The sequence below is a fragment of the Micrasema longulum genome, unplaced genomic scaffold (assembly GCF_059751315.1).
Source record: "Micrasema longulum isolate JH-2025_06_02 unplaced genomic scaffold, ASM5975131v1 h1tg001249l, whole genome shotgun sequence".
NCBI lineage: Eukaryota > Metazoa > Arthropoda > Insecta > Trichoptera > Brachycentridae > Micrasema > Micrasema longulum.
In genome coordinates this window covers 236,454-380,632 of record NW_028278436.1, presented here as the reverse complement: position 1 = coordinate 380,632, position 144,179 = coordinate 236,454, and the positions used below count along the sequence as shown (strand labels likewise).

The 144,179-nt window shown below is 32.0% G+C and overlaps 2 protein-coding genes across 2 annotated transcripts; both read right to left on the bottom strand.

Moving 5' to 3' along the window:
• Positions 1-25,906: 25,906 nt before the first annotated feature.
• Positions 25,907-61,891, bottom strand: LOC148276277 (protein obstructor-E-like). The gene is made up of 5 exons (XM_088234506.1): positions 61,759-61,891; positions 41,134-41,331; positions 29,125-29,328; positions 27,326-27,539; positions 25,907-26,050 (listed from the first exon to the last, which is right to left on the bottom strand). The coding sequence occupies exons 1-5, from the start codon at positions 61,799-61,801 to the stop codon at positions 25,987-25,989; spliced, it is 723 nt and encodes a 240-aa protein (XP_088090632.1). The 5' UTR covers positions 61,802-61,891; the 3' UTR covers positions 25,907-25,986.
• Positions 61,892-82,962: 21,071 nt separating this feature from the next.
• Positions 82,963-143,893, bottom strand: tow (target of wingless repressor). The gene is made up of 5 exons (XM_088234492.1): positions 143,357-143,893; positions 106,718-107,109; positions 91,350-91,488; positions 89,947-90,004; positions 82,963-86,078 (listed from the first exon to the last, which is right to left on the bottom strand). Exons 2-5 carry the CDS (start codon positions 106,797-106,799, stop codon positions 84,225-84,227), a joined length of 2,133 nt encoding a protein of 710 aa, XP_088090618.1. The 5' UTR covers positions 106,800-107,109; positions 143,357-143,893; the 3' UTR covers positions 82,963-84,224.
• Positions 143,894-144,179: the final 286 nt, after the last annotated feature.

Here is a 144,179-nt window from a genome sequence, read left to right as displayed (position 1 = left end):
TTTCGTCATATAGCAATGGATACCTGCTCCGCGTAGTCTAATTAAATATCGATTGGAAAATTGATTAAAATTTCCACTAATGAGTTAATGTAATACTATTTTATGTAATAAGATATTATTTTGTTTGATCTAAGCGGTAAATGGGAGTGAGTATTTGACAGTCGGAAGATTTTTTAATGTTTATCATTAGATTTTAATTTAAATAAGGTATACCGTGGGTGAAACTGCTGGCATATAGTAAAGTATAAACATATTTATGATAGAATAAAGTCAACTTTAATATAAACAAATTGTTGATTTTATTTGTAATACGTGATCACAGATAATGATTCCTAAATAAAGACGAAAACATTGTGCTAAAACAGACCATGCAGTAAAATAATCGAAGATTTCAATATGACATTACGGTGTGGTGTAACTCCTCGTTTTAATGGCCAAGACGCTAGCCTCATATATCGGGGGTTATTTTAATGAAGACTAGGTGTTCTGTGCTGTAATTCACCTTTGTATTTGGAGTCATTGTGGTGCAAAAGTAAGAAATTGTAATTAATGTCCCTATTTGCACTAGATAACGCATGTGGCACCGCATTAGTACTGTCGGGATATGATCCTTTGAAAGATTATTCCAATTTAATATTATTAAAAATTAATGGTTAATAAATGATATTCACACTATTAAAAGATATCTCCAAGCTATTTGCGAAGCGTTCATAGCGCTTGAACTAAGTGCAAGAAAAATAGGACTCATCATTAATTAGGTCAAAACAAAACTGATGATTACCTCCCGAATCCACGGTATAATCCCTTACATCTTAACAGCGGTAAACTACAAATTTGAGGTGATCGTGTCCTTTTCATACCTAGGCTCCACAGTCACCAGTGACAACAGTATACAGAAAGAAATCAGAAGCAAAATAACGGCTGCCAACCGTTGCTACTATGCTATTCAGAAACAATTACGGTCCAAACTAGTACGAAAAAATATAAAAATAGTACTGTACCAAACTTTGATTAAACCAATCCTACAAAATTTGGATTATAACGAAGAATATTGAAGAAACTATTGCAGCTTTCAATCTCAGAATTAAATCAATCAAATTTCAATCTCAAATCCTCAGAGCTATCTATGGCCTTGTGAGAAACAACTATTGGCGTCGTCACTACAATAGAGAGCTATACGAAATCTACCGAGCGCCCGATGCAATCAACCCTATCAAGATTAGACGCTTGAGAAGGGCAGGCCATATAATTAGAATAGACTACAAAAAGCCCATAAAACGCCTCATTTTCTATCTGCCACAAAGACAACGAAGAACAGGAAGGCCCAAAATGCGATAGATGGACCGCATTTATACGGATATGACAATGTTGGAAGTGAGGAACTGGAAAAAAAGAGAGCCAACTGGCAAGAGTGGAGGAGACTCCTGGATTCAGCTAAGGCCCACCCAGGACTGTCGAGTTTATGATGATGATGATGAAATGATACGCCATGAAGATTACTTATTATTTTTCACAACCGCTCCTAAATGGAACATATGGAACATGTGGGCATCACGAGAAAATAACATAAACCAGTTTTATTTTTCACTGAGTTTACAAAGGCGAGAATAATAGAACATAATTATGTAGAAAGCAGCCAGCCATAGAAAAGTAAAACTGAAATATATTAATAGTACTTTTGTGAAAAGTAAACAATCAAATTTACACAAAATGTTATTTACTTTGAAAAATAATAAATAATGCAAACATTCGGGTTTCTTATAGTAAACAAATTATTTTACAATGTATTTAAGTCTGGCTGACTACACGACCTAAAATATGCATTTTGCAAGTAATACCTTATTTAGACTTTGAATATATAAGGTGACATGAGTATTAAAACCTGATTTTTATAACGGGTATTTTTAAATTAATGAATTTATAAAATTCAAATATATGTGTATTTATCCACTTTCATTTATTTAAGAGAACTAGATTTCTGGAGGCATTATTCTTCCCATTAGCATCTATACCAAAAGATTTTTTAGTGTTGTTGGTGTTTTCTGCGAATTGAAAAATGCCGTGTTTGTGATCAACATTGTATTCAGAAGGTGATTATTCCAGTTTTTTGTATTAAAGCGGCTAAACTGTTTCAAGCGAATCATAGAATTCAAGCGAATTAAGAGTAAATTCAAGCTGATAATTAGGAAATAACGTCGAAACCGGTCGACGTGTAACTATAAACATAGGCAGAATGGTGAATGTTATACAGTGTGTAAAGTGGCCACTTAAATCGGCCAATGGCAGGTCGTAAGTTTCGTAAATGCCTAGACGTCCATATTCTCTTCTAAAAATGTTTTTTTCTCCGTTTCAACAAATTTATATCAACACTCTAAGTCGGTCTTCCTAGGAATCGAACCCGGTACCTCATGAATTGTAGGTGAACGCGTCAACGACTTTTTTCCATTTGATTTTTATTTTAAGGTATGGCAATCGAGTCAAAAACACTCGTCTAGGATTCTGGCTCTATTTCACTTATTTCATATTTCATTTATTTATTATATTACTAAACTGTATTTTCCTTCGCTCGGAGAGGAAGAATTACAATTTATCTATTTAATGAGTTTTTTATGATTATTTTTATGTTTAATGATATTTTTTATGCTGTCAGGATTTTCTGTTCACCTGGTAGTATAGTTTTATCTCTCTCTCCATGAGCCGAGCATTTCATTCTACATTCCCAGAGCCTTTCACCACGGCCTTACAAGTAACAACTCGGCGTATACCTTCGCGCAATGCTGTGCTCCTGGTAGTCGAACTGTACAGTTGTGTAAGAATTTCTTGTTTCTTTTTGATTAAGTGGAGTGTGGTTGGGTTCGATTATCTCATTATTTAAAAAAATAGTATCTGAAGAGTGAAATGATCACCTTGCCTCCGTTTATACTAAAATTGGTTGAGCAACGCAATGCTCTAAAAAATACAGGTAGTAATTCTTGAAACTCCCGTCGGATCTTTATTTCGTGAATGCGAAACCTGTAGTTATCGGGAGATTCTTGTGTTTTGTTTGTCAGAAAGAGAGTTGAAATAAAAGAAATAACATTTAATAACATTTTGCAAGAAAATTACGCTCTACATAAAAAGTATTACCCAAAATCAATGGTACAAATGTCTAACCTATAAAGAATTCTTCAATTATAAGTAAAATTTGAAAAGTAGGAAATACTCATCGGACTAAGTTGACACACCAACGTCTTATATAGATGTTCAAATATAGGCAGAATGGTGAATGTTACACAGTGTGTAAAGTGGCCACTTAAACCAGCCATTGACAGGTCATAAGCCCTGTAGATGCCTAGAATTCTATATTACCTTTTCATAAATGTTCTTCATCTCTGTTGTAATATGTTAATGTAAACAGGTCCCTAGGGAGTTGAATCCAGTCCTTGTCTACAAAAATTTGGACAAGCTCAAAATATTGTTGATAAATTACCTGGTCCATGAAGAAGTATAGAAATTGAAAAAATAACATTTTCACGCGTTGCCTAGTATGTAGGTGAAATAATTCAATTAGATGAATCTCACCCGCATAAATAAAGGTTTCAGCTCTTTAACCTCACAAACATTTTCAACGAGTTGTAAATAACTCACAATTAGAAAATGGACATCATGTTGGGGTAGAGTGGGTTTCAAACCCCAGACCTTTGATCTGTGAGTCCGCTACACTAGTTACGGGACCACAACCCGATTAAAAAATATAGTAAAACTTAACATAAAAGATTTTAATGATAATTTTATCAAAATCATTATTTAAATTTAGCGAGTACTCTGAGATAAAAAACTTGCAAAAGAAAATCGACTAGAGATTAGTCGGTCTCATGGTGTACTGGTTATTGCGTTTGCCAGGCATTAAGTGAATGAATAATTGTATTTTCGAAATCAATATGGCTATTGTGGAGAAATGTTTTCACACATAAATGTAAAAAAGAAATTTAATAAAAATACGTTGCTAGAAAAACACAACATATTTGGCCTTGGCAGTTGTGTTGTCAAGATTCGTGACAATATTTTTAACAAATTTGAATGAGCACGAACAACTAAACATTAATAGTGACGTATTAGGGGCGTGGGTAATGGAATGGCCGTTTTTGCGGGAATTCAAAATTATAAATTTAAAAATATTTACGACGCTACTAGCAAAAAAAAATTTTTTACTGGACATTATTTCATAGACAATATTTTGAGTTTGTCCAAATTTTTATAGACAAGGGCTGGATTCAACTCCCTGGGGAGCTGTTTATATTAAAATATTACAACAGAGATGAAGAACATTTAAGAGAAGGTAATATAGTAGTCCAGGCATCTATATTACCTTCTCTTCTCTTTAACTTCACAAACATCAACAGATGAAAGAATTGAAGGAATATAGATGTTCAAATATAGGCAGAAGGGCGAATGTTACACAGTGTGTAAAATGGCCACTTAAACCAGCCATTGACAGGTCATAAGCCCTGTAGATGCCTGGACTTCTATATTACCTTCTTTTTTTAAATGTTCTTCATCTCTGTTGTAATACGTTGGTATTTCATGGGCCTTTAATCCTTTAAAAATGTAAAAAAAAGTTATATTTCCGTATTGTGAATCAATAACATTAAATATCGATTCACCGTATTGAATTTTATCATGACGTGTAGATTTTTGTCGTGGTGTGAAATAGGCCAATCACGCCGTGGGTTCGTGGTTTGCACGTGCACAGCGGTCCAGTCTCCGTGAATCTACGGTAGATGTGTGTATTATCACATGTACTTTCTTCTTCTTTGGATGATTTTTTGCCTCCTGCAAAAAGCACTTATTTGCTAGAACTGATTTCAGCACGCCGCGCCGTACCGTAAACGTCGCCTACTCCTGTTTCCAACAGCTATTTCCCCGTAGAGGTAGACAGAGAGTCAAGCAATCACAATACAAATGTACCTAAATAGATTTGCTTTCATTTTCATATTTTCCCTTCAATTTGACACGACCACATTTGACGTTTTGATTTCACGTGACATTTCCAAACCACTGTGACCCTTTGAATTGTTGATCGTGCCTTTTCCAGATTTGTACTGTCTTTTGCTAATTTAATCACCCATAACTCAGTTTCGCAAAACATCAATTTTTCAACTATTAAAAAGTTTTGTGAAATCATTTGACATTATGCCACAAGTTATGAACAACTTTTCATCATATTTTCTAAACATTCTTTATTGCTTCGTTTGATTTTCTCATTTGGAAATGTGCGGTTGCACGCATAAATTTTCAATCGATACCTATGGACAATTTCTCAAAAAATATTGAAACACTTTACATTAATTTTTACTGTCGGGATTTTAAATTAATAATTATTTAAAAACGAAATAGTTCAAGCTCTATTTGTTTTTGAACGCCGAATCATCATTATTTTATCACTCAACGCTCTTAGAACCGTTACTAATGAACGGATATGTAAAATAAACCAAAAATTAAAAATAAAGCTTTTTTTTTATTTTATCAATCAATCCAATCATCTTTTTTTTTAAATCATCATTTTATGTTTCGTGTCTGCTTCAAGCGTCACCCATACCAGGAAAACATGTTTATAAATCGGTGTAGATTTTTATAAACATCTATCTGGTGGATAGTTCTTCCGTTAGGTATACGGTTTGCAAAGCCTGAGGACTTTTACCGTTGTACCGAGAAAAAACCAACACCTACTCCAATAATATGTTCTCCTGATACTTTGCACTATAAGATGAAATATTCATGTGAATTATTATATTTTGGTACATGATTTTAATTAATAATCTGTCGGTCTATCTATGGATTTTTTTTTTAAGAATAACAAAAACTGCATAAAAGAATCAAACAAAATTATAATACAATGTTGTACCTAATAAGCCAGTTATATTTTTCTTCATACCAATTTGAAAGTTCAGTTGTTTTAAAATATGATATTTTAAATAGTTACTATGGCGATTTTTTCATTCAATCAAATCCTAGATATATTGAATCTAAACTTTAGCGTCACATGCACCAGGAGACCATAAAACGAATGAGATACGAACGACACAACATGAAAAATCTTCGCATTCTTCTGGCCGTCCATCGAGAAAAATGGTTGAAAGTACTTTATCAATTTTTCTGCGTTATTCGTAAAGGTTGTAGCTGCGCTGTCTACAATATTTCTTAAGCCGAGATAGTGCTAGTGTTGTGTAATTTAACCCACTATTTGGCAATCAGCCTACGCTGGCGCTGTTCGCCTAGAGCCTTTCACCTTTTCACAGTTGCGCGGAGGCAGAATTTATCTCCTCGATCACTATGTCCTCCTGGTAGTTTGAACTAAAAGATGAGATAGATATATTCCGTTAGTAATGGATAGATTTCATCTATGGAAAAGAAGAGAGTTTAACCGAAGTTTCGAGTAAAAAGTATTATTTCCACCGGTTTTATTTATATTATTATCAATACTGGCAAAAGTATCAGGAAAGTATGAATCAGAAAAGATTGCGTTGTATAAATAAAGGTTTAATTCGGTACATATTTTAAAGGCTGACAAAATGAACTTTTAGACATAATTATCCCTTTGCGGTACCTCTCGATTCAAATGAGAAAGTAATAAATATCAACCATTTTAAAATCATGCCTATCTAAACTCATTCATGTTTTTTAGTAAAAATGCAAAGTAACGTGCCTTGATACAAAATAGTGTCTAATTAAATGTTAAATTTATCTAGGTATACTTTTACGCATTTTTTTTTATTGAGATTCGACATCTTTTTGAGAATTTAAAACAAAAAAGTGAAATGCGAAATATTGGATTTGATCCGTTTTACAGATATGTAAAACCAATTTTATTATTATGTTATTTATGCTCGCATTTATTCTAACTTTTTTTTGTTAAATTTACTGGAAATTTACGTGTGTATTATAGCACACGTGCCAATTACAATGAGTGTTATCTATAAAAAAGTTTTCATGTATAAAACAAGGAAAAACAATGACAACTAAATCACCATTACACCTTCACATTACATAGTTGGAGAGGAATAGCCTTAAGCTGGTTTTCCTAGCGTGGAAAAGATTCACCTTTCTTGGTAGGCTATTCAACAGACCAATCATCCTCCCCACAGACATCATCAACGGCAAATTAGTCTTGCATCCAGGAAGAACAAAAAATGTAGTTGTTCGGTGCATATAATTTTATGCTATCCAAGATGTTAGGAATTTGGAAATAATCTTCATCACTATATGAGCCTGTCGATACACAGGTACATGCCTCGATAGGCAGGAATTTATTTAATAACAAAAAAATTTAAATCAGTATCAGCAAGTGAGTTTCTTTTTATCATAAGCATCGGTCAAATAGGTTGGTAGTTTACCTTATTGTACTCTGTATTTTTAAATTTTCTTCCTAGAATTTTAGCGGCCGGTATTCATATATTACGACTGCGTTGACTATAAAAGAATATAGAAATTAAAAAAGTTTTTGTTCTAAAATATATTCTTTAAGTATCTCTGATTCACAGGTTTCTAGACTAAAAGACCAAAGATTGACTAAAAGAAAAGTTGACTGAGAACCTCGCAAAAACAAAGAAGTAAACGGAGTTCTTCCATACTATGGTCAGATGGTATAAAAAGAATTGCAGGTGACAGAACGCAGAAAGCGCAAAGCAGGAATGTACCGAGTAATATAAAGGGGCTGATGTCCAGTAGTGAACGGAAATAGCCGTGTGTTGATGATAATGATGATCAAATAAGATATATTTCATGGAAGTTGGCTGATTTAAGTTATCACTTTACACATTGTGAATGTCCGTCTCGTGGTTTAATGGTCAGCGCGTTTGCCTCCCATGCAAATAGGTGTTTTTACATTAGCATATTTCGTACTCCTCGGCCTGGCACCTGAAGTCGACTGATCATCTAACCTTTTCGTAACAAAAATTATCAAGACACACTCGGGTCGGTGTGTCAATACAGTGCCCTGTGGGCTTTCCACTTTTAATTAAGTCATGGTAAATTTAATGCAAAATTATTTGTTTATTATTGATTGCCTTTCATGCTGCTGAAGATTTCCTAATCAATCTTCTGAACGCATCCCATGGTTTCGTCTTTTTCTTTTCTCTATGGATATCAAACCGAGCTTCTTGCTGCTATCCGTGGCGTTTTTATAGGTCCGGTAGGATATACAGACGTGGTGGCTTTCAAAAAAAGAATTCGAGGCTTTTAAATAGTTTTGATTGATCATGTCTAATCAATTAAATCTTGGTCAACGAAGAATGTACTTGCCTCTTTCCTTCAATCCAATGAAGTGCATAGATACTTTTGATCGCCTTTTTACAGCACAAATATGATAAGGCTATAAGATTACAGACAGCTCCTTCTGGCAGCTTTTTTCGTACGACAACGAGAAATTTCTTTTTGTATGTGAGCGCCGCCAAGGAGACTTTAGTCCTATAATACGGTATGCGGTATGTGGCAGACATGCCGCCCTATGCACCATTAGGTACAGAAAGGAAATGTTGAACATTTACCATTCTGCTCATGCTCGAACGTGGTTTCAGGCTACATTCATCACAGTTAAGAAAGAGTTCGCACATAAATATCACACTTCACTGATTAAATTTAGATTTCGGAAAATCTGGTCAGCTTTCTATCGTAAAGATATGGTAATTATTTTGTTTGGCTCTTATTTCTTATATAAGTTTTGTGCATTTAAAAATATACAAATAGAAAGTCAATGAAAAAGAGAACCGCATTACATTTCAAATTCGAGTGAATAAAACTTTAATTTTTATCTCTTGATGGAAAACGAAAATATTTAAAGAATATAAAACAGTTCTCATGTATTACAGACAAAATAACAAACGAGTGCTAGGTGTGGCTTAGAACGGAGAGCAAATAGATGGCAGAAATTTTCACATTTTTTTGTTTTTTGGGCTTTTCAATTCGCTCTTTAAACACGTTTTCTAGAAATTACCTTAATAACAATAAAGTTTGTAAGTGAAAATTCTTCAAGGAAGTTCATTGTAATTTATTATATAAATAAAAGACGAGTGATACTTTAATCCACAAATTTGGAATATCCATAAAAATCAAATAAAATACTTTAACTCATTAAAATAGCATTATATTAACTCATTAGTTAACCCGGTTTTTTTTTGATAAAGATCCTTAAGATAAAAATATCTTTATTTAATGTACTTTCATATAACTTTGAATTATATATCCTTACCTCTGTTTTGTATAGATACATTGAACTCCTTAATAAAGATACTAGTCTCGAAATGTCACGAAAACGATGAAACCGGTCACTGTATATTCCAAATTTGTGGATTAAAGTATAACTCGTCTTTTATTTATATAATAAATTACCTTATTAACTTCATGTTACTCTACATTAACTCTTATTTTCTCTGATAGGTATTACAAAAATGATGAAAAACATTTTTGAGCAGGCAATACAAAAATCTTCTTCGTCTCCTGCAAACTCTTGAGTTTTGAGAGTAAGTGCTTGAGGAGAATATCTGGTATAATCTGGTTCGATTCCGTTGATAACATTGACTGAGATCGGACGCAGCAGTCTTCTATAACGAGCTACTTTGCTCCTACTTTGCTCATCTTATGAGAGAATTAATGAAAATTGAATCTCTGATTAAACAACTCTGTGGTGGACATTTGACCGACATTATCTTCAAAACTTCAAACATGATATAAAAATATCCGTTTTACGTCAAATAAAATTTGTCTTATATTTTAAGTTTAAAATTCATTAATTCAATTACTCTTATTAAATGACCTTTTACTTATCTACTTTGCTGTTTCAATCAATATTTCCGCGTAAGCAATAAAATTTTACAGAAATTAACAGATTGCTTTTTTTTACCTTACATTTGTGTTATGATTTATTTTTTTCCCCTCAAGCAACTTTACGCTGCGACCTTGCGAAATTATTGGACACAGTCCGATGTATTCTAATATGATTCTATGCTCCTTCTAGGCTATTCTTAATTCAATGTGTGTACCCTATTTCAAGATTTAAAAAAAAACAAAATATCTTCTATAATGTAAAAAAGTGCCTTTTTTGTAAATTTGTGACATAACGTCTTCATTCACTTGTGTCTTAAACTGTGAGATGTTTTTGAGTAAAAGTACGTAGGTTGAATCTGGAATTCAATTCCGTATTTATCAATGTGATTTTACATTGAAATTGGTCTGGTTTTATTAGTCAACACTCTCTGTGGATACAAGTATTTAAACTGGAACCTAACTTCACAGAAATACTGGTTTCATGCACATTATTGTATATCTAACCTTTTGACTAAGAGCAAAGGTTTTTCGAGGCCTTAAAATTAATAAAATACGTAGACACAATGAAATTTAATTACTCTATAAAATCGTAAGTACCATTTTAGTGTTTTTTTTTTAACAAAATGGTTTTTTTTAATGGCTTTTTGCACAGCTAAATAAGAAATGAAAAAGGCTTTTTGTTGATAATTTCGTTTTTGTTCGTCGGTAGTAAATAAAATTTATGTTTTTATGCGAAAATTATATATTTAAACAGATATGAAGAACGTTTTAGAGAAGGTAATATGGAAGTTTTTCCATTTTCAGGACTTATGTCCTGTCATTTGCTTGTAGTAATAAAAATAATAGTACTGGATTATCAATATTAAATATTAACATTTTTGTGGTAATAGATTTGTCTATATTGTGTGTAGTCTACCTTTCTAGGTACAACCTGATTTAAGGCAGACATTTTTTTATATGCAGTGCAAAATATTGATAACACATGACTATTATCATTTAATTTTTTTAAGATGGGGGCTAACCGCCAAACACTGATGCTATACAATGAATGAATGAATGTTACACAGTGTATAAAGTGGCCACTCAAACCAGCCAATGACAGGTCATAAGCCCTTTAAATGCCTTTACTTCGATACTTGTTTATTTTATATTTTATTTTAACTCTTTAAATACATTTACAGTTTATATACATATAAGGGCGGGCATATTGCCATACGGCAATTTCTTCCTACCTACGTAAACCGTGCAGTTTGAGAAAATTACAAGTACATGGACATATTGAATCTTACAATTTTAGACGAAAATTAAAACCAAAGATTAAGACAATAAAAATACATTAAAAAATTAACACTATATGATGAAGAGAGGAGAGGGGATGGGAAGGAAAGAAGAAGGATAATGGGACAACATAAATATTTAGATAGTGGCATTTCAATCTTGATTTAAATATAAATAAAGAAGGGGCGTCTCTAACATTAGTGGGTAGATTATTTCACAATCGAGCATCTACTATTGTGAAAGCGGAAGCAGAAAATTAGAGCGATGAAAGGGTATTAAAGGGGTTCTCTTGTCACTAGAATGAAGAGATAGTCCATGTTGTGATAGAGGTTGGAAGAGATCTCTCAGATAAACAGGTGAAGTGGGATTATTTAAAGTATTTTGAAAAACTGATTGAATGTGAATGTTTCTTCTACGCCTGATACTAGCCAGTGTAGTTGCGTGCGATATTCTGCCTTCATACTGACATACTCTCTTCTCAAAATAGTTTTTCTCTCTCTGTTGCAACAAATTTAGATTTTAATAACTCCCTAGGTAGTAAACTCGGGATGTCTACAAACATTTAGACTAATTTAAAACATTGTTGGTAAAACTAACGATTGGTATAGAAATTAACAAGGTGTTTTCAGGCGTTGCCTAGTGAGTGAAATAATTCAGTCAGATAATTCTCACCCACGCCAATTCAGCAGCTTTCAGCTCTTTAACTTCACAAAAATAAAAAGATAGTACAGTTGTGACAACGTGAATATTTCAACATAAGCAGAATGATGATTGTTGTCATCGACAGATCATAAGCCCCATAAGCCTAGATTTCTTTACTGCCTTCTCGAAAATGACCCCAGTGACGTCACATTATTTTATAATTAATCTTTGTTTAAAATGGAAAAAATGAATAGATAAATAAATAAAATAAAGAAGACTGTTTGGAAAAATGAATATGTTCCTGCTAGGCAGGCGTTGCCTAGTAGGTGATTCGGTTCAGCTGGATGAATCTCACCGACGTGATAAAGGTTTCAGCTCTTTTACTTCATAAAAGTCAACAGATGGAAGAGTTGAGAAAATGTGGATGTTCAAATGGATAGTGGAGCTAGGTAGAAGTAAAATGGATTGTCTCATTCGCCCAAACCAATATTGAATCAACCGCTCCACAAGTGCATAGCTTATGTTAGGTTTTTGTTATTTTCATTGTGCGTTTTGCAATATAAATAATATAGATGTACATATATACCTAGTTTTTAAAACTGTGAATATTTTGTTGATTATATTTGTTTATTAAGTTTGTCTTCTTTGTTTATTCTCTAATGTAAAAACATTTCAAAAAAGTATATTGTTAAGTGTCCTCGGCACGGGTAACCCCAGTGAGTTCACATTTTTATTGATAATTATAGTTTGTAAGAGAAAAATACGAATAAATAAAAAAATATAATTACATGGGTAGAATGGTGAATGTTACACAATGTGTAAAGTGGCCACTTAAACCAGCCAATGACAGGTAATAAGCTCTGTAAATACCTAGACTTCCATATTCCCTTCTCAAAAATGTTTTCCATCTCTGTTGAAATAAATTAAAAAATAAATGTGTTATTCAAATATATTTCATTGATTTTATGTCGAAAGGTTAAGTCTGTAGAGTACTTACTTAAGTAGTATGAAGCTTTTACAAAAGATTGTGAAATAGAGTCTGCTTTAGCTCGTTTAAAATTATTTACTCTGTCTGACTATTTAGGTGTGTTCATACTGCATTGTAGCTTCGATGGAACTGTACATATATTTATTACCTAATGCTTTAATTTATTTTTATAAAACTATTTACCGACCTTTCTATGTCTACCAATTTACTGTCTTTTTATTTATTTTTTCAATTAAAAACAAAGATTAATAATGTGACCTCACTGAGTTCATGATGATTATGATCTTAATTTGTGTATGGTGGGTTTCGCATGTTTTTTTACATGTTGGTTTAATTGGTGTCCTGACGAAGAGACGGGTACGTCTCGAAACCGGTAGACATAGAAAAGTCGTTAAGTGGTTATGTACGAATATTTGATATTGTTTAGTAAAATATTTGACCAAAAAGTTAATGCTGGGTATGGGTTTTTTTTTGTCGTTCACTGAAGCGTATATTCTTTAAATTTCTTATTCTTGTTTCTAAGAGCCAAAATCACTCGCAAACGAGTGGAGGCGTATAAAAAAATATATATTAGTAAAATACAGGGTGTTCTTTAAACCCTGTCACATCCGAAACCACGATGATCAGTATGAGCAAGAAGACATATTGGCACATTAAAATAAATTTTTAGAACGAATAAAATTTACAAAAACGAAATATTAAAAAAAAAATGGTTACTTTGTTCTGCAGGGGAGAAACGAGGAGGGGGAGGGGGGAGTCTGATACATAATCAACAGTGCGGCCGCCCCCTCGCTTCTCACCTACAGAAGTAAGCAACCAATTGTTTTTTCGAATATTTTTTTTTTTCATTTTCTTCGTTCTAAATATTTTTTTGATATGCTTATATGTTTTCTTGCCCACACTGATCATTATGGTTTCGGGTGAGACTGGGTTTAAAGAACACCTTGTATATTTCCCTAATTGTGGAATCATCTCCCATCCACCATCAAAGATGTTACTACATTATCTCTGTTTAAATCACGTCCGAAGAAACATCTCTTTTCTCTTCCTTAACCTCTCCTCCTTTCCTTCTTCCTCTTTTTTCCTTTTTCTCATTAAGTAATGGTTTTGATTGAAGGTAATTTTTAAACAAATACGTTTATTTCTATTTTTATATATCTTTAGCTTTTTAATATTTATTTTCCATTGAATCCATTCTATCACTTCTTCACAATATTTTAAATAATCCCACTTCGCCTGTTTATCTGAGAGAGCTCATCCAACCTCTTTCACAACACGGACTATCTCTTCGTTCTAGTAACGAGAGAACTCTTTTAATACCCCGTCATCGCTCTAATTTTTTTGCCTCCTCTTTCACAGTAGTAGCCGCTCGATTGTGGAATAATCTACCCACTAATGTTAGAGACGCCCCTTCTTTATTTACATTTAAGTCAAGATTGAAATGTCACTATCTAAATATTTAAATTGTTCCTTTATCCTTCTTCTATCCTTCCCATCCCCTCTCCTCTCTTCATAGTAAAGAGTTATTTTTTTTTTTGTACATTTATTTATTTTTGTTAATCTTTGCTTTTAATTTTTGTATAAAATTGTAAGATTCAATATGTCCATATATTTATAATTTTCTGAAACTAAACGGTTTGGGTAGGTAGGAAGAAATTGCCTTAAGGCAATATGCCCGCCCTTATATGTATATTTATTGTATATGTATATAAAGTGTCAATAAAATTAAAAAAAAATATGTTCTGTAACTTGAATTATAAAAATAAAACTTTTATTTTATTGGTTGGTTGGAAGAAATTGATAATTGAGATATGTTTTCTAGAAACTCACTCAATACTATAGTAAGAAATAGGAGTAATAAATAATATGCCAAATAATAGTGAATACGAATAAGTAGATTTCAAAAGAAATTAAATAAGATAAATAAAATGAGTATATTAATTCATAATAATAATTAAATAATAACGGAATCATATTTACGTTTTAAACTATAAAATACATCGTGAATAATGTTCTGGGGAGGATGCAGTGTCAAGAATTCAAACAGTTTTTTGTGAGGTTTTTTTTTTCAATTGGAATTAAATTTTTTTTTAATGTATTAAATTTTCACTGATATCGAGGAAATGCAGAGTTAAGAATGCGAACTACTTTTTGTGAGATTTTTTTTACTACAGGAAAGCAAGCTTGATTGCATTGAATACAAATTGTCCTAATAATGACACCGCACTGAGTAGGCTATGAAGGCCTTTAGAATTTTAAGTGACTCACCTGTATTCGGTGACAAGAAAAATGAGAACCTTTTAGACACCCAATTAAAAATAAAATTAATTAACATCCACTGATAAAATCAAACAAAACCAAAAGACACTTTGAGTAGAGAATGTAGAACTCTAAGCTTCTCTGGCCTTAAAACAACGAATTTATTCAGAATTCTTCCTTTGGTCGATTTCACGCTGTTCGTTCTTAAGTATTTTTATTAATGGGGACTTGACAATATTCTCGCTGTTTCCAGACATACGGTGTTATCTCAGCTATTTTATATCGGGCAACACTACAGCTAACTTCATCGTGAAGCTCTACCATTAGGCTATAACAGTATAAGTTAAACATGTCGAATTTTACTGCATTACTTTTAACAAAAAAAAAAACTGCAACAGAAGCACGTACAATTGTTGTAGAAACTTAAAGGAAACAACATGCTGATATTAGTTTTGACGCATTAAAAGTAATGATTGTTATGTTCACTTCTTTTTGAATTTCGAAATTATTATATTTACCTTTCCACACGTCATGCGTATTTAAATGTCATATTTTACAAATTACTTTAACGAATTTATTTACTTATTCAAATGTACAATATGACGCTACTGCCAACTACAGTGTATACACATTGTATTGTTTTATTTTTATTTATTAAGAAAAAACAACAGTTGTTATATAAGAATACAAAATATAAAAAATAGTGCATACATCCAGTTAAAGTTTTTCACAAATATAATGAGAGAACATGTTACAGAGCAAAGAGAAAAATAATATATTATATGTACAAGACATGATTTAAAAAAAGGTCTTAGGAAGGTTAAGGGGTGAGGAAATAGAGTGGAGGAGTGGAGGAGAGGGATTTTCATAATATAGTTGACCAATTCAAAATTTTTATATTATAATGAAATAAACATAATTAAAGGAACATAAACTTATTACACACTGACAAATGTTTTATTTTACAGTGTTTCAAAAAAATTTTTTTTTGAAGTCACAAAATTTCGGATGAAAAATATCTAAATGTGGACAAAGTAAATTTAATTTGGAGCAGCTTCGATAAATAAACGAGTTTTGAACATATTTTTTTTGGGCAATAAATTATTTAAAAAATTTATAAGGTAATAGCTAAAACATTTACTCGTATGAATATGTATTTATATATTTAAAAATCACGTAGGCAAAATTACAAACCAATATTCTACTTGAGCACTTATAGTCCTTAAAATATAGTTCAATTAGAATGACAGCTGTCAAACTAATTTCATTGGTGATGGGAAATTACTGATCACTGATTAAATCGATTTTATCAGTTATTTCATCCAATCATGAAACTCTGTTTCCAAAAATTGACATGAAAAACGCAAAAACAAGCCTATTATAGTGTGTTTAATACAACTATTTACCAAAAAATTAGACATTTATACTTTTTTCATGAACAACATCAAATGAATTATTTTTTTATTCGATCAATTTACATTGATTAATTTGTCCCATCTCTAACGTTTTTGCAAAATGATGTAACCTTGTAAGAACGTCGTTAATAATTAGGTTTAGTTTCGTTTTCTTTAAGTTTTAAATCTAATTTTATACAATGTTTGAGTTTGTCCAAATGTTCGTAGACAAAAGACTGGATTTCACCCCCTCGGGAGTTATTAAGATTAACAAATTACAACAGGGATGGAGAATAAGTTTAAAAAGTCCAAGAAAAAGTTTAAAAATTGAAAAATTGTTTTCAGGCGTTGCCTAGTATGTGAAATAATTCAGTCAGATGAATCTCTACACAACAATAAAAGTTTCCGCTCCTTAACTTCACTTAAATCAACAAATGGAAGAATTGAAGAAATACGGATGTTCAAACATAGGCAAAATGGTGAATGTTACACAGTGTGTAAAGTGGCCACTTAAACCAGCCAATGACAGGTCATAAGCCCTGTAAATGCCTACACTTCCATATTCCCTTATTTAAGGTATTCTCCATCCCTGCTATATTTATATATTAATTTTGATTTATGTTTTAAGCATTGTCGTAAAAAATAAATTAACACGCCAGATACAAACGATTTTTCGTGTGTCAATATAAATAACTCCTTTGACGTTACTACAAAGTTATTTCGTCACTTTTTTTGACAACTGTCATTCTAATCATGTTACATTTTAAGGACTATAGGATTAGTCAAACAAGCGAAGCAGTGCGGTAAAGCAGAATGCTTGTAAAGATCTATCGGTTCCTATATGGGCAATGCGTGTTCTGAGGAACCGATATGTTGCGCCAAAATTACAAACCGATATTCTACTTGAGCACTTAGAATAAATCAAACAATCAAAGCAGCGCGGTTTTGCAGAATGTTTATTTTATTTAATATTATTTTTCAAATATTTAATAATGTTTTTTCTCCTTACACGAAAAATGCGAAAGTGCCGTTTATTTTAATAAAATCAAGTTAAATAATTTTATTCACGCTATGTTACGTACTTTGCCTCAAAAATGAAATAATATTACATTAAATAAAATTACGCACATACAGCGTGTTTCAGAAGCCTTGAGGCTGTCAAGGTGGATCACATTTCACACAATACTTGAAGGTTACGGAATCAGAAATGCATTTTGTAAAACAAAAAAATCACGAACCTCTGTCTTTTCGAACGTGACAAGCTTTCAAATTTCGAATGCAGGTCGCCTTCAAAATTCCTGCATATACATTGATAAGTTGTGAGCATAAAATTTAATTTGATTTAAATCACCACATCAATTCTGCGGCATTTAGGTAAAGAGGCACATGTCACTAAATTTAAAAAAAAAAGTTTTTAAGTTTTCAGTTCCACTCTATAAGGTCTACGGAAGGTTGGATAAAGAAATAAAAAAAATATGATCAATTTATTTCACAGTGTTTTGAGTATGTCCAAATGTTAGAATAGGGGCTGAATTTCCTCCCTAGGGTGTTATTTTTCAATTTCAGTGCTGCAGAACAGCGTTTATTTGGTATTTTTCAAATACATATTAAAATTTGTTACGCACTAAATCTAAAAACTTTTCGGTGGGATAATTTTCAGAGGCAGCAAAAACTGCTTTTAATAAAATGAAATCCTTCTGCAATGCTAATATAAACTTGAAAATAAGGCAAACATTGGTAAAATGTTATGTGTGGTCTGTATTGTTGTATGCCTGTGATATTTGGACATTATGAACAAACTGGAGGCTTTTAAGATGTGGTTGCATCGTAGAATGCTTAAGATATCTTGGACAGACCTGATTACGAACTCAGAAGTCTTAAATCGAGCTTGAATGAACAGAGACCTCTTAACCACCATAAAAGTTCATACAATTTTGTATCTGGGGCATATAATGCGTGGAAAAGGTACCACATGCTTAATTTATTTTGAAGGGTAAGATTGAGGGTCACCAAGGGGCTGAAAGAAGACAAATGTCTTGGCTGCGAAATATGAAATAATAAATTTGCTGGCTGGACTGGCTTCAGGACTGTGAAGCAGATTTTCCGGGCAGCACAGGACAGAGAGACTTTTGCCAGAGTGATTGCCAACGTTGGCGATACCTGATGGGACACTAAAAGAAGAAGTCTAGTAGGCGAATTGGTGTAGCCGGATGAATCTCATCCATATGATAAAGGTTTCAGCTCTTTTACTTCATAAAAGTCAACAGATAGAAGAGTTGAGGAAACGTGGATATTTAAACATGCGAAGAATTGTGAATGTTACACAGTGTGTAAAGTGGCCACCTAAACCAGCCAATGACAGGTTATAAGTTTTGTGAATGCCTAGACTTCCATATTGCCTTATTAAAGATCTTCACAGGTCGCAGAGACGTCGGGATCTTGCATAGCACTGACCCCCACCACTAAGAATAATAATAATTATTTTTATTATAATAATAATAATACACCAGCTGATGACAGGTCATAGACCCTGTAAATTACACAATGTTTATTTATTTACTTAATTCATAGAATTTAATCCACACAACTCAAAAATGTATAGTACGTATTTATTGAGTTGTGTGCATTTCAGGTCTTTAGAAAAACCTGTATTGAGCGGAAATGTATATTCGTAAATTTAAATATACGCCTTATACCAAAATATTCTCCATCTGTGTTTAATTTTTTTTTAGTTATTTTAATCATTAGGAAGTGCGAAAGCGTATTTCTCTGGTAAAAAGTAAATTCGGCATGTAAGGTCATACGGCTGTAATGCAATTTAAAGTTATCTACATATAAAAAAAACGCCTGTTCTAATTTTAAATAACATTGAGTTGATTGACCATGAATTGTCAAATCGTGTATAATGACATATGGAAAATGTGCAGTGGGTACTGTAAAATATACTGGCATTGGTACACCTAAAAATGTTTGAACCCGAAACTTTTACTTGACGAGGTCAATGTTCCATTTTTTATGTTAAACGTGATCGTAGACCTATAAATCAATAGACACGAATTAATAATTAAGGATGTTTAAGTCTTATTACCTATGCTGTATATCAGACTCGCATTTAAGTCACAAAATTCAATTTTATATAATATCATCATCATTTCAAGTCAGCTCCTGAGTTGGAGCATATGGTATCCACGAAAATGCTCCAAGCATCTCTGTCGACTGCCAGCTTCTGCGCATCCTCTCAAGTCAGGTTCGCGTCCTGTAGTTCTCGAGCTGCCGATATGCAGTCTTGCCCAGAGTTTTTACCACATATCAGTACGGATAAATCGATCAACTAGTAGTGTTTTATAAATCTTATAATCTTTTCCCGATGTGTAAAGTTTTGACGGTACAGAATATGATATACTATCGCCTAGTAACAGAGGACTTCATGGATTTCTATAAAACGCCAATATCACATAAGCTTGAAACGCGCCAAAAAGCGAGAGGAAACTTCATAGAAAGAAGAGCCATAAATGCGTATGGAGAGAGGACCAGGGCGTATATACTCCCTCGCATAGTAAAGAGACTCCCGGACGAAATAAAAAATAGTGATATGAATAAAAACAAAGTAAAATTGGTTTTAAAAATCTTTTTCTTAAATTCTAAGTTTAGTCTGTAAAAAAAAAAAAATTATAAAAAATGGGGAAACCAAACAATTTAAAACAGTGTCAAAAAAAGGGTTTGTTTATTATTTTTGAAAAGAGACTTGATTTACTTGTATTTATTTTTTTTTAAACTTTTATTTTATTGATATTTTTAAGATTTTTAAAAAAATATTTTATGTAAACATTTATTATATTGTGTTACAAAAATGTTTAAAGAGAGAAATCCCTGCAAAAAAACTGCTTTTGCAGTTTGGCGGGAATTTAAAAAAAAAATTGTTTAGAATTTAAAAAATAAAAATAAATAAAAAAAGTGAAAAAAATAAAAATAAGCATGAAGTACAAAAGTCCATTGTGAGAGATGACAACCGTAAACTAATAGAGCTATTCATCATGTTTTCGGATGGTGATGGGGATAAAACCTGAAAATATGACTTCCTGGTTCTATGCAGCAAGCGCGATGGATGGCTAGAGCTATTTACTATTTGAAAATATGTTTTTTTTGGTCTCATCATCAAGGTTTGTGCTTTTTTAAAAAACCGGGAAGGCATACAGGAAACTAGTTTTGCCAACACTTTTTCAGAGGAAATAGCAAAATTGTCGATCTTTTATGATTCGGTGGAAGAAGAAACCAAGAAGCTAATTGGCTTCTTTAGAGAGGGGCTTGCCCATTACAAAAAATATATAATCCATCTAAAGAAGAAATATGAAGATCTTTGTACGGTCCATATAAAGTCACCTTTTTATCTGTTATTCCATTTATTTATTGACTGTGATGGTATTTAATTGTATCTAATATTTCAGATAAAACTTTGGATCAGTTTGTGTCTATCTAAGAATTTATTTTTAAGATTAAAGATTGAAAGCAGTTTTCTTCAAGATAGCGTCTGGTCATGACAAGAAAATGTTGTTTTTATGGAAGCAAAAAGAAAAGTCAACTGTCTTAAAGAAGTCAACGATGCTGCAAAAAGAGCCGTTAAACGAATGCAAGATTTTCATGGAAAAATAACGGCCGAAGAACAGAAGCGTTACCTTTTACGCTGTGTTCAGGAACACAAAAAACTGTATCTTAACGGCAAAAAGGAGACGCTAAAGAGAAAACATTCTTTTCTTTTTTTTTTGCTTTAAATATATTTCCCCATTGTTAATAAATGTTTTGGTTTATTTCATCACTTCGGAATAATAAAACATTTTGAACTACCATCATACCTAGAAGAGGTAAATTTATCTTATTTTGAAAAACTTTGGGGCCTCGTCGACACGGGATAGAATCATCGTGCAGAGTTGAAATATCTCACTTAAAGATTCTTCTCATCGTTTCCTTGAATCCCTTAAAATAAATATGTGGTTATGTTTTTCCTTTTTTAAAAAAAATGTTATTACTATTTTATTTTATTTTTACATCTGAGCATGTTTTTCATTCTTTATTTCCATTCATAATTTTTAATTACTCTTACAAATTTTCTTCATTTTTAATATTATTTCCATTTGTAAATACTCACTACAAACTACAAACCTTAAAATATCTTTTTTTCACTTAAATTTTAATTTTTAAACAACTTTCATTTATGTTTTCTTTTTCCTTCCCTTTTTTTATACTTTCATAATTAACCTTACATATTATTGCTTTATAATATGGAAACTTCACTGGTCGATTAGAATTAAGTCTGATTGTGTAAAATATTAAACTTTGTAACTGTAATGTATGTTTCCTGAATAAAAGAAAATAAAATAAAATAAATAAATAAAATCTCATCTGAGTATGTCGAGATAGTAATAAAAAAGACAGGGGGTATGCGTTTTCAAAATGGTCATATAAGGGGACACCTTAGTGTACCTTTGTTTTATTTTAGAATAAGTTTTTTTTGTATTTATCACATTGTTTACACGGTTTTTCAGGACCAGACCGCGAAACTTCAGAAGAATATTTAATTGTTAGCTTAAAAAAAATCCTTATAAAAAATTCCAAAATGTCATTTATAAAAAAAACTTTTTTTATGATCTCAAAATGGAGTAAATCTTTTATTTCTCGGTCTACCATCCCTTTCACAAACTCCTATCCCTCCCCGACAGAAAAAAAATGCGATAAAAACGTATTTGACCATCGAAACGATACGCACAAGACGCAGATAAGGAAAGCGGCTGGGTAGGAGAAGGGTAGGGGTCTGTGGAGGGACTAATTGTCCGAGAATTTAAGAATTTACTACATTTTGAGATTACACCTTTTTTTAAACTTTTATAAAAATGACTTTCTGGAATTTTTATCAGGATTTCTTTTAAGCTTATCATGAGGAATGTTCCTCTGAAGTTTCGCGGTCTGGGCCCGAAAAACCGTGGTTATTATGGTTGATAAAGATTTTTTTAAATTATTATTGTAATTATATATATGTTTATGTACTTATTCCACATGATGAAAAATGTTTTTTTATATAAAACTTGGGTGTGGTCCCGTGGCTAGTGTTGCAGACTCACAGATCAAAGATCTGAGGTTCGAACCCCGCACAACTTGATTCTCATTTTTTAAAACTGATTTTTTTACTCTTTGAAAATGACCCCAGAATTACATTTTTGGGTAAATAATAGTTCCCTAAAATAAGTTCTTAATATTTACCCAACCATTTCCTAAAAGTGGCAAATAATTTTTGAATAACTGTGAATTGAAAGAGATTTGAACTTCAGGACCTTTAATTTGAGAATCCACAATACTACCCCGGAATTAAAGCCCTATCAAAAGCTCTTATAGTTTTGAGTACGTAGAATTTATTGTATATTTAAAATATTCCTATTTTTCAATTTAAGTTTTCTACGTTTTTTTTAAATACTTATTTTATAATATTTATTTTCATTTTCATTCAGTGTTATTAATATCACGCTTTCTTATCTTAAATCATATACATAATGTATTTAACGGTTTTTTACCTTCACGTAGCAAACTAATTTATTTATTTATTTATTTATTTATTTACGGACAAAGTCCATTATAAACATTACAATTAAAAGAAATTTTTACAAAGGAATAAAAAAATATAAGGAACAGAAATAAGCAGCAAAGACAGATGATAGATTTTTTAGATTAAGTAAAAAGCATAGGCTAACTATACAGATTCTTTAGCTGATTTGTAAAGAAAGACATCCTTACACCATAATAATCAAGATCTCGATGATCGTTCACCCGCCTGATCATTCTGGGCAAAGGCGACTGTGCACCATAATTGGTCCTATAGTGACCGAGGAAAAGCATTTCATTATTTCTTAGTCTACGGGTGGGAACGTTAAAAAGAATCTTTTGCAAAATTTCAGGGGCATCAATGAGACAGTTCATAATTTTATACATGCAGATTATATCTGCAATGCATCTGCGTTTTTCAAGACTTGATATGCTTAAAAACCTCTCCATATCAGAATATGAATAGTCTCCTCTTTCCAATCCCATCTTCCATGCAATTTTTCTTATAAAACGATGTTGAACTGATTCAAGGCGCTTGATATGAACAGCATAATGAGGGGACCAGATTACAGATGCATATTCAAGAATAGGGCGAACTAAAGAGCAATAAAGTGTTTTAAGTGTAAGCATACTTTGGAAATCAGACGTAGTTCTATTAATAAAGCCTAAAATTTTTAAGGATCTGTTTACTATATTATCAAAGTGTTCCAGAAAAGTTAGTTTATTATCTAGGATCACTCCAAGATCTCTTATAGAGGTGACAATCGAAAGAACTTGGCCATTAAGTTTATAATCAAAAATAAAAGGATGTTTACATTTATGGTATGAAATAATTTTGCATTTATCGATGTTAAGTTCCATGTTATTAGTTTTGCACCAAGTATGAAATGCATTTATGTCTTCTTGGAGTCTGACACAGTCATCAATATTTTTAATTAGCTTAAGTATCTTGTTATCGTCAGCAAAAAGCCAGAATTTTGTAAAAGAAAAAACATTAGCAGCATCATTAACAAACAGATTAAATAGAAGAGGGGCCAAGTGGGCACCCTGTGGTACACCAGAAGTTACTAGGAAGCTATTTGATATGAAGTTATTGATTTTTACACTTTGTTTTCTATGTGAGAGGTAGGATTTTAAAAACGATAAAAAGGGATCTCTAATGCCTACAGCACGAAGTTTAGCACATAAAATGTTGTGATCAACTTTGTCAAAGGCCTTGGAGAAGTCTGTATACAGTACATCAGCTTGAAGATTATTCTCGAACGCTGTAAAAATAGTATCAGTAAAAGAAAGCAAATGATGATCAAGATACGCCACGTTAAATGTAAAAATGCAGTGCCCTATGCATTATTGGGTTCGAAGATAAGGGTATGATGAAGATGATGGTGGAAACGCAAATGAAGCGTAAGTGTAAATATACTATAGTATTGAATGAGTTTCTAGAAAACATATCTCAATTACCATTTCAATTATGTTTTTATACAATATAAATTCTTTTTCTGTTGATTTCAATGATACTCATATTTTGTTTTTTTAAATGCTACTGTATTTTACTATTATTTTGTTGATTTAAATGATCCCGTTAATTTGTATATCTGATTATGTGTGAATCTTAATTCTTATAGAATCTTTAATCTTATTAATTTTACTATGTATTTTTATTGTTAATTATTATGGCTTGACACGGGCATAGCCTAAAAAGCCTTAATAAGTTCATTAATATTTGAACTAGTGTAATTTTGAATGAACAAATAAATAAAATAAAAGCCTTATCGCCTTACTTTTTTTATGATAAATGATTAATGTTCGCTACATTAAGGTGAACCAATTGTGTAGATTTGAAATAAAATTAATTTAGATGTTTTATTAAAAAATATGACAGCACATAAATACTATCTTCGGTATGTCGAACAAAATCATGATCATCATTGTTTTCTTTTCTACATCCAGTAGTTAGGGCACTTTACTGGAATATAAAATGTTGCTTATTTCGATAAACTGATGGGTAAAGGTAAGGTCTTACGCTGTAGGTGCCAACCCAGCAACAGGGAAATACTTCAGTGTGAAACAACGTTTGGTAAATATCCCAGGAATCGAACCCGGGACCTAAATCATCATTTAATCAACATATGGGGACATGGGACGCAATATTTTCAAACATATCATTACATGCCCGGCAGTTCATAAAGTACATCGCGCTGAAAGAGACTGCCAACAATGCAGAACGTCCTCTCTGTCACACGAGTCCGGTATCTGTAGCATGGGTGAGTAACGAAGACTATGCTCTACAAAGCTGAAGTTAGCCGATTAGGTCTGCAGTCTCTTTCTAAAGCCCGATTTGCTTTATTGAATGCTAGACTTCAGTTTCAAGTAGGCTAAAGTTGTTTTTTCACAACCAATGTCTTTTGAATTGACGGCCATATCCGTCATTTCCTAAATGAGAGACACAGTATTGACGGCCATAGCCGGCATTAATGCTATAGCTGTTTAATTTAAAACAACATTTATCAAAATTATTCTTGGCCGAATACCTTTCTTTCCATCCTTCCCTTGACCCATTCTTATGGCACCTACCTAACATCAAGATAGATGAAATGCAAAAATAGAACATTTGGATTTGGAACATTACAAACAAAATTTTTACATTACAATTTAAACATTGAATAAGAACTTTGTGGAATCGTCAGGCGTAGTTGTGAAGGCTTTTTTATAAAATAAACCATTTAGTATCATAATTCAAAGTGAACTCTTATCATCCAGTCCCCAAAATAGAAGAACATCTTCATCGCATCAAACGTAGGTCCATTTTCGTGCTCCTTTCCTTTGCTCAAATATTCCAACCTTACTCAAAATTGAATGATATTAATTTTCAAGTTATACAGTCCGCTTTTCGTTAACAAATGCTATAAATATTATTTTTTTTAATTTGTAAAAAAGTTAGAAATAAAAAAAAACATGTAATAAAACGTTTTTATTCTTTTTACATTACAAGTATAAAATAATTATTTTAGTAAACTATTATTTATATAGGAAATTTTAATTGCGCTTTGGTGTGGCCTTAGCAGCGGGTCCTTCCTCAGATTCTTTGTACCAGTCCTCACTAAAAATAAAAATAATATAAATTAATAAACTAGTATCAAAATATTCCAACAAAATCAAGAGCCCACTATCCTCCCGAACTGCTAGAGAGTCCTGCAGTGCGAATCTGGACGCTCTCTAGAGAAACAACATAAATTACGTACTAGCAAAGCTTTCTCTACAGAATCGCACTGCTGAAGAACACTCTGTTAGCTGCACGGATGCAGAATAATGGGGGTGGAGAAGGATGTATGGATAGAGGCCAACACGTCGTGTTCACTCCTTAAATCCCCTCAATGCCTCTGTTATTTTTTATTAAAATAATAATTTAAAATTCAAAATTAAATTCAACCGTATAAAAATATCAGAGTGAATAATTAAAAAAATTAGTCAACAACATTTTAAATTTGACCAAATTTTTAAAGACAAGGACTGGATTCAACACCCTAGGGAGCTGTTAATAATAACAAATTACAACAGAGACGAAGAACATGTTCTTCATTATAGTTTTTTTCTACAAAATTTGGACAAACTCAAAATATTGTTGATAAATCCACCTGGTCTATGAAAAAGCAAAGATATTAAAAAAAAATTCAGGCATTGCCTAGTCTGTCGTTAAAAAAAATCGAACAGATGAATTCCTTCACAACAATAAAGGTTATAGCTCTGTTACTTCACTTAAATCAACAGATGGAAAAATTGAAGTAATATGGGTGTTCACACAAAGGCAAAATAGTGAATGTTACACAGTGTCTAAAGTGACCACTTAAACCAGCCAATGACAGGTCACAATTCCCTGTAAATGCCTAGACTTCCATATTTATTTCGCTAAAGTGTTCTCCATCTCTGTTGTAATTTTTTGATCTCTTGGTATATTTCAAAACGAATTTGAAAGTAATAATGTGTTTTTGTTCAATTTTTTATTTATTTGACTTTGTACATAACGTTATTTGTACATTGGCGGGCTTATTGCCAAATAGCAATTTCTTCCAACCAACCAATAAAATAAAAGTTTTATTTTTATAATTCAAGTTACAGAACATATTCAATAGAAAAAAAAAAAATTAAAAGTTTAAAATATATAAAAATAGAAATAAACGTATTTCTTTATAAATTACCTTAAATCAAAACTATTTACTAACTTAAATTTTTAAATGATAACAGAGCGATGCATCTACAACGATATCACAGAATAGATCATTTAGACTAAAACCGATACAAATCTCTCCAGACTAATTAACCAATACCTCTTCTTCTAAGAACTGTACTTGAAGAAATGGAAAAAAAAATTGCTTACCATCCGGGTACGTTTTCGGGGGAGTCACACCTCTGGGTCTCCTCGTTGTAAACTTCTCCTACTTGGCAGCCCAGATCTCTGGGTTCGACTCCGTTCAGGCACACGTAGAACCTCTGGCAGTCGCTGGCGTGGGCAAACTTAGGGTGAGTGACGGGCTGTCCTTGGGGATCCAGAGGGAGATCCTTGGGGCAGGTAAATCCGTCCTTGAGGGTGTCTGAAATGATTTTTGGGCGATTGTTAAAATACTTCCTAAACGTTCATCTTTTACTGGGCTGTTTGTTGTTCGCGCTTTTTACTAACGCGTCGCAGTGCCATCGTATCAGTTAATCTCATTTTTATTGTATCCTTTTGTGTATGTCGCAGCTAGATTGTCATTTTAACCGGAATACATATTGACTAGTCAAATAACAAAACGACTACGTATTGTAAAAATACCAATCGACGATTAACCTTCTGTCAACACTTATCGAGAAAGAGAGGGTTAAGTTCTTGGTCAAGTGTGGATAATTTTAACTTTTCCGAAATGTTGTTTAAACTTTGTAATTCCACACAATTAGCAGCTACTATATTTGATAATATTTGCAATGCAGTTTTACTACATGACGCCATCTTTACTTTATGATACACAATGCCTCAAGTGATAAGAAAAATAACTGAAAAGTTTCATCAAACGCGATTTGTACCCAATCAAAACGATATGACTGATTGTCGGGTTGGCCAAAGTAAATAAAGAAATATATGTACCATTCTACGAATTTGGCGTAAGCTTGTTCAACCAAAATGGAATACGGCTAATCGTCAATTGGCTCTTTTACAAAACGAAGCAGTTTTGTAACTTGGCTAGACAATATGTATTCGGGCTAAAATTACAAACGGTAATGAAACCGTGTAGTCATAAAACTTATATCACATATTTGTACATCTAAAAATTGTTGTACAAATGGCTTATTATTTAAGAACAAGTTTATACAAATTGATGGAGCTGTCATCAATAATAAATGAGTAACTGTATTTGTTGTTAAATGAACTATGTTGCTTTAATATTGCTTGCACAATGTATAAACTTCAATGTACTTGACAAGGCAATGAAATGTCATATTCCATTTAAATATATTGTCAATCTCAGAATAATGCAGATATGTTTTTTTTGTTCCCAAGATTACACTTCCTTGGTAACAAACATACTATAATCGATTTATTTAATTTGGTTTTAAAATCTAGCACGAAAAATTAATATCAATGGACTGGTCCATCAAGAGTTTGTACCACCTGGTACAATTGCGAAAGCTAAATTTTACGAAGAAGTGCTAAAAAGACTGATACACAAGATTAAACGCGTCCGGCTGGACATCGCAGACGACTGGAAGGTGCATCACGACAACGCGCCGGCCCACAGCGCCTTCCTCGTCACCAACTACTTGGCCACAGCAGGGGTTCCAATGATTTTCCAGCCCCCCTACAATCTGGACCTGGCTCCCCCGGCTTCTTTTTGTTTCCACGCCTGAAAGGACCCATTAAAGGAAAACATATTGAGACTATCAGGGGAATCCAAGCAGCTTGTACCGTGGCATTGAGGAGCATTCTGGAAGAGGCCTTCTGTGGCGCATTCGATGTCTGGATAAATCGCTGGAGCTGGTGCCTCAACGCAAGAGGAGACTGTTTTGAAGAATTTTGATGTGCTGTTACGAAAAGTTCAATAACTTATCTGTTATCGACTTACAGACATTACTTTCCGGACAAACCATGTAAATTTCCTTTTTTTAACCTTCTGTTTGAAATTTGTTATTTTTTTTACTTACTCTCATTCTTATTGCAGCCAGACCTTCCAGCTGTATCGGGCCACACGCAAGTTCCAGAATATTCGTCGAAGTGGAGTCCTTTTGTGCATACCACCTCAACAGCCTCTCCGTCGATGCAGTTGTAGAAGACATTGCAGACAGACGGTTCTGGGTGGGCGAAGAATCCGTTGCGTCTTGGGCACAACTTGTTGCCCTGAGCGGGCTCTAAAAAAAAAGAAAAAGCTGTGAGATTGGGTAAATGGCAAATTAATAAGTTAAATATAAAAATAAAACCACCGGCACAACGCACTTCCGAATCCAACTATTCTCTATTATCTAATGGATTAATACATATTATGACAAAGTATCTTTTGACAAATACGTTTTTTATTTTTTTATTTAAATAATATAATTATAAATATATATTTTTTTTAAATTTCTTCTAAAACTAAAATCCCCTCAAGACACTTTCTGTACCTTGTTGGTGGAGATTATATTTGAACTAACTTACATAATATTATTTACATTTATAAAGACAATGAATGACGAATTTAAATTAACAGCCGAAAAGATTAGAATATACATGTACGTATATACAAATAATAATACATGAATTTATTTAAAATATTAGAAATCAAACACTGATTTGAGTCTACTGAAAACTTTAATTTATTTTTACAAATGCCCTAACAAGGCGAAACAATTGTCACGAAGTTTTTGTTTTTATATTTTTACATTTGTAAAAATAAAATAAAGTGTTTAGTAGACTGAAATCAGTGTTTGATTTCTAATATTATTAGTTTAAATGTGGAGTTCTACAAAATAAACACCAAATCAATAAATATATAAATTCATTTTTTAAATACACGAAAATATTTGAAAAATTAAAATATTTACACATGAACTACTATTTATGTATAAACTTTTGATTGAATAGCCACTCTCTTATTTTGCTCTTGTTACAATGTGAGTTAAATATTAGTTTATTTGGCAATAAATTAAAAATGCTAGGTACTAAATATTTGAGAGTTTTATTACCATACTTATTACATACTTTTGGTACTATCAAACCACAAGATTACTTATTTTTTTATGTCATTATTTATGAAAAACTAGCTGACCCGACAGACGTTGTCCTGCCCAAACGTTGGCTTGCCTTAAAAATATTTTCTATCAATAAGTAGGTACCTAGGTACTTGTTTGTGATTAAATTCCAAAACTAAAAATTGTTTAAAAAGTTTCCGCCGTTTGACACAAGTTGGCGCCATCAGTAAGTTATGGTTAAAGTTCTCAGATGTAAAAACCCACTATTATAAATTATACATCTGTCAACAACATTACCATAAAAGAATAGTGAATTTTTATCTGAATAATATAATATTATTTTGAGTGCAAAAACATCGAGTTTTGAGCCGAATAAGAATCATTTGCCGGAATCCAAATGAACTGATCCCGAAAAAAGTTGAACGCCGATTTTCCACATGTGAAATGCTGCTTTCCAGGAATAAACGAAAGGCTTTTCTGCAACGGATAGTAACTGGTGATGAAAAATCCGCCATGATAATCCAAAAAGGAAGAAATTATGAAGACCACCTGGCTACGCTTAAACATCTACAGCTAAGCCAAACATTTCTGGAAAAAAACTCTTGTTGTTTATTTTGTGGGATCAGCTTGGTGTCGTATATTATGAGTTGCTTTAACCGAGCGAAACCATTACTGGAGCTGTCTACCCAGCACAATTGATGAGATTGAGTCGAGCACTAAAAAAAGAGCGCGCCCACTACTACTCCAGACATGACAAGGTTATTCTACTGCATGGTAATGCTCGTCCACATGTTGCGGCGTCGGTCAAAACCTATTTGGAAACTCTCGATTGATATGTTTTACCGCGCCCGACGTATTAACTAGACATTCCCGCTTTGAACCACTACTTGTTCTGATCGATGGCACATGACATGGCTAAGCAGCACTTCACATCATATGAAGATACCGAAAATTAGGTCGATTCGTGGATAGCCTTAAAAGATGAAGCATTCTTCCTTCGCGGTATCCGTACGCTACCAGAAAGATGGGAAAAGATGGTAGCAAGCAATAAACAATACTTTGAATAAAACATGAAGTTCTTTTTTTCACAATAAATGTCCAATTTTTGATTAAAAACGTACATAAACATATTTTTTTAAAAACATCTGGACAACACACTTAAAAGTATATAAGTCTATGGCATGTCTGGCAGTAGTCTGCAATGATCACTCTATTAAGTAGACACTGTTAAAATTATAAAATAGGATAGTTTCATTAGTAAATTTGATCTTTATAAGTTGTGTAGCTTTGAAATCGGTCAGTAGTTAAATAAGTAGTTAAAACAAAGTGTTTATGTTTTTATTTAAATTACATATAAATAACTAAGAAAACCTAAATTGTATAAACAATATCCGATTACAAATTCATACATTGTAGTATGTTTATATTTTTTTCTTTAATATATCAAGAATAAAACAACCTTATAGGAAACAGCAAATTAATGTCTTGTATATACTTCAATGGCTTGTTGTAGATAATTATTCACTTGGACTCCTGGTAAGGAAGATTGATACCAATCCACTTTTCTAAGTTACCTAACAGGTAATAAACTAAGGAACGGATCTAATGAAATTATATCGACCTGTTTATTAAGCACATTCAAGTCGAGATGAAAGCTGTTAACTGCCGCTTATCATGATCTGGAATAATTTCTAATGATGGAAAATCGATACTTGACGGGTCAGGTAAGATAATTGAATGCAAGTAAGTAATGATTTCAATGACATTAACGGTACTGTAGTTTCTAATTACCGTATAAAATGAAAACCGTAACAGGTTTACAATTCAATCAATTCAATATGATGGTTTGTGCATGAAAATTTAAGAAATGGTTAGAATGGGCCATTCTAATGTTTATTTATTAATTAATTTTTTTTATTTAAGAAGGTAAAACATCAACAGAAAATATAAAAATAAAAATAATGAAAGCCACTAAACCGCGAAACCGGCTTGTCAGCAGGTATCTTATTTTTCTTTACAAAGAACAAAATTTAAAAAAAAACATTTAAATTTACTAAGTTTTATAAACATTATTAAGAACTAAAAGAATACGTATTTTTTACACAAAATATATCTACAAAAATTTATATAGTTGACTGTTAACATAAAATAATAACCAATATTGTTTAATTTTTTTGCACCACAACAGGCCAGGAATCCCAATTACATTGGTGAATTACATCACAGAACACCCAGGCTTGAGAAAAATCACATTAAATTTTTGTGTTCTTACCGGGAATCGAACCCGGAACCTTCCGTGTGTGAGTCAAGCGTCTTAACCACTGCACCGCGGAGGTCTAAACGGAGGATAAAACCTTGTTCCATATTAGCCATTGAATTATTTTTTTTCTTAAAAGATTTCTTTCAAGATCTGCTTAGGAGTCTTATTGAAAATTTTTGGAATTGTATAATAAAGTGTTTTTTGGCCATACTTGTTTAAAAACCATGGTACTGACAAGTATTCTCGTTGTGCTAGCCTTGTAATATTATTATTTTATATTATTATGGTTAACTTATATAGCGCCATTTTCGTAATGTAATACCTCAAGGGCGCTTTACAGAGTGATTCTTTTAAATATGTAATTTAATTAAAATAATTTATTTTGTTGTCACATGCTACGGATTTATTCAAATGATTTAGAGAACATGTGGGTTTTAAGTTTTTTTCCAAACATCACTTTACTTTCACAGCCTCGCACCTCTGCTGGGAGAGCATTTCATGCCATAGGGTCTGCGACCGCAAATGCGCGCTCACTAAATTTAGTGCGCTGTTTGCGTAGAGGTATAATAACTTTTCCTCTCGCCCTAGACGTAGCTGATCTAAGCGTGAGACGCCTGTCAACTAGTTCATATGGAATGCATAGTTCCCTTAGATATTCCGGAGCAGAGTTGTGCAGTGACTTATACATAAGCCAACAGAGTTTGTATTCGACCCTCTGTGGAAAACGTAGCCAGTGTAGTTCCCGAAGTAGTGGAGTGATATGACTGAACTTAGAGATTCCGAAAATAAGTCTCGCTGCGGCATTCAATACAGATTGTAGGCGAGTCAATTTGTTCATTGGTAGACCTGCATAGATACCATTACAATAATCGACTCTAGACACTACTAACGTATTTTTATCAGCATTTTAATTATTCTTCTAATATTCTCTATAATATAATATCGTGAAGAATGCTCCGAATAGCGGAATGAGGACAATATTGAAATGTGGCAGATTTACAAACATTCAGCATATATTGACGGTATTGATCAAGCTTTCGGTAAAGCAAAGAGTATTTTACTATATTAAAACCTCTTGAATCTGCTCAAAAATCAATCATTGAAATAATTTTTAAAAAGCTGAAGTTAAGCTCAAGTTATTTGAGGAATTCGAGATTTTAGATGTAAGACAATGATTTGTGCAAGTAAATTATTCTATCAAATCCCAAAAGGAACACTTCTACACTACCAGAAGTCAAACTAGAGGATGGGTCATGGGGTCTATCACAAACTCTGAATTCGGGCAAAGAGGTTTAAGGTTTCTGGGCCCCAAAATATTCAATATGTTACACAAAGATTGCAAAACCATGACCCGGATTCAATCTAACAAATTTGTAGAAAATTAGCTACTGGATTTAGGTCGAGAAAAATCGGAAAGTTTACTAAAAATAAATTCCTAATAAATTAATATTGTATAACTGTTAAGGATATTAACAAGTAGGTAGTAATGTTATTGTCTATTTTTGCATAAAAATGTCTGCCTTAAAACAGGTTGTACCTAGTTAGGCAGACTAGACATGATCCAGAGAAATCTATTACCTAAGTGTTTATGTAGTAGATAAATTTATTGTTATTTTTGTTAATAAACTTTGATTATTATTATTATTATTATTATTATTGAATACATAAGTATTAATATTTAAATCAAAAATAGTTTTTCGAACATTAATTCCGATAGGAAACCGTTGACGTTTTATGTATCACATAGGGCATGTAGCGTTTGAAGTGGCGATTGAAATGGCCGTTTTCGGCATTATTAAATTTAAAAGGAATCAGCCGGTGCTTAATGTTGACATTTAAATCATCATGGAAATGACTGCTGAATGCCATTGCGGTATTTTTTCGAAAGATTTTTTCAAGTATTGTATTAAAAACTGTAAAATAAAGCTACATTTACCGCATTGTAAATAATAATTGTTGTTGGTGTTGATTTCTACAGAACCACAGAAAAAAGGTCATTTATTATTGTATTATTTATGTATTTGATACTTGTATGTAGGTACGAATGAATAAACATTTTTTGTAGATTACCTATAAAATGAATCGCGGCTTGCCACTGTTATACATAAATATAAGCAAGAACTGGAAATAATTCAGAATGATAGTGCTGTCACTGATCAGAAAAAGAGACTTTAGTGACTAATTTCTAGTGAAAAACTTCATATTATTATTTATTTAATTATAATTTTATAACCAATACGAAAATAGTTGAAAATGTTATATTTTACAAAATAAAAATCCGTTTTTCTCTAAACTGCAACACTGCACCAGAAACGAAATATTTAAGAAAAATCAAACCCAGTCGTGCGTTGTACTTGCTTTTACAAATTTTACAAGCATTTTTATGACTTTACAATATCAGCACGTATTTATTTAGTTATATAGAAGTGCAAGCAGGGGTTGTAAATCATGATTTTATATAATTATGTAAATAAAAGAATTTAAATTAAAATCATTTCAGTATAAGGTAATAACAATTATAAGAATATAAGTTTTGTTTGAATGTATATATTTTACACCAGTTCTTATTATATTTGAGTATTGTAAGGTTGGAATGTACAATATTAAATTTCTTATTTTTCTACTGTTTTTTGACACAATCATGCTTATGTCGTCACTGCTATATATAAAATATTATCTGATTATAATAAAAATAAAAAAATTAAAAAAAGTTGAAGTTAAGTATTGTATCAGTTTTTTGTGATTTTCTCAAAATAAAGAAGGATGGATTTTGCCGGGTTCGCAAATTGTAGTGCAGTTGAAATCAATTTAAATAATTGAAATGTAATGTAATTTTAATGAAAACACTAATTTTGTCATTTTTTTCGTTAAAAGTTTTTTTGCAATTTGCAAACACGATATCAATTCTACACGCCAGTAAATCATGGTGATATTTAAAAAGGTATATTTATTTCGTAATTCGACATTTCGTGCACATCGTGTTGGCTAATTTATCACTCCAAGGACTCGATTGAAGACTTTCGTTTCCAATGTAAAAAGTTGCACATTCATTATCTCCGTTACCTTTGATATTTTACGAAAACATACAAAATCTTTGCAAATCCCTTCCTCAAAATGTATAAAACATGTGTTTGTCCTCTCCTGGAGTATGCCTACCAAATCTGGAGTCCCTATTTTAAAAAAGACATAGAGTTGTTGGAGAAAGTCCAGAGAAGAGCAACAAAAATGGTAGTTTCTCTAAGAAATAAATCATATGAGACCGCTTAAGGCAGCTCGGGTTAAGTTCACTGGAAGAGCGGAGGCAGCGTGGTGACTTGATTGAGCAATATAATGTACCCAAGTTGAAATCAATGTTCACTATGAATTAAAACCGCCATATCAGAGGTCATTCATTGAAAATCAACACTACCTCCTTCTCATCCAACCCCAGGAAGAACTTCCTGACAAACCGAGTTGTGGAGAAATGGAATGGCCTTCCCGAGAAAGTGATCGGTGCTAGTTCAGTGAATGTTAACTAGATGCACACAGCAATGTATAATGTTTAATAACCATGTACACTTGTACACTTGATGTACACGCATCAGCTTAATAGCCGCTAGTGTATTGTTAATAGTCAAAATAATAAAATGCCTCAATCACCTAAAACATTTCGTTCTGTCCTAAGATCCTCTCTTTTTTCCCTTCAAAACTCCTTTCCTGATCACGCTTTCAATGAATTCTGTACCCACACCATATAAACTGTTATAAATAGTCGGTAAAATTATAAAATATTTATCAGCATCTTCAGCATTACTCTGACCACAACCAGTGGTGCATATGGAACTGCATCTATACTCCAATGCGTATCTGAATACTTTTTGCTACATGAAAAGTAAAGCAACCAGTTCTTCGCTTCAAGTGAACGAACGTCGGCCAGTCAAAGAACAATGAAATATTGCAGACAAAAAACCACCACTAAAACTCAACAATGTTGTTTTACGTCCATGGGTAGTTAAATTACTTAAAATATTAAAATTTACACCAAAAAAGGATTATGATTGTATTCTCCCTGATGTGCTCGTGAATTTTTTTTTCACGAATTATCAAGAACTGTGGAATGGAAAATGTTGGGTTTTTCGCTAAGAGAAGAATAACCAAAATATCGATAACAGCGAGATCGATAAACCCCAGATTCTAGATATACTAAAGTCCTGACATTGCGACCCAAAACAGGCAGTAAAAGTGTCGGCGGGCTTCAAGCAATGCGGTCTGATGACATATAGCCGGTTGCAAGAAGTGGATGGATGCGGTTTGCTCGCATAGAGAAATGTAGAGATCTAAGGAGAATGCTTATGTTTTCTATTTGCCACAAGAAGGTTGATGAAGACCCTGCACGGAGTCGAACCATGCCAGGCAAACGCGTCAACCAGATCACTGCGAGTTGGAATTATCTCCAATCAATTTATTTTTCCAAGATTTTTACCTGAGAGTTGCTACCAAGTCAGGTCCCGATTGGTAAAATACGTGATAAGCTTGTACGTGTGCTATTTTATAACGGGTATCAAAATATAACTGTTAATACATAATATTACACACGAAATAGGACAAAAGGTGACAGACATAATCCAAATTCATTGTATCGCCTAAACAATGATGGTACGTGATTTCCTTTCATTGTTAAATATATTTTTACCTAATAAATAAATTCAATAGCGTACGGTATTTCAATTGAAAAGACAAAGCTGTGTGATATACGCGAGGCGTTATATATATATATATATATATATGTTTGGACAATTTTTATAGCGCCGTTTTTGTGAAAATCACCTCAAGGGCGCAGTACAATAAATAAATATCCCACCACGTCTTGCAGCTACAGAGCGCATGGACGGTTGGAATTCTTGTTCCTCGTCTCCAATTATAATATAAAGGAGCTAGATTACAGCACGTCTTACAGAGCGCATAGACAATAAGAAATCCAGCTCCTATTTACATTTTTTTTTTATTTGACAATAAGGTTAGGAGATTTAGTGATATTTAAAAAAATAAATAAAAAACAAATCTATAAAAATATAAGTTGGATAACAACAAATCTTGCAGCTACTGAGCGCATGGACGGTTGGAATTCTAGACCTCATTTACTAAATTTGAATATTTGATAGTTGATAACATTTACCAATTGAAGCTAGACTACTAATCGTCTTGCAGCTACAAAGTGCATGGACGAGTGAAATTCTGGCAACTTCAAATTATCAATGAATTTACAAAAACAAACATTGAGCATAATTGTAACTTTGTAAAGTGTTCGTGCTTAAAAGTCAACAATAAAAAACTAAACAGATGATGCACTTCAACATTATGGATAACAAAACAGAGAAAAATATTCGAAGGGTAGCTTTCGTAGATTTTGGGTAGTCTCTAGTCACTGTCTCAGTGTCGCACATGTGCAAACACATGTTTTTGCTAAATTCTTAGAAGATGGTCCGGTCCACGTGAAGTTGCCGAGGGGGGAAAGAAGCCTATTGTTCCAACGACTTTGTATCCATTTTAGTCTGTATTATTTCGTTTTATAATGAGTATGAAATTCCCGCTCAACATTCCATCCGTTCGCTTACAATTATGTTAAAGTGATTGTCTTTTTTCTTTTTCTTCTATATCTGCTCCTAAGCGGCGCATGTGGACACCACCAGACGCCCCCAGGAGACCCTATCGCCAGCCAGCACTCACGCCTCCTTTCACATGACGTAGTTGTCAAAAAAAGTATTTTCGCAGTAATATGAAGTGCACGTTTGAATGACTGTGCAGATAAATTGATACAAGAATATTTTAATGTAAACACTTTGATAATCCAAAGGCCCTAATTTTATTATATTATACATTTTTCAGAAGCCATTTGGAATACGCATCTCAGATACGGAATCCCCAGTATGCCATATATATAATAAAGTAGAATAGAAAATATTCAAAACAAATGTATAAAGTACCTTAAATACAAAACCGGTATTTTTTTATGTATCTACTCTCACTGCCTCCACCTTCCATGGAATCATTTCTCTACAGTACCGCAGAGTGTGTGCGGACCAACTAATGCTTTACAAAATTATGACAGGAATGGTTGACTGTACAGAGCTGCTTGGTTTAATAACAATACATGTGCCAGCCAGGATTTGTAGACGGTACCACCTGTTTCATGTACCAACAAGTAAAACATCGTATGTTAAAAATGCTTTTTTTCGTAGGACTTTTTCAGTGTACAATACAAAATTTACAAATATAGATTACACAAACATCACTCTGTCAGATTTAAAATTTACACTAAAAATGCATTACGTAACTTAGACATTATAATAATAATTATAATAATAAATAATATGTACATCTCCCCTCCCCTCCTTATCCTCTCTTCAAGCATTCTTGTCCTTATCGCGCCCAATTTACAGTAACTTAATGATCTTAAAATAAATATTTAAAAAATCTTTGATTATTGAGTACATGAAAATAACATTTTTATATGTATAAATTGTATGTATTTATTTGATATGTAATATATTTTCTTTACTAACTTTGTATACTATGTGGAAATCTGTTATTAGTTCTGAGCTTATACACTATATCTGTTTGTTTACTAAAAATATGTATGTAGAACTGTTGATTTCCCAAATAAAATAAAATATACAGACATATAAAAGTTTGCGGTTTTTTAAAGGGTTTGGTTACTCTCTTAAGTACTCTCCCCAGTAACTTAAGTGAATTACGAGTTATGTAATCTATATGATGTTTAAAATGTAATTTTGTGTCAAAATAAACCCCGAGATCCTTAATAATGTTAACCCTACTTAATGGTTTGTCACCAAGAGAGTAGTCAAAAGCTATTGGGTTGATTTTACGAGTAAAACTGATAGAGTAGCACTTTTTAATGTTTAATTGCATACCGTTTTTATGGCACTAACTCAATAAAGTTTGCAAATCAGTCTGCAATTGAACACAAACCTCCACTCTTATCAGTTTAATTAAATATTTTAAGGTCATCAGCGTACAAGAGAGGCATACATTTTAATTTATTTGGCAGGTCGTTAATAAAATTTACAGTAACTTAATGTTCTTAAAATAAATTTTTAAAATTCTTTGATTATTGAGTACATGAAAATAACATGTATATATGTATAAATTATATGTATTTATTTGATATGTAATATAATTTCAGTACTAACTTTGTATACTGTGTGGAAATCTGTTATTAATTCTGAGTTTATACACTATATCTGTTTGTTTAAGTATGTATGTGGAACTGTTGATTTCCCAAATAAAATAAAATGTAAATACGTCTGCTTTGAAGATGATTTCAACTCCTAAACTAACTGTAAGTTGTTTTTAATGGGCCAATAAATTACCGGCGGCTTTTCTATCAAATTAAGTGGTCGTCCTTGGTTAAGTAACACTTTCGTTTAGGCGAAGAATGTCAAATAAACTAGAATTCATACACAAGTCAAAACGAATGAACAAATCTTTCAGATAAAATTTATTTTGAATACAATTTTTGTCTGTTTCTAAATGAAGCTACTTTTAAAAATATTTTTAACCTTGCCGAATTTATTTATTTTAATGTACAATACGGTACGACTGCCAATGACACTGTGCGTATATGATAGGGTACTTAAAGAAACTTTTTTTTTTAAAAGCATAAAAGATTTTTAAGGTCTAACCTAGAGTCCATTAAACTATAGTAAACAAAAACTAAAAAATATAAAGGTAAAGTTAATATTATAAGAATTATCAACAATATATTGAGTTTGTCCAAATTTTTGTAGACAAGTACTGGATTCAATTCCCTGGGGAGCTGTTAACATTAACATATTACAACAGAGATGATTTATGTGGCCACTTTACACACTGTGTAACATTCACCATTCTGCTCATATTTGAATATCTTTATTCCTTCAATTCTTTCATCTGTTGATGTTTGAGAAGTTAAAGAGCTGAAACCTTTATTTATGCGGGTGAGATTTATCTAATCGAATTATTTCACCTACATACTAGGCAACGCCTGGAAATTTTTATTTTTTTCAATTTCTTTACTTCTTAATGGACCAGGTGCCTATACTTCTATACAACCTTCTCTAAAATGTTCTGCATCTATGTTGTAATATGTTAATCATAAGAATTAAACCAATTTACTGAGATTTTTTTACGATTATACGAATCAACTTAGATATACAAATCCTGTCCTGACCCTGATCAGCCTCTGTATAATAAGGGACAGAGGATCGAGAAAGATGACAGCTTTAAATACTTGGGAGTTCACATAACTGAGGATGGAAGCATGCACAAAGAGCTCGCCATCCGCCTAGGAATTGCTGGAGCATCTTTTACTCTAGTCTATACTTAGTCAAAACGAAATGCCGATTATTCAACTCTTGTATAATGCCAGTAATCCTTTATGGGTGTAAATCTTGGCACCTTACCAAACTTCTGAGTTTTGAGGGTAAGTGCTTGAGGAGAATATTAGGCATAAGGTTGTTTGATTTTATAACTAACATTGAAGTCCGAGAACGGACGCAGCAGCCTCCTATAACGAGCGTCTTGAGGATGCGGTAGTGGACCTGGCTTGGACACATGCTGCGCATGCCTCGGAAGACCCAAGTTGCTTCTTCTTTAAACCTGCGGGCTCTCGCCGTCCGACGATCTTTCGGCTTTAGAAGAGAAGAGATATGCTGTGATATTTTTAGTATTAAAAAAAAATTACTCACGAAGTTCAGTTCTCTCTCCGCAGTCTACGTTGAAGGGCTGGTCGCACTTGTTGATTTTCCTGATGAGGGGATCGAACACGAGACCATCAGGACACAGTTTCTCCTTAGCAGCCCCGTCACGGCATTCGTAAAACTTGTCGCACTGGGTGGGGTGATCATACTGTCCATCCTTGACTGGACACTTGTACTGCTGTGCGTCTAAAACAAAAATAAAAAATAAATAAACATAAATGGCAATGAACGAAAGTAAGTCAAAAGTGATGATATTTGAAAAGGATAGTGAGGTTACTGACTGCATAATAAATGTAAACAACGAATGTTTTGAACAAGAAGAAGAATTCGTGTATCTGGGAAGCATGTTTCCAAGAGATGGAAGAGTAGAAAAAGATGTTGAAAGGAGAATGAATACGAGCAACAAAATGAACGGAGCACTAAGCACAGTAATTGCTAATAAAAATATGTGTGAATGATTTTTCGTTTGTCAATATAAATCACTCCTTAGACGTTACTACAAAGTTATGTCGTCACTTTTGCTGACAACTGTCATTCTAATCAAGCTATATTTTAAGGACTAAAGTATAGATTACTGAGCTTTGTACGGTGTTCGAAATTCCCAATAAAAAAAAAACAAATTTGTGGATGCCATATGCTCCGTTACGGAAAGATCATGAAATTGGAATAAGCACAATGTAACTTTATGTAACCACATTGCTGGGCGTGTTGTTCGCACCGTGGACTGCTTTCACTTTTGACCAGAGGTCGTTTTACCCGACAAGTTTCAATGTTAATTATTAACAAATAAGGAAACGGTATAAATTGATCTTTGGAGCGCTTTTTACTAAAGTAGGTGGAACTGACTATATATATTCGTACAATAAACCGCAACGAATTGTATAGGAATGTCGTGTTTCGTGTTTGTTATAATAACATAATTTTACAGTGAACACAATGCGGAATTCATTAAGTCAACTATTTCTCCGTTCAATGCACTTTGAATGTCGCGAAAATGTTCATGTAATTGATACATTTTCTTCATCGTGCGCCTTAATTAGAGACTTAAGCCATTTTTCTTCCTCGAACTTTTATAAGCCCAACTCGTTAGCGTCCACGTCGCGAACCCCGGGCAATGGGATCACTATCATAGCGGTGTGATCACAGCAGATAACGAGAGGATGAAAGGTGAGTTTCTGGCGCCTCGAAACCAGAACCAACCTGCTAAAGGAAGGTAACCCCGACAAAAAAATCCACCAGAGAAGGCAACGGGAAACCACTCTGGTCATCTTTTCCCGGGACTCACTATGGCGACTACGTCCAACAAGCAGTTGTCCTGGCCTCTGAGTATCGCAGGACCGAGATGCTTTCGCTGTAGTGATCGCCAACGTCGGGGGACCTGATTAGGCACCGCAAGAAGAAGAACTTTTTTATTTGTATATGTATATATGTAAATGTACAAACATGTTTTATTATTTAAAAATGTGGGTCCAAAAATGTACTGGTATGTGCATTTATTTGTTTGTTCTTAAATGATCTATTCCGTATCCAGGCGGATGAAGAATATAGAACAGGGTTTGAAATATTACAAGAATCCTGGATGAGTGTTTTTGACTCAATCAGGCACTCGAGATTGAGTAGATATTTGTTGGTCTTGTAGTGCAGTAGTTGGCGTACACGTCTTCTATTTATGTGGTTTTGGATACATAACATACTCAGGAAACATACTTGAAACACTTTGTATCCCGGAGCCGTGTAAACACGTGATTATATAACCACGCATTGTGTCCCGGTCCCGTGTTTTCACGTGGTTTAACAGCTGTCTAAAAAGGTGCATTTTATTGACATCTAGTGACTTTTATAAGTACTTTTTCACTGCTTGTAAACTACGTGAAAACACAAGACCGGGACACAACGCGCGGTTATTACAATCACGTGTTTACACGGCTCCGGGATACAAAGTACAAAAAAAAGAGTGAGGCCCTGTATATGTGTGAACATTGCAATGCGCAATGTGGCTCTCCATAAAGGCCAATGTTGGCAAAACGATCATATGAAAGTGGCTTATTTAATTGTTTCAAATAAATATGAGAAGTTTCAATTGATATAACCCATTATTTTTATAATTATGACACTTTTAAGAAACCCTTCACAAAACATGAAATTTCACAAAAATAGGCCGGGCACAGGGTAAATTCTATGTGTATTCGGCCGGTGCTCAAAGTATATGTATATGTATAAAAAGAATGCACCTAGAACCATATTTATTTTAATAACTATCTCTATCTATAGATTGAACTCTTGAAGTCTTAACAATGAACGAAATTGAAGCCTTTCAACCTTGCCTGTGTAGAAGAATGCTTAGACTCTCATGGACTTATGGTGTCTCCAATGAAGCGGTGTTAAGCATCATGAACAAAGAGAGGAAGTTATTGATCACTGACAAAAGAAGGAAGCTTTATACTTTGGTTACATTTTTCGCAATTAGAATTATGCACTTCTCCAACTAATAACGGAAAGAAAAATAGAGGGCAGGCGTGGTATGGATCGGAAAAAATCATCATGGCTCTAAAATCTTAGACAGTGGTTCGGTATACCGGATGCAGCAGCGCTGATTAGACTGGCCCAGAATCAGGATGAATTCAAAATGAGTCACCAACCACCAACCTCCGGCAGGAGCAGCTGAAGAAGAACTATCCATACTTTCCAAAGTTAGCCAACCTCTGCCTTATGCAATGTCTGCAAATGTTGACATATTCACGAGAATGTTGAATTATTATTCCTTGCTTCAGATGTCTACTCATTCGCATCTCGGTACGATAAATAGAGAGTGGATGATTGGGGCAATAATTATGACATTGCCTCTCAAAGATCTTACGAGACTGTCATTATTTACAAAGTACTTAGTACTACGATTATACCTGCGCAAGTACACCCGGGGCCTTATGCTGGACTCATTCGTCTTAAGAATCATATGCAATTTATGTAAATTGACGAGTGACTGTATTATTGAACCGCCCATGCGAATGAAGTCGATCCTATACCAGTCGAATTTATCTCGAATGCCCCAAAGCAAAGCACACGGCATTGAAAATCGAATGCGACATTGTACCTTTAACTGTCAAACTTTCTTCGAATAAAACGCTCGACATACATTTTTGAATGACGAGTATTTCATTTAAACTCAAATAATTTAAAATCAACAGCAATGATGAATGTTGTAATGTTGTTGTATCGAGAAATTTCCAAATAATATTTCTCTACATAAGGGTATTAGAAGCAAACTTTAAAATCTCCATTGAAGGAGTTACTGAGATATTTTCGAAAAACTTTGAAAAAAGGATTATGAGATTTCTAATTATGCTTCACTATCTCAACGGAGAATGCTAACTTTGCGGTTTCAAGTAGTATAATTTAAATCTGTTTTTGCAAGATTTAGAGATGATTTTAAATTATGCCATTATTTAGGTAGGTAGATTTTTATTGATAGTTTATTTTGGAATCAATAACTAACTTTCTGTTTATGGTGGAGATTTCTTCGTTTGCTTCCAATACCCTCAAATATTTCCAATCGCTTTTTAAATGAAACACGAGTTTAAAATAATTTTATCCTTCATCAATGTCGAAACACATATTTAAAATAATAAAATGTATCTAAAAAATAAATATAAGCTTTCAAAATCAATAAAAAGAATAGTTTTATTCGTAAAACACGACAATGTGCGTTATATGAAGTTAAATGTAGCGGTGTCTCAGTACAACATTTTCTTTTGTCATAAAAGAATAATACAAATAAAATACCCAAAGGCGCAACTTTGACTAGAAACAATATACAGCATGAGACGAAAGCCATAGATACATACGTATTTGTTAGTGTTGCAACTTTTTTATTCGCTTTATAATAAAACCGGGGCAGGTTTTTTCAAGAATTCCAATTTGAAGATGCATTCGAGATGACCACTCGACAGTTCTCGAGTGGGTGACAAAATGTCACTTATTTTCAATATAAGCCCCCTGACTGACTTGGCTCATTTCACTTGCTATCTTTTGCTCTCATTTTGTTTGCTATGGTTATTACTTGTTTTTTAAAAATATTTTTTTAATTGAATGAAAAATATAAATTCTACGTTGTCTCCCTGAACTTGTATGCACTTCTTCCAGCGATGATATAACATTTCTACAGCTTCCTAGTAGAACATGACCTCATTGCCGTCCAAAAATTTTATTCCACGCAAACGTTCCTTGAGTTTTGCGAATAGTCGGTAGCCACAGGGGCTAGATCAGGGCCGCAATTACAAACGATGTCTTCATCGGTACAAACCGTGACGGTATATTTAACTTGTCTACTATTTGTACCTTTCTCGGTTTGGTGAATTTTGATCTACCGACATGTCGATATGCGTTTTCATTACGTCATCTCAGACATCATATGATCGAATTCAACCAATAAGTCACGCTGAAACTTTGCTCCGCGTTCAATGCTTAATGAAAAATTCAAGTTTTTCTTCTTCGTATTTAAAAAAGGTTTCTGTTATCACAGGTAAGGCTTTTTATTTTTATTTTTATTTTTTGCACCACAACAGGCCAGAAAGCCCAATTACAATGGTGAATTACATCACAGAGCACCCAGGCTTGAGAAAAAACACATTTTAATTTTTGTGTTCTCACCGGGAATCGAACCCGGAACCTTTCGTGTGTGAGTCAAGCGTCTTGACCGGAGGCCGCCTCCGCCGCCTTTTATACAAACTGATGTTTTTTTGACACTTCATTTGTAGATATGTGTACCGTGGAGTATTTTAGTCCTCAGTACACACCAACCTCAAAACTTGAAGATAGAGGATAGGTAGTGTGTCTTCGTAATCGCTCGGGAGAATTTATATTCGACCATCGACGTCCTTATTTTCCGATTGTAAACGCGGCCCTGGTAAATATGGCGGGTGTTAAACCAATTCAAACGCAGCTTCGTGTAAAGCGGCTGTTGACACTATCGCCTTGTGTGCTGGAGCATTGTCCTGTTGAAACAGCATTTTGCAGTGGTCAGTGGCCTGTTGGAACCAAACCGTTGTATGTTTCAACTTGTCGCTTGGTACTTTAGACTTAGGAGTATTAGGCTACATAATGCATTCACATCAGCTCGACTGGTCAACTCTAAGCGAGGTAAAACGTATTAAAAAAACCCATGTAGATATGTGAATATTGTTATAACTAGCATTTTATGTTATTCTTGTACAATATGTACCGTATGTAGTGTATGTGTTTGTGTATGTGATATTAGAGCGGGCCGTGATGTATAAACGTTTTTTTTTTTTTCTAAAAAGTTGCAAAAGTTTAGATCACATTTAACGTAAAAATTATTTTAAAAAATATTCCATTTTACTTTTGGCCCTGAACCAAGGTTTGAAGTTTATCACTGTCTGAATATTTTGTTTATTATCCATATTGATAAAATTATTTTTTGGTAGTTAAGATATAACTTAATCATATTAAAAAATTTAAGTTTGTAAGTAAAAATTCTTGATGGAAGTTCATTGTAATTTATTATATAAATAAAAGACAAGTGACACTAAAAATAAAATAAAATACTTAAACTCATAAAATAGCATTATATTAACTCATTAGTTAACCCGAAGAAAAAATGTTGATAATGATCCTTTAGATAAAAATAACTTTATTTAATTTACTTTCATATAACTTTGAATTATCTATCCTTACCTCTGTTTTGTACAAATACATTGAAATTTTTAATAAAGATACCAGTCTCGAAGATGTCGCGAAAGCGATGAAACCGGTCACTGGATATTCCAAATTTGTGGATTAAAGTATCACTCGTCTTTTATTTATAAAATAATTAATCTTTTTTTTATTTATTTATTTTATTAGGTAAACAAACAGTATGTACACATATATTGCCAATTTCTTAGTATATTAGTATAAGAAACTCATGCACACACCAAAAAAAAATTTTACACTTAATACAATAATTTAAATTATGTTCAATATAATAAATGTAAAAGAAACGAAATGAAAAAATATTTATATAATAATAATAATAAAGTTAAATGTCTGCTTCTCTCAAAATTTCTATAATTTTTTACCTATTTTTACAAACATTGTCACAAAAAATATCAGCCTCGGTAAATATATTGTTATATTGGTCGCATATTCTAGGTATTGTAGATTGTTTAAAATAGTTTGTTGACGCGTTTTCAGTGTAAAACAAAAGATTTTGTCTTGTCGGTCTAGATGGCACACGGAATGGAAGTCTTTCTAGTAGGTATCATATTACAAATTCGAACACGTTTTAAAACCACCGAAATGCAAAAAGTTTACACTCCGCGGAACTGATTCCGTTGAGGGCCTGGCTAATATTGACGAAAACTTTCTTTAGTTTAGATCTTCCGGCTTTTCGTAGATCTCTTCGCGACTAAACAGTGTGGGATGAAGTTGGATTGCATGGTTTAGCTCAAAGTCTTATGTCTTTCGTTTTATGAATATATTGTATACCATTATCGTTTTGCCCTTATTTGTCTTTGCTAAATAATTTGATGTTTTTTTTGTTCAGTTTCTTGCATTTATATTTCTTCATGTAACTGTTGTTTGGCTTAGGCCGTTAAAAAAAACAAAAAAAAACAATGGCTCATGCTACCTATTTATTACAAAACAAAGTGTAACTCACGCCCTTAGATACTTATTTAATGAGGCTTAATGCATATTATAAAATTTAATTGGACTGATTTTCTTACTTAAATGCGAAATGACAGCCGGTTTAGCGCAAAAAATCGAATTCGAAAAATTCGAAAAATTTAAGCTCTGGTTGAGGGGCAAAAGTAGTATCGAATTTGTTTTGTTGATATTTTTTGCAATCCGAGTAATCCAAAAAGAAACTTTTTAGACAACTTTCATTTAGGAATTCGGAAAAAAAAATATTGGCCCACCCTAATGCGTATGTTTTGTATATTCATCTATGTAGATGGGTGCGTTATTATATCTATAGATGGATGACTCAGAGTATGCCTTTGATATTTGTATTTATTACTAATAATAACGTCCATGGTAAACGAAAATGTTAACGATTATAGTTTTCTCATTTGAGTTTTTAATTTATTTATTCTTGGTCATATTTAATGTTTACATCTTTTCCTTAATTTATAAAAATTTAATTGGTCTTTTTACGTTTAAAAATCTTTGTTTTTAATACTTTTTAAGAATGACTGCATGTTTTTTTGATAAAATAAAATAAAAAAGTAAATGGGCATAGACTATTAGTCTTTTCTGATGTTAATTCTATTTAATTCCTTTGTGAAAAAGTTATTTGTTTCGACCGAAATTAATGTTTTAGTAGAAGGCTATTTGTTTCGGTCGAAACAAATAGCAAATAACTTTTTTACAAAGGAATAAAATAGAATTAAAATCAGAAAAGACTAATAATCTATGCACATATTTTTTTTAATTTTATTTTATTAAGAAAACATGCAATTATTCATAACAAGTATTAAAAAAGGGGGGAAAAATCGATTTGTAGTCCCGTGGCTAGTGTGTGGGATCAGGATGAGGTTCGAACCACAATCCGACCCAACTTGATTACCATTTTCTGATAGTGAGATATTAACAACTCCACAGTATGCCCAAATGTTTGTAGACATGATTTATTTCCGCCCTCGGGAGTTATATAGATTTACAATTTGTTGCAACAGGGAAACGAAACATTTTTAAGAAGGGAATATGAAAGTCTAGGCATTTACATGGCTTATGACCTGTCATTGACTGGTTAGAATAGCCACCTTATACACTGTGTAAAATTAACCATTCTGAATATAATTAAACATCCACAGTTCCTCATTTCTTCCTTCTGTGTGAAAACTAGGGAGGAAATCCATCCTGTCTTCAAACATTTGGACATACTCAAAACATTGTTGACTCACTGGAATAAAAGAAGTATTTTTTTTTTAAATTGTTTTTAGGGGTTGCCTAGTAGGTAAAATGGTTTAGCTGGATGAATCCCACCCACGTGATAAAGGTTGCTCTTTTACTCCACAAAAGTCAACCGATGAAAGAGTTGAGGAAATGTGGATGTTTAAACATAGGCATAACGGCGAATGTAACACAGTGTCGAAAACTGTCACTTAAGCCAACCAGTGACAGGTCATAAGCCATTTTATTTATTTATTTATTTACACTCTTTATCGAAATACAATTCCATGTTCACTTTGCCCAGCTAACAAGGGTACATACCCCGTTCCAAGCTAGGCAATTACATTTTAATATATTATAATAGTTGACAAATTAATATAGAGCACAGACAGACCCCTTCACTTAGTATCAGATCCCTATTAGAGTATCTTGTATTATGGTTGTGGTTGACGCTTGGGTAAATGTTTCTATTTATGTGTGTAGCCACTACCGTTCTCAATATATACTGTTGAATAATATTCAGTACTCTGAATTCTTTAAAGAGCAAGTCACTTGGATAACGAAATGTTTTTTTTTTAAATTACTCGAATTAAAGATTTCTGTGCAATTGCTACAGGTTCAAGGGCGGTTTTTGTGCAAGCTCCCCAACCAATTAGACACTAAGTTCCATTTTCCTTTCTCGAAAATGTTTCTCTTCTCTTTTGCAACAAATTTAAATCGATTTACAACTAGTTTCAAAATGGCTCCCAAATTTTAAATATATTGTTATATTAAGGTAAATTATAAGGACGTAAATATCTTATTTTTTTCAAAAACCCGGATTTAAATCTACAAATTCACAATACTAGCCACGTGGTCACAAACTGTTCGAATTAGTACATATTAAAAAAATATATACCGATGTTATTTATAATGTTGAAAATGCATATTTTCTTCGGGTGGTTTCAAAAATAAAGCCTTGCGACTCAGTTCGTAGCTATCAATATAGTATAATTTTGTCGTTATGAAATATAATTGCACCGGTAAATATTGAGTAATAATTGACAATTCAATATTACAGCTTCATCGGCGTGTATGTACAGCATATTTGCATGGACATAATATGTACACACTTGACTGGTATATGTAAAGCCAATACTTGTGAAATCGAAAACCAGTTTCAGTATTTATGAAATACCTTTTATTGTACTCTACGAATGAAATTGTGCTGATGGGGATTTTTTTTATTCTGAAACGGGTTCAAGAATTTGTGCATCTGGGAAGTATGTTTACTAGAAATACTGAGAAAGATATTGAAAGGAGGGTGGTGTCGGGGACAGGGTGAACAGAGCACTAAAATCAACTTTGGCAAAAAGAAGTTTGACAGTCAGTTTGATTTCTTGAGTATATATATTTTTGTAAAGCCCGCTGTACAGTCCGCTAGTAGACAACTTTTCTATTTTCTTGGACCAATTTAGTATTTACGGGTTATAGTTAGAAGGGGTTCACCTTCCTGGGCTCCAGTATAACTGAGAATAATGAAGATCCAGCAGAAATCAGAAAAAGAATCACAGCAGCTAACAAAACATACTTTTCTTTGCTGCCAGTGTTCAAATCACGTAACGTCTACAGGAAAACCAAAATAACCATATGCAAAACAATTATACGTACTGTATTGGCATATGGGTGTGAGGCGTTAACACTGATTGTAAATATGGCTGAAATGCTGGACACTTTTGAACGAAAAGTACTCAGAAGAATCGGCGGACCAGTGAGAGAGAATAATCAATGGCGCATTCGGTATAACGAAGAACTTTACAATATATACCAGGCCCCGAGCATCTCGGCACATATGAAGATGCTTAGATTATGATGGGCCGGACATGCACAGCGAATGCCTGACTCACGTGTCCCTAAAACAATAATGTGCGGACACCCGGGAGGAAAGAGATTAGTGGGAAGACCCAGGCTGGGATGGGAGGATGAAGTGAGAAAAGATGCAGCGCAGTTTCTCCAGGTGGCAAATTGAAAGATGGCGGCTGAGGACCGACAGAGTTGGATGCGAAAGTTGCAGGAGGCCAAAGCTCGATATTGGCTGTAGCGCCATCGGAGAGAGAGAGTTAGAAGGGGAAATTTGATTTGGTTGATTTTTGCCCAACTAGCAATCCACACAACACCTTGTTGCATTCCAACGGCAGGACTACTGACTAGTCCAACTCGTTAGCGTCCACGTCGTGAACCCCGGGAAATGGGATCACACTCATATCGGTATGATCACAGCAGATAACGAGAGGATGAAAGGCGAATTTTTGGCGCCTCAAAACCAAAACCAACCAGCTAAGCGAAGGTAATCCCGACAGAAAATCTACCAGAGAAGGCAACGGGAAACCACTCTTGTCATATTTTCCTAGGAATCACTACGGCGAGTACATCAATAAGCAGTCGTCCTGGCTGCGAAATGTAAAATTAGCTCAGGACAGATACGTATGCTTTCGCTGTAGTGATCGCCAACGTCGGGGGGACCCAAGGCACTAGAAGAAAAATAAGGAATCCATACGATGTTGGTGATCCTATGAGCATCACGACGCTTTGATTCATATAATAGTCACACTGATGATTAAACGTCTAATGATGTATAACATAGGTAAAATGGTGAATGTTACACAGTGCGTAAAGTGCCCACTTAAACCAGCTCTTATAATTAATATCTATCATACTGTCCATATAAAATGCATTGAACAGTTTTAAAGCCATGAAAAATGAGTGTCTTTGCTCGAGTCTGGATTTACAATAAGGGATTTCAAGTAAACTATTTAATCTTACAAATGACAGGTCATTAGCCTTGTAAACGCCTAGACTTCCATATTCCTTTCTCTAAAATGTTCTTCATCTCTGTTGTAATTTGTTAATGTATTAAACTGTTAAAAAACGGAAAAAAAATTACACGGTTTGGTCAATTGTTTTGGGTAAAACTTAAGGTCGCAATAACACCTTGCTATAATGAACCTTACCAAAATTTCCAAGTGTGGATTCTGCAGTGCAGATGAGGAAACACAGATGCACATTATATGTGAATGCGATGCTTTACATCATTAAAGAAGCCTCATACTCAGGGGACTACTGGTCAAACCTGACGATGTTGAAGAGCTCGCCCCCTACCTAAAAGCCCGATACTTTACGGATCTGGGCTTGGAGGAAGAAATTAAGGAAAATGAGAACTCTCGCCTTCCACACAGTAGCCAGGCTCTTTATAAACCTGGAATTGGAGGGCGAGAACTATTCACGAAAACTCGTCTCAATAGCTCTTCATAGGTCACTGTGACGTCAGGAGCTTAAAGCATAGCGCTGACTTCCCCTTCTAAGAATAAGAATAAGATCGCAATTATATTCCAAGTGAAAATCATCATGTTTAATTTCACGTGTTCATATTTATTTGACGTTTAATTATCAGTGTGACCAGATATAAAGCAAAGTTTAAACGCAGGCAAAAAAAATCCCATTTGATCACTCTTTAGGGCAGTGTTTCCCAAGTTACGCCCCACCGGTGGGGCATAACGTCTTAGAGGGGGGGCACCACGCTTCAGAGATGAAACACGTCAGCATTCCACATATAAAGTGGAATATTCACTAAAGAACACCAAGGAGTTTGTCTACCTCGGGAGCAAAATAACGTGGGACGGTCGGTCTAAGAGCGAGGTCGACAGCCGTATACATCAAGCTAGACTTGCATTTAATAAAAGGTCAAAAATAATTGAATCAAATAATATAGATCTAGAACTAAGAACACTCCTAATCAAGACCTATGTATGGAGTATCTTGATGTATGGTTGCGAGACATGGTACCTATCCGAAAGAGATAAACGGAGACTAGAGGTTTTTGAGATGTGGTCCTATAGAAGACTACTAGGAATTTCCTGGAGAGACCACATTACAAATGAGGAGGTTTTCCAAAGAATCGAAGGTGGAAGGCACCTGCTCAGGACCTTGTCCGAAAGGCGAGCGAGATGGATCGGCCATGTAATAAGTCAAGAAGGCCTCCTGCATGTCATATTAGAGGGGATGACCGAGGGGATAAATTCTAGGGGACGCCCACGCCGAGAGTACCTGGAGGACCTATTAGAGGACGTGCGCTGCTCATCATGTGCTGACTTTAAAAGAGCCGCACAAGACAGGGAGGAATGGAGGAGAAGAATGAATGTAATTGCTGCCAGCCAATCCCAGGATTGAGACCAGAGAAGAAGACTCATCGGTCATCCAAAAAAATGCCTGAGATGTACAAAATTGAAATATTCGCCAAACTGTGCTTAAAATAGAATGAAACTCGTTACAATGTCAATAATTATCAAAAAACACAGAAACTGTGCAGGATGTAGAAAAAATGGCATGAATTTGCGAAGAAACTAACACAAAATATTATAATATTACTTTGCATGCCAGAAAATTATCATTACCTTTTCCCTTATCTAATTTAGTGGAATGTGGTTTTAGCGCCATAAGCAATCTACTCATTAAAAAACGAAATCGATTGGATATAACTAATAGAGGTATAAAGGGGACCTAAGACTGAAATTAACTAACTTTGATCCGGACATCAAATTTCTTTGTAGCAAGTGTAACTGAATTTAATCATGAATTAGGCGTCAAGATATGTGTTTTTGTACTCAATTTCAATTGTCACTTTATTATTGTTTTCATTTATATTGTATTCTACTTAATATCATTTTCAATTTGTGTTTTGTAATCATTTCAGTTATAATAAATGTATTAGAATAGGTTTTTTTCAATTCCATTAGAGGTTCATATGTTTACAAACATATTACAATATGATTTGAAAATTTACCTGCTGTTTCATTAAAAAAGATGCCGGTGGGGCATCTGACTTTTGAAAAGACTACGGTGGGGCATAAAGAAGGGAAATACTGCTTTAGAGGGTAGAGAAGATAAAAAAAGCACTTCTGATATAAAGTATAAATATTATAAAGCTATTGAGTAAAAAAAACAATTTGTCGTCATACGTTAGGGATTCATTTAAATTATTTTGAGAACAGGTGAGTTTTTCTTTTTTTCTGATATATTTCACTCTAACAGCTCACTTCTGCTGGAAGAGTATTACATTCCACAGGGCATTTCATGTCTTAACTAAGCTCTAGACAAAGATGCCAAGGAGTAATTATTGTTATATTATAAATGGCAAAAGCCAACGTGCAAAAATAAAAATATAAATAATATTACGGATCTGGAAATCGTCACGCTTTCTGATTTTTCAAGTTGAACAATCTATGTCGACTTTTTATTCTTTTAAAATCACTTGACTTAAAATGCCGAACAGTGACAAAGTTCAGCGGTTTTTAATTTGTATTATTTGTTAATAGACTATTAAACTAAGGCAAAATATTTTTTCAATTTTTGTGTATCGTAGCTACGGTTTTTTAAAGTTGTGAATTTCTGAGATGACTCCGCGTGTGACGTCAGATCATCCACGGTAAGCAAACCGGAAATCTTCCATAACTCTTATATCATAGGTTGATTCATGTGAACTAGTGACGTCATTTAAAGTAGTTTGTTTTTATTAAAATGTTTTTTACTATTTTTTTTCAGTCAGGAAACTTTGCCGTACAATTTAATCCTCTAATTTTTACCGCGCGCAAGAAAACATTTATTGTATCCAATGTTCCGTAGGGCTGATGTTCCTCATTAAGAAACGCGATGGTTTCTTTATCAAGGTGTAAAATTAAACTCATTAGCGTTTCTTTATCTGCACCCAATCGTGTATATGACACTCTATGGTCCTAAAATTGCAGCGTATCAAGGGTAAAATGTGTATACAATTCACCGGCACTATCCAGTTTTTCAGCTCCCTCTAATTTTAATGCAAACAATAGTAATAGTTTTATTTGGTATTAGATAGTTTTGTTGAGTTATTTAACTAAAATATACACTTTTGTAATAATTATAACGCACGTAGTCTACCGCCAGAGTGCAGCATTACCGTACTATGGAGAGTTTTATTGCCTACTGTAACGTGCCAATTTAAAGTCCGATGATGTTGCGTTTTTCGTAAGGAACAAAAAAAGTTTTCTGTTGTGATCTTTTAAATCATAATTAAAAATCTTATAAGTATTTATTTCAATAACTTTTATAACAATCAATAAATTAAATAAGCTAATTTAAAAAAAAAAAACAATTTTCATAAGAGTTCATATATAATTGATAAACAATACCTAAAATAACATCATCATCATCATTCCCTTCCCGAAAGAATGGTTCATAGAGCGCTGCATTGGTACACCAATTGCAGTGTATTTTAATAATTTTTGTTACATGAAGGTAAAATGATCTTACGCTTCAGGTACCAGTATCAATTGCATAAAATTAAAATTATTTATTAACTTTATTTAAATATAGTATTTGTGCATGGTGCCAAATATTTGTGAACAAACACTGATTTAGTTTATCAGCATCGTGAGCAGATTTATAGTTTTAAATTTTCAGTGGATATTGTTTTCCGAGCATTAAAATTATATTCACGCAAGTTGTTTGAACGGTTTTTGATATAAAAACCTTATTTTAATTCAAAAAATATAAACGTGTATAGTTTAGAAATGCAAAATTAAAGTATACAGTTGTCGGCACTTTAAAAGAGAATAAATTATTTATTTTAATTATAATAATAAAAATGTACTTCCACCAAGAAATGTCAGTAGAAAAACTGAATATATTGCTAGTTTTATATTCAAAGCACTAACTTTGTGGTTATTCATAATATTTAGCATAATATTAAGTAATCATTGATAAAAAAAAATAGAATAGAACTCATTTCTTAAGTATGTCTTGATATTGAGATATTGATAGCATTGAAACCGATCGTTATAAATAATTTTTAAAAAGTGCTTAAAAACGAAGTTGTTCTTATTATTTCATTTAAGATAGTATACGAAACTTCAGGGGAACATTCCTCATGGTAAACTTTTTAAAAAATCCGAATGTATTTTACCCAAAAACTATACTAATACAACTAAAAATAATTCATAAGAAGAAACAGCCTGGGACGAGACGAAATACTTCTTTTGCTGTAGATTTGCATAGTTCAAACTATGCCAATGCTCACCGGTTGCATACAGTTCCACATGTTAGCAAACAAACATGGAAACTTAGATTTACTTATTTTATCTTTATGCCAATGAAAATCATTACTTTTTAATCCATTCTTTTCTAAATGATAAAAATGTACTAAGTGTTTTACTTGTTTTACTGTTTATGCTGTGATACATCGCCCATGTTACTTCAATACTTTTTATTGTATACAATACCCTTTCTTTATGGTTAATTTGCTGCATACCTTTGTTATTAATTTTTTTATCATTTTCTTATTTTCTGCTGAACTAATTTCATGTATCAATACTTTTTATACTGTGTTCAGGTGTTTTGTTTCATTATAGTTGTTTTTCAATATTATTTTATGCTTTGTCAAAGACGTAAGCCGTCGAAATAAATAAATAAATATAAGGGCCTGCCATCCAATTAGATATATTCACTTCAATGTTTATATGAATATAATGAAGGGTTACGTAGGACGTGGACGACCGGAAACGACATGGAATGATCAGATAAATCTAAATCTTAATTTTGGTCACGTCAAACGCCGACGCAACCGAAGGGCATGTATGACAAGATGTTTGAATCTGGTAGGAGTGTATGTTAGGATAGACGCGTGTGGCGGTCCATCCTCTGCCTGCCTCTACTGGGAAATGGCGTGATAGTTGTAGTGGTAGAAGACAAGGAGTGGTAGAGGGTGAATGAAGGAAAGTGGGTTTGTAAAATGGCAATCTAATACTGAAAGTAATGATAGAAATTCAAACGTATTTTACGAACTGTGTTAATATAAACAGCTCTCCAGGGAGTTGAATCCAGTCCTTGTCTACAAAAATTTGGACAAACTCAAAATATTTTTGATAAATCCACCTGGTCCATGAAGGAGTATAGAAATTGAAAAAATAAGATTTTTAGACGTTGCCTAGTATGTAGGCGAATTAATTCAATTAGATTAATCTCACCCGCATAAATAAAGGTTTCAGCTCTTTAACTTCACAAACATCAACAGATGAAAGAATTAAAGGAATAAAGATGTTCAAATTAAATCAATTTAAAATTCAATTTAAATCGGGTTGTGGTCCCGTGGCTAGTCTTTCGGACCTACAGACCAAAGGTCCGTGGTTCGAATCCCACTCTACCCCAACTTGATTCCATTTTCTAATAGTGAGTTATTTACAACTCGTTGAAAATGGCCCTCAAAATTAAATATTTGGGTAAATCATAAGAACGCAAATATTTATTTAAAAAAAAAAAAAAAAAATATGGGCAGAATAGTGAATGTTACACCGTGTGTAAAGTGGCCACTTAGACGAGCCAATGACAGGTCATTAGCCCTGTGGATGCCGGGACCTCTATATTACCCTCTCTAAAATGTTTTTCATCTCGGCTGTAATATGTTAACGTATTTATGTTTTAAATTAACTCTGAAAAGTTTTTAAAATAAAATAAAAATTATTAAAACGGTGACTGAAGATAAAATTAAATTAGACGGTATAAATTTATTTAGAAAGTAAAAATACTTATGTTTTCTCACCTCTTTCATTCTTCTAAAAGCGAATTAGCATAGATTTAACGTAATTACAATGATGAAGTGAATTTTAAATAAATTCTTAAATGTCAGTAGACCCATTAATTTTACATAGCCTTATATTTTACATAGCTTAGAGATGTTTAATAATTCATGAAAACTTGAATCCATCTTGAAGACGTAAAAAAAATCCAAATGAACTTCATACAGTAGAATTTCTTCTATTGACCTTTGATAAATAATTGAATGAACCACACGTTAACTACTGTAGTAGCATTTTATTTTTATCAAACAAAGAAAACATAGATAAACTAAGTGTATTACAAAATAAAGCCTTTAGAATCATTTTGAAAAAAAACAGATATACGAGGGTAAAGTCGATGGTAAATGAAATGAAATTATTAACATATAAACAAAGAATATTTTAAAATACAATGATATTTGTTCATAAAATTATAAACTCTAATAAAAAAACAGAATTTTGGAAAAAAATTGATCGGAACCAGCATGAACACGATCACAATACTAGAGAAAAGAACAAAATTAGACTTCCATTTAGGAAAAAGGCAAAGTTACAAAATTCAATTTTATTTAAAGCAATTAAAAAGTATTACGAAATGGAAAAAAATATTTATGAAGAAAAAAACATATCAAAATTTAAAATAATGGTCAAGACATATGTGATAAACAATTTATAAATTAAATATATTTGCAATGTTATTATTAGAACACACATAACAATATGTATGATATGTGTGCCCTACTTTAAGATTTAAATTTTTCTTTTTTAAATTGTCCAATGAAGAAGTTAGTGCAACGGAAAATTGGATATAAAAAAATATTTCTTACACGCCGTAAAAATTAAAGCATTTTTTTGTACAACGCGATTTCTCAGCAAAATGTATGGAAAATAAATAAAAATGGTTTTCATTCAAATGAACTACCTTGAACGACGTCACAAGTTCTTATGAATCAGCCAATCAATTACAGCGTTGAGATGTGTTGTAACGAATATCCACTTTCTAAAAAGCCTTTTTTTAAAGTTTTACATATCTTTGACAGCTATGGGGTTCTACTTTTAAATGTCAGGACACCTCACCGATGAAAACTATTGACGTCAAAGGCAACGTAATTTCAAAATTACAAAACTTTAAAAAAATCATAGTTATGAGAATACGATACGCGTTTTTTTTATATTTTTCTTTTGGCATGGTTTGATAATTTATTAACAAATAAAAAAAAACGATAAAATTCCTAATTCTGGGTATGAAACAGACTCAGATTTGGACCGGGTTGTGGTCCCGTGGTTGTATTGTAGACTCACGGGCCAAAGGTCTGAGGTTCAAATCCCACTCTAACACAACTCGATTGCCATCTGAAAATTTAAAGATTTGAGTAAATAACAAGAACTCAAGTACTTCTCTTTTAAAAAAAATTAAATCGGACGAGTTTTTTCGACTCGATGGCTACTCTCAGGTAAAAGTCTTAAAAAGGAAATCGAGTGGGGGAAAGTCCGCGTCGTAGTATACTGGTTGACGCATTCGCCCACAATGCTCGAGGTCCCAGAGTCTATTCTTGATAAGGTCAACGTAAAATATTAGTTTCGAACGGACTAGCACCAGAAGCGTAAGATTGATCATATTACCTTCATGAAACAATTGGTCGAAATGCGCTGCATTTTGTGGTTGAATGCAGTGCCCTATGCACCATCGGGAGCGAATAGGGGCGTGATGATGATACGTTTTTTAAATTTATTTTTTTATATATTGGATACACAAAAAAGAGCACCAGCCTATTTGATTTATCAAACAGTCTTCGTGATCGAAATATAAAATTCAAATATGTAAATACAATTACTTATAGAATCTAGTTTATTATATAACGATTTTTATTACCGTCTATTACATAAATAATATCGGCTAACTTGATTATATAAACAATGGCATTTAAATTAAACGATTTGAATTGATACGTCCATAACCTGTTTATCTGAAACAATATTCTATTCATTATGATTTTTTCTTGGAAAAAAAAAATATTTAATAAAAGAAGTAGATATTAAGGCTGTAGTCTGATAAAAAGTAAGAAAATTATGTGATTTTGTTCATTTAAAATGTCGGTTTTTTTAAACTGGCAATTAAATAAATAAAGCATTTAAACATTAGATAAAAATTATTGTTTTCCAAGATATTTCTGATAAAAAAATATACTAAAAAATTATTCGTTACTAAAACATAATTATTTTTCGACCGGGGGATTACGCATCTTGAAATATTGACTAATTTTCGGTAGTTCGGGACTCATATAAGGACAAAGTATTTAAGTAAAATTTGTTCTTGTGATATGAAAAGATGATGAATTGAAAAGGAAAGTTATTAAAGAAAAAACCTTAAAATAATGCCGTTGATTCGAATATGAATATTAAATTTTTGCTTCAAACGTACGCTCATAAATTAAATATTAACGACTAAAATCTTACTAAAAAAACCGATAGAACTAAATTAATTATTATTGCAGGCATAATTTAAGTAAGAATGTACTTAAAATACCACAAAATTTGTGTGATTTAAAATGCTTTTATTTCCTTTAGTAAGACCAAAAAAATTTATTCACTATCGTATTTTTTAAAAAACTTTTCCTACGTTATGTTTATTTATTTATTTATTTATTCACACTCTTTATCAAAATACAATTCCACGTTCACTTTGCCCAGCTAACAAGGGTACATACCCCGTTCCAAGCTAGGCAATTACATTTTAATATATTATAATAGTTAACAAATTAATATAGAGCACAGACAAACAAAATATAAACTTATTCGGATACACATTTTGATTCATATACATACAGACATACACATATATACACACATATATATAAATATACACATATATACACATGTACATACACACACACGTACATACACCCATGCGCATACACATACATACATTCGTAAAAACATAGACAATTTATTTATGCGAAACTTCATGGTTGTCATCTATAAATATTTTTTTTTTTAATTATTCTTTATTTTTTATTTTTGTTAATAGTACATTGATTGCTTAGTGGTAACTCATTCCAACCAATCAATAAAACATTAGTTTTATTTATATAATGTTAGTTACAAAACGTATTCAATAGAAAAATAATCATTAGATCTACAAAAAAAGGAAAATAACTTCATTTGTAAGTAAATTACTTGAAATTAGTACTATTATTAAATATTTTAGAGGCTTGTCAGCAGGCGGGAAAGAAGAGATATGGAAGAGACTTATGAAAAATATTCCGCAGCATCCAAACCAGTTTTTAAAAAACTGTTTTGGATTTTTTTCTTAAAACTGGCGGGAATCGGACCCGCGACGCCGGCTTCACAGTTAGCCGTCTCACCAAGTACTTACGCCTGTATGAGCATTGTTTAGAGATTGTGTGTTGTACGGATTTCATTTTTATCATATTAACTCATAAGTCTGTAAATATTCCGATAGAAGTCGTATCCTCCCTATTTTCAAAATTAAACTTGTCACACATTGGTTCTGTGACAAAGTCATATAACAGTGTGAAGTGTAAAAACTGATGAGTACATTAAATCCTTTGCATCTACATTATGGTTAGCCTGGTACGTAAGACCGATGATTTAAGCACCATGTTTACAATTGTGTTCATATAATGGAATAAAAATACAAAATAAATTTTGTTTGGCTTCTGAACGACACAAAAATACTATCAAATAATTTCCAAACACGTGCTAACAATTGATCAGCCTATGTTTTCACATTTTATTTTATGATATTTTTTTACGTTTACTGGCTAATTTAAAGATAACGAAATTTGTTTTAACATGTATTTTTTCGTCGAATATAAAAAGCACTTAAACACGCCCCTTTCTTTAAATATGCATATTTATATATTGATTTATTTATCAACGGTTCGATAAACCTTCAAATATATTTTACGTTTTAATACCGTATACCGTAAAAATTAAATGTTGAAAATATTTTCAAAAATGACGAAGGCAGTAAAAAAATGTTTATCTACCAGCCTTGAAGACGGTACAGTGAAAAATAATTAATGAAAAAATATGACGTCTTTGTCGGTTTAATTAGTTAAAATTAAAAAGTACTTACTTGCGCAGACGGCCAGCACCGCCAATCCGATGAAAATTTTCATCTTCAGGTTTTGTAGACTAGATTTTGTGAGAAGACAGTTGAGAGATGTTGCCTCTACAACGAACGAAGGCAGACTGAATTTAGTGATAGTCGTTACAACGCTTTTACCAATAACTCTAGTCTTTCTCAGCTTATCCCCACCTTGAATTCAACAACCAATTAAAAGTTTCAATAAAACCTCAACTAAAAGTTATCTCTTTACAAATGGCTGCTGAAACCGAGAGTTTTCAGTCAAACTCTAAAAGCCTGACTGTTTAAAATGTACATATTTCTGCATTTGCATCCACCCAATGCCGATTATAATAACTCAAAATGTTCCTACTGTTAAAAAAATCAAGGCACGCGTAAGGCGTTTGCTTGTAAACCGGAAGGCCGTGGGTTCAATTCCTATTTGAAAAAATCTAACGGATGAATAATAATGATTATCGAAACATGTTACCAAGCCTTTAATTTAATTTTAAATTCGACAGATAAAAATGTCTATAGGTGTGTTTAAATAATTTGTAAGTATGTTTTTAAAAATGTGTATGTGTATTTGGATACATATTTGTTACAATATTTTGAGTTTGTCTTAATGTTTGTAGACAAAAGACTGGATTTCGCCCCCTAGGGAGTCAGATCAACAAATTACGACGGGGATGGAAAGCTTTTTAGAGAACGGAATATAGAAGTCTAGGCATTTACAAAGCTTACGACCTGTCATTGGCTGGTTTAAGTGTTCACTTTACGCACTGTATAATATTCACCATTTTGCTTATGTTTGAACATTTTTTATTCTTCCATCTGTTGAGTTTAGTAAAGTTAAAAAACTGAAACTATTATTATTGTGAAGAGATTCATATAATAACCTTAAGGGGTGGAATCCAGTATTTAGTCCACAAACATTTGGACAAACTCAAAATATTGTAATAAAACCAACTGGTCCAAGAAGAAGTTGAAATTGGAAAATTATTTTCATGCGTTGCCTAGTATGTGAAATTATTTGATTAGATAAATCTCTTCACAACGATAAAGGTTTCAGCTCTTTAACTTCACTAAAATCAACAGATAGAATAATTGAAGAAATATTGATCTTTAAACGTGAATGTTAATAAATGTATTTAATTTATATGAAAATTGTGTTTCGTAATATATATATTTTTTTCGTTAATAAAAATGAATATTTGCTTTTTTATGATTCGCCCAAATATTTAATTTTGAGGTCCATTTTCAACAAGTTGTTGATACCTAACTCACAATTAAAAAATGAGAACTAAGTTGCGGTAGAGTGGGATTCGAACCACGGACCTTTTAGCCCTGAGTCCGAGACACTAGCCACGATTCTAAACTGTTTTTTTTTTTTTTTATCTAAATAAAAAAACAAAGGCAAAATGTTGAATGTTACACAGTGTGTAAGGTAACCACTTAAACCAGCCAATGACAGGTCATAAGCTCTGTAAATGCCTAGACTTCCATATTCCCCTCTCTAAAATGTTCTCCATCGCTGTTGTCATCTGTTAATATATTTTTTCATTTAATATGTTCATACCTACTATGTTTATAACATATTTACTGTTATTTTTGACAATATTTTTATTTAATTTGTTTTTAAATTTTGTCTTTTTTTGTAATTTAAAATTTCACATTTAAAAAAATAATTGTCATTTTTTCAAGTGTAGCTCCAGTAATTTTGCCATATTTGTGTGTTTTTGTGATAGTTTTCAAAGTTTATTTAGTTTTTTAATGATTGCTGGTAAAGGAGTACTTCCCAGGTAAGCCAGATCTTTTTCAAAATTATTTTTCTGGTAATTTAACTTTTTAAATTTCATACTTTTGTAATTTTAGTATCAGAAGTAGGTTGTAACAATATACATATTTTTTTATTTTTGTATTACGATTTTATAGTTTCAAATAATTAGATTTTCTAGGAATATGGAAAAGATAAAAACGCGTCGAACGGAACCTCCTGACAACCCATCTACATCTTCATCAAACACTATATTATCCAACTCCCCAATCCCACCAAATAAAGTTAAGTAAAATAAACCTAGATGTTTCAAGTGTGGACTGGAGCATCTGGGAGAGACTTGTGAAGTTGAAATTTAGAATGGCATATGCGTCAACTGTTCAGGAAATCATTTGGTCACTCGCTCGATTGTGGAATAATCTACCCCCACTAATGTTAGAACATTTTAGTTGTTCCTTTCATCTTCTTCTTTCCTTCTCATCTCTTCTCCTCTCTTCATAGAAAAGTGTTTAAACAATTTTTAGTTTTTTTTTTTTTTAATGTATAAAATTATAGGATTCAGTATTGTGTCCATGTACTTGTAATTTTCTCAAACTAAACGGTTTGTGTAGGCAGGAAAAAATTACCTTAAGGCAATATGCCCGCCCTTATATATATATATTGTATATGTTTATAAAGTGTTTTATTAAATGAATAAGAACAAAATGAAAATAATTAAACTAAATATTTTGTAATGATGGATTCAAAATTGCAAAAAAAAAACTGTTTAGGGAAGAATTAGAAGATTCGTTGACAAAGATTAATGCAAAATTGTTTATAACACAATGATTGAACCACATATTAACTACTGTAGCAGCATATAATTTTTATCAAACCAAGAAAATTTAAACAAACTAACCATATGATACACGATGATATTTGTGTATAACATGAGTATTATTTATTTAAAAATTAAAGACAGAATTTTGGAAAAAAAAATCATTCTAAGCCAACATAAACATGACCACAATTCACAATACCAGAGAAAATGTAAAAATCAGACTCTCATTTAGAAAAAATGTGATGTCACAAAATTCTATTATATATAACCAGCGAAGCAATAGAATCAATGTCTAATACACCAAATTGCGTGTCAACATGAACAAAAGAGTATGATTTACTAATAAACCCATCTAAAACACAAATTATGTTTGCAGGTAGTCAAAGATTGCTTAGTAAGCTGGACGTATCTTCACTTAATCCTCTTAATGTCAATCGTACCAATATTCAATACAGGAAATCCGTAAAAAATCTATGAGTACAAATGGATGAACATCTCTGCTGGCGAGCCCATACTAATGAATTAAGAGGCAAAATATTTTTCAGTCTACACTCACTTAAAAGGTTGCAAAAATTCTTACTCATTAATACTAAATGCATCCTTGTACAAGCATTACTACTACCCATTCTAGATTACGCTGATGTTTCCATGACTGATTTAAACTGTGAGCAACTCGATAAACTTGAACGACTTCAAAATACGTGCATAAGTTACATTCATGCTCATTCAGTTGGGACTGTGCTCTATGCGCAGCTGACACAGAGTCCCCCAGGACTCTAAAACAGCTGCGAGTGGATGGTGGGGTAAAGGATCTCCCCTCAATACGTCGTCCTGGAAGACCGTCGATGACGATCTTTGAGCTAATTCGGCGGAACAAAAGGACGCGGGAATGACGTAAGAAGAGGTGAGAGTGGTAGCTAACGATAAGGTCTCCAGCGGTGCAATTATAAATCTTCTCTATCCTCTAGGGGATAGAGAAGAGTGGAGTTTGAGTGGTTGATTTGAGGATATGTATTTTTTCCATGCGTCTAATTTTTGCTTCATATTATTTTTTTTTCACTTAAGGTTGAACTTGCCAAAAAAGAGTCTGGCTCTTGTGGTCGGCAAGTTTACAAAATGACATAAAAAAGAAACAAAAATGCGAAACAAAATAATAAAATAAATAAAAAATTAAATAATTTAAAAAATTGAGAAAATATACCACTGAAAAATATTAAATAAAAACACAACATTTATAAATTTATAAACACAGGTACATATTAAACATGCATCTCTATTTTCAAAATACAGTTAATGTTAATTATGCCAAAAAGCTTTTCTTAAATTTATCCTTAAATTTTCCGTAATTTATTATTATATATGGCCACACAGATGATTAAATTTTTAAAAATGATTAAATTTTCCGTAATTTATTATTATATATGGCGACACAGATGATTAAACGTCAAAAAGTATGAACATGTGAAATCAAACATGATGATTTTCATTTAGGACATAATTGCGACCTTTAGTATTACCCGAAACACTTAATAAGGTTAAATTAACCAAATCGTATTGGTTGAATTTCTGTTTTTGAAGCAGTTTTGTACATCATTTGACGTTAAATCATCAATGTGGTCATTATATGAAGCAAAGTGTCGTCGCAATAAAAAAATAAAAATACTTTAATCAATCACTTTCTAAGGGGTAGAGAAGATTCAGAATACCACCCCTGCAGACGAAAAATAGGAAAACACAAACTTAGTGTAGTAATTTGTAGTTTGTTTCGTTTGATTATATCCTAATAAGACGAAACGCGTCACACTGTATACTCCTGTTTGTTATAAAGATCTGTCATATTCAAGTGTAAATATGTGACATTTGAGTAACTGTTCTTGACAATAATTACTGTAACGTTTCGAACGCGTACTGTCACCTCAACATCAGGGTCAGTTCATGTGACGCCCAAAGCGGAAAAAATTGTACCGGTATGCATGCCTTGACTCGTCATATACACATAATGTCGGCTTTGCAAGAACGGCATTTTAGAATAGACGTATGTATACTTACCACAGTAGACACGAAAGCTGGGCATAGATTCATTTAACAATATTTTGATTCCGTCTAAATTTTTGTAGACAAGAACTGGATTTAACCTTCTAATCATCATCAAAGGAATGCCCCTCTCCAAAAAAAACTTATCTGCAATGAGGAACTTCGGCCCTATGGGAAATTATGAAGTTTCTTTAAAATGTACAAAAAAAATAATAAAACGTATTTTTATAAAAACGAATTACTTTGAAAAAGTTACTAGTTCATTTAAATCAATCAATAAGAAGAGAACTGTAAAATATATCTGGTTTACTTACCGTTGAAGAACCAATCGGCCCTACTTAGCGAGAATAAGCGAATGAGAAGCTTAGACGTCACATGCGGAGTAATTTCAGAAATACAAATCTTTAAAAAATCATAGCGCTGATATACGATACATAAAAAAAAAATATTGGATTAGTTAATAGTCTATCAACAAATAAAACAAAGTTAAACCTGATTTTACTTTCCCTTAAAAAATAGAACTTCCGATTGAATGATGATGACTTAATTAAAAACACATTGCTAAGAAGATCTAACTTTTATTGAATTATTTTAGAAGTAATTCTTACAAACTGTACACAAAAGAGAGACATTATATTTACATACAGAAACAATAAATATACATAATGTTATAAATTGTATACAAACATCCAAAAAGCTTTTATTTTTATTTTTTTATTTGGCTTTATACTTAAATACACTTTTATTTGTTGTTTTCAAAACATTTTGTTTAGAATTTTACGCATTTGCTAACATATTACATCGAGAATATTGGCAACGATTTTCTAAATATAATTTTAATTTTAAGATACAGCAAAGCATTTGAAAAATTCAATTGAAGGTTAAGGTAAGTGAAAATTTCACTATGTTTTTGAATTTGACAGAGATGATATTAAAATGTTATATTAATTTATAATACTCTTTCTTATTTTTCTTGAATTTAATGATAATTTTTTTTGTTTTGTCTTTGACAAGTTTAAAATAAAATGCTCTACCGTTTTCTTTATTTCTCAATAACGTAAAATGTTGTAATGTTCTTGTATGTATTTGTTAAAGTTAACGTAACATGTAATGTTCTTGTATGTATTTGTTAAAGTTAACGTAAAGTATTGTAATGTTCTTGTATGTATTTGTTCAAGTTAACGTAACATGTAATGTTTTTGTATGTATTTGTTAAAGTTAACGTAAAATGTCTTCGCCTTTTTACTTGTTTACGTCAAAATGTTGTAATGTTTTTCGCCAAGTTAAAGACAGCAAAAAATGTTATAGTGTGTATGCATTGACATATAAAAATATAGACGTGCCCCATAGAGTTTTTTTTTTAAAGTAGTGACATGAAAACATACTCATAGTTACTAAGTGTTTATTTTTTATACCAGAGCTGCATTCAATGATAATGCATATGCTACCAAAAATTAAGGGATACTCATTTTTGAGAAAAGTTTGTATTTTAAGACTAACAATCAACATTCGTTTTAGGTAGATCCCAATCAGATTCTTTTCCGTAAATGCCTTTTAATTTCGATCCATTTATTTCTATGCACTGGATTTCGGGGAATGCAAAAATAAGATTAACTCATATTTATTATAATTTAAGGACGTATTCCTCCTATCTGTGCAGCCCTGTATGTAAGAAGAGCTTCGCAATGGCACCGCTAGGCGTAATATTACGTTTACAAAAAATAATTTTTATATTTGAACATTAATTGTTTTAAGCTTTGGTAATTCTCATGAAAAAAAAATTACAAATTAAAAGTTACACAATCCTTTTGACAATGTTTATTCAAAGGGTTTTCACGCACTTTCATGACACAATCAGGCATTTTGGTCTCGATTCTAAACGTCGCACCTGGCTGGTGGTCGAAGAACGACTAAATACGCGTTTGGCATGACAGAGCGTTTGGGCATGAGTTAAGTGCAATTATTTTTGAGGACTCAGGGGGGCATGTCTGTGTATTAACCTTTCCCTCACTAACCATCTAAAAATTACACATGATCCGAACGGGGGGACCAAACAACCCCAGCGCCTACTTATATATGGCGTCAGGGGAATAAAACGTTGTAAGTGATTATGATCGTGCAATACTTTATTCATATTTTACTCATTCGCGTATTTTATTAATTTTTTTTAGTTTGCCGAATGCTAATATAGATAAATTGAAATGGACCCTTGTATTTTTTACGTATTTTTTTTGCTTTACTATTAAAAAAAAACTGCTTTTTGAAAATTTAAAAATAAAAACAGGAGAATGCTTCGTTCTATTATTTTCACTAGTATATATAATATATTTGGTTGGTTTTTATTTAGTTTTTTTATTTAGTTCTTCTATTTGGTTTTTCTACTTGGTTTTTCGTATTTTTTATTTTCTCTCTATCTATCCTCGCCTCTGTTGTATACATCGTGGTTTGGTCTGACACAAATTTTGTATATACGTATTATGTTTCCAATAATCATGTGTTCATTGTACTATACGACATTTCTTACTAACTGAGATGGATATGTTCTCATCGTCACTATGGCAGCATCATCTGCATGGCATGTGATGTTTATGAACTTATCTCCCTTAGTAGATTCACTACTTATTTTATGTTTTTATTCTTAAAAGCGTTTTTTATGTATATTTATTCTGCTCGTGTAAGAAAAGGTTTTAGGCGTATATATTATTGTTGTATGTTTAGTTATAAAGGTGCTAAACTTGCTTTGTTTCTTTGTTGTTCTCAATATGTGTTATTTTCTAAATGCTAATATTATTTATGTCCCGAATTGAGTTGTTGGGAACTCCTGGGAATGTAATTCAACGTATTATACTTGTAAAATACTTTGTGTTATATGATTTATAAATAAAAATAAAAATAGGGCAAATAGCTTTGATAATACTCAAGTTATCGAATTAAAATCGGTCTATGGGGGATTCGAATCCCCACCTTTGGTCCGGCTAGGTTAATGAGAAAATGTTCAAAAAGGCTATAAAAAATGGATAGTGGAGCTAGATAGAAGTAAAATGGATTGTCTCATTCGCGCATACCAATGCTGAATCAACTGCTCCACAACTGTATAGCTTATGTTAGATTTTTGTTATTTTTATTGTGTGTTTTGTTATATAAATAATATAGATGTCACAGTGAGGTCACATTATTTTTTTTATTTAGTTATAGTTTGTAAGCGAAAAATATGAATAAATATATAAATAATGTCAATGTGGTTATGGCTTTGTTAAAGTTCTCGTAAAATGTCATAGCCTTCTTTTGGTAGACAATGTTGATAATGTAAAATGCTATGGTGTTCATGCCTTTGTTAAATTTTATAAATGCATAATGGGATTTGTACATACTTTTAGATAATCAATACTGCATAATATCCATATTTTCTATATCTTTAAATTTAACATAAACATAAAATAGATTTTAAAATTGGATCTACATACATATTTCAAGCATTTAACTTATTTAAGTATAGTAATTTTCTCCAAACAATTTAAAAGACCAACTTTTTTGTTGGTACGTATAACAACCGAACTTCTAAGAAGAAAATTTTTTTTAATAACTTATTACCCTCCATTTGCTAGTTTCATTGATAACATTATCGTCGTACAACATTTTGTGGCATTAAGGTAAAGAGGTAGAAGTTACTTTTAGCTGTATAAAAAAAATAGCTTTGTTTTACTAACCACTTTTTTACTGTCACAACCGACTAGTTTCGGCAACTACACGTTGCGCTCTCCAGGGTTATGAAATAACTTAACATACATATACATATGTAAAAGAAACAGTAAATATATTTGTGGGTTAGAGGGGGAGCACGTCTTTTTTTATTATGGGCGAACTTCGAATCTTTCTTTTCCGTATCATACTGACTGCTCGCGTTTCTTCAGCTTTGCCCAAAACTTTAAATCATTTTGCCAATGATTGGGTGGGTGTATATTACGATATTTTGATAGGACACACGGGTGCATACTGTAAATACCTACAACTTAGCATATTTAACCCAAATTAGAAAAAATCATGACTCCGCGTGTTTCTTCCGCCCACCGTTTATTGACATTTGAAGTAAAAGGCGATAGTATTTTTAATCCGATTGTTAAATAGTGTCCATGCGGCTCGACTGTGGAATCATCTCCCATCCACCATCAAAGATGTTACTACATTAACTCTGTTTAAATCACGTCTGAAGAAACATCTCCTTTCTCTTCCTTAATCTCTCCTCCTTTCCTTTTCCTCTTTCCGCTTTTTTCCTTTTTCCCATTGAGTAATAGTTTTGATTTAAGGTCATTTATAAACAAATACGTTTATTTCTATTTTTATATATTTATAACTTTTTAATCTTTTTTTTTTTTCTATTGAATATGTTCTGTAACTTGAATTATAAAAATAAAACTTTTATTTTATTGGTTGGTTGGAAGAAATTGCCATTTGGCAATAAGCCCGCCAATGTACAAATAACATTATGTACAAAAAATTAAATAAAAAAATAAAAAAATAAATCAAAACGCGTCGTAAAGAACCTCCTGACACCCTTTCCTCTCTGCATCTCAAAATGTTTTCCCTTTCAGTTGCAACAAATTTTGATTTTAAAAAAAAAAATGCTTCCTGGAGGACCCTAAATACCCCTCCATGGGCCCAGAAATGTTGAGAAATATCAGCAGATAAAAGAATTTCATTGAAGAATTTGATGGAATTAATGATGGATAGCAGACGAAATGGTGCGTGTTACACAGCGTGTAAAGTGGTCATACTTAAACCAGCCGATGACAGTTCATCAGCCCTGTTAACTTCCCTTCTCTAAAATGTTCCCCATCTTGGTTGTATTAAATGGAATTTGGATAAACTCAGAATGTTTTTCAAATGAACGCTCTAAAACAAAGATTCATGAATTGATTGTACACTAAAAACATCTTAATTCAAAATATTTTTTAGGTTTTTGAGAAGTCATTTAATTTTGTGTAAAGAATTTGGGAATGGAACAGATCATGTTAAGCGATAAGAAAAATCATTTTGACATAGTTAATTGTGTATAAAAGGTTACTATAGTATTAAAGTATGCATTTTTCTTAATTTTATTAAAAACAAAAACAAAAGCAATAAACATTTTGTAATATCAGCGCCATCTGTTGATATATTTTGTAATGAGAATGGCTTATTGTAGATTTCTATGATTGTAATATTTTTAGGCAGCTATAATATTCAATGAAAATGCAGTGTTTATTTAAACTTAAATTGAATCAATGTAATAAATAAATTTGGTTCGATTTATTTTAGAATTCATTTATTTTATTTATTTATTTATATCTAAAGCTTATGGTTCATCAAGGTTTTTTTTTGTTTTTTTAAATAACAATAAATGCATACAAAATAAACAATATAAACATTTTCCTAGTTAAATTAAGGGAACACTCGTATTATACAAAGCGAAATATTTAAAGATTTTTTTTTTCATTATTAAAATAAATAAATAGGGCAATTTTTAATTTCAAAAACAAATATAAATTAAAAACACTAGGAAATAACAAAACATAATATGGTTATCAACGAAGCTATACAATAATTATTGATACTCGAATAAATATGCTGTGAACGTTGCCTTTTTTTATATAACATTGAACTATTTCAAATATCTGTAGATGCGCTTTAGTAAAGGGAAAATCAATATTTACTAAATTAAAGCGTGGTTAGTAAAGGGAATAAGTGGGAATTTATTATAAATTAGTTATTATAACTTAACCTTTCAAATGAGCAAATGATCTCTTCATCGATATAAAGTAAAATCGATAGCTGCGTACGAAAATGTGAATATTTTTACGAAAATTCAAAGTATCTTTATCGGTAGCCTGTAGTTGAACATGTTTACATACAATGTTTGATTATGTCCAAATGCTTGCAGACTGGCTGGATTTCCTCCCTAGGGAGTTGTTCATATTTAAATTTATTTCAACAGAGAGGGAAAAAGTTTTCGAGAAGAAATTTGGAAGTCTAGGCATTTACAGGGCTTATGACCTGTCATTGGCTGGTTTAAGAACAACTCCCTAGGGAGGAAATCCAGCCAGTCTGCAAGCATTTGGACATAATCAAACATTGTTGAATTACTACCTGGTAAAAGAAGAAGTATAAAAATTGGAAAATTGTTTCCAGGCGTTGCCTAGTAGGTGATTTGGTTCAGCCGGATGAATCTCACCCACGTGATAAAGGTTTCAGCTCTTTCACTTCACAAAAGTCAACAGATGGAAGAGTTGAGGAAATGTGGATGTTCAAACATGGGCAGAATGGTAAATGTTACACAGTGTGTAAAGTGGCCACTTAAACCAGCCAATGACAGGTCATAAGCCCTGTAAATGCCTAGACTTCCAAATTTCTTCTCGAAAACTTTTTCCCTCTCTGTTGAAATAAATTTAAATGTTTACATACTATTAAATTTATCATGCAGAAAACTTGTTTTTTCTATGTAAAATTGAAGATAAACGTTAAAGTCCCATTGTTAGAGTAACACGGGTCCTGTCTTGAAACTCAAATGTTCAATGGCTCTAGTCTTAGAACAAATTTAATAATAACAAGTATAATTATTTTTAATCATTTTAAAAGTGAAACATAATCCTAAATAGATAATCATTTCTGCTACATTTTACTATACATATTTGTTTTACATATACTCGTAAATGTATTTGTTATAAATCTAAAACATTTTCTACATACGCAACTAAAGGGTGTTTTTTTGTTTGTCGTGATAGAACTCTTGATTGATAATAATGTCTATTAACACTTTGAGTACCGGCCGAATACACATAGAATTTACCCTACAACCGACCCATTTTTGTGAAATTTCATGATTTGTAAAGGGTTTCTTAAAAGTGTCATAATTATGAAAATACTGGGTTAAATCAATTCAAACTGCTCATACTTATTGGAAACAATTAAATAAAAAATATGATTATTTTGCCAACATTGGCCTTTAGGGAGAGCCACATTGCGCATTGTAATGTTTGCACATATACAGGGTCTCACTTATTTTTTTGTGCTTTGTATCCTGGAGCCATGTAAACAAGTGATTATTATAACCATGCGTTGTGTCCCGGTCCCGTGTTTTCACATGATTTACCAGCTTCGAAAAAGTACTAATAAAAGTCAGTACATAAAATGCACTTTTTTAGACAGCTGGAAAACCACGTGAAAACACGGGACCGGGACGCAACGTATGGTTATATAATCACGTGTTTTCACGGCTCCGGGATGCAAGTGTTAAGACTAATGAAGACGGTTTTTTTCATTATATGTGCTCAAATAACTCAAATAAATTTTACAACTTACACTGGTTTGCAAATTGTGGTAATTCAGTTTTAACATCAGTGTTCAGTTCCCCAAACCTTTTTTTTAAAGGACTATCTATGAAACCATGAAATAAATGCGTGACAGGTTTAGCGACAACATTGTTTAACCAGTGGCGTTTTTGAAAGTGAGACAAGCAAATATCATACTTCAGACGTTCACAATGCAGCGCGTTGAATAAAAAGCTTACCTTAAGCTTATAAAAAATATACCATCGTAAAACAAGCTTGTTCCCTTGACCAAAATACGGTGTTTTGTTACGGGCAACGCAAACAAAAGGTTTAGTCTTTCAATTTAGTCGCAGTCTTTCAGACAACACGTGCTGCAAGCATAAAACATCTTTATTTTAAAGTACATAAGGTTGAATTTGGAGCGTTTTAATATCGGTTAGGCTCTAAGTAAAAGAGCCTCAAACGATAAGAGAAATCACACTAGCCAAACGTCACAGTGAGCCTTTGGGGGAACGTTTTGACCATAACTCGTTTAAACTATGAGTCCTTAGTGAATCTTATTTTATGGTGCTTTATAGAGGAAATAAAAGGAAGGGAACAGCGAATATTGTCGTATCTACTTTTGTGGTTGTGTTAGTCGTAAGTCGACTTTGGTCGCTACCGCGGCTTTTAGCATTGAATACGTTTGTACCTAATCATTAGTAACTTTGTAATTTTATCAAAACTAGAAGTAATGTACGCGCAAAAAATGCCATGACTCGACTGATCGAAATTTGTCAAGATCGGAGCATCTCTAAGGAAACTGAAATGTTGTTGTGCGTACGCTTGTGTTTCCAATATTCTTATATGGCGCAGAAACGTGGACAATGATTAAAACACTTGAGCAGGAGAGAATAGATGCCTTCGAGATGTAGTGTTGGCGTCAAATGCTGAAAATACCATGGACAGTCAAAATAACAAATGTCTTCATACTGGAGGAACTAATAATATAAGCCTTGTACATAATTTTTAATAGTGATTCTGCGCGATAATTGCAGATGAAGAAAAGAACAGTATGAACAGTGAGGCAAACAAACTACAGCAAACAAAAATCCTACCTTTAGGAAGACAGGAAAGGGAATCAGAGACAGGAATCTGGATGATATCTCCAAGTCCTGGTTTCTAAGTAGTCTGTTTCCTTTTTTTGGTGAACACGGCACTTTCACTATAGTTATTTGCAAAATATAAAGATTCAATTTTAATTTTGAAACAACTTTCATTTATGTTTTCTTTTTCCTTCTCTTTTTTACACTTTTATAATTAACCTTACATATAATTGGTTTTTAATATGGAAACTTCACTGGTCCATTAGAATTAAGTCTAATTGTGTAAAATATTAAACTTTGTAACTGTACTGTATGTTTCCTGAATAAAAGAAAATAAAAATAATAAAATAAAATAAATAAATGTGGCGGAGCGGCGGTCAGATGATGTAAAGATGTTCAGATGCGGGATTTATAGGATGAGCAGATGCGGGCCGGGAGAAAAAAGTTTGGTTAGTAAGTACTTCTTCGCTATATTTAAAAACAATATTACGAAATTGCCTTAATTGTTACTACGTTATCTCCCCATCCCAGAACATCCCGACGAGACCCTAGCAAAATCTGACACCGCTAACCGCGATTGAACTGACACATTTTGTACATATATCCAAACCTAGATTTCAATACGCATGTGTTTATTGTGCCCTACGATATTCCTTAGGCACCTAGTGGCTCAATCACAAATAACTATCGACGTGCAAATAAGCGACGTGATAACGATTTCTCACCTTGGTTGTTTACCGTATTCGCGATCAGATTCGGCGTCGCGGGTTCGATTCCCGCTAGTTGCAAGAAAAAATCCAAATAAGATTTTTTCTCAATTGGTCTGGGTGTTGTGGTGTATTTTTCGTTGCCACCTTCCGTATCCCCTCTTTCCCACCTGCTGACAAGCCTCAAAATAGAGGCTTAGCGGGTTATTCGTTTAAAAATAAAAATATATAAAAAATGCAACATCAATGAACACCTCACATTAAATGTCAAAATATTTACGTTTTGCGAGGTATAATTCTGCTGCGCAATTATATATTTGAATTTCACCGGTGTAAATATGGAAAATAATCCAAAATTGCTATTTGTATATATTTATTTATTATTTATTATGCAATTCATTGTATTTAGCCGACACCAACCGTCGCGACGGTTGATACGACAAATGTCAAGAAAAACAGTCGCCATAGTAATTGTAATTTAATTTTTACTTTTTTGTATTAGATACTCCTTACTATTTTGCAAATGCAATTATTTTTATAGTAAACGCCGATTTTTCGCCAATGAACTCTATTTATTTACGAGGAAAACAAAAAACAAACCGACACGAGCGTTGACTTAAAGACTACACACGCGTTGACATATGACTGCGATAACTTAAGCATGTTCATTATTGTTCATTGTGATCACTTAAATGCTAAGCATGTTTTTAGGAGCATCGATAGTTATTTGTGAGCTACTGTGGTGGAATTCTGAACGCAAAAACGCGTGTCAAAAACGCATTTTTAACGCATATTTACGCACTAAATACACGCTAATAGAACGATCTCTTGATCACCGACCAGTTCCAATGTCTTGATGATCATCAGTTTGAATCTCTTGAGTTGCTTAGATATTATTAAACGTTTTATTTATTATCTGAGATAGGTTCTCATATTAAATTCTGAGATGCTAGAAGAAACTTGTGTAGCGTGCGTTGTTAACAACAATATCTTCCTTAGTCCTAAATTTGCCACTTCCTCCATCATTTTGATCAAAATTTGTTGCAACAGAGAAGAAAAACATTTTTAAAACGTAATTTGGAAGTCAAGGCATTTACATGGCTTTTGACTTGTTGTTAGCTGCTTTAAGTGGCCACTACACACCGTGCAACATTTACCATTCTGCCCATGTTTAAACATCCTAATTTTCCAAACTCTTCCTTCTGTTGACTTCTGTGAAGTAAAAGAGCTGAAACCTTTACTATGTGGGTAAGATTCATCCGGCTGAACCAATTCACCTACCACACCTGAAAACAAATCTTCAATTTTTATACTTCTTCTTATCTTGGTTAGTTCAATCAACAATGTTTTGAGTATGTCCAAATGATTACAAACAGGCTGGATATCCTTCCTCAGTAGTTATTTAGATCTAAATTGGTTGCAAAAGAGAGGGAAATTAAATTATTTCTGAATTTTTAGTTTTATTTTAGTCCCTAATTGAGTTTTAGCCACTTCTGTAAACGAAATACATAGACTTTATTTGTATTACATGATTTATAAAAAAATACAAAAGTTCATCTTAGAATTTCATCTATTTTAAGAGAATAGGGAAATATCACTTTTTTTTTAACTTTTACAATTATGAATCAAAAAGGGTACACAAAACACTCTCGATAAAAAAAAATTCTTGTACTTATTAGTAGCATAAAAATTACTTTTAAATGTATAATTTTGAATTCCCGCCAAAACGCTTCATTGCTTTGGCCACGCCCATTGTAAGTCACGATTCGCATTAAATGTTTACGTTTTGTCATTCCAGGACGTAGTTTGTATAAAAGTTATGAATAGTCCGTTGTATATTATTTTATACGCGTTTATTTACATATGTCAGTGATTTTACAACTATTTTTGTGTATAATGTCTGAAATAAAGGGTTATAAATACTGTATTGTACCCAGATTCACAACGTCGAAATCAATGGCCAACGGCCCATACAAATAGTAAGAAAAAATGCCAAATATTCTAGACCAGCATGAATCTTGACGTCACGAGTTTTTGCGAAGGCGTATTTTTAAAATTAAGAATGTAAACCTTTTTCCATTGTAACTATGTTGATTTTGAGTTGGTGAAGCACAATTCAATGTAGTTATGCAGAAAGCAGCCAGTCCACAGTTTTAAAAATATATATATTGGAGTTATCGAATTCAAAAAAGGTCGATTCAATGTTTTGCTTAAAACCCGAGGTCACTTTCATACAAAAAACTGTAACAGTCACCTTCTGAAAATTTCATGATGTCAAAATGTTATGAAAATGATTGTCACCTCATACAGTCGTATGACAATTTGTTATAGCCACCTTATGAAATTGAAAATATTCAAATATAATCCTCTTTTTCTTACTTTGAAGTGATAAATTATTGTATTTAATGTACATGAAGGTGTAAAATACAGCTTGGTCACTTAATAATTGGTGCATTTTTTATGCGGTTGGAAACACTGCCCTTCCTGACAGCTGTACAACGCCATTTTCTCTTAGTGTACATGTGGATTTTACTCAAGGGTTTTTATACAATTGTTTAAGTTATACTTGAAGTAAGTACTAAAATCGGTCGGTATATATTGTTTTGTGAACTTTTTACTATTTCTGATCATAAAAATATTTATGTTTTATACGATATTTGATTAAATATGTGTGTTTAAACAAATACTTAACTTTTTTTCTAAAATGTGTTCTTTGTTTTTAAAGATGGGCAAGAAAAAAAAAAATATCACCTAAAATAACTGCTGAAATTCGATCATTACTCACTAATTCTAGTTTTTCTCAAAGAGAAATTGCTAAATAAAAAAAAAGTGATTTTTCTCGAGTATCTGTTCAAAATATACAGAAAAAATGGCTAATATGGAACTTATCACCAAAAAGGGTTGGCAAATGTGGTAAAAAAATAAATTTAACTGCCTCCTGCGATAAACATTTGTTTGCCAAAGTAGATTTCTGTACACTGTACACCCTTTCCGGCTCACTCACCCTCCTTTCAATATCTTTCTCAGTCTTTCCATCCCTAGTGTATTATACTTCCTAGATACAAAATTCTTCTACCTGATTCAGAATATTTGCGTTCACACTGATCTCACAAATAGTTTTATTTTCATCTCTTTCAAAAACCATCACTTTCGATTTATCAACATTAAATAATTAATTTAATATATCATTTAAAATCTGGTCATATCCGTAATTAAATTCTTTTTTGTTTAATTGATAAAATAATACATGCATTATTTGTTATTTGCCAAAGTGAAAAACATTCCGACTGTTGTGTTGATTTGATTATTCAATCTTTTCACAAAAGTGCTATTATCTCGGTTTTACTTTTCTACAGCTGGCTGCTTTCTGCATAACTACGGACAATTGGAAATCTCACAATTCTTTTTCCATTTTTTTGGTGATTTCTAAGTTTGCTTCCAATACCCTTAATTATTTCAAAAAATCAATTTCACATATTTGTAGTCTTTAAAATGTAGCATGATTAGAATGACCGTTGTCAGAAAAAGTGACGACATAACTTTGTAGTAACGTCAAAGGAGTTATTTATATAGACACACGAAAAATCATTTGTACCTGGCGTGATAATTTATTTTTTAAATACAATTCTTGAACCATAAATCAACATTAATCTATAAAATCAGCTTCAAAACTAAAAGAAAACTAAAATAAACCTAATTATTAACGACGTTCTTACAAGGTTACATAAATTTTTAAAAAACGTTAGAGATTGGACAAATTGATCAATGTAAATTGATCGAAAAAAAAAATTAATTCATTTGATGTTGTTCATGAAAAAATTATAAATGTCTCATTTTTTGGTGAATAATTGTGTTAAACACACTATAATAGGCTTGTTTTTGCGTTTTTTATATCAATTTTTGGAAACAGAGTTTCATGATTTCGTGAAATAACTGATAAAATCGATTTGATCAGTGATTAGTAATTTCCTATCACTAATGAAATTAGTTTGACAGCTGTCATTCTAATCCAGCTATATTTTAAGGACTATAGTATGTGATATTTCCATATTGTCTATTTTATTATTTAATATTATTTAATATTAATAATTAATATTATTTAATATGAAGCGTATGAAGTAACCAACAAAATTGCTTTACGAATAAATATATTTCACAATACAAATTATTCTAATGTTTATAACTTATATCCTATTTGTATACGTTTATGACCAATATTACATATTTTACGTCATTTTACTAAGAATTCGTGGAAACAGCTGAAGAAAATATTCGAATTTTGGCACAAAGCAATCAAAATTGGTAAACTAACAATATTTTGTGTATTTATTCAACTTGTTGTATTTGTACATTGGCGAGCTTATTGCCTAATGGCAATTTCTTTCAAACAACAGAAAGAGATAAGAGAGAACATTTTTGAAAAAAATAATTATTGTTAGCTCATAATCAGTTTTTTATAGCCCGGGAGGATGAAGAATACAGTTATGTGTTTAATAAAACCAGAATCCTGAACGAGTGTTTTTGATTTCCTAAAAATCCTAAAAAGAAAATCAAGTGGCGATAAATCCACCTCTAGGGGTTATGGTTGTAGCGTTTGCCTACCATTCTTGAAGTCCCGGGTTCGATCCTAAAAAGAGAGACGTAAATTATTTGTATTAAAAGCTGGATGTCTAGTATGGTATTTCATTTTCCCTGGACTGGCACCTGAAGCGTAAGACTGATCACCTTCATTTCATGAAACAGATAATCAATATACACTGCAGTTGGTCTGCCATTGCACCATCGGGTTCGGATAAGGGCATTACGATGATAACGACAGGCTTACCAGCCAATGACACGTCCTGTAAGTGCCTCAACTTCTATATTCCTTCATGTATCAAACCAAAATATTTGATGTAAAATAAAAAAAACAACTTTGTTTTTAACGACTTATTTATTTTTTCCACTAGATTTATTATATTTCAAAGCAAACAAGCTTCTTCGTCAAGGTTTACGTTACTAATGAATTATTTCCTATTTTATTTTATCCATGTTTACTAAATACTACACGTGGAGCTAATAAATCAAGTCTTTTTTCCCCTTAAAGGGTGGTAATTTGAGATGAATACTTTCAAAACTAGACAGGGGTGGACTAAAAGAAATATTGTTTATTTGATTATCAATTATTTTCTTCTTATTACGAGTAGTTTTCCAAGTTGTCTAATTTTAATATTTTATTTTCAACATGAAGTACTTTTAATTCAGTGTCTTTATTAAAATTATGATTTTTTTTATCAGATTGTTTGATAACTCTACAATATGGACTTCTTACTACAACTGTCACCAAAATTCTCTTGAAAGAGTCCAAAAAAAATCTTACGGTATATAAATTTTAAACTTATAATTAGTTATGAATTTTTAAATTACGATTTTTTATTAAAACCATTAAATTTGTCAAAACTTAACGATAGAAGAAAAATTAAAGACCTTTTTAATTTATTCTAAATTGTAAATTCAATATGGGATTGCCTGAACTATTATCTCTCATCAACTTCAGGGTGCCTGAAAGAATGACTAGACAGGTGCTACCGTTTTGTAGCAACAATTCACGGACAGTGTATACTTGTAATGCCGTATTAAACACACTTCATGAACTCGGCAATAGTTATTTCCACATATCTGATATATTTAGTGTAGGGTATTGTTCCTACAGAACAAATATTTGATCTTTTTTAAAGATGGTGAATGGTAATTATATTTATTTATTCATGCATTTCATAATATACACAGTTTTTTGTTCACTTTGCACAGCTGTATGAAACAGTACTTATGATTGTCTAGTTGTATTACTGTAGAATGTTTTATTAATTAATTTTGATTTTTACATTTATTCTTGAATTATTTAAACTTTCTACTGAATATGCTGTATAATTTTTAGGTTATTTTTTAAAATATAAATCTTGCATAATTTTAAGGTTTATTTTTTTTTATAAATCTTGGGTATAAGGAAACAATATTTAAAAAAAAAAAAATATTTAGCCAGATATGTTAGTTAACATATTACAACAGAGATGAAGAACATTTAAGAGAAGGTAATATAGAAGTCCAGGCGTCTACAGGGCTTATTACCTGTCAATGGCTGGTTTAAGTGGCCACTTTACACACTGTGTAACATTCACAAACTCAAAATATTTTTGATAAATTACCTGGTCCATAAAGAAGAAGAGAAATTGAAAAAATAATATTTTCAGGCGTTGCCTAGTATGTAGGTGAAATAATTCAATTAGATGAACCTCACCCGCATAAATAAAGGTTTCAGCTCTTAAACTTCACAAACATCAACAGATGAAAGAATTGAAGGAATGTAGATGTTCAAATATAGGCAGAATGGTAAATGTTACACAGTGTGTAAAGTGGCCACTTAAACCAGCCATCGACAGGTCATAAGCTCTTTAGATGCCTGGACTTCTATATTAACTTCTCTTAAATGTTCGAAATCTCTGTTGTAATATGTTAATATAAACAGCTCCCCAGGGAGTTGAAGTTGGGAGTTGTCAACAAAAATTTGGACAAACTCAAAATATTGTAGATATGTTAGTTTTATAAATTTTTGTAAAAGGCAGATTTGTCGTTTATGTTAATAAAATAAAAAAATAAACAAAAGTTTCTTTTAGTTTTTCCAATGTAGATCAAATCGCAAACATTACAATTTAATTGGTATAAGCTAGATTTATTATATTTATGGACTTTGTCTTTGTGATTATTTAACAATGTTTTCATATAAATATATACATAGTTGTATGGAATGCAGGTTTAATGTTTGATGGTAGGGAATTAGATAACTTTTTAGAAAAAAGGTCATTCATAAAAAGAATCCGCCTCCATTGTTTAGGTGGATTTGCTTTATTTACTGTGGTAGAAGAATATAAATATTTATAAGTTTGCGTTTTTGTTTTTGATTTAATATTTTATCAATTAAGTTCTAATTATATAAATTATTATTAGCAAGCTTATTTATAATGATTCATAATAAGAAAAAAAAATAACCAAATAAACAATATTTATTTAAGTCCACTCCTGTCTAGTTTCGAAAATACGCATTTCAAATTACCACCCTTTTAGGGAAAAAAAGACTTGATTTATAAGCTCCATTTTTAGTAAACATGGATAAAATAAAATAGGAAATAATTCATTAGTTACGTAAACCTTGACGAAGAAGCTTGTTTGCTTCGAAACCGGTCGGTGGAAACAAAAATAGTGGTTAAAAACAAAGTTCTTTTTTAAAAATTATTATAATGAATAACCAAAAAGTTAGTGCTTCAAATATAACATTTAGAAATTATTTGTATTCTTATGGCCTTTCAAAGATGACAGAATATGTTTACATATTTTACATTTTTAAATTTTGTTGAGTTAAAGTTTATTAAAAATTAACAAATAATTGACGACCTCGCTCTAAAAACATCAAATGTTCTAATTTTTCTAAAATGATATTATTCGATTTTTTATTCTCTGCCTATGAGTCCATACAATTAATCTTTCTAAAAAATCGTAGGTACCTTAAATTCACTGTTTAAATACGGTGTTTTTGTGAAAACAGCAATGAGGAACTTAGCCCTACGGGAAATTGGATACAATAAATGTTTTCTTTAGCGCGGTAAAAATTAAAACATTAAATTGTACAGCAATGTTTCTTGAAAATGTACGAAAAAATCATAAAAAATATTTTAATAAAAACGCACTAGGTACTTTGTTTGACGTCACTGGTTCATATGAACCAACCAATGATGTCAGAGCTGTAAAGGATATCCGGTTGGCTTACCGTAAACGAACCAATGGGAAGAACTAACTGAGAACAACATCTGACGTAACGAGCGGAACTTTTTCAGAAATACAAAACTTTAAAAAATCATAGCGCTGATAATATGATATGTAAAAAAAATAAAAAGAATTTGGCTTAGTTTAACAGTCTAGCGTCACTATCACTCATTGTTTGACAGCTCAAAGGGTGTTTTGGATAGTCTTTTATATATGTTTTTAGCGGTGTTTACTGAATATTTTGACAAATCTAAATACGGAAAGTTCAATACTATTCAAATTTTTGTTAAATCGCTATTTTTGTTTCAACCATTCTTTATATTATTTCATTAAATGATACAATAACCATAGCAAGCCCATGGTATTTAGTTTTAACACTCTCCTGAAAATTTGTTGGTTTGTGACGTTTGAGGTTTCGAAAACAAGGTCATCAATAAAGTTAAAATAATTTTTTATTACTCAGACTAAAAAGTTTTCTTTATGAAGTTTCTTAGTTTAAAATTCTTCCTGTAGAGGGCACCGTGAATTCGGCCAATTTTCAGATTTTAAGAATATCGAGACGAAAATTCCAATATTCTAATAAATTAGTTATATTCTTTTTTTTTAAATACCACTTTTAAGTATAACAGTCTCTAATAGATAATATAGATAATAGTACATTTCACAAACGTAGTTTCACGAAAGCGTTATTTTTTCATTTAATTTTAAAATGGTTTATATTACTTCACATAGATGGCAGTACTAGCTGTATATCGCTCTTGAAAGAGGTTTTATACTATGATGGCGAATGAAAATACTTTAGCATTAAAAATACATAATATGGCACAATATCTTGACACATGCATACGTTTTATCTTAGCAACAAAATAAAAAAGAAACCGTAAATATTTTTTGCATGTTTCCACGTCTTCAGATCCTAAGACACTACATCAACATTTACTAAAACCAAGATCAAAGATACTCCGTTGAGTTTTCTAAAGAATTTTTGTTTTGAACAGGTGGCCGTGCACTTTTAATTGTACTGTCACTTTTTTTTATTCCGGAGTCCGTGTTGACGTTGTAATTTGCAGGGTTGGTAGATTTTTGTTCATTCGCCGACACCACCTGACTATAGTACACCTGTCTGCCTACAATATTTGAACCTAAATGTTGCTTTGACACTGATTTCATTTCCGTTGTCTGACCACTCATTTGGCACACTTCCGCGCTTGTGAAGAAGTTGTCTCGTCCCTTATTGTCTTGTCCTTGTATTTGCATTCCTTTACCAGCAGCATCATTGCTCACCGCCGAACTATTGTTGGAGTTGACTCTCGGGTCCGGCGCCCCCGTAGCCCCGGCGAGGTTCTGATAGATCACCAAATCCGTGCTTCCTACTGGGACGATCTGTCCGACCGTCTTCTGAGTTACAATATTCAAACTTTGGCACATGTTATTACGCATCCCAATATTATTCTGGGAATTGTTAACGTTTGCTGGCGGATTGGATATCCCATACCTTTCTGCTGTGATGGTGTCTTTTTGATTCAAGGACTGATGCCTCCCCAATGAGGCGGTGCATCCTGGTTTATTTTGAAATGTATTTGGATTTGTACTTCTTTGAATAAAGCTCGCGAATTGCTGGACGTTGGGCGTGACGCCTATGCTCTGTTGTAACTGCACAACACCGGGTGATGCTTGCCTCGAGGTCTGGGTTTGAAGTACAGACTTTTGGGGTCTTCCAACTGTCATGAAGTTAAGAGAATAACTCTCGTCTGTTCGATCATAAAGCTTCCTATTGTAGTTTCCCGGTGACTCGCTCGGCGATGGACAGTATTGACCAAAATCGTGTATCGTCTGTCCTCCTGGTATTCTCTGTGTATATCCCATTGCTTGTTGAGCTTGCTTCATAGCTACATACTGCTGTAGGTGAATGGCAGTCTGTTGTTTCGGAGTTAGGGCTTGTTCTTGCATGGCTGGAGGCACAATAGCTGTAGGGGCGATATAATAAATATTTGGTTGGACTTGTTGAGTACCTGGCTGAGCTCGTCCTGGATATCTCTGAGCAGGAATCGAAGGCCCGGGTTGTTGCTGTTGATATGTCGGAGTTTGAGATATGTACTTTTGGGTCGCATTCTGATAAGCCACTGCTTGTTGAGACATAGGATATGTAATAATCTGAGCGATGTATGGCTGAGGAGTCATGGGTTGTCCACCCGTTGGCTTATTTGGGCCATGTGACGGGCTATGAGATTGGAATGTAGGGTTGTAAGTAATTTGTGAACTTTCTCTGTTTGTTTCCAAGTATTCTTGCGATACTCCATACGACTGGTGAATTTCTCTTTGGGTGAGTAGATTTGGGCTGTAGCATCTTTGGTCTTCGCACGATTCTATTTTTTGTCCAGGTTTCGGAGTGAACTGTGGTATTTTTTGGTTTCCTTTCCAATTAGGGGCTTGTACTTGAGGTCTTTTTATAGGGGAACTTATTCTGTTATCGTATTGGACCTTCGGATCTTGTTTGTCTGATTCTTGGCTAGACTGGTAAGTGAGCTGTGGTCCATGGCATCTTCTAGAAGGCGGAGAACCCGGAGAAGTGGGTTGTGACGGTCTGCTCGGTTGTCCCTTGACATACCTTCTGAGATCTGGGCTTCTCGGTTTCTCGAGAGATGTCTGCTTGGCATTTTGCCTTCTGCGTGATGGGGTAGGAGGCGAGGAATGGTTGCACTGGGAGGAAGATTGCGAGGCTGACTCCCAATGCATAAGAAGCGAAGAGATTCTCGCTTGTTCCATTTGAATCTCTGTCTCACTTGACGAATCGTAATCGCGTCCCTGAAAAAACAAACACATTTGAAACAATGAACTCGTAATTTAAATGATTGTTGAATAAATCATTCGTAATATCATATAATTAATAATTCTCACAACATTACGTTGAAAGAGATAATTTTCAAAACAAATAATAAAAACATTCATTGTACAAGTAAAAAGTAAATATATCAGTGTCTAAGAATAAAACTCTCATCTGAGAAAAGTAATATTTATTAAACCAAACACGAATTCTGACACACAAATTACAGTTTAAGCGACCAACAAATAGCCCATCTGAAAAGTAAAAAACAACTTTGGTTTTTCATTTCGTTTATTTATGTTTTTTATTTTATTTGGGATTTTTACAGCTATTACATAAAAAAAATAAGTAGAAAAATATTAACAATACTAGAGCCAATTAAAAAAACCATTGTTAATCTAATGACACATAATATATAAGAAAAGAGTTTACGTAATTGTATGTGTGTGACGTTTGTATTCATGTGTATGTGAATGTGTGTATGCGTGAATGAATGAGGGAGAGGGTACATGTGCGTGTGGGAATGAATGAGGGAGAGGGTGCGTGTGCGTGGATGCGTAAATATAAAAAAATAGAAAGTTAATTTATTCGGAAGAATTTTTCGTACATCAAATGGTTTTAGCTCTTATACTCGAGCAACAATCAACAAAGAGAAGAATTAAAAAAATGTCGATATTCAAGCGAAGCAAAATGATGAATTTTACATAGTTTTTATTTACGCTTGCCTATGATAGAAAGCCTGTCTCTTTTTATTATTATTATTATTATTATACTGAGTATGTTAAAAAAAACAGAAAATTTATTTCAAAATCTTTTTTACAAATAAAATATGTTGTAAGAAGAACTGTACAGTGTTCAGAACTTTTTTTTATTTTTATTTTTTCATAGGTGTTTTTGAAAATATGTTTTATCATTAGTTAAAGTAATTTTATGAGGAAGCCTAATTAATAGTTTGGCAGAGAAATAATCTTCGCACCTTTGACCAAACTTTGTGTTAAGGGCTACCCGTCTTGACACAAATTTGAGTTTCGAGATTAAGACGAGACTCGGAAACCAAGTCTTGAAATTTAAAGACTATCCAATAATAATGATAATTCGTATTTAATCCGCTCTTTCATGACATTGGTCGTAGGGAGTTAGAAAAGTTGACGCATGCCACGGATTGGAGATTCTTACTGGATGTCGAAAATAAAATATGAAAATAGAGAATAATTCAAATATATATATATATATACAGATGGCAACCATGATGTTTCGCATTATAAATAAATTGTCTATGTTTTATGAATGTATGTATGTGTATGAGCATGGGTGTATGTACGTGTGTGTGTATGCATATGTATCAAAATGTGTATACGAGTAAGTTTATATTTTATTAGTCTGTGCTCTCTATTAATTTGTTAACTATTATCATATATTATAATGTAATTGCCTAGCTTGGAACGGGGTATGTACCCTTGTTAGTTGGGCAAAGTGAACGCGAAATTGTATGTTTGATAAAAATTGTAAATAAATAAATAAAAAATAAAATTTAAAAAAATAAAATGACATATTAAAAAAATCTTCTTAACACTTTGTATCCCGGAGCCGTGTAAACACGTGATTATATAAGTAATTTACCAGCTGTCTAAAAAAGTACATTTTATTAATATCTAGTGACTTTTATCGGTACTTTTTCGCTGCTGGTAAAATACGTGAAAACACGGGACCGGGGCACAACGCGTGGTTATTATAAACACCTGTTTACACGTCTCCAGGATATAAAGCACAAAAAAGGAGTGAGACCCAGTATTTATTTATTTTATTTATTTATTTATTCATTCAAAATAACAAAATTAAATATTTATGAACTTATTAAGGCTTTTTAGGCTGTGTCTGTGTCAAGCCACAATAAATAACAATAAAAATACATGGTAAAATTAAATAGATAATATATATGTGCGAAGATTGCATTGTGGCTCTCCATAAAGGCTAATGTTGGCAAACTATCATACAAAAATGACTAGTTGAATTGTTTCAAATAAATATGATAAGTTTCAATTGATTCGATTCAGTATTTTCGTAATTATGACACTTTAAGAAACCCTTCACAAAGCATGAAATTTCACAAAAATAGGCCGGGTACAGGATAAATTCTATGTGTATTTGGCCGGTGCTTAAAATTTAAAATCAACAACTAGTTAAGGGTGAACTTCCAACAACTAGCAACCAGCGAACATCATGCTATTTACAATACTTTAAACTATATGTTCAGCATAACATATAAATGGCAAAAAAATTGTATTTTCAATCAGTGTCACACAAAAAAGTATTATATTTATAACTTTTCACTTCTATTTTAAATAAGTTGTTTTCCTTACTACACCTTTTAAAATAATACAAAGATAAAAAGATATAAATCTACCAACCACGATGCAGAACCAACCTGCCAATGGTTATGCCGGTAGGTAGAGCAATCGTGTTATTCTATCGTTACGCCTCAGGGCCTCGATTATGATGGGAAGATAAAGACGTGATACCTTCACCTTGACGGTATAGTTGAAGATAAATTCCCTCTAGCGATTATAAAGATATACTACCAACCCCCCACCTTTAAGTTTTGGGTAGGTACATCGATATGAATCAAGGGTAAGCGTACGTCACGGTACACATATCTACGCTCTAAAATGACATAGCTTCAGTATGACGTCATAGTTGAAGATAAAAGTCTCCCGACAGACTAGGAAGGTATAGTATCGATACCCCCACCATCAAGTTTTGATGTAAGTACATAATTTTATACCGATGAGTCTAGAACCCCTTGATACGTTTATCTACGCATTAAAAGTGTCAAAAATTTTGTTCCACCGAGCAATTTTTCCTTTAATTATGATTTATTACAAATTTTAATAGTTTTGAGGTGGGCACTTTTTTTCTAAAAAGCCTATTAAAAATATGAGAGAGAAATAAGTAAGTTTTGAAGTCGAATTAAATTCCGACATAACTATCACTTTAATAAAATGAACGCCTAGATGTGAAAATAATTTCGCTAGGTTCTCTCCTACTTACAAATAAAAGTATCTAGGCGTCAGACACAGATTATGTGACAGAAAGTTACCGCTCTAAAAAAAATAATTTAGTTATTATATTTTTTCCATCTGTTTTACTATATTTCCGAGTGTAAGTATCGAGACGTTATAGGAGCCGGCTTTGTAGTCGATCTGTGCAGATCGGTAGATACATACAGACGATCGTTAAGTGTACCGTCTTGGTGATTTCCAAAAGTCATGCAAAATTCGTCTTTTTATTACAGAAGCCTATTTAAAATAAAAATGAGAACTATTTTAAATGTTAATGGCGTAAGGAACGCGGACTAATTGTTTGCGGTCATTCCATTGGCTTGTTTCGATCATATGATGTCGATATGACAAGTAGGTAGTACATACCGAGGTAAGACACAGATAGTACAGAATTTAAGTATACCGTCTTGATATTTACAGATGAAGATAGCGTTCATAATCGAGGCACAGATGTTGGTATATTTCATGACAGTGGGATTTCTCTTAGAAGGGCAATTTCAAAATTGTAATATGTATGTCACTTTTACATGACTTTTTTTCTCTTTTCTATTTAATAAATCTGATATGTATATTTTGCTATGTGTAAATAATTAATTGGATATTCTGAAATGTTCTTAATGTAAATAAAAGTAAATAATGGAAAATAAATAACTAAATTTCAAAAATAAAATATTTTCTAGAATTCTATTCTTTACTGGCTGGCGATAGGTGATCTGGCGATGTCCACGTGCTTCACTTATGAGCGAATGTGGAAAATAGTACGTTGATTCGTATCAAATGAATTACTTGCCTTTTCAATTTTGTCGTCCAGCATCTTGAAAAAATCCTGTTGACTTGCTGATATTTCCCTGAAAATAAAACAAATTTTATTAAAAATTGAATATACCAACATCGATCATTATTTTCTACTGTAGGCGTGAAATCCCATAACCTAATGACAATCAACTCCAACGAATTGCCACGCAGTTTCCCCAAGTGAAACTCAAATTTCAAATTTCACAGAAAATTGTATAAAATACCAAAAGGACAAACAAACCATCATGCCGTTTCCCCGTAAGGGTGGGCTGAGAGGATGAAACATCAGACCTAGTTTCCTCTTCATTCATACATGTTCTCCCACGCGAACGCCAATCATTCCGACATTTGTCAGGTCCATCTTAAAGTATTTGTTTGACTTGGTCATGCCATATCTTTCCCGTCTTTTTTGCATCCATTCATACCAGTACATTGTAAGATATTTATAAACAATCTTTTTAGTCAATCCAAATTTTTGTTGATAAGAACTGGATACAACCCCCTTGGGAATCATGAACATATACATTACAAGACAGACGAAAAATATTTTATAAAAGTCTAAGCATTTACAGGGCTTCTGACCTGTGTAACATTATTTATTTATTTGTTATGGAAATCATAGTACAAAAAACAATTTTACGTACAAAAAACAATTTTAAAAAGTAAGACCATTAACAGATTTCACATAAATGTATTATGGATACAGAAGATGAGGAGAAAAAAAGGAAAAAAAAATATTTAAAAAATTTAATAAATAGTACATAAAAGGGAAAATACATGGTATAGTTTCAACTCTACCTTTCTCCCCTCTCTCTCTGCTTCTACTAACATTTGATTAATTACTCAAAAATTCACAATCAACAATAATTCATTAGATACAGGTAGTAGATGTATGTAAAAGTAAAAGTTAAAAGTTAAGCAGAAGATAAATTTAAAGTCGGTGTCACATGTTTGAATGTTGATGTTATGTTTGAACATCTATATTCCTTCAATTCTACCATCTATTGGTCTTTGTGAAGTTCAACATCTGAAGCCTTTATTGATGCGGGTAACATTCTGACTGGATTATTTCACCAAAATCATTCGATATTATTATTTTTATTTATTCATATAAAATCACATATTAAAAATAATAATAATAACGTATCCCTCACTCTATGAGGTCAAGAGCCCTGTGTTGAGTTGGGATACAACAAAATAGAGAGTGGAAGCTTGCATATTATTAAAGAATACTACAAATAATAATTATTACATACATTTCAATAAACATCTGGACAACGCACTCAATAGTACTATATATAAACATATGAAATATCTCGTAGCAGTCTCCTGCAATTTTTTCTTCCCTTAGACAAAATTCAACTGTTTTCTGCTAGTAAATAAAAAAGGAACACTCACACGGTCGCGTTTCCCAGCGCGTGCGGCGGCGCGGGCGGCGGCCGCGGTTTGCCGCCAGCCGCATCTCCAACCGCGGACCGCCCGTCAGCCGCAGTACTGCTAGCCTCATCTTCCTCGCCATCCTTGGAGTCAGCGCCGACTGCAATAACACGTCAAAAACTTAATTGTGCCTCGTGTGGGGTTACGTGCAAGTCCAAAATATTACAAGTAGGGAAACATTTTAGAAAGGGAAACCTAATTGATAGCCTAGAAATTGTTAGAAGCATTTCATATCGAGTCCCTGTCCGTAGAACTCGTCAATCTGTACTCTTCGACATTCCCGACTCAGTGACTAATGAAAAATAGCACTCTTCGAAGAATACAGATTGCCTATAATGACAGCTTTAGTGACATCGACATATTGCACTGTAAATATTATATTTTCATCAAATCTGTTAAAGATATTTTTAATTTATCTTTTTTATTTATATTTTTAATTTTTAACTTTTAATTTCAACTCTTAATTTTTACTTATTCATATTTACATATACTACCTGCATGTAATTAATTATTGTTGGTTGTGAATTTTTACTAAAAAATATAAATGTTCATGAAAGTAGAGAGAGAGGGAGGAAGGAAAGTAGAGTTGGAGCTATACAATGCCTTCTCCATTTTAAGTACTTTTATTTATTTTTGAAATTTTCCTAAATTTTTTTTTTTTAATTTATTTATTTTTATCTTCTCCATCTGCATTCATAATAAATTAATGTGAAATCTGTAATTGGTCTTACGTTTATAAATTTTTCTTTTGTACCTTGTATTAAAAAAGACTGGATGATTTCCTTAATAAATAATTATATAATCCCATACATTAACTGGGCCTATGACCTGTCATTAGCTGTTATAAGCGGTTACTTTACGCACTGTGTGACATTCACCAATGTATAAACCTCATATATATTTAATTCATCCATTTCGTCGTCTTTCAGGCAAAAGTCATTAACCCAAAAAACATTATTTTTTTATATAATGTCATCATAAATGTTTGAACCCAGAGGAAAAATCAATTTTTGTGTTTTGGAGGTTTTATGCCCACAACATAATTCATCCATGTCTTTTTAATGAATTCCAGATGTAACTTTTTTATTCTGATACAGAAGATTTTTAATCAGGCAAGGTAGCTAAAATTTTATTAAGTGATCTTTACTCGCTTATAATTTGGACACTGCAAGCTATAAGAAAGGAAATATTATAAATAATTATTATAATGTGGTGGTTAAAAAAATTTTTTTTTTTGTGTTTTGAAATATATATTTATATCATAATTATTATTATTAAGAGTCTCATAGTATATAATAAATCATTCGGATTGACGCAACTTTTTTCTAACTAACTAAAATACTGTGGCAAAGAATTCATTTGCGCTCGATGATGTAACATCGTCTTACCCTAAGAAAAAGACGGAATATTCTAAAGTTCAGACATTTGAAAACAAAAAAAACATGGAGACATACTGTTTTAGAATTCTTTTTCCATAATTTATTAAAATAAACGTATAATTTAGCCCTGTTATAGCAAAATCAATTAAAAATCGTAAATACGCCGCTTATTTTATATGCGTGCGTCCCCCATCACTGTTAATAATTGACTGAATCTGTTTCACACAAACAATGGCCACAGAACAGCGTCTTTGTTTTTTTTGTTGTTTGAGTTTTATCTTCATACTCTCTCTTATACATATTTATTGCTGTATTGGCGGACATTCATTCTTCGCGTAGCAAGAATAAATATTTTTTGTATTAAATAGTTAATCTAAGAAGTTTAACACTCCGGAACGTGCCTGTGGGCCAGTGGAGTGGCTACATGCATAAATAAAAGTAAAAATATATTGAATGTACCGTACCTATTGTATAAACATTTTTGCTAACTATGTATTTGTATTTTATATTGGATTAAATACATAAATAAATAAAATAAATAAAATAAATAAAATAAATAAAATAAATAAAATAAATAAAATAAATAAACTAAATAAAATAAATAAAATAAATAAAATAAATAAAATGAATAAAATGAATAAAATGAATAAAATGAATAAAATGAATAAAATGAGTAAAATGAGTAAAATGAGTAAAATGAGTAAAATGAATAAAATGAATAAAATGAATAAAATGAATAAAATGAATAAAATGAATAAAATGAATAAAATGAATAAAATGAATAAAATGAATAAAATGAATAAAATGAATAAAATGAATAAAATGAATAAAATGAATAAAATGAATAAAATGAATAAAATGAAATGATAATGGACTTTGTCCGTAAATAAATAAATAAATAAATAAATAAATAAATAAATAAATAAATAATTTATTTTTGTTTATTATATATATAATTCCTCTGTACGTGTGATGTCACCGTACTACTCCTAAACGGCTCAACCGATTTACATGCGGGTTTTAGAGAAATATAGATATTTGCGCTGTGCGTGTTTGTAGATATTAAAATATTTAATCGAATATATAAAAAATAAGTTAGGAGCATAAATGTTTTATTCATCGATCTACCAGGGTTGCAGGTTGTTTTTTTTTGTTTTTAAAAAAAACAGTTTTTGAATGTTTACAAACCGCATTTGTTTTTTGTGGATCTCAATCAGATTCATTCCTTAAATTCCTTATAATTTCTACCCATTTATTTATTTTTATTGGATTTTTGGTAACACTTAAATAATATTAAATTCAATACATTTAAAAAATCGTATTTCTACATAATTACACCACTTTTTTGGTGAGACGAGTTTGTCGTTAAAATGGATATTTTTACATCATATTAAAAAATATTTGATGTTTTAAAGATAATATCGGTCAAATGTCCACCACAGAGTTCCGAGGTCTAATTTTTATTATTTCTCTTATAAGATGAGCAAAATATGGTAAAAAAATTACTACCCTGGCAACACTAACGAAATTTCTATATTGTTCTTCGACAATCTGACAGATGGACGAATAATTGAATTTTTAAGTATTTGACACTTACACATTCATTTGCTAATTACACATGAAATGTCATTGTATCCTTTTTCTTTAAGATCCTAGCAGTATTTCTACACTTTAAAAGGACACAACACGGCATTGTTGAATTCAAATCAGGAGTTGCGTTCTGAGCGACGTCTACAAAGAAACTAATGTGTCAAAACGTAAACCTACTCATTTATGAGTAGTTTAGTCACCTTCAGTTTGATGTGAGTATGTGGTTTCTGAACTATTCTTAATTATATGTATTCACCTTTAGTTACTGTAGATGAAACAACTATTTTTTTCTATTTTGGACTATTACTACAGATTGTTTACTATTACTACATTAATCAATCATACAACCGGGCCTTAGCCAATCAGCGCAGGATAACGAGGTATTGCACTTTTTTTTAGTTTGCTTTGGTCAACATCAAATCAAACAATGGCGAAACGAAAATATTGAAATGTCAAACTCAATGTCAAATGTCACTTAGTATATAGTTTATCGAAAAATTGAAAATCGAAAAAACGTTTGCTCAACCAGCTTATGGCAGGCAAGCCAATGGTTCGGGCAGTACAACGTCTGTCGGGTCCGCTAGTTTATTTTATAAAGATATATATTACAAAAAACAACGTATCCCTAACTCTATGAGGCCCAGAACCTTGTGTTGAGTTGGAGTACAACATATTATAAAGTGGAGGCACTCGTATTATTACATAAACAAAAAATTCAATAAAAATCTCATGGCAATTATGCTCATATCTACTCATTTACAGAACTTATGACCTGTAAATGACTAGACTTCCATGTTCATTCCTCAAAACTGTTTTCCATCGCTGTTGCAACAAAATTGGATCGGAATAACTCTCTTTGGAGGAAATCCAGCCTGTCTGCAAGCATTTGAACGTACTCAAAACATTGTTGACATAATATCTGTACCTCAGTGGCAGGCGGATGCAAATCCTAACGTCAAATGTTCAACAGAAGCCTAAAGAATCTACATTGTTTGAGTATGTCCAAATGATTGCAGACTGCTGGATTTCTTCCCTAGGGAGTTATTTATATTTAAATTTATTTCAACAGAGAGAAAAAACATTTTTGTGAAGAGAATATGGAAGTCTAGGCATTCACAGGGCTAATGATATGTCATTGGCTGGTTTGAGTGGCCACTTTACACACTGTGTAACATTCACCATTCTGCCCATTTTTAACATCCACATTTCCTCAACTTTTCTATCTGTTGACTTTTGTGAAGTAAAAGAGCTGAAACCTTTATCAATATCATATCAATAATAATATTGACACAATAGAGTAGATAACTAAAAAACATTTAATAAGAGTTATTGAATTAATGAACTTTAAACTTAAAATATAAAACAAATTTTATTTGACATAAAACAAATATTTTTCTATCATGTTAAATAATATTTGATGTTTTAAAGATAATGTCGGTCAAATGTCCACCACAGAGTTGTTTAATCCGAGTTTCCAATTTTCATTAGTTCTCTCATTAGATGAGCAAAGTAGGGTAAAACAAATTACAACCCTGGCAACATTTACAAAATGTTCATTTTGTTTCTTCGACAATCTGACAGATGGAAAAATAATTAGATTTTTAAGTAATTCATTTGCTATTTACACATTCATTTGCCAATTACACATGAAATGTGATTGCTTCCTTTTTCTTTAAGATCCTAGCAGTATTTATACACTTTAAAAGGACACAACACGGCATAGTTGAATTCAAATCAGGAGTTGCGTATTGAGCGACGTCTACAAAGAAACTAATGGGTCAAAACGTAAACCTACTCATTTATGAGTATTTTTGTCGCCTTCTGTTTGATGTGCGTATGCGGTTTCTGGACTTTTCTTAATTCTTTGAGTCCACTCTTTCCTTTCCTACTCTTAGGACTAAGCAATCTTTACACCTAGTCTACTCCTCAACAGTAAGAATATGTTTTTATAATATGTTTGACTATATTTTTTAATGTTTTTAAGTATTTGTACATAACCACTTACCGATGTTTCTATGTCTACCGGTTTCGAGGCGTACCCGTCTCTTTGTCATTTTAATCAAGCTATATTTTAAGGACTATAATAATATTAAATAATGATAATTATTAAATTGATTTATGTAGCTGTAACTGTCCAGAGTCCTCCCTCGCGCTCTGCGCCATAGATACCTCACTTGCTGGCTAGTCCGTAAACGAAAATTCGCGCGTAAATACTGGTGGATTTTTTAAAGCTGGCGCGTTCTCAATACTTACACAAACACATTGTGTAGTATCTGTGAAAAAGCTCATGGTATGACATCGCACGCCATACGTAGTATGAAAATAATATATGTCTCTCTCGCGCTCAGACGCGCTAACGAGCGTGTCTTAGACAATCACATTGTGTAGTATCTGTGAAAAAGCTCATGGTATGACATCGCACGCCATACGCAGTATGAAAATAATCTATGTCTCTCTCGCGCTCAGACGCGCTTACGAGCGTGTCATAGACAATTACATTGTATAGTATCTGTGAAAAAGCTCATGGTATGACATCGCACGCCATACGTAGTATGAAAATAATCTATGTCTCTCTCGCGCTCAGACGCGCTTACGAGCATATCATAGACAAATATTTGCCATGTTAATTGCTAATGACATGGTAATAAAATATACATAGGATGCTTCTGCGTTCGTCTGAATTTTGCTGAGATACTATAGTAAAAATAAAATGTTATATATTTGATGTATATATTATGCTACAGATTAAAAACACTGATTTATAAATAAATATTTTCATTTAATCGAATCATGTTCATAACGATTATCTAGTGCTGGCGCTTTCGCAAAACTTACACAAAAACATTTTGAATGTACAGAATATTAATTTTAAAAATCTTGAAAACGTATTAAATGTTTTTAAAAATCTCTTTTTGATTAGAGCGAAAAAAAACCAATGAAGAAAATGACATAATTATTTATTTTTAAACAAACAGGTTTTTAATTCAATATTTTGTGTTCATTATAATAATAATTAATACAGTGTAATTAAAATGCCCAGTACCAATTTTATTGGAGAAAATGTGTATACACACTTAATGATAAACAATAAAGATAGCAGACTTGGTTAAAATTAAATATTATCTTTTTTAAATCAACAACGTGTAGATTTTAAATGCGTTTGTGTGAGTTTTACGAACGCGCCAGCTGTAACCAAACAATCAGTTCGTTGGTATGATGTACGAGCCAGCAGTGGCGAGCAGTGATTTATTTTATAAGTAATCTACAAAAAAATGATTTATTTGTACCTAAATATAAGTACATAATATATAAGTAATATAATTTTAAATTACTATTTTTTACTGTGGTTCTGTAGAAATCAACTCAATCAACAATGATTGTTAACTAAGCGATAAACTTAGCTTTATTTTACACTATTTTAATGTAACACTTACACACGAAGATAGAAATCATGACAAGGAAAACAGAGACGCTGTTCTGCGGCGGGTATTGTCAAAAACAGATTAAGTCTTCAGTCGGTTCATGGCAGTGATGGGGGACGCACGCGCGTAATATGAGCGGCGTATTTGTGATTTTTAATTTATTTTGCTATTAAAAGGATAAATTATATGTTTATTCGCATAAATTATGGAAAAACAATTATTAAACAGTATGTCTCTATGCTTTTTTTTCTTCAAATGTGTGAACTTTATAATATTCCGTCTTTTACTAGTGGTAATACGATATTACATCACCGCGCGCAAAGGGATCATTTACCACGGTGTTTTAAGAGTTAATTGAGATCCCAGGGGCTCAATCGCAAATGACTACCGACGTGCTAAAAAACGTGCTAAGTATTTGAGCGATCACAACGAAAAATTATGAACACGCTGAAGTTATCGCGGTCGCGTTGCAAAACGCCAAACGCCTTCAACAATTGTTTGGTTTAATAGCTTTCTCAATTTGATTCATAAACAAATAAATAGCATGATAAATTGTGAACAAAAAAATAAAACTACATTATTTTACTTACAGTTTAGGAATATTCTCCATATTTACACCGGCAAAATTCAAATATGTGATTGATTATGCGTTGCGAAACGTAAATATTTTGAATTTTGACATTTAATATTAGGTGTTGCCAAGCATCAAGTTGAAGTATGACAATATTAAAAAAATATAATAATCCCGATCGATAACTTTCACGGATGTTTCATTGTGACCGCGCATACGATAAACAACCACGGTGAAAAATTATTATCACGCCGCTAATTAGCACGTCGATAGTCATTTGTGATTGTGCTGCTGATACCTAAGTTTAGTCTAAATTTGAAATAGCGTAATCTGCCGGTCTAAAAATATTAATATTTATTCAATAGTTACATAAAACTTTAAATTATATTTTTTTAACAGATATACCTAGAATCTATTGTTTTTATCTAATTAATGTTTTTTATTTTTTTTATTATTGCGTGATTTAAAATAAAAAACATAAGATTGGATTAGATTTATTTATTTATGATAAAATACAAGGCCTATAAACTTAACGTATTACATTACATATTTTATTTGGACGAAATATTCCCAATCAGCAAAAGTGCTGGTATGAGGGGATATTATATATAATAACACAATAGTTTAAATAAAAAGTCGATAAAATAACATCACATATCATTCGTTTTAAAATGGCAAAATCGTATGATTTCCTCATTTTGCGTGCGTTTTACCAGACAACAGCCTTAGAGGAAACACGGAAGTCCACTTTTTACCGTTTTGAAGCTAGGAATGCGGAGATTATCGCATTAAGCTATTTTATACGTGAATAAATATTTTAAGTACTAGATTTTTTTTTTAAATAAGACAAAATTTGAAATCGGAATCTTGGACATAAGAAACAAAAATTAGATAGCAGAATACATAATACTGCGAATTGCCGTTGCTTATCGTGCGGAATTCTTATCGTGACATAATATTATACAAGGGAGTATATACATAAGTGATAATGTTGAAGAGGAAAATGTCATTGAGCATTGTCGCAATTGTGGTCACAATTATTATTTGTTTTCGCTATGCTTCAGCGTACCACCCAGTAAATTACCGAATTTCGACTTGCGACATGGACGAGTTTGACAAAGCATTTATAAAATACAGAGGAGCTTGTATATATGTATCGAATTCCGAGCAGCAATCGGAGCAGGCTTTTACTGACCGAGCTTCCCCTATTAATCTGATCAAAGTCAGAAACCATACCTGCATCAAATTCGTTGTTGATATGAAAAATGCCGAAATGGATAATACCACGATCGTCAGGATTCACGCGAGAGACATGCCGGGACCGCTGCCGTCTGCCTATTATCCTAGATACACCTGTCTCCACAAACACAGGATTTCCGTGGTGCACAGGAGTAATTGGACCGCCAGCAAAATTGTAGCGAAGAAGATGACGGATAACAAATTCATGAATTATTTCGACTTTAAGGTTAACATCACAAAAAAGGACCCGACCCCAACGGTAATTTGTTTTATTCCAGTAACGGTATACGTAAACATCAAAAGCAGCATCTCGTTTACTTGCAATCTCACAATCCCACTTTTTTTCATTCACCCCTTACTACTCTTTCCCCTTCCCAATCCCGAGCCTGGCAATGCTTCGCTATTGCTAGATTTGAGTGCATACTCGAATAATCTGCTCAAAAATCAATACTCAAAATAATTTTTAAAAAGCCCTTCAGGTACCCCAGCATCAAGTTAATTGAGGAATTTGAGATCTTAGATATAGGGCAATTATATATTTCCAGAATAATAATGTTTGTGAAAGCAAATTATTCTACTAAGTCCTAAAAGGAACACTCCTACACTACCAGAAGTCAAACTAGAGGATGGGTCATGGGGTCGATCACAAACTCTGAATTCGGACAAAAAAAAATAGGTTTCTGGGCCCCAAAATATTCAATATGTTACCCAAATATTGCAAGACTATGACCCGGATTGAATTTAATAAATTTGTAAAAAATTGGTTTAGAAAAATCGGAAAATTTACTCAAAATACATTCTTAAATAAAAAATGGTATAAATTAATATTATACAACTGTATAGTAAATCAACTAGTAGGTAGTAATGTTATTGTTTATTTTTGCATAAAAATGTCTGCCTTAAAACAGGTTGTACCTAGTTAGGCAGACTAGACATGATCCAGAAAAATCTATTACCTAAGTGTGTATGTAGTAGATAAAGTCATAGTTATTTTTGTTAATAAACTATTATGTTCATTTTATATAGATTGAATGAACACAATCGAAAGTTTGGTATCAATTATTGTATTTATTCCAAATTAGATATGTACGTATACATTATGATTTTTGTTAGAATTTACCAAATCGACGTTTTGCTGTCCCATTTTCCGCACCTTAAAACTGAACCGATTTTGTTATTTTTTTAGATACCGTAAAACGGGGTTAAATTGCACCATCAAGGGTAACATTGCATCAAAAAAAAAAAGTTTTTAGAGACACCTGTTGTCATTGCTACTAACAATAACTCATTGTTTCTCCAAATATTCAATGGATGTCACTTTTCACTCTTACCTAAGGTTATTTTCCATTCAATATGGTACTTTAGTACTGAGCGATTAGCGGTTTGGGTTGGTTGTGCAGTTTTTATGAATAATTTCTATAGGTAATTCTTATCACATCTTCAACAGTGTGTATCATTCTAAGGTGAGTAAAGTGGTTTCGTATGTTGAATTTTGTCATGTATTTGATAATACCAGTATTTCTTACTAAATTTACCAAAAAATATTAATATTAATATTTCCATGTCCATGTGGAATCTATTAAGATACTGAAGGAAAAAAAAAGTGATGCAATGTCACCCCGCCCTAGGGCTTACTTTGCATCATTTTTCAAAAAATTATAGCTTGTATATGAAACTACAAAATATACTTATAACCACAAAAAAGTAAAGGAAATATATTATATAACCATGACATTTATTGTCAAAAACACTACTCATCTCCTCGATGAAAAAAATCATTATAGCTGAAAAGTTATTAAAAAGTGATGCAATTTAACCCCGTTTTACGGTAGAGTAAATTAATTAAAAAAATTATATCGGTACATTTTGCGTCTTACAAAAATAGTTATATCGTGGTTATACAAGTAAAAGTGACTATTTGCAAAAATGTCGAAATTGAGATTATTGACTTTTTGACATCGTATTAGCATAAATCTTGACTGGTAAAAGTGCCAAGTCGATCCGACACTCTAAAAAGAATTAAAGTTGTAAAATATGTGACCATTTAATAGAAGCTTACAGATTTTTGACCAGTAAAACTGACCAACCCATATAGTCACGTTCGTTGGTAAATTTAAGATCCAAAGAATTGACCAAGTAACAGTTAGTCAATTTTACTTGTAGGTGATATCACCAGTGAAGAGTTTGTTAGAGTAAGTATTTAGAAGTTAGTAAGTAAGTATACGTTTTTTATTTGACAGATATGGTTTTTTTTATAAAATGTTTTTTAATAAAATTTATTTTTTAATTTACTACGTAACACTTCTCAATTATTTGTTCTTTTTCATTGATTTTGTATTTCGGTTTAACCTTCATAAATAAAAAAAAATGGATTATTGAAATAAAAAATCCCAAAAACCTAATTTATAGTTATAAAATAAAATAAAACAAAATACCAACTTCCTCAAAGAACGAAACAAAAATGATTATCCGACAAATTTTACTGGTAAAATTGACTAAGTTTTTTCATTTATTTTTTTATATAAATGTTAAAATGTTTTTAAAATATGTTTATACTTCACATTAAAGTTGAAAGTACCATACATATAATGTAAAATTGAAAACCACCCACTTGAAAAATCTGATCTTTGAGAAGCAATTGAACTCTAGAAAAACACTAAAATGGCTCCCCTGAACATGATTTATTTTGCCACTTGGTCAATTTCTCTTGTATCCCTACGATATTTGTATGCCGTGCGCCCGAAGACAGCAGATACAACTGGGCTTTTTTATGGATTTTTGGATGGTTCTAGTTCTCATAATAAACCATTTTTTAAAAACAAAACAACAGAGACACGCCAATGGTATGAATGCAAGAGTAAAGCTATAGAAATTAACTTTGGTGTACCGCAAGGCAGTACTTTAGGACCTTCATAGTTTATTATTTATATAAATGAATTGTGTAACCTGCTTATAGATGAAAAAGTTGTCATATTTGCTGAAGATACAGTTTTATTTGTGACGGTATTGATGGTTTTATGGTAAATGGGCTTTCGAAATCATATTTATTTGTACATTTTCCACTTTAAAAAAAAAGGTAAAAAAACACCTTAAAACAATAAATAAAAGAAAATATCATAATGTATAATGTATAACAATGTGTACCATTTCAAAATATTTTAAATGATATAAATAATTATAATGATTTATTACCGAACTTATCAACATCTTTATCTACTATATTTTTTTCTGGATTATATATAGTCTTCCTAAAAACATGTCTGCCTACTTAAAAAATAATTATGCAATTTTAATTATTCATATTAATATTTATGAATGTGTCAAATAATTCTTCTGAATTTTCTCTAGTCAAACCCAGAGACAATTTTTTAACTAGATTATTCAATTAAACTCGGGTCATGGTTTTACAATGTTCAGGCAATACATTCAATATTTTAAGACTCAAAAACCTGACATTTCTTCTCCCAAATTCAAAGTTTGAGGTAGACCCTATGACCCATCCTCTTGCTTGATTCCTGGTAGTGCTCCTTTTGAGATTTAGCTAAATAATTTACTTTTTCATACAATTTAATTCAATAAATATACAATAGCCGTATGTCTAAAAGCTAACGATGACGTATTACTTACACTGAAATATGAACTTAGGATTTCACCTGAATGCTGTCTATGAAATACTGTCCAGTAAAAAAAAATTGAATTCCCGCAAAAACTGTCATTCCATTGGCCACACCCCTCATACGTCGCGAATTATGTTTATTTGTTCCTGACCGTTCAAATTCGTTTAGAACATTGTCACGAATCTTGACTTCACAACTGTCAAGGCCAAACATGTTGCGTTTTTCTAGCGACGTATTTTTTTAAAGATTCTTTTTTCAATTTATGTATCAAATCATTTCTCCACAATATCCATATTGATTTTGAAAATACATTTAATTTTTCGAAATCCATTTAATTAAATTTTTATCGGTATTCGTAGCCTGTGATATTTCCCTATTACTGAGGGTATTAAAATACGTATATTTTATTTCACCCAACTGCATTCTATTCCATTTCATTCCTTTTTGTTCCATTTCCATTCCGTTTTATTTAGTCTTATTTAGTTTCATTTTTTCAATTTATTTTTTTCTATTTTATTTTATACTGTGTACAGTACATCACGTTATGTCTTTGTCTTTTTTTTGTTTTAAGGAGTTCATATTTCAATTTTTCTGCAAGACGTTTTCCAAGCACGGTGAGGATAAAGTATCGTGGTCTTGCGAATTGAATCAGGAACTAATATGGTGTTTTCACATACATTCAATAGAAGCGCTGGGAACTCCGATCCCGCCGAAGACTCCAATCAGGATTACTAAAACGAGTCCAGCTTCAACAGTAATACAGTTGGCGAAGACTACCCCCATGTCCACAACACCCGTATCCTTCGAGTTTACGAAGAAGAACGTCAGGCTTCTCGTCATGGGAGCTGTCGCCTTGTCAGCTGTTTGCTTTGTGTATGGGCTGTGCTTGCTTATAATTATATTCATTAGGTCCTGATCCTTTTTCTTGTTATTTTTCCACGCCTCTCTCCAGTTCACCTAGGGTCAGCGCTTCTGGTGTCTGACTCCAGGTCTTCCTGTCTTGTGTCATCTCACAGGCCGGCTATTCCTCTCTCAGGTCCCTCAATATTAGTCCACCACGGTCGGTGGCTTGTAGTTGATCTCGGTTCTCGCTTGTGTAGGAATATCTAGCGCAAGTTTGGCCACGTGATCTTTATTTCGTCTGTGCATGTCACGTGTCCGTACTATTGTCACCAATTTCTGCAGAATGTGTTTTTTGCTTGTATTTTCGTTTTCATGGTCCAGTAATTCTGATTCGTAGATCACAGCTGGAAGAACAGCCGTCTTATATGTTTTGCCTTTGGTTCCTATAGGCATTTTTGGATCACTCACAATACCTGATTTTCCCGTTTTGACCGGTTTTTTTTTACCCGTTTTGACCCGTTTCGTCTGCTCTAAGGTCTGAGAGATTGTTAGTACGCTTAGGGTCTTTGCATAAGATTGTTTCTACTGTTAGTATTAGGATAATTAGGGTTTTTGCGAGGAATTCAGTTTTGTGACGAGATGTTATTTCACCTGAGTTCGATAGGGATCATGTTAGGATCTGTGTTAGGATTTTGCCAGTAGTATCTTGATAATTTGATACGTATTGTTTTTCTTCTGTTGCTTGAGTGCATGTTGTATACGGCAAATTATTCTAATGTTTCCAATATGTATTTGGGTTTTGTGTTGTTTGATTTGTTTGTATTACTACGTTCTTATTCCTTTCCGAAGCGGGATCTGGAGCATGCAGCGGCGGTCTCAATTTGGAACTAACACTGTATTCCTTCACTGTCATACTGGAAAATTTTAAAAAGGTGTTTGTACTGACCATGTGTATTTAATTAATCACAAATTGACAGTACTGCAGTGAGGGGTACAATGAACACTTTTGAAGTTTCTTTGTTTTGTTAATTCCGCGGTTTGATTGTCGAGAAATATTAAATTTTCGCTTAATTAGTTTTAAAAGAATTGATATGCGAAACTAAAGATAAACACAAGTCTTTATGAACAGTTTCGGAAAAGTGGTAGATGCTTTCAAAACATGATAGGGCTCTCAATTTTATCCATCCTTTATAAACTCGTTATATTTCCTCGGCATCTACGGAGGTAAAGACGCATCTGCTCTTATTTACAATCATATTTTTTCACCCAGTGGTGCGCAGGTCACTGCATTAGTACTTCAATTGCAACGTATCCAAATCATTTTCATTACATAGTAAGGTGATTAGGCTTGCCAGTCCAGGAACAATGAAATATCACGGTGTAAAACCACATTTAGAACCAATATTTCAGGGGCATGTATTTCGTATTATTAATAAGGTATTATTATCAATTGTTATGGCGAATAAGGATATCTTGTGAGGATAAACGTCTGTCCTAAGATTAGCTACTAAAAAATAAATAAAATAAGAAATATTATAATAAAAATCAATCAAACTAATTTTATTGTGTCGCGTCGTATGGTTATGCATACGATCAGTGATAAATTAGTATATCTCCGATTAATTTGGAGATTTTTTTTAAAAATATATTTTTTTTAGTTTAACATGCATTGTGTTGTTTTTTTTTCTTAATTATAAATCAATTTTATATTTTAGTTTTGATTTAACTTTGATGTACTATTTTATGTTTATTTGTAGATTTTAATTAATATTAAATTAAGTTTTTATGAAAGTGCGTTGATTTTATTCGTTTTAAATAATTACATACCTATAAATAGTAAGAACGGTGCACTTAAGTTAGCCTTGGCAAATAAATGTTTGTCGCAAGAGGCAAAATTAGCAGTTCACAATGGAGTCCTGGTCCCGACCTTGATTTATGGGAGCAAAGTATGAACTTGGAAAAACAGGGATGAAAGTTGGTTGAATCTTGTCGAAATATCGAGATCCGTACATTATGCAAGGCTGAGAGAAGCACTATCGGCAAAATCAAGAAAGGACGTTGGTTTGGACATTTAGAGCGAATGGACAGCGAAAGAACGGCTAAAAATATTTACGTTGCAAATGTTGGTGGATGAAGAAATAGAGGAAGACCGAGAAATACATGGCATGACCAAATCCAACAAATACTTGAAGATGGACCTGTTAAAAGTCGGAATAATCGGCGCGCGTGCATGATAAGATGTATGAATGTAGAGGAAGCGAGATTTGTATGCAAATATAGAGTGATGTGGCGTTCTATCCTCTCTGCCTACCCTTACACAGAAATGGCGTGATGGTTTGTTTTGTTTTTTTTTCTATTTTAAATGGGTTTCTGTTATAAAAAGTAGCCATCTGAAAATGTTTTAAAATTTAAATAAAACGCAATAGCAAAAAGTTCTCAGTTGAACAACAAATTCGACATGACGTATTTATAATTGCTTTTGTGTACAAATAAATCGAGATATGCTGGGCTTTTATTTTATTATTTTTGTGGATGAATATAATTATTAAATACATTTGTTTAAATAGTAGCAGATAATAAAAAAAAAAAATTGTGGTTGAATTGGGTGGGAATAAAATACATTCAAGTAAATTTGTTGAGTAAGTAAAAAGGTATATTTCGAACTCACCTGACTTCTTGCTGCCTTGTCCTTTGCTACCGCCCTTGTTTCTTCTGGGGTACAAATTGATCTTACTCTGTCCGCACCCCATAGTTTAAAACTTACGGATGCATCTTTACTTTAATTTCCACTTTTATCTTTTTATTTATTTCTGTCCATGTTTATTTGTTAATTACGATCAAATTAACGTTTCCAATTGATCTATAAAAGATTCCGCAAATTTTGGCTCTTGGCTTTAAGCAGCAACTTAAAGTAATCTTTCGACCACTTTTAAATGTTACTTTTAACTTATCTTAAAATTCATTTTACTTAAATCGTGATGCATATTTTGTCTTTTTTATATGAGTAAAACATCCCTTACGAATGTTTTATTAAAGTTGATCTTCACCTTTCTGGCATATCTGGAACAAAAGATCAATGCTCATGTATTAGCATAAATATAGTTTCAAATTTATTTAAGTGAGCGTGCGCGTGTGAGAATTCGTGTATCAGGCGCGTGCGGTGTATATTATTAGTAGGGATGCAGACAACAAATAATAATGTTTTAAATTTAAGTAGATATGATAGTTAATATAGTTAAATATCTAATTAAAATCGATATTGCATAGAATCATTTTTGTGATATGGTGCTTTATAAGTTATAATAATAATGTATTTATTTATTTGTTTTTACGCCTAATGTGCATTTTTATGGACACATTTATACATTAGAGAAAATTATTATAAAAAAAGTAGAAAGACTCGATGGTTTTTAGTAGACTTTGTGGGAGTAGAAGCGGGAGAGGGGTGTTTATAATTGAATTTGATGCAGTGATCGTTTGAAAGAAGATAACTTGTTATCAAAGAAATCAAGACTGGTATGTTTGTTGGCAGACCTAAGAATTCTGGGCATAGGGGAATGAAAACAATAGTTAGTTCTATGGTTATCGGTATGAAAGAGTAAGTTTTGTCTGAGGTTTCTAGTTGGGATATTTAATTTTATTGAGCTCAGTAGTTCAGGCGCATCAAAGAGTGAGTTGAGAATTTTAAATAGGACTAAAAGGCCGGATTTATTTCGACGGTCTAGAAGAGAAGATATATTCAAGGTAGTTTCTAACTCATTATACGTATTTTTTATTTTATTTTCTTTTATTCAGGAAACATACAGTACAATTAGACTTAATTCTAATGGACCAGTGAAGTTTCCATATTAAAAAGCAATTATATGTAAGGTTAATTATGAAAGCATAAAAAAGAGAAGGAAAAATAAAACATAAATGAAAGTTGTTAAAAAAATAAAATTTAAGTGGAAAAAAGATATTTTAAGGTTTGTAGTTTGTAGTGAGTATTTACAAATGGAAATAATATTAAAAATGAAGAAAATTTGTAAGAGTAATTAAAAATTAAGAATGGAAATAAAGAATGAAAAACATGCTCAGATGTAAAAATAAAATAAAATAGTAATAACATTTTTTTTTAAAAATGGAAAAACACAAACACATATTTATTTTAAGGGATTCAAAGAAACGATGAGAAGAATCTTTACGTGAAATATAAGACAGTAAATTTAGGTCAATTTAAACGTATATAGGTCTCTGATTTTATGGTTGATAGTTGATCTTTTATAAATTTACGGAGCATAGCAGCAGGCTCGTTCAGCAGTGAAGCTGTAAACATAAGAACAGTACCTAAAACGAGATGTTCTTAAATGTTGTCCAAATTACAATAATACACTAGTTAAACTTTATGCAATACGTTATTAGAGTCATTTTTCTTCGCATTTTACGAGTTCGATGCTCTTATCTCTACGAGTCTCGTAAACCAATACGACAACGTTATGAACCTTAGTGCGCAAGCGCGGAAATTCGAACATTTGTAATGCGGCTGGACTCAAAATGAAGAGTAGTATCCAGATTTCAGCGTATATAACGAATACTATCAAGGCCAAATTTCTTGATATTTAGAACATTGGTATGGGAAATAAGCATACATATTACATATGTAAATACATAAAGGTAGGTATGTATACTGAGAATTTTATTTGAATTTATAAATCCAGTGGGCATAAATATTTTCGGTGATAAATTTAGGAATATTTGTATATTGATTGATTGATTGATTTGGTGTTTATTTTGTCGAACTCCATATTTGAACATATAATATAAGAAATTAAACACTGATTTGAGTCCACTGAATACTTTATTTTATTTTTAGAATATAAATATGAACATTTCTGTGACAATTATCTTGCCTCTGGGACAAAAATTTTTGACAATGCCATACTAAATAAGATTAATTAATTTACTTAGGTACCTAGAATAATATGGCCATTTAAGGACCTTCAATCCTTCTTTACATTCGTTTGAAAATTTCCTAACAAGGCGAAACAGTTGTCACAGAAATGTTGGTTTTTATACTGTAAAAATAAAATAAAGTGTTCGGTAGACTCTAATCAGTGTTTGATTTTTATATTAAAAGTATGAACATGGAGTTCTACAAAATAAACGCCAAATCAGTGAAAAAATGAACAAATATTGATTTAACATTTTACAACAGAGATGAAGAACATTTAAGAGAAGGTAATATAGAAGTCTAGGCATCTACAGGGCTTATGATCTGTCAATGGCTGGTTTAAGTGGCCACTTTACACACTGTGTAACATTCACCATTCTGCCTATATTTGAACATCTATATTCCTTCAATTCTTTCATCTGTTGATGTTTGTGAAGTTAAAGAGCTGAAACCTTTATTTATGCGGGTGAGATTCATCTAATTTAATTATTTCACCTACATACTAGGCAACGCCTGAAAATATTATTTTTTCAATTTCTATACTTCTTCATGGACCAGGTAATTTATCAATGTTGTTAAATATTGATTTACTTAAATTAATAAATATAGTGTTAATTTTAATCAAATTTAATTAAAGAAGTTTTTTTAAATTTTTTTTGAAAAGTAAAATCTTTTTAACATTTTAAAAAAAAAAAGTAAAATGTTTTTAAAAAGACTGAATTATAATTTACTGTTAATGTGTATTTAGATTGAAAGAAAACTCACATTACACCCAGGAATATATTTACCTGACGTATTTTCAATTTCCTTTTCTAAATTTAATAAAACCAACAATAGCTGTATTATTTGTTAAGGTCTACAAATCTGGGATAAAACCGAATAATATTTTGACGCTACGCAACAGGCAAACTATAAACACAAACCCTTAATTTTACGATTTTCTGTTATCAATACTAGATTCAACCCTCTCTCTGGGGGCTTTATTATGATTGTCACATACACATTTCGACGGATGTTGAAGATTTATTTTTTGAAACAAGGAACAGCAAAATCCCTCTCAAACATTCATTTATTGTATTTATTTAATATCATTTTATAAAAAATATTTTTTAATTCATTCAAAGTTACTTAGACTGTCTAACTGGGGTTATTTAACCTTTTTTCTAAGCCAGTCACAAAAATATATATAAAAAATGGTCAACGATAAATGGTAAAAATAAATAAAGGTAGAAGACATGATGGAAATGAAGTAAAAAAGATAGTAAAATAATAAAAAAATAGTAATAAATGTTTGAGTATGTCCAAATGCTTGCAGACTGGCTGGATTTCCTCCCTAGGGAGATATTCATAATTTCAATTTCAACAGAGAGGAAACACATTGTTGATAAGGGAATATGGAAGTCTAGGCATTTACAGGGCTAATGACCTGTCATTTGCTGGTTTAAGTGACCACTTTACACACCGTGTAACATGTACCATTCTGCGTACGTTTAAACATCCACATTTCCTTAACTCTTCCATCTGTTGACTTTTGTGAAGTAAAGGAGCTGAAACCTTTATTATGTGGGTGAGATTCATCCGGCTGAACCAAATCACCTACTAGGCAACGCCTGCAATTTTTATACTACTTTTACTAGTGGCTACTTAAACCAGTCAATGACAGGTCATAAGCCTTGTAAATGCCTAAACATCCACATTCCCTTTTCAATTTTTATTTTCCTCTCTGTTGAAATAAATTTAAATAGTAATAAATGTAGTAAAAAACATAGTTTTTTTTTTGAACTTGGTAAAAAACGTAGTAAAACCAAAATACATAGAATGAAAAAAGGAAAAAAAAGTAGTAAAAAACATATTAACAAAACTCATTAAAATATCTAGTAAAAACAAAGTACATAGTTAGAAATATAGTTAAAAAAAGATATATGTATATTGTATCCTGCCGTGTGGATTTATAGGATCGTCTAAAATGGGCCTATCCGCCTATGGGGAATCAGGAAAATAGCACAGTGAAGGTGGTATTCGGAATCAAATTATTCCCGAATGACGTAGGAAAAGGGGTGTTAAATTAATGTTCTCGCAAATAGTGATGCAAATAACCTATTTGTGGAAGTAACCGACTTTTGAACGGTTAAAGAAATATTAGGTTTATGTATACTGGATCCTATTGTTATATGTTTTTTTACACTGTTTTTAAAATTACACGGTACTGTATAAATTCCCATGGCTCTCAGCGCCTCAATTTAAAAATAAATAATCCATACTTATACAATTATCATAGAATTACAAAAGTCCAGAAACCGCGTACGCACATCAAACTAAAGCCGACAAAACTATTCATAAATGAGTAGTTTTACGTTTTGGCCATTAGTTACTCTGTAGACGTCGTTTATTACGCAACTGTTGATTTAAATTCAATTACGCCGCCTTGTGTCGTTTTTAAGTGTTAAAATACTGATGTGATTAATAGGGGATAAGGTGGGATCACATTTCACGTGTAAGTAGCGAATCCAAAAATAATATTATTACGAATTTGATTATTATTTAATTATTATAATTATAAGTCGTTATTCAATAAAATACACATGTTTTTATAATATTAATACATTATAAGAATAACAACACAAAGTATAAAAACATATTTTTCCCGATAAACTATTAAATAGTAGTTTGTCATTGGGTGCTGAGACATTAGTTTTTATTAAGTTTCAAATAAAAAAATACAGATATAATAATTATACACACATAAAATGATGAAACATATAATTAGTTAGAATTGATGCTTTGAAAAAATAAAAAATTCGGTTTAGAAGAAAGAATGAAAAAACTTAACAAAACAAAATGAAATGGTTTAAAATATGTTTTCAAAGGTAGAAAAATAGAGATAATTAAAGTTAAATAAACAAGCCGGACATTTTGTTAGTATTGGCAGGGTTGTCGAATTTTTTACCCGACTTTCTATTAATAAGCCTTAGTATAATACCAAACTGTTTTTATTTTACTTAATTAGTAAATGATTTTTTTTACGTTTGCTAATAGTTTATAGTCTAGTCAATTTTCGAACACAGTTCGATGCATGCAAACTAGATTCTACCCACCTTCTGATATATTTTGCAAGCCTTATCTCCCCATTTAAGAAAAACAGTTGCTATTTTATTTTATTTTATTTTTTATTTTTATTTGGGAAATCAACAGTTCTACATACATGTTTTAAGTAAACAAACAGATAAAGTGTATAAACTCAGAACTAATAACAGATTTCCACATAGTTAACAAAGTTAGTAAAGAAAATATATTACATATCAAATAAATACATACAATTTATACATATAAAAATGTTATTTTCATGTACTCAATAATCAAATATTTTTTTAATATTTATTTTCTATTTTTAAATAACTAGTTTTTTTCATGAAGTTATGTATTTTTTGGTATACATCTAGGCGTGAAATGTTTCCACTACAAAAAATAAATTTAGTAATTATATTTTTTCTATCCGTTTAATTATTTTCCTAAGTTATACATATTTTGTTTTTTAGTAGAATTTTTTTCCCGACTCTTCTTTTAACCAGTCAATTTTTTGGTTGGCTAGAAGATATCGTGTTTAGCAATAAGTCCGCTTAAGTACTTATTCTTTGGATTTAAATAAATAAATAATGTACATTTTATTTTTATTTGATTATTTATTCACTTAAAGACAGTTTATTACAAATTATTTGAGATTCCCAACTCTATGACACTTAAAGTCCTGAATTGAGCTGGGACGAGCAATTAGTTGACACAGACACATGAGTTTATGGTCACAAATATTTTATACGATCAAGAACACAATGGAGCATCAATATGGTAAACTCGGAAAATTGTCAAGAAGTTTCCCACTAAATATGAAAGGAGAGAGTTTACATTATTGTGTATGTGCTACGTGTGTATTCTTCTTTTATATATATATATATATCGGTAGTCAGATGGCAAAAGGGTCCGTCTGTATTTATGTATGTGTTTTAGTTTTCAAAAGTTTTAATTAATATTTCAGTAAATACAGTCACCAAAAAAAATAAAAAATCAGCGTCATTTAGAATGGTTATCTATTATTAAAAAGCAACACTAAAATATTCTAGTTTGTGGATTAAATTCTTGAAATTAGGACGTATTTCAGCTCTCCTGAACATTTTTGAAAATTACAGATGGTTCCTTCTGCCATCTGACGACCGATATAATTCCTCTGTACGTGTGATGTCACCATACTCCTCCTAAACGGCTTAACCAATTTACGTGCGGTTTTCAGAGAAATATATATCTTTGCGCTTTGCGCTTTGCGTGTTCATAGATATTAAAATCTTCAATTGAATATGTAAAAAAGAAGTTAGGAGCATAAATGTTTCATTCATCAATCTACCAGTGTTACATTTCAGGAGAATGCATTTGCAAAAAAATGGAAAGATGTTGTTTTTTTGTGTATAAAAAAAGTTTGTTTTTGAATGTTTACAAACAGCATTTCTTTTCTTAAATTCTTTATAATTTCTACTCATTTATTTATTTTTATTGGATTTTTGGTAACTCCAAAATAATATTAAATTCAATACATTTTTTTAAATCGTGTTCCTACATAAGTACACCCCTATGTTGGTGAGACGACCGGAGTTTGACGTTTGAAAAAAGAATGCCATATTTGAAAAAATAAAAATGAAAAATTCCATGTTTTCGAATTCAACCATAAACCAGTACCTACTTAAATTCAATATTTTTTTAATATCGTTGATTTTTATTTTTGGAATTTAATCACAAACGAGTACTTCTAAAACGAAAATTGAGTTTTACTATGGTTTAATTTATTAACGAATTTGGTTTAACCATCGTTCTACTATCAATACGTTGTTTTATACGCGTTTTTACTTGAATGAAAAATAACCACTGTTTTTTTATTCCAAATCTCAAATATAAAATATTATATTTTGTTCATTTTTTACACATTGTTACACTGTAGAATGTTACTTTGCAAACGTCAAAAAGGCGAACAAATTAAACCACGTAACATGCCATATTTAAAGCAATCAAATAATAACATTGGTCAACAGAATCTTAAAATAATAATAAAGTTTGACAATTTCATATAATAAAAACCGAAAACCGAAAAACAATAACAATTTTTTATTATCTCATTTGAAAACAAGAATAATAAGAGAAATTACGGAATCAACAAAAATCAACAAAAATATGTGAATCCAACAAGCTCTGAAATATTATAATGTAGGCATAATATAATCATAGAATTAAGAATAGTCCAGAAGGAGCGTAAAATCATATTTGATTACATCGGACAGTGTCAAAAAAACTCCCCACTTTGCTCCACTTTCACCGCACGCATGCGCGAAGTAACCGCGCAATGTCAGATCGCGAAAAATATAGTCAAAATAACATTTGTGTTTATAAATGTTAGATAATAAAAAATATTTAAAAAAACTATTTTTAAAATCTCTATAATTTTATTATACTTGCGGAAACATTGATTGTCACAGCAGAGTAGATAAGTAAAGGGTGATTTAATAAGAGAATTTATGATCTTTGAACTTAAAAAATAAAACAAATTTGAAACAAACAAAAATTAATTTGACTGCCACGAAATTGAACGGCCGAGGTTTGGTAGAAAAATACTGTCAAATCGTTTTCAAAATGTTTTCGTTTTTTTGATGATTAAGTAAAAAAAAGTCATCGTCAAACGAACTTTCCGATTTAGATTGCTTTAAGCATTGATAAGCATAGTCCATTCCGTATTCGGAAATAAAACAAAACTGAGAGACGTGAGTAAAAAAGATAACCGGTATACGCCAAAAAATGATACCATCTTCATTATAGTAGAATAATGAAGATGGTTTCATTTTTTGACGTTTAACGTTTTTGACATTAACGTTTTACTCGCCAACATTGTCGGGTTGAATTTTTAAGTAACGTTTTGAGAGTTTTACTATCCACCTTTAGTTACTTTAGATGAAACAACTCATTTTTTCTATTTTGGATTATTACTACAGATTTTTTACTATTACTAACGATTATACATTCTAATCACACAATAACGAAACGAAAAGATTAAAATGTCAAACTCAATGTCAAATGTCACTTAGTATATAGTTTATCGAAAAATTGAATATCGAAAAAACGTTTGCTGAACCAGCTAATGGCAGGCAAGCGAATGTTCGTGCAGGACAACCTCTGTCGGGTCCGCTAGCATTCATATATTATTCCTCCGAACTAAAAAACTTGACTTTAGTCCCATGGAGTTAATAATTAAATAAAATTCTGAATTAACAATTTAGATAAATAAAAATTGATTACCGTGACAGGACCTGCATTGAACAGAATAATAATTATATTGATTAAGTTTTGGAGTACGGTATAATCGGTTGGGGTGGTGCGAGTGACACAGTTTTAAATAGTGTATTGGTTGCACAAAAATCCATCATTAAAATAATACTCAGAGTCCCGATACAGACATCTACTGAAGAAATATTCCATAAATCACAACTTATGACACCAAAACAATTATACGCTAAAACAATACTCACTTATAGATTCAAACACTACTCTTACTCAAATGAAAGACATAACCCCAACAATACATCACATACAAATAATATAATCACTAGATCCTCAACACATAAACAACTTAAACAAATACAAACTAATACCACTTTCAGACAAAGGGATTTTGAGTATTATTCAATTAAAATCTATAACCTACTTCCACTATCTATTAAAGCAATTAGTAATGAGAAAATGTTTAAAAAGGCTATAAAAAAATGGATAGTGGAGCTAGGTAGAAGTAAAATGGATTGTCTCATTCGCCCATACCAATGCTGAATCAACTGCTCCACAACTGTATGGCTTATGTTAGGTTTTTGTTGTTTTCATTGTGTGTTTTGTAATATAAATAATATAGATGTATATAAATACCTTGTTTTTAAAACTGTCTAAATATTTGTTAATTATGTTTGTTTTTTAAGTGAGTCTTCTTTGTTTATTCTCAAATGTAATAAAAAAAACTAAATTGTTAAGTGTCCTCGGCACGGGAAACCCCAGTGAGGTCACATTATTTTTATTATTAATTTATAGTTTGTAAGCGAAAAATATGAATAAATAAATAAAAAATAAAATACCTTCAAATTATATATTGTATGTTTCATAAATATTTACACATATATATATATATATATATATATACATAATTGTTTATACAATGAATGTGTGATACGTATATCAGTATTTTTTCAAGCTAAATTCTTACAATTATAACCGGTTATCAGATTCTTAATTATTTTTCCACAAATAATCAAACAACTTTGATTATTTGCATCGCCTTTATAAACAGAATTCGTCAATGTTTTACGAGATACTTTACATCACTTCCCGCAGATCAGAACTTAACAAAATAATACGATTTAATCGCCCATGGTGGGTTTTATTACATTGTAGATAAACTTTTTAAACACCCATGTGTTTATATTTTGTCTACTAGCGATATAGCACATGTTTTTCTTAACAAAACATTGGAACTGACTTAAACGAACAGAATTTTACTCCGACTCTTCTGAATTAATTTGTTCTGGCACATTTTTAAATTTAACGTGATTTCTAGGTTCGATCCTTGTCAAGAAATGCTTCTTCAGATCCAACCAGTCTGAAGATGCTCGTAGAGATTAAAAGTATTCATTTTCGAATAAATTTAAAGGGGAAAGTCTTAGAAGTATACGTTTTATTTACTTTTTCACAGTACTTTTGGTTTAGTGACGTTGCACTTTGGGCAACCCCGGGGTTCCGTAGAACTTTTTTTAGGAACCGTTGTTAGAGACCGTCGATATTTTACATCGAAAAAAACGCGTTTTTAAATTAGAAGTGTGTTTTTTCTCGTATATTTATATAAATCTTCTGTACGTGTGATGTCACTGAACTTCTTCTAAACGGCTTAACCGATTTACGTGCGGTTTTCAGCGAAATGTATGTCTTTGTGCTGCGCTTGTTCGTAGATACCAAAATTATTAATCTAATATGTAAAAATAAAGTTAAGAGCACAATTATTTTTATCTTTGACCTGCCAGGGTTGCATTCGTCGAGAATGCATGTACAAAAAATATTTATTTTTGAAGGTTTACAAACAAAATTCGCTTTTTATGGATCCCAATCAGATTCTTGTCTTAAATCGTTTATAATTTCTTCCCGTTTATTTGTTTTCACTGGATTTTTTGTAATACTAAAGTAATATTAACTTACACAAAATACATTTTTGAAAATGGCATTTACAAATAAAGTGCTCCCCTGTTGGCGAGAAGAGCCGAGTTTGACATTTGCAAAAATAACTTTATATTTGAAAATTAATTATATTTTGTTTTAAAATTCAACCATTAACAAGTACTTAGGTACCTACTTATTAATGATAAATCTCTTTTCAAGGTAATAGCAGTCAAGCCAACGTTCATGCCGGACAACGTCAGTCGGGTCCGCTATTGAACTATAAAATTTGATGGCCTTAGTTTTCTACAAATTTGGACAAATCACTTTTTTAATAAAAATAAATCAAAACCACTATGTTTTTAACCAATTGTATTTTTTTTCTACCTACCGATTTCAGTTTGCAAATCAGCGTTTATATAACAATTTGTTGCCCACTAAGTCTAAAGACTTTTCGATGGGACACATTTTTTTTTTTATTACAGGTTTATTTTACATTATTTTATTTATATTAAACAAATTGATTTATTAATAGGCGCCGTAAAGTATTTAGAAGATATTTCTTCAGTTTTTTTTTTTCATTTGAAGATCTTTCATGTTCATGATGGTTTGTGGGGGATCATTGAACAACCTTGGAATAACGCAATTTAATGTTCGCTCTCCAAAGTAATTTGTAATTTGGGGAACGATCAGGGAGCCCTAAGATTTTAATATAGTGTTGTGAGTGAGGGAAACTCTTTTTTTATATTTCGGATTAACTAAGTGATCTTCAATCAATTTGTAGTCACAAAGTTGTTTTACCGGCAGAACATTATTGAATTTAAAATATACACCTTCGCCCATGTTTCGCCTCACGGATTATGCTATCCGGTACAATCCCCCTTAACAGTCTCACCTGAATATCATATTTTTTACCAGATGAGACTAGAAGGTGAGACCCTAGGCACGCACTTATGGATGTAAAATTACGTATTTTTACCAAAAGGCGCGGTAAAATACCGTAATTCAAAACTATATGAGCTTCTTTATCAAGGTATACTAAACAAATGAATTCCATCCTATTTTATTTTATCAATGCTGCGTATGGAGCTAACTAATCAAGTATTTTTGTCTTGTAAGGGTGGGAAGCGTAATGTGCGATGGGTACGATTTTAGAAAACAGACAAGAGTCATGATTTTATTTTGTACTAGTTCAGTATGTATATATACATCCATGTAATTTTTAAACTTTTTCAATTTTCTTTCCCAGATTGCATAATGTAAACATTATTTTGAATTTATTTCCATGCCTAGTATTCTGTTTATTCTGTTATTTTCAAGTATTTTTCATACTCTTTTTAATTTGTAGTATATCATAATTTTAATTTTTCTGCTTTTGTTAAATAATATTATAGTTTAAAATTTAAAAACGTCTCTAAAAAAATTATTATCTGTATGTCCCTAAATGAGTTTTTTTTTAAAAACTCCTTGGGAATATTGTATATAATTATGTATAATATGTTTTCAATATAATAAAAAAAAAAATTTAAAAAAAACCTTTTTTTTCTTGTAATGAATCAAAACTAGTTTTGAAGGTCGTACCCATTTCACACGACGCTTCCCACCCTGACAAGACAAAAATACTTGATTTATTAGTTCCATACGCAGCATTGATAAAATAAAAACGGATAGAATTGAAAAGTCAAGTATTACCTTGATAAAGAAGCATGTTTAGCTTTGAAACCGGTCGGTAAAAAAATATAAAAAAAGTGTTTCAAAACAGGGTTGTTTTTATTTATTTTACTGTAATGAATAACCACAAAGTAAAAAGGCTGCGAATAAAATTTTTAATATAATTAATAATCAAATAAATCTTAGTAATAGTCATATTTTAAATATGTTTCCTCTCCCTAAATCCACACACAAACCCCCTCTCCTCTCTACTCCCGTAGCCACGCCTACTCTACCCTCACTGTGAAATACTTATGTGGTATGTTAGTTTGTAATTAACCCTGAAGAAGGCATAGTATTGCCGAAACCAATTGATTGTCAAATTACAAAAATATAAATGGTACATAAAAACAAAGTGAATTTATTTTAATATACAAGGTGTTCATTAAACCCTGTCACATCCGAATCCACGATGATCAGTATGAGCCAGAAGACATATTGGCGCATTAAAATATTTTTTTCGAAAAAAATTTAAAAAAAAAAATATTAAAAAAAGCAAATGGTTGCTTACTTCTGCAGAGGAGAACGAGGAGGGGGGAGGGGGTAGTATGACACTGCGCCGCGCTTCCCCCACTTCCCCCCTGCAGAAGTAAGCAAAGATTTGTTTTTTTCAATATTTCATTTTTTTAATTTTCTTTGTTCAAAATATTTTTTAAATTTGCTTATATGTCTTCTTGCCCATACTGATCATCGTGGTTTCGGATGTGACAGGGTTTGAAGAACACACTGTTTTAGATAATAATGATACACAAAATTGGCCGGTTGATGCCGCCCGTCAATCAATAAATGCGTTTGTAGTGTCTAGAGTCGATTATTGTAACGGTATCTACGCAGGTCTCCCAATGAACAAACTGACTCGCCTACAATCTGTATTGAATGCCGCAGCGAGACTTATTTTCGGAATCTCTAAGGTCAGTCATATCACTCCACTACTTCGGAAACTACACTGGCTACGTTTTCCACAGAGAGTCGAATACAAACCCTGTTGGCTTATGTATAAGTCACTGCACAACTCTGCTCCGGAATATCTAAGGAAACTATGCATTCCAGATGAACTAGCTGACAGGCGTCTCACGCTTAGATCAGCTACGTCTACGGCGAGAGGAAAAGTTATACCTCTACGCAAACAGCACTCTAAATTTAGTGAACGCGCATTTGCGGTCGCAGGCCCTATGGCATTAAATGCTCTCCCAGCAGAGGTGCGAGGCTGTGAAAGTGAAGTGATATTTGGGAAAAAACTTAAAACCCACTTGTTCTCTAAATCATTTGAATAAATCCGTAGCATGTGACAACAAAATAAATTGTTTTGATTAAATTACAAATTTAAAAGCTTCAATTAAATTAATTTAACAATAGAATTACTATGTAAAGCGCCCTTGAGGTATTTTATTACGAAAACGGCGCCAAATAAGCTATCCATAATAATAATAATAAGTGCTTCAAACATCAAAAAGAAAAAAAAAATACACATAGTGCTTCAAATATATAAAATTAACACTTTTTTAATGTTTGCCCTCAGTTATGCTCTTTCTTAGTTTTGTGTGCATTGTAATAGTTGATGCAACAATTATGTTTCCTGTAAATTTTGCGGAAGTGACGTCTTAAATGATCTTAAATTCGATACGTTTTTACGTATGGATTCCTAACACGTGTGTCTTACACCAGATTTTGAAAGCACCGATCTTCTTCTTTCATTTGCCTTGAGCGTTCATGTTTTGTGTGTAACATGAAGCATAAGGAGAGGTAATATGCAGTTACTCAAAAAAAATACCGGTTTTTTATGGCAAAATGGTAATTTTATTGAGAATCATTAGAGAATTTTTTCAAATTAAAAAAATCGTCTTTTATCTAACACACATTTTTAATGCAATTTGAACAAATTCAAACAATGTTATCGATAGTCCATATCTCTTGGAGCGTATTTCAATCAATTGTCCCGTAAAGTCAACACGACAAGTTCATTTCTTTTTATAATTTATTGCCGAAAAAAAATATGTTCAAAACTCGTTTATTTATAGTAGCTGCTCCAAATTTAATTTACTTTGTCCCCATTTAGATATTTTTACTACAAAATTGTGTGACTTCAAAAAAAACTTTTTGAAACACTGTAAAATAAAACATTTGTCAGTGTGTAATAAGTTTATGTTCCTCAAATATGTTTATTTTATTATGATATCAAAATTTTGAATTGGTCAACTATATTATGAAAATCCCTCTCCTCCACTCCTCCACTCTATTTTCCCATCCCTTAACCTTCTTACGAGCTCTTTTTTTTCTCATGTCTTATATAATATGTTATTTTTCTCTTTACTGTGTAACATGTTCTCTCATTATATTTGTAAAAAACTTTAACTGGATGTATGTACTATTTTTTATATTTTGTATTCTTGTATAACAACTGTTGTTTTTCCTTAATAAATAAAAATCAAAAATAAAATTTAGGAGTCGGAGTGACGTGATAGTGTAAAAACTAAAGCTTGTCGACATTTTTAAAAATGTATTTATTTTTATAATATTCTTATAGGGCTTTTAAATTCCAGTTTTGACAAATATATAATATTTGTATCGTGTGGGTTTGAACCCAAACTGCCTCTTCTGGAGGAGGCGAGAGCGTTGTATGGCGATAGGGTCTTCTGGAGACGTGTGGTGATGTTCACTTGCTCCACTAAGGCACAGATGAGGAAAAAAAAGATTTCTTGAAGAAGAAGTGTAGTGGTTTATATATTTATATTTTTTTTTTTAATAGACTATCAAACTAAGCTTCAATTTAAAAATATATTTATTATTGTGTATTGCATTATGAGCGCTATGATATTTTAATGTTTTGTTATTTTAAAATTACTCTTCTTATGATGTCTTAAGTTTTCTACTGTGACTTATCCCGATTGGTGGGTTTGCTTCCTGGTAACTGCCACTGTTATCAATATGTTTCTTTTTTAAGTGATACCGTGGTGTTAGATTTTTTCCAACGCGACGTTTCGGCTACCATTGCCGGATCCATCTTGCAGAATGTTACTGACAGGATACGCAAAGTGCTGAAGAAACATAATATTAGAACAACGTTATGGACTCTAAGAAAATTAAAAAACCGTTTATTATACCCAAAAGATAAGAATCCCCTGGAAACGAAAAATGTTTATAAACTAAGTTACCAAGGATGTGATAAAGTGTTCATAGGACAAACAGGGCGCAAAGCAAAAAAAAGGATTGACGAGTACAAAAAACCGCGTAAACTTAGGCACCCTGACAAATCCGCAATAGCGGAACAATTAATAGACACCGGACATTTTTTCACAATTACAGTGCACAAATAATAAAAGCGGCATGTGAAATACTCAAACACCCAATAACATAAACAAAGACGACGGGCTTAAATTAAACTCAACATGGTTCCTAACACCACATACTACAAACAATATTAGATATGTGCCTACTGCCACCTGCGACGCGGTAAAAATAACTTATACTTTTTTCTACAAAACACAGAGTTTACCCTGATGATAGCTCCTGCAATGGTAGCCGAAAGGTCGGAACAAATCCAGCACACACGGTATCACACAAAAAAAACATTGCGTATTATAATACTCTGTTATTGGTTGATTTTGGAAAACTTGTAACGTCGTTTAAGGCAGTTCATTTTTATTATTTTTTTCATAAATTTTCGAAAAACTTCGCCGTACTGATAAATACGATAATTTTTACCTCAGCTTACCTCCTTATTCGTACATCTGTTCGTTTTAGTTAAGTTGTGTTCAAACATGGGGAATATTTTGAGTATGTCCAAATGTTTATAGACAGATTGGATTTCCTCCATAAAAAGTTTTTTAGATCTAAATTTACTGCAACAGACGAAGAAAACATTTTTGAGAAGGGACTATGGAAGTCTAGGCATTGACAGGGCTTATGACCAGTTATTGGCTGGTTAAAGTAGCCACTTTACACATCTAACATTCACCATTCTGCCCTTGTTCAACATATGGAAGAGTTGAGGAAATGTCGATGTTTGAACATGGTTGGAAAAGTGAATGTTACGTAGTGTGTAAAATGGTCACTTAAACTAGCCAATGACTGGTCATAAACCTTGTAAATGCGTGACTGTAGAATCATCTGAATGAATTATTTCACTTACTAGGCAACGCCTGAAAACAATTTTCCAATTTTTTAAACTTCTTCTTGGACCAGTTGGTTTTATTATCATATTTGAGTTTGCCCAAATGTTTGTAAACAAAAGACTGGATTCAGTCAGATGAATCTCTTAACAGTAATAAAGGTGTCAGCTCTTTAACTTCACTGAAATCAACAAATGGAATAATTATGGATGTCAAAAATAGGCAAAATGGTTAATGTTACACAGTGTGTAAAGTGGCCACTCAAACCAGCCAATCACAGTTCATAAGCCCTGTAAATGCCTAGACTTCCATATTCTGTAATCAAAAATGTTTTCGCTGTCTGTTGCAATAAATTTAGAAATGGCGAATGTTCTACAATGTGTTAGGTGGCCACTCTAATCAGCCAATAACAAGTCATAAACCCTGTAAAGCCTAGACTTCCATATTCGTTTCTCTTAAATGTTCTCCATCTCTGTTGATATTTGTGAATCTTAATAACTCCCTGGTGAGTGAACTCCAGTCGTTCGGACAAACTTGTATATTGTAAAAACGTATTTTTTAGTGGATATAATATTTGAGTTACTTCACTTCACCTCTGACGCCCATTTATAATACGACGTGTTTATTTTTGGCTGAAAATATCCCAAACAGTTTACACGTCTTTTTGTTTTAAACCCGTGGAAATTTGCCTTGAAATAAATAATAAAAAATATGTTTTTAAAAGTTTCCTACAATCTCAAACATAAAAGCACCATTAACGATTCGTTTTTCACAACCATAAATAAACGTATTTTGTTTACTCAATTCTTACATAAGGCGCACTAGTCGATTCTATTCAGAAAATTACTTTTTTATTTAGTACAAAAGGTATCCGCGAAAGATTTTTTTCTTTGTTCACTGTGTTATTTTTAATATATTTAAAGGTGCAGAGGGCACTGGTATCGGTATTCCAGTAGGAAAAAAGTAAGTTTTTTATTTTATAACAATAACGGCAAATCTGTCTTTTGCAAAAAAATATAATACCAACATATTTGGCTTATTTTTTTTAAACATAATCTTCCTTATACCCAAGATTTATAAAAAAAATTAAACCTTTAAATTATACAAGATTTATATTTAAAAAAATAACCTAAAAATTAAACAGCATATTCAGTAGAAAGTTTAAACAATTCAAGAATAAATGTAAAAAACAAAATTGAATAATAAAATATTTTAAATATAACAAGAAAATCATAAGTACTGTTTCATACAGCTGTATACATTCATACAGTTTTATATAATGAAAGTAATAAATCTTACCGAATAGTTCCCAATCCTTGTCCCATTTGATTACATTACTTTGTTTTGTATGTACACACCCAGTTAGCCTGTTAAACTTTGCATAGTATTTAACACTAAACTTACGTGTAACATTTAGAAATTGTTTTTGAATTACATCTAATTAAGGAGTCCACCTTCCTTTGCTAATAATTAGTTTTTTGTCCATAAAGGACATTTCCATCAATATCACAAGTTTCACAGAACTACATTTAAATTTTTTATTAACTCTTTAAAGACTATGGTAAATAATCCCTTTCGCCGCAGTGATATAACATCTCACCTACATGAGGCTTCAAAAAGGATGGTTTAAAAATGAATATTCATAAAACAAAGATTATGAGTCCAACAGGACGAGACATCTTCATAAACAATGTTTGATTATGTCCAAATGCTTGCAGACTGGCTGGATTTCCTCCCAAGGGAGTTGTTTATATTTAAATTTATTTCAACAGAGAAGGAAAACCTTTTTGAGAAGGGAATATGGAAGTCTAGGCATTTACAGGGCTTATGACCATTATGGTCATTGGCTGGTTTAAGTGGCCACTTTACACACTGTGTAACATTCACCATTCTGCCCATTTTTGAACATCCACATTTCCTCAACTCTTCCATCTGTTGACTTTTCAGCTCTTTTACTTCACAAAAGATCTTTGACCGTCTTTTATTGAATAATAATTGAAAAAAACGCTAGATATCAGTAACGTTTTCGTTTTTTCTTTCTAAAACAGTGCACCAAAGTTTATAGAAAAGCACTGTCTACAAAGCTACCCATAAACGCGTAAGTAAAAATGAAAAAAAAACTCTCACATACTCGTTTTGGTCATGTAAACAACAGCTGCAATGTGAACAAAATAAGCATATGTAGTTTGTGCCCTAGCTGACCCCGGTCTGTATGATACTGTACTTAACTGAATAATATCTGGCGCACTTTTCAAATTGTTTTTATTATCATTTATTATATTATTATTTGTTATTGTTTCAATGAAATTCTAGACACTGCTTATGTGCCTATATGGAACGCACGCCACTGCGATGAAAGGTAGGATGATCAGTCTTACGCTTAAATGAAAATCCAAGCAACTCTGAGCAATGTGTACCATAAAGGACTTAAGATGTTTAATGGGTTGCTGGGTCTATCGTATCGTTTCGTTTGATGGATTTAATAACAATGATCTCAATTTGTTGCAACAGAGAGGGAAAACATTTTCGAGAAGGGAATATGGAAGTCTAGGCATTTATAGGGCCGATGACCTGAAAAAAATTTAATAAAATCTGCTGTATTTTATACATGAAAAAAATCCGGTCTACCATAGAATAGGTTTTTACTATACCCAGTGGGCCAGTGCCTTACTTATAAATCGGGTATAAAGTTAAACTTAAAAATAGTGGTAGAATAATGATGGTATAGCAAAAACTACTAATTTTAAACCTCGCAAAGAGTTAAACTCGGATTAAATCAGGGATAGTGATTATAGAAACTTATACCTCTACATTAACCGGCCAGAAAAAGTATCGATAAATGCTGTTATTTACTTAACAGGTATAACGCTGGAATAAGCACGCGATCTGTCAATAGTAATATTTTTCGGAAATCAAAATGGATAGTTTATCAGATTATTTTTCAGTTTTAAATCACATCGAAGTCTCGGGACCTTCTCAATGCGATTCAAAGTATTTTAAATAATTTGTTTTAATAAAATCTGAAATGTTTTATGTATGTATGTATTTTAATTAATTGTGATAAAAAAATAAACACGAATAAGCTAAAGAACTAGTTTTTACGTTCTCCTCTTCTTCCCAATTTTTATTTCTTTTTCTAACTTTCTTTCTGGCGGCCTCCGTAGTGTAGTGGTCAAGACGCTTGACTCACAAACGGAAGGTTCCGGGTTCGATTCCCGGTGAGAACACAAAAATTAAATGTGATTTTTCTCAAGCCTGGGTATTCTGTGATGTAATTCACCACTGTAATTGGGCGTCCTGGCCTGTTGTGGTGCAAAAAAATATATATATATAAATATATTAAATAAATATTAAATAAATTAAATTAAATAACGGTTTTCTCTGTGTTCTCCATTACATTGACAGTAGTGTCAATTTTACTTTGGCGTTTATTTTTTGTTATTATAAAAGTGACTGCTCACGCGCACATATACGTGTTAACTGTAAAAAAAAATAATCATGAAATAACCTGTGAATTGTTATTCCATATTTTTTAAAAATAAGCTTTTTTTATATTGGTTATTAATAGTTAAACCGGATATGGTTATTTCTTAATTTAAACCTGGTACAAGGAAAACTGATAAGTATGAAGCCTATGTTAAAAGTAAATTGAGTTACATGATCGCCTTCTGGGGAACTGGTAACAAGGCAGACATAACGAGAATACAAAGACAACAAAATAAAATTCTTAAACTAACATACAACCTACCCTGACCTCTACGACTGAACTGTACAAAAAAACACACCAGTTTGACATAAACTACTTGACTAAAATTGAGACTTTAAAAATTGTGCACAAAATAACACCGGGAAACATACAAGACGACGACATAATATTAGTCAAAAATGCTGACATACACAAATATAACACCCAACAACAACACTATCATATTGAAAAAGCAAAGACAAACACAGGACAGTCAAAAATACTACATAATGGACTTAAACACTACAACGACTTACCTTACTACTTGAATACTTTTACTGGGGACAAATTTAAAATCAATCTGAAAAAGCACATGATGACTGAACTAACTAGACTAGACGAGACATAAAATGACTAGACAATATTAAATTTCTAATGTAACCCTAACGGGTTTTATAAAATTGTAAATATAAAATAAAATTTTAAAAAGTAAGGCCCAGTGAGAATAAATAGTGTTCTATGTGTTTGCTCTTACTTATTTTTACTTTAATCTGGCTTATTTGTAATTTTTTAAACTTATTTACTGTTTTGCAAACAGATTATAATAATACTATGCTTTACAATAAACGCCGATTTATTCGGCACTGAACTAATAACAGATTGGCTCGTTTAGTAGCCACTTTACACACCGTGTAACATTCACCATTCTGCATATGTTTAAAAATCCACTTTTCTCAATTCTTCCATCTGTAGACTCTTGTAAAGTAAAAAAGCTGACTGTTTAGACCTGCCAACCTCACGGCTGTTGGTGTTTCCCCTTCACAATGAGATCGAATTTGCGATGATTAAAGATGACGTATACAAACGAGAGGTAAATCAACAATGTTTAAAATATGTCAAAATTTTTGTAGACAGGCTAGATTTCCTCCCTGAGGAGTTATTTAGATCTAAATTAGTTGCAACAGATGGAGAAAACATTTGTGAGAAACGAATATATAAGTGAAGGCTTACAGGGCTTATGACCTGTCAGTTTAAGTGGTAATATTTCATTGATCCTAAACTTTCAAAATTTGCCTTCTTAAAAAAAAAGATATGAACTCTTTTTTTCTAGGATATAATTTGTTGCCCTTTAATGATGAAGAATATTTTTATGTTTTTTTTAATATTTTTTATTTCCTTTTTTAACTTTAATTACTATAAAAAAAAGAAAATACCCTACAATATTTTACAGATTTTTTTTTCTATTTTATGTAACATAAAAATATTATAACTGTCTATTTATTATAGGGGCAAAAATTCATAAACATTACTTGTATACCCACGAACAGGCCATGCCTTAATGGGATTTTTGTTTACTATTTTTACTGTTAATATGTATTTCATTGCTACGTAATTATCCTTTATTTTTTTAATATTCTGTTTTACATCTTATGTAGATTGTAAAAAAAAAACAAAAAACACACATTGGCATACAGAAGACAGTTAACAGTTATACCACTAATTTTTTTTTTTTTTTTTAAGTTTGATTCATCAACGCATGTATTTTTTACATTATTTTTTTTGCACCACAACAGGCCAGGAGGCCTAATTACAGTGGTGAATTACATCACAGAGCACCCAGGCTTGAGAAAAATCACATTTTAATTTTTGTGTTCTCACCGGGAATCGAACCCGGAACCTTCCGTGCGTGAGTCAAGCGTCTTGACCACTACACCACGGAGGCCGCCTTTTTTTTCCATTTTTTTGCTTCCATTCTTAAACCTTGACGCTTGACTCACACATGAAAGGTTCCGGGTTCGATTCTCGGTGAGAACACAAAAATTCAATGTGATTATTCTCAAGCCTGGGTGTTTTGTGATGTAATTCACTTCTGTAATTGCGCCACCTGTTAACTATAAAAATAAAATAAAAACTTTCAGCTCTTTTATACAGTTATCAATGCATATGTTGAACAACAAAGGTGACATTACATATCCCTCTTTGACTCCTTTAGGAATGCTAAATACGATGTGAATGACCCATTCACTTCTCACATGCTGTGCTGCCCTTGTACATTGACGCAATAGCCCTTGCCAAGAAAAGTTTCTGTAGAAGTTTAGTCAGAATGTGAAGTGAATGATTTAACGAATTTGGTCCCGCCTTTACAGCGTTTTAAATTTCCACCGAGGATATGAAAAAAAACGCAAAACCACCATTATAGGACAAATCATAGAGTTCATTAGTCAAGATTAAGATGTTTCATACAGAGATTTGGTAATAGATTATGTAAACATTTTACTATGAGACAGAATGTTTATTCAAAGATCGTGAGATTCAAATTTGAATGTGAGTAACCATATTTAAATGTAAATATATGCATATAATAATGCGCAATGGCGGCAAAACGTTAACGGTAAAAAAACGGAATTTTTCACTTAAACTAAAAAAATGCCTTTACTCACAATGTCCCCTTTTTAATTATTTTTTTTATTATTATATTTTTTTAGTTTTTTTTTATAAAACAAATAAGAGGTAAGACAGAGTATTAAAAAATAAAGGATAATTACATAGAAATGAAATATATATTAACAGTAAAAATAGTAAACAAACAATCCCACAAAGGCATGGCCTGTTCGTGGGTATACAAGATGTTTATTAATTTTTAGCTCCTTTAATAAAGAGATAGCTATAATATAATTGTATAATATAAGAAAGAGAAAAAAATATTCTGTTAAGGGTTAGAAGGTACTTTTTTATTTTATAATAATAAAAAAAGGAAATAAAAAATATTAAAAAAACATCAAGGCGTCCAGTCGCGGATGTTTCTCATCCAGGACATCTGTCACCTTCCAACTTCAAGCTTTCTCTCGATCTTCTCCATGATGATTAGCTGTAGAAGCGCATATTTGCTTCCGCGCATGATATGGCCCAGATATGTGATTTTTCTCTGCTTTATGAAGGACAGTAATTATTTTTCAGCACTGGCTTGTCTCAGCATCTCCACGTTGGTCACTAAACTTGTCCACAGGATTCTCAGCACTCTCCGGTGAAGCCACATTTCAAAAGGCTTTAATCGGCTCATTGAGTTCACCTTGAAAGTCCACGTTTCAGCCCCGTAGAGCAGCATTGACCACACATAGCACTTGGCCATCCTCTGTTTTAGTTTTAAATTAAGACTATCATTGCAAAAGAATGATCAAATCACTTCTGATCTGGATCCGGGTAGGGAAATTAGATGCAGAATAGAGATAACACTATCAGCATTCAATGGTATGAAACATTTTACTAGATGTTATTAAATAGTAGTATATACCCACCCACTGACTTTTCTATGTATGCCGGTTTTAAAACGTACCCGTCTCTATGTCAAGATACTAATTAAACCAACATGCAAAACTCACTATACACCTTTACCATAGTTTCTGCACAAAAATATAAAACCAACACAACGTGCATTTTAATAAGCAACTCATACATCCGCTGATTATGCTATGCAATGTTGTGAGAGGAATAATTTAAAAAAGAAGAAAAGGATGAAGGGAAGGGCGTGAGTTTAATAGGTATAGGGTGACTATGATAATGGAACATCGTATAACGGGCTATAAAAGGTTTTTTTAATTATTGATCAAAGGAACATTATTTTTTAAAGTTTTCCTTAAGAGAAATATTTCCATATTATTTACTTTTAACCCTTTATTATTTGTATGTATGATTTTAACTCCTGTATCTTCATTAAAGTCGTGATTAAAATTAGCAAGGTTATTTGCAAATTCAGATAAATTGCTATTTTTCAGACACCTTATATGTTCTTTAACACGAATATCAAAAGTTCTTGATGTTCTTCCAACGTAAACTAGACATAGAAAAGTCAGTAAGTGGTTTTATACAAATATTTAATAGTATTGAGGTTGTTTACCAATTAAAATGCGATTCTTGTCCTTCAGTTTACGTTGGAAAACATCAAGAAATTTTGATATTCGTGTTAAACCTTTGTTCCATGAACGTAGATTTAGTAGAGTTTTTGAACATTTTCTTTGAATAATGTTATTTATAGCTTGAAAACAATCTAGTATTATTTTTTTTTTTTACGATTTACATTAAAAAAATATGCCGCCAGGGAATTGCAATATGGTATTTTTTTCCAACATAATATACTTATTTATTTATTTGTTATTTTATAATTTATGAATGACTTTTTTACCGTGTCTAAGAATACATTTTATTTCATTTTGAAACATGCCTTGTACATTATAGGTATGACTTATATTATATTACTTTTATAAGTTCTTAATGTTAATTCTTTTATTTGGATTACTATTTCTTAAAATTTTATTGTTATTTTAATATTGTATCTTACAAAATTATTATTACCATAGTATTTCATGTTATTTCTTGCATTTAAATTGCTTTTTTTTTAATTTTTATATTTTTTCTTGTGACATTTTTAATTATTCGAATTTACTGTATTGTTATTTTATATACTTTTTTGGCACCACAACAGGCCAGGAGGCCCAATTACAGATCACCCAGGCTTGAGAAAAATCACATTTATTTTTTTATGTTCTCACCGGGAATCGAACCCGGAACCTTCCGAGTGTGAGTCAAGCATCTTGACCACTACACCACGGAAGCCGTGTAATTGTTAATTATTATGGCTTAACACGGGCATAGCCTAAAAAGCCATAATTCGTTGGTGAATATGTACACAAATGTAACTTGAAATTAATAAATAAACAAATCATAATCATATCATTTACAAAAATAAAGGAAAACCCCGCATTGTAATCAAACTACAAAAATATAAGATAAAAAATAACTTGCTACCCATAATTATAATATTGAGGTTAGTAAAGAAGTAGTATTTTGCACAGCCAAACGGGTGATAGCTCTACGCAAAACTGATCCCCAGGGCCCCGAATACAAGCCCTATCTTTATCGGTATATATCGAGACGGTATAAAGTAAAATCTATATTTATGTACGAAAACGTGTATGTCTTTATGAAAATTAAAAGCATGCTCGTTGAGAACCTGTAATTGAACATGTTTAGAAAAAAAAAGAAATTTATATTTTCAAAATTCTAAATAATATGGTTGATTCGCCGTACTTTTTATAAAATATTGGTTTCCGTTGTCCTCTTCGCTATAACATATTAAATTCTCTTTATTTATATACCAACTTGTAAAAACAATTATACCTCGAATTCATTCATTAGACGTACATGTAGAAATTATAATGGACTCAGTATTGATGAAGACATTTTTAACTACACGTTGCATTTATACAGAAAATTTCTTCATGGAGTTGATTTTTTGGGATAGTTGCTGAATGTTCATCTTGAATAGTTTATGCTTTGTATATGTACCGCATGTAATGTATATATTTGTGCATGTTTTATAAGTGCGTTCATGTGTGTGCGCGTAGATGGCTCGGGGTGTGCATTCGGTATTTTTATTTATTACCAACGCTCCATGGAAAACGCAAATGTTAACAATTATTCTTTTTTCACTTGAGTTTATTATTTATTAATTTTTTTCGTCACATTTAATGTTTAAATCTTTTACATAGTTTATGAAAACTTAATTGGTCTTTTTATGTAAGAAAATCGTCGTTTTTAATACTTTTTATCTATGACTGTATGTTTTCTGAATAAAATAAAAATATTTTTTATAAAAATACTGTCAATTTTGAGGAAAATAAAAAATACTTAAACCTTTTTTTTTTACAATGGGCAATTATCATGGATTTTTTTATTAGCTAATAAATTAATCTGAAAAATCACAAGCCGATCAATACTATTCTTATTAAAATCTGTTAAGAAATAAGGGAGATATAAAGGATTAAATTCTAGTAATTTGAATGATGCTAAAAACAAACAATTCGTGACGTCATCAAGTAGACGTCTTCGGATGTTTTGTAACGTCATCGGATTGTTTTCATCAATGTCAATGGATTTTATAGAGTATTGTAGATAGCTTACTTTTTCTATGCGTCGTTTGTTTACATTTTCGGCGTCCTGTCACTTATCAAACGCTACGAGTTGTGATTTATAATTCTCATGATAAATTGATAATTCAATTTATCATTATCATAATAAATTAATATTTAAAAGAGGTTGAAAACCATAAAATAATAAAAGAAATTCGAGATGTAAGATGTTATCCGTTTTCACTTTCATCTGCCAGTGCCTGGAACTGGAGTGTAGAGTGGGTAGGGGGGGAGGGGGGGGGTTAAGATAATATGTATAGACAACTCTCCTTACATTTCTATATGTGGCTTGTGGCATAACCAACATTAAAATGAATGCATTACTCGTGAACTTCTATGACAAAATTTAATACCAACTTGAGAAACGATCGTTTTCGAAAGACCTTATTTTCGAAACGAAAATAATGAATGAAAATATTAATTACCAGGGTTTATATAAACACTAGGAGAATCTTTAAAAAATATTTTATTTGTAGAGTAGGTTAAGCCCAATATTCCTCCCGAGTGATAATACACTATTGCTCCAACTAGGGAGCGGTCATGAAATGATGATGATAAGGAAATAAAAAAAACGAAAATATTCATTTTAAAAATAGGTTTCTTAGAACAAAATTTAGAAATAGGTCGCTCTCTTTAGCACCACATTTGTTGGTTGGTATGAAAGGCCCCACACCGCCTTCTCGGGAGTAAACAAAAGACACATAATGGAAAAGAGGAAATGTGTTCTCGGAAAATCTCCATCAACAAAACAAGGTATTTCATACGTTACTTTCGTGTTTATTTTCATGTTTTCTACATTTGGATAGTTTTAAACCAACTACCTGTCATCTTATTTTTGTATTAAAAACGATGCTGTAATCCTTGCTAATAACAAAGAGGAACTGCAATTCTTGGTAACAAAGGTCTACGATGTATGCAAGAGAAGCGATTTGCTGATGAATGTCGATAAATCGAATGTGATGGTTTTTGAAATAAATGAAAGTATGACTAAATGTGAAATCACTGTGAATAGAGTTATACTAAAACAAGTAGAGGAATTTGTGTATCTGGGAAGTATGTTCACTAGAGATGGAATGATTGAGAAAGATATTGAAAGGAGGGTGAGTGCCGGGAACAGAGTGAACGGTGCACTTAAATCGACCTTGGCAAATAAATGCTTGTCACAAGAGGCAAAATTGGCAGTTCACAACGGAGTCCTGGTCCCATCCCTGATGTATGGGAGCGAGGTATGGACTTGGAAAAACAGGGATGAGAGTGGGCTGAATGCTGTCGAAATGCGATCTCTCGGGCGAATGTGTGGTAAAACTATGTACGATAGATGCACAAATGTTGAGATCCGTACATTATGTAAGGCTGAGACAAGCATTATCGACAAAATCAAGAAAGGAGCTCTGCACTGGTTTGGACATGTAGAACGAATGGACAGCGAGAGAACGGCTAAGAATATTTACAATGCGAATGTTGATGGATGCAGAAATAGAGGAAGACCGAGAAAGACATGGCATGACCAAATCCAACAAATACTTAAAGATGGACATGTCAAAAGTCGGAATAATCGGCGCGCGTGCATGAGAAGATGTATGAATGTAGAGGAAGCGAGATCTGTATGCAAAGATAGAGTGTTGTGGCGTTCTATCCTCTCTGCCTACTCTTACGGGGAAACGGCGTGATGGTTTGTTTGTTTTGTTTGTTTGAAAAACACATTTAACATCTTTAACCTAGCCCGACCGAAGAGGTGGATTTGAATCTCCCATAGGCCGATTTTAATTCGATAACTCTAGTTTTATCAAAGCTATCTGCCATATATTTTTTGTAAACGTGGAATAAATAGAAAGAAAGATTTTTCTGTTTTTGTTTTTAATTTTTAAATAGTTTTTTTTTTTAAATGAAAACAATATAAGACGTTATTAACACAAGGGTCAATTTTACTTTATGTACATAAGCATTTGGCAAACTAACAACTAACAAAAATTAATGAAATACACAATGAGTAAAATATGTGTACGCGAAAACATGAATAAACTATTGTACGGTCATAAACACTTCCAGCATTTTATTCTCTTGACGCCATATACAAGTAGGCGCTGGGGTCGTTTGGTCCCCCCCTCGGATCATGTGTAATTTTGGATGCTTTGTGAGGGAAAGGTTAACCCTTCCCTTTTTGTCTCAAAAACAATCGCGGGTTACGGTGCTGTGTAGGTGTGTAGTCATTACACATGCAAACATGAGATATTTTAAATCGGAATAATGTAATAATATTTATATGTAATTGATGCAATTATTTACAGTTGAAGTCAGAAGTGATAATATTTTATTTTTAGTTACTATAAAACATTACTAGCGAAAGTCAAATATGATAGTAAGCTGGGCATAATCGCTTATTTGGACGATTCGCGCTTGAGCTACGACATACATGAATGTTTATTTTTAACGAAAACTATCGTTATCCCGCGAAACGATGTGATAGACCCAGCATCCTAAATCTCTTTCGACAACTCATTTAGTCAACACCTTTATTACTGTGTGATACAGATTGTTCCGAGTTGCCTTGATTCTTGAATGGCCTGATATTGGCTGGTTTGAGTACCTACTTAACACACCGTGTAACATTCACCATTTTGCGTATGTTTAAACTAGCAGATGACAGCTCATTAGCCATATTAATGCATAGACTTACATATTCACTTCTCAATAATGTTTTCTCTCTCGAATGTCTGTCTTAACCTTTCCCCTACAGCCTCAAAAACATCCGCGCGCTACGGTGCTGTGCAGTCATTATATGTGCAAAAAATTAGAGATTTTAAATCTATAAAGTAAAACAAGCACAGGGAATTGTTTAAATGATTTATATTTGAAGTCAAAAGTGGTAATATTTTTAATCTCACTGCTAAAAACATGAAAAACTCAATAGTTAATGCTCGCAGCGCGGACGAAAGAACCACCCCTGACGAAAGTATAAATACTAATTATAAGTACTACAGTAACTAAATTGTAATATAAAAATAATGCAAATGAATGCCTCGACAGAGGTTATTCAGTGAGGTATTCATATAGAAAAAAAAAAAATTATCTGAAATCTATAAACATTGTATTTTTTGAAGTCGAAAAGCCGGAAGATCTATCCCAAAGAATTCGAAGTTATGTGACAAATTGACTTATTTCCACATTCTGGACATCGGAGCATAAAAACAAAAGTTGCTCTTGGAAGATTTGATAAATAGCAGATTGTTACAAGGTTGAGGACATGAAAAAAAAATGTTTGATGAACAGCATTAAGTATTTAAAAAATGCATATAAGGTCCATTTCAGTTCTATGTTTCTCCAATGAAGACAGATTAAGAGATCACTATTTAAAAATCGGAGCAACCAGGGTAAAATTTTTCAAAAAAATTCGAAACGAAAAGTCAGTTGCACGTATTCTGTTAAAATGTAATTTAGCTAAAGTTCAAAGGGTCATAATTGTTTCCGCAACTTTCCTTATTATTATTTTTTTAAAGAAACAAACAGTTGACAATGATATAATAACATTTTTTTTAAATACAGTTTAAAGACAGACCAGCAAAGTTTCTAAATAAAAATCATACATATTATTAAATTGTGTTACAACAAAAGGATGTGTATTTGTATGAGAGTAAGTGTAGATGTGTGTTTTTGTGTATTAGTGTGGGAGTAAGTGTTCAGGAGTGTGCATCATTAAATAGTAAGTGGAATCGTATCGCAGCCAGAAACAATAAGTCTTTATTTATTTTTAAATAAATTAAGGGGTATGTAAAATATACAATAGATGAAAAAAAACCATTAAAGTTAGAGCAAGAACGATAGAGGAAAGAGTGGTGTGCATAGTTAGTGCTACAGACTGGCAGATGGATTAAATACTTATTTCTTGTCACGCGAAAGGGGACACTTAGATTAATTTTGGAGAGTTGGTTAAAAGAGTCTACTTTATTATTTAATAAATTATGTAAATAGCATATTTCAGATACAGTGCGTCTATTTTCAAGAGAAAACAATCCATTTTGTTTGGCAGATTGGCTTTTATTGTTTTTATAATCTAGGTATTTTAAAAATTTTCGTTGAACATTTTCAATCCTTTCTATGTTTGTTATGTATTGTGGGCTCCACACGACGGATGCAAACTCCAAGTTACTGCGTACAAAAGTGTTGTAAAAAGTTTTTAAGGTATTTGGTTTTTTAAAAGGTTTGGAAATTCTTGAAATGAAGCCCAGCATTTGAAAACATTTTTTAACAATATCATGTAACAAAATGTCCATAAGAATCTTTATTTCTTGTTTTCCTTAAATTCTTGTATTTATTAATTTTTAAATGCCCGATGTAGCATATTGTCCACTAAACTAAAATATGAAATTAAAACTTTAAAAATTTAAGTTTTTTTTTTTCAGTATTTGCATAAAAAAAAAAATATATATATTTTTGTTACAATTAGAAAAATGGGGCATTGAAGGGTTAATACTTATCTATACGCCTTCAATATACCTTGTTTGCCCATGTCGCGCCCTTATTAATCAAAAGTTCACAATTTTAAAATAATTTTTGATGGAATATTTTATTATGAAGGTACTCTCCGGAAACCAACCGGATACAAAACATCAAAATTTAATTAAGGTTAGTTAATTTCTAATTAAGGGGGTTTTCATCAACTTTCCCTTAAGGAATTCACTCGGAGAACGAATTTGTAAACAGTTAAGGGGCGAACAAGATTCTCCAAATATTAGTTTATATTACAACAGAGAAAAAGAAGAAGGGTAGGTATATGGGAGTCTAGGCATTTACTTACAGCGATTGGTTATGTTTTTCATATTTCCATAAAAAATGTTTTATTTAAGAACAGTTTTTTAGAACTATAAAATGTGATTAAAACAACTTTCTTTTTTTCAAAATTATCTATATTTAATATTTTTAATTGAATCGGCATTCACTTCGTAACACTTCATTATCAATTATTATGAAAATAAAACTTTTTTATTACTGTCACACAATTTTTATTATTTTACAAGAACACTACTATAGTTTCGGGAGAGCACTCCTCCCATTTATATCACCCGTCGATGGGTGGAGTGCTCTCCCGAAACTATAGAAGTGCACTTGTAAAATAATAAAAATTGTGTAACACTAATAAAAAAGTTTTATTTTCATAATAATTCATCTATATTTTATCATAGTATATTATTTATGTTAAGTAACATGTATTCTTGACACATATATGTATTTACTTTATATTTTGATAATAACGATTTTTAGTTTTTACATTTGATAATCTAGGCATTTATAATTAAGTCGTTTTAGTTTTTTTTTTATGTTATTGTTTTATTAGTATAGGATAACTTATGCTCTAAAAGATAAAAATCTCCATTTTAGAACAGGCTGAGCTATGTTAGATGGAGACTATTATAAACAAAGAACACTCCGCTTTCATTTCACATTAATTAATTTTATATAGATTCCCTGTTATTAAAAAAGTTAACTAATTTTTTTTAATAAATTAAAAAAAAAAAACAAAATCGTTCCACACCACAACAGGCCAGATGGTCTAATTACAGTGGTACAGCACAGAAAACCCAGGCTTGAGATACACCGCATTTATTTTTTTATGTTCTTACCGGGACCCGGTGTCTTCCGAGCGTAAGTCAAGCGTTTTAGCAACTACGCTACGAGGCATACATAATGTATATCACAAATTTTACTTTTTAATTTCTTAATGATACATACCTTTACACGGTTTTTCAGGTCCAGACCACGAAACTTCCGAGGAACATTCCTTATGGGAACCTTAAAAAAATCCTTCTTTTTGTTTTTACAAAAAATCATTAAAAAATGTATATATTTGATCTCAAAATTTAGTAAATCTTTAATTTTTCAGAGTAGCATCCCTTCCGCAAACCCCTTCCCCTCCCCGACAAGCAAAATTGCGATAAAAACGTATTTGACCAACGAAGCGATACGCACCAGACGCAGACAAGGGAACCGGCTGGGTAGGAGAGGGGTAGGAGTTTGTGGAGAGACTGCTTGTCAGAGAAATGAAGGATTTACTACATTTTATGATAGAAACATTTTTTTTATTTCTTTTTTGAAATGACTTTTTGGAAAAAAAAATTAGGATTTTTTTTAAAGCTTACTATGAGGAATGTTCCTCTGAAGTTTCCCTATCTGGCCTTAAATAAATATTTTGATTTTATCGTTTACTTCATTTACATTGTTTTATTTTAAATAAACGTATTTTATAAAGGCTATTAAGGCTCTGCGTGCCATGCATGTGTATGTCAATAAATAAACATGTTTATATTATGCGCGGTCCGTTCATAGAACACATAGAACCATCGGTTCCCCTAAATTTAGCCAAATAATCTTTATAAAATACCATGTTTCATAAATTAACAATCAAATTATAAATTTTTACTAAAATTATAATCTTTTTGTTCTAGATAAAAAATTTAAAGAGCAAAAGCTAAAACAAAATGAAGAACTTTTTACTCTAGAAATAGAGCAAAAAAATGACATTTTCGGGCAACTATGGTAGCCTTAAATGCCCAGAAAGAGTTATCTAGCTCTAGACTTCAATCTAGCTCTATTTAAAAATAAATAAACAGCATTTCAATACAGTGATGATTTAGATTTATTTTACACCACGCCGCTGATGATCAAGTCCTGTGGTTTGAAAAATAATTAACAACTAAAAATTCAAATAATTATTAGTTCTTCACTTTTTTGACATTCGAAATCTTGCGATAAAGTCGGACTCTTCCCACAAAAATGGTCCGTTCGTGGTTTAAACAGTTTTTTTTTTCGGTTTAGAATATACTCGATGATAAATTCGCCATCGGAAGACGAAAAATCAGATAAAATTTACATTTTGTGCAACTTTTCACAGATCGATCAATAGATTTCAACACTCACGACGCTTTTTTGACAGATGGCAGATCGCATTTAGCTTTAAACTTAACTTTAAACGGTCTCCTGGCGGCCGGTCAAATAAAAGTAACTTTTTTGTTAATATTTAGTTAACTTTTTTTGATGCAACGCATTTTGACATAAAAGTAACTTTTATTTGACTTTAGCCAAGACTTTAACTTAACTTTTGTCGATGCAACTGGCCTTTAGCCTTGCCCTTAAATATTGGTTTTCCCCGCAATTATGATTGATGTACATGCTATAGTTCATAAGATTATTTTTATTTCTTACTTAAGTACTTTGAATTATATAACAATATAAAGACATTCAATCCATCTAATCTTCACATTCGTTTGCAAATGCCCTAACAAGGCGAAACAATAGTCACGATTATTTTTTTTATCTTTATAAAAATAAAATAAAGTGTTCAGTGGACTCAAATCAGTGCTTGATTTCTTATATTATAAGTTTAAATGTACTAATAATATTATTTTGTTTTATTTTATCTTCTTTTTTTTTCTTACTATTATTTATATATATATATATCTTATATGCATATTACACCATAAGTATATATTTTTTATTTTTTTATTTTATTTTATTCAGAAAACATACAGTCATACATAATAAGTATTAAAAACAACAATTTTTTGACATAAAAAGACCAATTAAGTTTTCATAAATTATGCAAAAGATATAAACATTAAATGTGACAAAAAAATAAATAAGAATTTCAAATGAGAAAAAAATAAATGTTGACATTTGCGTTTTCCATAGAGGTAATAAATTAAAATACCGAATGTACACTCCGAGCCATCCACGCACACATATGAACGCACATATAAAACATACACAAATATATACACTATATGCGGTACATATACATAGCATAAACCACTCAAGATGCACATTCAGCAACTATCCCAAATAATCGACCCCATGAAGAAATTTTCTGTACAAATGTAACGTGCAGTTAAAAATGTCCACATCAATACTAAGTCCATTATAATTTCTACAGGTACGTCTAATGGATGAATTCGAGGTATAATTGTTTTTACAAGTTGGTACATAAAAAGGGGAATTTAATCTAGTATAGCGAAGACGACAGCGGAAACAAATATTTTGTAAAAGATACGGCGAATCAACTATATTATTAAGAATTTTGAAAAGAAAAATTAAATCACATATAAGGCGCCTTTTTGTAGTGATTCTATATTAAAATTGATCAAAGATGAGCCGTAATCATTTTCAATGTTGCCAAAACGATATTCCAGGCTCCTTATAAATTTCTTTTGAATGTTTTCAATTTGATTAATATATACATTATATTGAGGGGACCATACTAATGAAGCGAATTCGAGTTGACTACGCACATAAGTATAGTAAAGAAGTTTGAGTGTATTTGGTGATGAGAATGGCTTGGAGATTCGTAAGATAAACCCTAGAAGTCTGTACGCCTTATCTACTATTGTATTTATGTGATCTCTAAATAAAAGCTTATCATCCATCAGTACACCCAAATCTCTCGCTTTCATTGAACGATTGACAATTTTCCCAGATAGTTTGTAGTCAAATAGTATACTTTTTTTTCGATTAAATGACATGACATGACGACATGATGACATGATGACATGATGACACGATGACATGATGACATGATGACATGATGACATGATGACATGATGACATGATGACATGATGACATGATGACATGATGACATGATGACATGATGACATGATGACATGATATTAAATCATGTAAATGAATGCCTCGACACGGGTTGTGCCCAGTGAGGTATTCATAAGTGTTATGTTAACCGTGAAATAAATAAATACAAATAATACAAAAAAATAATAATATTTTGTATTTACTGTTTGTTTACCAAATAAAATAAGAATGTAGTAGGTACTATGCCAAACTGCCATAACTTCATGCCAGTTCATCATAACCGCATACGGAGTGTGTGTGCATAATGACACTCTAAAATGATAATTATCTAAAATCTTTCAGAGTTTTTCATTATGCAAAATAATTTTGGTAGTCTTAACATATTTTTGAAGTATCAAAATTAACAATTTGAGATATTTAAATTTGTTGTAACAGAGAGGGAAAACACTTTTGAGAAGGAGAATCTGGGAGTCTAAGCATTTACAGTGCTTATGACCTGTCATTGGCTGGTTTAAGTGGCCACTTTACACACCGTGTAACATTCGCCATCCTGCCTATGTTTGAACATTCACATTTCCTCAACTCTTCCATCTGTTGACTTTTGTGAAGTAAAATAGTTGAAACCTTTATCGTGTGGATGAGATTCGTCATTGCATTTGGACATACTTAAAATATTGTTGAGTCAACTACCTGGTAAAAGAAGAAGTATAAAAATTGGTAAATTGTTTTCAGGCGTTGCCTAGTAGGTAAATTTTTAGACTCCCATATTCCCCTTCTCAAAAGTGTTTTCCCTCTCTGTTGCAACAAATTTAAATGTGAACAACTCCCTAGGGAGAAAATCCAGCCAGTCTGCAAGCATTTGGACATACTCAAAATCGGGTTGTGGTCCTGTAGCTAGTGTCTCGGACTCACGGACCAATGGGCCGTGGTTCGAATCCCACTCTTCTTCAACTTTATTTCCATTCTCTTATAGTGAGTTATTTACAACTCGTTGAAAATGGCCCTAAAAAATTAAATATTTGGGTAAATCATAAAAACGCAAATATTTCTTTTAAAAATAAAAATAAAAACATTGTTGAATCAAAATATTTAATAAATAATCGTTGTTCTTGTATGTTATTTACAGTATAGTACTGAGTAAATTTATTCGTATTTATTTCTGGTCCAAGAATTGCTTTTTATATGTTTGACGCATTTCGACTTGTGGCAATTCTAACGGGGGGTGCGTAACATTCCGTGGTGTCTGATGAAAAAATACCTTAGTTGCCCTGCAACCGTGAAAAACAAAAAAACATTGATTTGTAAATAAAATCGAACAGTTCATGGAATAAACAGATTTTTTTTTAAATTTTAGTGTATATTTCGAAATTTTTCAGATGCCGCCAGCTAGTGTCGTTTCTAGGGTTACAAGTTACGCGTCAAAAATTTGTAGTAATAAAATAAGTTTATCCCTTTCTTGCATGAATGATTGCGTGTGAATTGTAATTTGGTATTTCTTTTTTCCAAATTATTGAAAGATATGAACTCTTTTTTTCTATGATTTATTTTGTTGCCCTTTAATAATAGGGAATATTTTTGTGTTTTTTTTTAATATTTTTTATTTCCTTTTTTAATTACTATAAAAAAAAACATATTATCTTTTACAGAATATTTTATTTTTTCTTTCTTATGTTGTACAAAAATATAACAATAGAAGCAAAAATTCATTAACATTTTCTTGTATACCCACGAACAGGCCATACCTTTGTGGGTTTTTTTTTTTTTTACTATTTTTCTATTAATGTGCATTTCGTTGATATGTAATTGTGCTTTATTTTTTTAATACTCTGTTTTATTTTTATGTTTATTGTAAGATAACAAAAAAAATAAATAAAAAATATTTTTTATTTTAAAAAGCCTAATCAGCTATATCTTTGATGTAGCAAGAATAGTAATAACGTGTGTTCTTGTTATACGTCAGTAAAATAGATTTTTAAATGTACCTACTAATAACACAAATCCAACATAAATAGCCTACGTACTACGTTATATCAATACTTGAGGTATTATGTTACAAGCAAATTTGTACAGAGGTTCATAAATCTGTGAGTTCACGCAATGCATATGTATACTGACCTTTATGGTGTATTCATCACACAGGTGGAAACCGTAAACAATATTGATTACATGGATTAGACTTAATTCACTTAAAACACAAACCATATATTGGTATGTTACACACAAATACACTGCAATTTGTAATGATATGCATTTCACGGGTTTCTTCGGCAAAATGTCACTAAAAAAATAGCGAAAACACAATTTAAAAACAGCACAGACACATTACAGCAATCGGTTAATCACATTCGTTATTATTGATATGATTTTGTCATATTTCTCTCAGAGTTTTGATCACAACGCGAGAAACATGTCGCGAAATCTACCCTTAATATATAACCTAAAGATGGGTTGAGACTTATCTCATTTCCACAGCTAAAACCCAAGTATTTTAAATATCTGTTGCGCCGTATTTCATCGGGCGGGCGTTACTGTGTATCGTCGTATTATCGAGCGCGACATTACAGCTTTGCGAACGAATTTTATCGTGTATTTTTAATATTTGCAGAAACACGACTAAGAGACGTTGGTATTGGCCCGATTTACGAGCGCAATGCCTGCGGCGCTGGCGCCGCCCGCGGTCGACGGGAAAACTTGAAGCTCAAAATGGCGGCCACAGCTGTCAAATGAAAATGAAAATACCACAGGTCAATCGATAAACTGTTCAAAGCTACGATGATGATTTTTAAATAGACGTAATGAGCTCGAAATAGGTTAGGCATCTTAACATTCTAAACCATGTGCATCTAACAATATTAGTAATCATATTGACGGCATGGTTAAGTTTCCCGAAACATGTGATTTATTCCTAAGGCTTGTCATTTCCTGCGCATGCGTGTAT

What these genes read in the sequence shown, in the direction of transcription:
- tow (XM_088234492.1), bottom strand. Translation starts at nt 106,799, where the DNA reads ATGGGGTGCGGACAGAGTAAGATCAATTTGTACCCCAGAAGAAACAAG. An exon ending in GCGCTGGGAAACGCGACCGT is followed by an intron (nt 90,005 to 91,349) that starts GTGAGTGTTCCT and finishes TTTTATTTTCAG; the next exon opens with GGAAATATCAGCAAGTCAAC. An exon ending in TGGACGACAAAATTGAAAAG is followed by an intron (nt 86,079 to 89,946) that starts GCAAGTAATTCA and finishes TTGTTTTTTCAG; the next exon opens with GGACGCGATTACGATTCGTC.
- LOC148276277 (XM_088234506.1), bottom strand. Translation starts at nt 61,801, where the DNA reads ATGAAAATTTTCATCGGATTGGCGGTGCTGGCCGTCTGCGCAA. An exon ending in GGTGCTGGCCGTCTGCGCAA is followed by an intron (nt 41,332 to 61,758) that starts GTAAGTACTTTT and finishes TTTTTGTTTTAG; the next exon opens with ACGCACAGCAGTACAAGTGT. An exon ending in CCCGAAAACGTACCCGGATG is followed by an intron (nt 26,051 to 27,325) that starts GTAAGCAATTTT and finishes TTTTATTTTTAG; the next exon opens with TGAGGACTGGTACAAAGAAT.